General features: G+C 32.0%; 1 protein-coding gene across 1 annotated transcript; it reads right to left on the bottom strand.

The window, feature by feature from the left end:
* Positions 1–2,759: 2,759 nt before the first annotated feature.
* Positions 2,760–108,650, bottom strand: LOC131844233 (neuroligin-4, Y-linked-like). The gene is made up of 11 exons (XM_059193056.1): positions 108,443–108,650; positions 37,689–38,205; positions 35,083–35,300; positions 25,148–25,300; positions 22,789–22,989; positions 21,850–22,348; positions 19,556–19,646; positions 13,231–13,404; positions 12,368–12,519; positions 5,744–5,862; positions 2,760–4,193 (listed from the first exon to the last, which is right to left on the bottom strand). Exons 2-11 carry the CDS (start codon positions 38,057–38,059, stop codon positions 3,175–3,177), a joined length of 2,997 nt encoding a protein of 998 aa, XP_059049039.1. The 5' UTR covers positions 38,060–38,205; positions 108,443–108,650; the 3' UTR covers positions 2,760–3,174.
* Positions 108,651–144,179: the final 35,529 nt, after the last annotated feature.

A 144,179-nucleotide genomic window follows, 5' to 3' on the forward strand; every position in this document is an offset into this window, starting at 1 on the left:
TAATCTAGAACACATAGACAAGCTAATAACAGTAAAGAATAGAATAGAATAGAAAATCATTTATTCAAATAAAATTAATGTAAGCACTTTTGAATAGTCATAGCATTTTTTTTAATCTACCGCTCATTGGAAAAGCTGTCTCATTACAAGAAGGATGAGCAAGAAACTTGTGTATTGCTCTTTTAAATAATCCTTGTAAGTTCACATTTACAAGTCGAAATGTGTGAATAGAAACTACCAACCAGCACTAATTTATTAGGGTAAAATATAAATAAACAATAAGATTAAATCAGTCATAGTGATAAGAGCAGACCAGTCCCTAGAAGCAGCACTCGTTCACGAGTATGACGGATGAGCCAGCCATCACTGCGCCCGACCATGTTTTAGGGATCCCAATGACCCGGCCCACCACGCCGCCACATGTCTGGATATTTTAGTGAGCAACTACTCAGTAATTACAACAAATAATTACAACCTACGACGATAATAAATTGAAACACTATAATGTTTTTAATGAATTTTATTTCTCTTATTTTTTTAATCTTGATACTTGTCATAAGATTTCGTAGTAACGGTTAGATAACTTGTTATCATATAAATCTCAACATGTTTCGATAATATGACTCTCTTTACATAAAAAATATTACAATATACCACTTAGAAAATAAATAAATACAATATACAAAACGCGCTTATGCATTTTGTTTAACAAAGTATAATTTACAAAATATACAAATAAAATAAATTTAAATGAAACATTTAAAAATTGCGTTCAATTTTAAATTTATGTTTTATTTTATTTAACAGTTTTTATTCAAAAATTTAGTGAACAAAATTTCCAGCTTAAATAATTATAATAAGTATTTTATTGACAAAAAGGCAAGTAATTGAAAAAGGATACAGGTTCTAATCAGCGAATAATATATAATTGCAACATTAGCTTTATATAACAAAAATAATCGTTTTCACGTTTCTATTCTTATGAAAATAGCATTTTTTAATTTTTAACAGTAGTTGTCCACCCCAAACATAGTTTGTTATATTTAGGACATTTAAAAAAAATCAATACTAATCTTTCACGTTTCTACCATCATTTTTTTAATAACAGTATTAATTTATATTGCAAAGCAACGTTTGCCAGATCAGATAGTATATATATATATATAAAATAAACATATATAGATATGCATCTTATTTCAATAAATATTAATATAATTTATATTAAGTGTCGTTAATTCAATTCGAATAATTTATTAATAGATTACTTTTTACAAAACAAGAGTTTAAGTAACCGACGTTTTACACTAAGAGTTGAGAGGTTTCACTATCTCTGAGGTAAATAATTACCACATAATGGGTAACCCCTTATTGCGTCATCAGAGACACAAAAGGTGGCACGTCATCCCGTTTTATAAATTTTCGTACCCGACCGCCTGAAGAGCGGAATTGAAAATTAAATTGCTCGAATAGTTTGAGGCGACAGGTCTATCTTGCAAGGAAATATGGCAGTATTTTAACAAAATTCACGCCTGAATAGTTAAGCGACGCCGTATTCTGAAATGTAGGTGAAATTCTAATAAATAAAACAGAAATAAATAAAACTTGAATGAAATAAAACTGGAATGCAATAAACTTGTGTAGTTCAGTAAATTAACTGTCTTCATAGAATGAGCAAGGAGTACTTGTTTTTATTGAGTCTGTGATTATGGAACGAGCTAAACGGAATAACAGCTTCCAGCTAAGTTGCTTTCTTTGACGCTTTCAGTTAATTATACCGTTCATCGGGCCATCTCTGAACAAGTAAACACTTTATTCGAACAGAATAACTTTTCTGCTAGCGTAAAATTTTCTTGCACATTCGAAACTATCTTTATCAACTAGAAGACAAAAAATTTGTTAAAATTAATTTGTAATATAAGCAATAGATATGTAATGGACATATTATTTAAACATAAATACGTAATAGTATATTGCAAATAGATCTATTAATGTCAATAAAACTTTGTGTGGGATTTGAACCTCATATTGTTATTCAGATAAAGCAGTATTTACGGCGGCGGCGACTCCACCTAGATTGTCACGTTAGTTAAGGTATATTTTTCAATTACTTGTCTTATTTCATCTTTTATCAAAATATTTGTTACAGAAATTTATTCATTTTATTAAATATTTTAAAGAAATATGTTTAAATAGTTACCTCGTAGACACGGCTTCTAAGGTACATACTCATTGTCTATAGTACCATAATAGTAAACATAAACCATGGTTAATGATCACTTCTCCGTTGAAGGTAGGTTCAGTCATTATCGTTGAACATTAGCCTAAATACAGCTATATTCTTAGTGGCTTGAGTCCCATAAAGGTTAGGCCATTTGCGTTAAGACAATTTCTACATATTCACATATAGAAACTGTAACATATCATTGTCAATGAAGAAACTCTTATAAATCATTGTAAATGAAAATCATGATTAATGATAAAAAAACATTTCTTTCTTACTTCTAAAAGTTGTGGTATTTTATATTTTTATTTAATGATACATTTATTAAAACATATAAATAAAACATAAATATAAATTTATACTAGTTAAAGAAATTTATTTAATTAATTGTTCTGATATTTATAATTATAAAATAAATTGTTTAAACTGAAATTGAATTGTTAATTGGAATTATAATTTTACATACTTATTTTACAGTATACAGTCTTTAAGATTCTAATTTATTTACAATAATTACGCCATTTTCAATGGTAATATAGTATGAATTAACAATTAGAATTATTCAATATTAAAGAGGACAGTAATAGTTCCGTAATTAAAGTAATAAAATTATTCAACGTGAGATAACGCGTGTCAATTTGTGACATTTGTCCATTTTCAATGGTAATGATATCAAATCATTTACGAGTAAGTAAATATTTACAAGACGAACAGAAAGTCGCAATTTACATTATTCCAATTACTATCAATTTATTAATTACTATATTACACAACTATAAACCTTAAAACATTACCTGTATTATAAATAGTACATTAGTGTAACACTTTTAATTATTTACAATAATTTTATTCGATTCGATATTTACAACCATGTTTTGTCCAGTAGTTACACTATGCAGTGTCCCTTCACTAATTGTAACACTTTACACATAATTGTAAATATCTTCCATTTCTCATACGTTCATTTCAGACATTGCTGCTTGTGGCACTCTTGATTTTTGGGAGAAATGTTGGGATGGAGGCGAGGAGGGGGGAGGAAGTACTGATCCGTTCCCCGGCCCTTGAGACTGGCCAGTTTGAGCTTGAACATCTGGCAAATTGCTGGCACTGCTCATGAATGTAGCATTCTTTGGCAATGTCATACACGTTGATGCATTACAAATCTGGTTTTGCTGTTGATAGCTAAACCCCACTTTTCTGGGCAACGTTGTGCATTGACCTCGGTTTGACGGTGGACTCGGTTTTTGCGATAAATTAGACATTTGTATTCCTGTATGACAAACGTTTGGACAATTTGCAGTCGTGAAATGCGGCATCCTATTCGACATAGTTATAATAGCGTTCTTATCTTGATGATCTATATCAACGATGGTGCTAGAACTTTGCGAATGCCCTACAAAATAATGAGGATGTTTAGAAGAAACGCTATCGAACGTTGAGTTGTGGTTCCTCTTTTGTTGTTGTTGCAACGCTTTTACTTGTAATCTTGTTTTATCTCTCTGATAGTAAACGCCAGCGAAAATGAGCACATTTAGAATCAATAGAGAGCACCCGATAGCTATAGTGACGCTCAGAGCTGTCGAGTACGCTGTATATCCAGCAACTTCGAGATTGGAAACGTCCTGTTGAGTATTGTTGGGTACGTGACTTTGTGTGACAGCGGAGCCAGGTCTGGCTGACATCACGCTGATACAAGTGGTGACATAAGTATCCATGGTAGTAGATGGTATGTCCAAGGTCACGTTATAGATAGGCCTGCGGTAAAGCTCTAAAGTCGGGTCATAATAGTTCGCACGGGTCAGCGGGTCCGGACGAACGAGTCCATCGTACAGTTCCGGATCGTTGTGGTTTCTAAATAGGTTGTGCTTCGCTACCACGTCCTTCATCCCCGCTCTATGGATTTCCGGGATCAACCGCAGCCATACGGACAGTTGGTGGGCCCGGTAATGGTTTTTCATCCGCGGCTTCATGCCTGCAATAGAATTTTTGCATGTGAAAGGGTTAAGGAATTTTGCGACCGCCGAATTTCATTGGCGGTTCGTGTCGGTCCAAACGGGAAAGGTCGACGTAATTAACTTTAAAATTGATATTACGGCGCGTGGTCGACACACGCTGGATTAATTTACATTTTTGTTGTGTTTATTAAATATTTAAACCCGAAATGAAATATTCTTTTTCGTTATGCACATAAATAATGACTTAAAATAAATATTTTTGATATTATTCGAGAAATTATCATGTTTTGTAAATTTAAAGTACAACTTTCTAGGTAGTACGTAATTTAAGAATATTCTTCCTATTTAAGTGAATGTTTTATATTCCAATAAGGAAATATATTTTGCTTTTTTAATATTAGGTACATTAAGTTCGGACTATGTTGTAATTGTCTGAAATAATTTATAACATTTAACGACTTAGTAGAACATCTGATTGCTCTAAATTAATTTAGTGTTGATAAACTAAAATAAATAGAATTTACAACTACATAAAGAGTATACAAACAATTTTGTAGTACAAAATACTTAACCTATACCATGAAACCATAGAGCCTACCCTAAATATTATTTACAAGCTATGCCCGCGGTTTCACTCGTATGAATATCAATTTCAACTAGTTGACCCGCCCAACTGCGTCTGCATCACACTTACTTACATTATATCTTTTTAAACTATAGCCTATGTGTTATTCTGATGTATAAGCTGTAAAATTTCAACAAAATCCGTTCAGTAGTTTCTGCGTGAAAGAGTAACAAACATCCATTCATACTCACAAACTTTCGCATTTATAATATTAGTAAGATTTCCTTCTCGAATTTTCTAATAATGCGTCTGTCAGAATATACTAACATGGAAATTATGACTAAGAAATATACAGAACAAACAATTAATGCGGGAAATGAGCAGTGATTAACAGTAAAAACTCTACAGTTATTTCATTAAATAGAAATGATATTTTTCAATTTAGATAAGTAGTACTTGTTGACCCATAATAAACACGTTTCCCAATTCTCACGGTAGAACGTAGACTATAATTTTCGATAGGTCTTTATTTAAATATTTATGTGGACTGCTCCATGCTTTGTCATGTCGCCTACGTTTTGTGTAAATTTATTTATTACAGAATCGAAACCCATATATGATTAAGTTGTGTAAATTAGATAATAGTATTTATAAATAACAATTTTAAAATAACATATTTTAGTATTTTAATTTTTAAATACGTTTTTATTTAATTATTATAGTTGCATTTAAAGTCACGGCTATGTAATTATTTACCTGAATATTAAAAGAAGAATACAATTCATACAAATTTTATTCGAAAATTAAAATTCATAACGTTTATTTTCATGCTGAACTGTTTCTATAACTATTCCTGTTGATTACGTCGTAGTTAAATATGGTGACAATACGTTTTATATGACTAAATAAGAGTTATATAATAAAATGTTATAATAGAATATTACGTATTTTGTATTGTATAAAATATATAACATGTAATGTAATAGTAGTAAAGTTTCTTACCAATCTCCAAATATTTCTGATGTAGCGTATCATATTCGTCCCAAACGATACTTTTGTATCGATTCCTTTCCCTTGATATTGGTAACACGCCCTCTTGCCGATGTGCCTCGTTTGGGTTCCTAATGAAAGACTCAATGTTAATTACATAAGGTTCAATTTGGAATGGCAAGGTCTATCGGGTTTAGTCACTGTAATGAACGAAAATGAATGGCAACAATAAATTGTAATCCTGGAAAGGGACTGCCAAGAATACTTATGTAGGACCCGCTGTATTATGCAAGACGTCATATTTTCACGGCCTTAGTGCTCGGAAATGAAAAAAGTAAAGTTTCATAAGAAAATATAGTATAATTATTGAGATATAAAGGAATTATAATAAAATTTCACTGATAATAGATGTACGTGTGATTGTGATATATTTAAATGGTATTAATAATTATAGGTCAAATAGAAATCAGTTGCAGAACGATGTTTTTTTACGTGATTAAAATAACAAATAAGCCTACAACTCTACCTCATGGCAAGTAACTATTAGTATGTAATATTTTATTATCTGTGCTATTAGGCACATTGATTTCGGAATAAAAAATATAATCCATCACATTTATAATCAGTGTTCTTGTTCAGTAACAGTTATGTCTAACGTGTAATTGTAATGAAAATCAGATTAAATTATATTTATTGCTGTATATACACTAAATATCTCCATTAGTAATCTATGGACTATGGACATCACAAAATATATTGAGTCAGAGTAGTACCTACCCTCCATACATCCTGAGAGAGAAATAAGAGTTCTGTCTCTGTACTATATAATTTTTATGCTATATGTAGAACATTTATACATCATAAACAAATTCTGGTGCAATAACTGCTCTCTCTATCTTTACAATATTACTAAGTAAAGATAGGTATAGTCATTTTTTTATCTTGGTATGGATATACCGTGAGTGAGGAAGAGTGGGGACCATGATATATTTATTTATTTAATTTAAATTCACAATAATAAATATGGCAGACTTGCATGACCTTGCGGCATTATCTACCAGTCAACCATGAGTGGTGCAGAGAAAGATTGTTGGCGGTGCAAAATATTTAACATTTAAATGTTTTTCAATACCAATGAAGATGGATGGAAAGAGAGAAGACGATTGAAGAATAGAAACGATGTATGGACTGTGAATAATATGACTTCCATAAAAGAAATGTAACAGATATGCCGTTGATCTCTATCAATTGGTGAAATACGATATGACTCTGACCCTAAATAATAAAATAAAGGCAAGACGATAATGACGAGATAGTATTATATATACATATATATATATATATATATTATATTTTATACAATTCGCTAAAAAATATAAAACAATTTATACATGTTTAGATCTTAAAAATATGCGAATTTTGATGCGTTTTATTTCAATAGATAGAGTGATTCAAGAGGTAGGTTTAAGCTATGTAATAACACACTACTGAGCACGGATATTTAAACGCGCGATTACCTATAAGTACACGAAGCGAAGCCGCGGACGGAAAGCTAGTTTTATATAGACTAATTCACTGGCAAGTGAACTGGAAACAACATACAACACTAGGCATTCAAGCTCCGATCGATTAAATTTCCTGACGATGCCTCGTTTAGAGGCGAAACACGTGTCGCTGTACGAGTGTAGACTTCATAGCAGTCGGAGACTAGTCGCTAATAAGTGAAGTTGTAAAGCCTCTACGGATGGTGCTCGATCCTCTAAACCAGGAGTCCATAACCTATTTCAGCCACAGACCTCTACGCAATTAAATGCTTCTCAAGTACTTACTCAATAAAACCATTTACGACTATTATTAACGACTGCAATCTCGTGTGGGGTAACCAGAGGTGTAGTTAAGGTTTGATATCAATACAAGTGAGACCATATTTGATATATTCTCATTTTGCTAGCTATATCTGAATTCATTATTTATATCATTAACTTGGTCTTAACATGAATAATTTTATGGCAAATACAGCTATTTACCTCTCTCGACGTTTCGACTAGGTTGCACTAGTCATGGTCACGAGACGACCAGTCGTTAAGACCCAGTAAATAATATACATAATGTATATTAAACACGAAAGTTTAAATATGAATTCAACGTAGCAATGGACAACTCTATCCTCTAAGACGATTAGTCTAATCAGGCAAATACGATACACGGGGATATGTCTGTTATCGGATTTCCATCACCGTTGAGTCAATTAGAACTATGCATTGACACTCAAAAGTCATTTTCTGTCGGTTAGATTTGAACTACCGACATAGCCCGAAGAATTGCGACTTTGAAGTGGCAATGGGCAGGGCACATAGCTCGTAGGACAGATGGCCGTTGGGGCAGTAAAGTCCTCGAGTGGCGACCACAGACCGGAAGACGCAGCGTGGGAAGGCCTCCAGCAAGGTGGACCGACGATCTGGTCAAGATCGCTGGAAGGCATTGGATGCGAGCAGCGCAGGACCGATCGTCGTAGAGATCTTTGGGGAGGCCTATGTCCAGCAGTGGACGTCTTCCGGGCTGCGATGATGATGATGAGATTTGAACTTAAAACTATTTGGTATAAGTAGGTTATAAAGCACTAGGCCATAGCCATCTACTATTATTTTACTAGCTATGGCCGTGGCTTCACTTGCTATTTAGACATTTTTAGCTTAGTTATTCTGATGTATAAGATATGTTGCTGTATAGTGTCATCAATCCGTTCAGTACTTTTTGCGTGACATCCGTCCATACCAACAATCTTTCGCATTTATAATATCAATAAGATTTATAATAAAACCATATTTAAATTTCTGCTATACACACACCAACTTTAATAACACGGGTATAATTTGAAGCGTAACTACTAATATACAATGCAGGCAAATGTACGAGTCGTAATCCGCAGTTTTTTTTTTTTTAAATCCGCAGTTATACGCTCTATGTAAATTGTTTTCTTTCATTCGGAAAAGCTGAGTAAAACAATAACAAACCGGGCCAACATAATAATTTTCCATTCTGCTCTGTAACCGAACTGGGTGGAACAGGAAGTCGGCCGTTAGCAGGACTGTAACAGTTATTCTCGCATTCACCGAATCGGGAAAATAATGATATACTTTTGGCATTACCGAGATGGTTTTTGTCGAAAACAAACGTTGACATCGGGTAAAAGTTAAGCGTTCAATTGAAGGAAAAAGACAAATATGATAATAGATTCGATTTCAATAAGTTCAGCTATTTAAATTAAAAGTATAGGTACTTTTATTAATTTTGAAATGAAAGTAAAAGTATATATAATTACAGTCAAAGACGTTATATGAACTAATATATCCACATAAGATGACACTAACATTCCACTATTTTTTGAAATCTTTTTTATGGATGTTAATGTACTGGTGCACCCGCCTGCGCTAACGGTTTACGCCGGCGGGGCACCAGTGAAGGATGATAAGGTGAACATGAGGTCAGGTCTGTTAGTCCATCGTGACAACACATTCCACTATTTGCATATCTCTCTGTTGTTGGAAAGGTTTTTGTCGAAAAGAAACATTGATATCGGGCAAAAGTTAAGCGTTCATTCGTAGGGAAAAGACAAATATGATAATCGGTAGGATTTCAATAAGTTTCGTAAATTTTAATTAAAAGTACACTTTTATTGATTTTGAAAGGAAATTAAAAGTATATATAGTTACCGTAAAAGACGTTACATGAACTAATATATCCACATTAGATGACACTAACATTCCACTATTTGCAAATCTCTCTGTTGTTGATAAGGTTTTTGTAATAAGCAATAAGTTCGACAATTTAAATTAAAAGTATAAAAGTATTGATTTTGAAAAGAAATTAAGTGTATTTATTGTTACATTCAGAGATGTTACATGAACTAATGTATCCATATAAGATTCAAAAACATTCCACTATTTGAATGTCTCTCTTCTCTAAAGAAAAGGCTAATATGATAATCGGATATATTTTAATAATTACTTAACGGATTTGAAGGCGATCAGACTATCACTAACAGTCAATACTAGTACCTAGTACTATAATTGTTTAGACGCGAAACAGTGTCGCTATATGGGTGCAGAATTATATAAAATAATGCAAATCCCATGAATGAGTTAACATCGTACATTATTTCGCAACGTTAACATTTCATTTTAAATTTCATATTTCACAAAAAAATTGTTCGCATTTAGTAATCAAGAACGTATGTTTACGGAGTTCCATTTCATTACTCAAAGGTTGTTCGGGTTATACCGAAACTATAAAAAGACTAATTCATAAACAGGATAGTGATAATAAATCTACTTAATATAATATTAAGTGGATTTATTAAGTGAACTCCGTAATTAAATACAATTTCAATAATTTAATCATATAAAATACTTGTATGGGCTTTGAAAAGGATTGAAAACTTATGTAACTTCAAAAGAAGAGGTTATAAAATTAAAATATTGTTGTAAGAATTTATTATATTTGCACTGCTGGGCATGTTCATGAGCAAGAGCATTTACCCTACTCTTACGTGAAGGTTTTTGTTGAAAAGAAAAGGTTGACATAATATTAGGTTAGTCTGTGTAATTTATCAAGATTACTATAGCTTTTTTATGGTAAAACATGAAAAATACGTGATGCTCATGATTCAAATTGCAACGGAATTATATGATTGTTACCATATCCTATCTAATATTAGACGACGTCTAATATAGCATCTAGATTCAAGACTTTTCTACAGGTAGGCTAACTTCCTTTTAAATTTACACATACTATTAGATTGTGGAATGAACTACCTACTAATGTTTTCTCTAATGTCTATAGCATGGGGCTTTTCTAGAATGGTATAGTAAGACTTCTTAACCATTGGAAGTGTACATGACGCCCCTGCTGTTTTAGCTGTCCATAAGCTATAGTAACCATCAAATGGGCTATATGCTTATTTGCCCACATCGTGGTTTTAATAAAACTATTTTCAAGCAGTCTGGCATGTAAGGGACAAGTTAAGATTCTTCAATATTCATGCACAAGTACAGTGACAAAGACATGTATATTATAATAAAAACCTTCGCGATTCTATAGAGTTTGACCTTAATATATATTCCGAGAAATATGAATCTCAGGATAATTCACTCAACACCATCTAGACCCAAGTTAAGCTAGCTGAAGCTTGTGCTATGGGTACTAGATAACTGATACAAATACATAGATTTTTTTTTTCGTAAATACATACATATACATAGAAAACACCCAGACCGATACAAACAACAATCACTCATGAATACAAATGTTTGTGCCGTGCGAGGAATCGAACCCGCGACCATTGGATGTAAAGCGGTGTGCTAGATCGCTAGACCACCGAGGTCGTCAAATTATTATTATAAAAATATATAATAAACTTCGAATGTATGTTCTTTTAAAAATAGTGTTCCTTATTCCTTCTTACACTGCGGGCTATTATCATACCCCGCGCATCTTTGCATAAACTGTATCTATATTATTATAATTTTATTGCACATTTAACAGCGAACTGTGTTTTCATTACTGCCTTTGGTTGCACAAGTTCTGCTATTTAACATACTTCCGCAGACATGTAACATTTTAATTAAGTCTGCAGTTTTGCAGTTTCATGCAGTTAAGTTAATGATTACGGTTATTAGGTGCAATGTCGATCTATCTTTACATCAGGTACCTTATGTGTTAGACAGAGACCATTGCGTCTACTTCTAGAACTTCTCTCTTAGAACTTTTTCGAATTTCGAAGATGCTTGATTGGCAATTGCTTGTTAACAAATAATAAAGTGAGATGAGTGCAGATATTATATTTTATTGCAGATATATTTTATTTTACTATTTTTTCCAAAGTAAGTACGACATCGTTGGATGTTGTTGTTGTATCGGCAATGCCAGTAGAAATATTTGTATTGACTAATTCTATGTTACATAATGGCAACAATAACCATACCTCTTTGACATTGATTTACTGTCCCATGTATCACTTACTCTGTGCAATATAATTAATAGTTACATAAATAAAGTGTTAAGTTCTATGTTCGGTGTTAATTAATCATTCCTGCACTTAGACGACATCAAACAGTTGTGGTTTGAAAATGTTAATGTTAGCCAGACTACAAGATAGTGAAATTACAGGATCCGAGATAATTAAAGTACACGAGACCTGACCTCCAAGACCTCTGGAATGACAATGTATAAATAATACGTGTGTCAAATGAAGTCAAATCAAATCATAAATCATTTATTTATGTCAATAATTTATATATACTAGCTGCTCATTAACGTCAAGATTTTTGTGTTAATATTTTTTCCTTACCGTCCAGTTAAATATACACATTCAAACAAGAAAAACTGGCAAGTAACTCAACTGAATTTGCCATTAAGAACGTCAAATTTTTTATATTAATATTTTTTTCCTTACCGTCCAGTTCAGTATACAGATTCAATTGAGAAGAACTGGCAAGACAATCAGCTGCTATTTTGGTTTTGGTACATGATAAATTAATGTCTATAGGCGATGTTTACCACTTAGCATCATGTGGGCTATCAATTTGTTTGCGATTCGCATAAAATATATTAAAGGAGTAATAAAATTCAACTCACCCAGTGCGCACAAAATTCGCAATATACAGAATGAAAGCCTCAGATAATGCCACTTCAGATTTCGTATAGTTCTTCGGAAAGTGGCCGATCCCGTCCACCAGCGGTGCACCAAACAAATACGGCAATTCTTCACCGTGGACCGACCCCATTCTCTAAAATTGAATTTAAATTTTAAATTCCTGCATTGGATTTTGAACAAATATCCTAACGTATATGTTTGCCATATTTATTTTCAAGTTTATTGCGACTGCATTCGAAATGGAGATTCTGTATTGAGTTATTTGTTGGTTCGCTATAAATTGTATCTGTATTGTACAAATACCTTCGGATATTTAATATTATTCTTTTTATTGCGAACATATCTCCAGATTGTCAAATAAATGCCAATACTATGAGCACTGAAATAGAGAAATAGAAAATATTGTCTTTAGTCAAATAAACCTAATATAAGCATTATTAAATAGTCATATTCTCTTTATTAAACAACTCATTCGGAACGCAGACTCATCACAAGAAGAATGAGCAAGAAATTTGGGTGTTGCTCTTTTAAATAAATGTTGTTCACCATTACATTTTTAAGATTTTGTGTCAATTCAAACCTCCTTTTGCTTTCTTTAAGCAATTCTAGTGTTGTTGCGATCCAGTTAATCTCATCAATACTGGCATTGCTTTCTTTTTAGGAAGGAATTATTCATTTCTAAAGTATAGCCTATATAATGTATATTTAGAGATAAGAAATAATAGAAATATCATTTCAAAACTTAGTCTTTATCGCTCCATAAGTCCGTCCGTGTATTTGGTGTGTCCATATCAATTAAAATATATAATTATGTATAATAACGTATAAATAACTATAACCTCACCTGTGGATAGTCACCATCCTTCGTCTGATAATCGAATACGTAGAAGAAAGTGTTTGGTCCGGAATCGGGCGAGCTTTTCGCGACGCTTAGGAAATCTCCTGTTTGGACCAATGGTGCTACATACTGGGCATCAGAGATGGCTAGAACAGCAGCGTCTCTTGTATTTATTGGGTGCTGAAACGAAATAAATAATTGAGAACTCGAATAAAGGGCTATCTGCAAACTACGTCACAACAATTTCAGTGAAAAGATATGTATTCTCAATTAAGAAAATTAAACAATACAATAATAATAACGCTATACAAAATCATGCCTTTACGTTATTATCTCGCAAATGATATGGATATACATATACGTTACTAGCTACTCGCCCCGGTTTCGCGCGGGTGTAAATGTATTATATATATAAACCTTCCTCTTGAATCACTCTATCTATTAAAAAAAACCGCTTCAAAATCCGTTGCATAGTTTTAAAGATTTAAGCATACATAGGGACGGACAGACAGCGACAGCGACTTTGTTTTATACTATGTAATGATAATTACAACTAAGAGGCATGACATCCTAGTCCCTTAGAATGGTAACGCATGAGTAGCATCAAGGTTGTCATATGATAACGTGATGTTCGTAGTGTTAGTCACATATATAGGTGACGATTACCGCTTACCAACAGGTCAGTTTGTTTATCATTATAATAATAATAATAATTTATTTTCTCAAAAACATTGTACAAAAGATGACAATTAAAGATAATTAGAGCCACATAATATTAATAATATAATTACATAAAAAGGAGAATCTCAAAGAAAAGCTGACGACAAAAATGAGTAGTGGAATAAATTTCATTCACTTCATCACGCGAAGTCAATAATAGTAGTTGAAATATAATAACAAATAATTATTAAAAGGATTCAATGAGCTGCATATTTATAAAAATGAATTTTATCAATTTATAAATAAATAATTCATGTTGTATTCATGAAACTCGGGCGGGCGCTTCGCAAAATTTTCTCGATAATTTAATATTTACTTGCATAAGTACGTGGGAGAATTGTATCGTTATATTAAATTATGAAATAAAATTATGAATATGATTATGAATTGAAATAAAAATAAAAAAATGTGTCAATTTGAGGTGATAACATGTTTGTAATGTTTATTTTATTTTATTTGGACTGATCATGAATTATTCATTGCACTTATAAATCAGTTTTACAAATGAAATATAAAAATTTATGTATTTTTGTAATGAACTATTTTTACTTATATACGAAACATGTCAATTAGGGATAAAGATATGTTTGTTAATTTTATAATGAAATATATGGACTTAATATTAATTATTCCTTGCATTTATAAAAGAATTTTACAAATAAAAAATCAAATTTTTTATTACATGTATATCTAAATTGCACTTCTAAATCAGTTTTACAAATAAAATATAAAAATTTACGTATTTTTGTAATGAACTATTTTTACTTATATACGAAACATGTCAATTAGGGATAAAAATATGTTTGTTAATTTTATAATGAAATATAAGGACTTGATATTAATTATTCCTTGCATTTATAAAAGAATTTTACAATCAAAAAATCAAATTTTTCATTATATGTATATTTAATTTGCACTTCTAAATCAGTTTTACAAATAAAATATAAAAAAATTACGTATTTTTCTAATGAACTATTTTTACTTATATATGAAACATGTCAATTAGGGATAAAAATATGTTTGTTAATTTTATAATGAAATATATGGACTTAATATTAATTATTCCTTGCATTTATAAAAGAATTTTACAAACAAAAAATCAAAATTTTCAATATATGTATATCTAAATGCCTAGGATGATATTTTTGTTTATAATTAGATATTTTAAATTGTGATAGATGTAGACTGGAAAATGTCGTCTGGGTACCTCAGTCTCACATATTTCAGCCGCTAAGCATGTTGGACAAATTCAAATTCAAATTCAAAATATCTTTATTCGTGTAGGTCTATTACAGACTCTTATGATATGTCAAATTACCGTCAGGAACATCTTTATAATAATATACAGTCATTAAAATTCAAATTTGGGAGAATAGAGTGACCACCCAGCATATGCTATCGCAAAGAACAAAAAATTTAATCAGTGTTCACAACCTGAACAGACCAGTCTCCACAAGCAGTACCCGTTCACGAGTATGACGTATGAGCCAGCCATCATTGTACTCAACCATATTTGAGGGAGCACATCGACCCGGCCCACCACGCCGCCACAAGTTTGAACTTTATAGCGAGCATGACTGTTTCAGGTTACTCCACTACGTCAATCATATTATTTACAGCATATGCTGTACCGATCACAATTTTCACCCATTACAATATTAAATTTAAAATATGTCATTAAACTCCTTTGTTATATTGACATATATTATTTGTATATAAAAAGAGAAAACATAATTTATAAAAAGACGACTGCGAATAAAATGGTGTTTCCATATTTGCCCTCTGCATAAATAAAATCCCAATAAAGCAAAGCTTTGAAAGTTATTTTGTTTCGGTTACGTAGTGAACTTACAGGATTAGAGATGTAATCTTAGTCCTTTGTAATGACAACCTGTAAGTGCTATCACCAAGGTGCTGTAGTTAGTGTATGTACAAATATATACAAGCCTTGTAAGTTGTTTGCCATTACAATTAAAAAAAAAGTTTGTTGGCCATTTATCTTTACTGCTTCATTGAACGATAGAGTGCAGATGGCACTACAAACCCGCGAAAGGACTTATGGAGCAGCACAAGGCCAGTTCCTGTCAGAAGACAAAAAATTCACACAATAGTAGAAAATTAAATATTATATTTTTTAAATTTAAATTTAAAGCAGTATAGTAGCAGCATTCAACGTTATGAGCGATAAACCTTACAGACTCCGGGGAAAGATACGGCTGTCTTATAAATCTCGCAAAGAATTTAATCAGAAAGAAAAAAGGAGTGGGAACAAACAAATAAATTGAATTCCCTTTAAACAAAGTGACAGCGGCAGTAAATTAAAATGAAGCCATAAAGAGACAAGCCAAGTCAAACTTTACTCACTTGACGTTACTTGACAATCTTTAACTTTATTTTTGTGTCGTAATTCAATTTAATCCAATAATTTTGAGGTAGCTTAATGTATTGAAACATATTTACATATACTCGTAATAATGAGATGAAATTAAATGGTTTATTATGGAATGGCGTATTAACGGTTTACGCTGGCAGGGCACCAGTGGAGGATTATAGGTCAAGTCAGTTGGCACATCGTGACAAATTTACCAGAAACATATCAAGATGGTTTCCAATGGGAAACGCTTAGATGTTGATCTAATATGTAAAATAAAATATTAGAAATAAAGAAACCTCTTCATTGTTTTGAATAGTTCATTGAAATATTATCAAATGAACCATTTATTATAATTTTATAATATGTTAATAAACATTTAAAAAAAAAACATTGTATTCGCGCCACATCGAGTCAGCGTACCCAAGATACTGGCAGCATTGCCTCATTGAATGGCCATGCTTAGCCTCTAGGAAAAAGTAGTTACCAGCTCCAGTTACAAGTAACCTCGTTGAGCCGCGCTGAAACTTCTTTTTTTTTAATACTTGTCAAAAAAAATTTCGCTTCCGGGCTCCATGGGCCCAACGTCTCCACGGCAAATGGCAAAAACCAATATGACCACTTCAGATACGTTTTTTTCGTCTTTTAAAATTGCAGCCTGCTTCGCTGCTGTGCTAGGACGAGAAGACAATCCAGACATATAACTTGGTGCCAATGTATCCACACACGTGGGATCTTATACTAAACATTTTTCTAGTTTCCATTGGACCGAGGTCATAACGTCAGGCCGTTTCCCATTTTCGCAAACAACTACTTAGGTACTACCACTACTCTTCAGCACTGCCGGTATTTGAGCCGTCGCCAAAACTCTATATATAATAGTGTTGATAATGGCATAACGAGGTATATAAAGACGGTGTTACATACATATGAAAGTGGATGTGTGGATGTGTTATAAGGGCAGAGGAAGACCGAAAAAGAGATGGATGGACTGTGTGAAAGATGATATGATAAGAAAGGGAGTAGATAACGAGATGACTGCGAACAGGGATGAATGGAAGAAAAAACATATTACGCCAACCACAAATAAATGGGATAAGGAAGATGCAGATAATGATAATGACTTCTCATGCAAGATAACACGAATTATTATATTATTAAATTAGTATGAATGATTCAAATATTTTTCGAGAGCTATATTCCTTTGGATAACCGGTTTAGTTTGATACTATTCCTGGATTCAAGATTCCCTCAGGGCCCTTTCTGTTATACGATATATAATGTAAATAGTATCTTATTGGTTATTGGCTTGGGATATTGTAATTTTTGGTCAGATTATTGGAATAGTGTTTACATAATGGGCTGTATTTTGATACTTCATTATTATATCCGAAATGTATTGGAAGTATATACCAAAAGTTTGATTTCTATTTGGAATTACACCCACATTATTCCGTGATACATATTTATTTATTCACGGTAGAACCTTTAATGAGGCAGCTCATATATTTACTGCTAATTTTCATTAATATAGACAATTTGATAATGTATTGACATTTGTATTAAATATTTTACGTTTTCTGATAGTACACGATTTATTTATATCTTTACATAGGATAAAATGAAGTTGGTTTCGCTGTTTTTTCGCTGAGATCTTTTAACTACTCGGCGACCAAACCGTGAGTCACGGTTTGGTCGCCGATGAGTCAACACTAGGCTTCCGAGCTGTACCCGAACTTTATTTAACGCCTGATGATGCCTCGTTCAGAGGCGAAACACGTGTCGCGATATGGGTGTAGACTCAATAACGGTCGGGATTTGATCGCCACTGGAGAAGGTCGTAGCGCTGGTCAGGTTTCCACACCGAATATTCGTAGTCTCACACATGTTAATTGTAGCGGAATTAAACAAAATAATATGAATCCATCGAGTAGGGAAATGGACTTCCGCAAAATAACACCTAATTCGATTAAATAGAGATCTTTCAAACTACGCAACGGATTTTAATGCAATGCAATGCATGCACTATGCATCTTTTGAACAGATTTTAATGGAGATTTTAGTAATGGATAGAGTGACTAAAGAGGAAGGTTTATATGTACACCCATGTGAAGCCGGAGTAGATAGCTAGTAATAAAGAATAAAGCGGTTTTATTAATAAATTTTAAACTCTATAGTTACTGCTTCAATTTAAGAAATTCTTTCACTGTTTTAATAATATTTATTAATATATTCTATATATAAAAAATAAACGTGTAATACTGGTAGAGTTCACTGTACCATGGGAACAGATATACCTAATTATCCTACCTAAAAATATAATAAAAAAAAATATGAATACATTAGTTCTCAAACTATAGTAGGTTATAGGGCTACTTCAAATTCAGAAGCTAAAGACACTGTATAAGGTTCTAAACAAACAATTTTTTTTATCCCGAATAAAAACGGTATCATTTGAATATAGAAATTTGGCACGAATACATTTGTAGTGCCGTGCCAAATCATACGGGGCAACAGATGCTGGAATGATGCTAAGCCAATGTAAAAAGCATTTTATTGATGAAATATTAAGTTTCTAAATCAAAATATCTTTATTCATGTCGGTCTATTACAGATTCTTAGGATATGACATTTGATTACTTTCAGTTCGGAGTGCTTTCAAGCTAAGAAGAACTGACCAGAAATAGCCCTTATTCTTTTCAAAGGAGCTTGTAGTTGTTTACAATAATACAGATTCATTTTATAATTAAAATTTGGGAGAATATAGTGACCACCAGCTTATGCTATTGGAATTTTGTCAAAAGGAAATAGTCTAATCATTGTCCATAACCCGAACAGACCAGTCCCCCAATACAGCACCCGCTCACGAGTATGACGGATGAGCAAGCCGTCATTGCACTCAACGTCATCCACCACGTTGCCACAAGTTTGAAATTTATACCGAGTATGATCATGAAGTTATTGTAATGAAAAATCATTGTAATGAAAGTATTTATATAATACAAATATTTTTTTATTAACTTTATTTATATCACTTTATTGCAATATAGAAAAGCTATTAACAAAATGAAAACATTAATAATAAAAAAAATGAGTAGGTGGCTCATGAGTGGATATATAAAATTATATACACTTATGTATATAAAATAGATATGAATGAACGTACACAGGAATGGTTTAATTATTGATTAATTAAATTTAATTATATTATAATTAAAATTAAATATACTATATACTTACTTGAACTGTTCTCTCCCAATCTGTGTATTCGTTCACTATTGTAAAGAATATTTCACTCAAATGATATGTGTATGCGTTTCTGACATATGTCCTGAAAGAAAATTATTATTTTAAATACTTTTTGTTTGTAATTAATAGCAGATTTGTGTAAAATACACAACATAGTAGTTATCACGACATATTATCTAACATATTATCTAGCTGTACTAACTGAACTCGCAACTTCATCCGTAGTAATTACTTTCTTTCATTTTGTTTTTAAAACGAAATAAATTTCTAAAATGAAAGTAGTCTATGTCACTTCATATAATATTACCTATCTGCGAGTGAAAGACTTGTCAAAATCGGTCCAGTCGTTTTAGAAATTAGTAAGAATAATCAGACGGACAATTTGTTTCAATAAAGTTTTTGATAAAGGTAAGTACCGTATGCACTTTTTATAAAATAATTAAAACATCTAAAATAAAAGTAGGCTACTTTTAGTTACTTCTTACAACTGTCAAAAAACTTGTCAAAATCGGTCTAGCCATTTTAGAGTTTAGCAAGAACAAACAGATGGGCAATTTGTTTCTGATAAGTAGCATATATACTTAGTAAAATGCATTTAGTGAAATGTTAATTAGAAATGGCAAACGGACACTTTAATTTCATTTATTTATATAGATAAATAGTACAAAATAAGGTATGTTTATTTTCGTTGACGTGTTGGCTGTATTTTACGTTTCATTACTTCGTTTACTTGTACTAAATCAAGCAACGATTTGATATGAAATATTTAATGGATGGACCATTAATATTACGTATTTCTTTCAGCAGCCGTATTTGTAAAATGAAAGTACCACCGAAGCAGCAGAAATATAAATAGAAATAATCTTTATTCAAATAAACTCATTACAAGCACTTTTGAATAGTCATATTTTGGTTCTACAACTCATTTGTAATGCAGATTCATCACAACAGGAATGAGCAGGAAACTTGTTTGTTGCTCTTCTAAATAGATATTTTTTTATATTAATAGTTATAGTATAACAAGAGGCATGAAGAGAACCCTTTTTACTCTTTAAAACGAAGCACAGATTTTTTCTTTTAATAAACGATACATGAATTTTTGTAATTAAGCAAAAGGCTCTTAAACCGGATTTAAGCCGCAAATGTTAGGGTTTTATTAGAGTATTTTTATCCAGATTATACCTGAGGCCTGGTAAAAAAATATACCATCAAATTATATTTTCATTCGCACTGAAACATTCCCACTGGAATAAGTACCGACATTAAACTCGCATTATAATAGAATATGGAGATGTACAAACACAAAAGTTTGATAATAACTGAAGTAGTAATTACCGTAATTACAGAAAAGAAACAAGAAGGCCGTTATATTTGACGATTTTGAATATTTTTGATATATGGTACTGACAAAATTATATAGAAAACTATAAACATGCAAACAAAAATTATATAAATATATTTTTTATAGCAAAAGGGACAAACAAGCTTGCAGCTCACTTGATGATAAGTGATTACCGCCGCCCATGAACACCCAACACCAAAGGTATTGGGGCAAGTGCGTAATCGGTCTTTTAAAAAGTAATAAGCTATTTTTTTTAAGGTTTCAGTATCGTATCGGTTCGGAAATACTATTGCTGGAAGGAGATTCCACAATATGGTTGTACATGGCAAAAAGTTTCTAGAAAACCACATTGTGGAGGACCGCCTTTCATCCAGATGATCAGGATGGTATTTTAGTTTCTGGGTGGTACGGTGGTGAAAGTCAGCAGCCGGTATTAAATGTAGGTCTAATAAAGACTTATGATATGTCAAATCGAGAGTCTAGGTAGTCTAGCAAACTGATTTCCTTCCAATTGTTGCGGGTTCGATTTCTCGCACGGTGGAAATATTTGTATTCATAAGTATAATTGTTTACATCAGTCTACATAAATAAAATCTAAATATTTATACCAGTTGTCTAGTACGCATAACTCTGCTTACCGTGGGACTAGATGGCGTTGTGTTAATTGTCCAGGATTATTTATTTAATCATATGATTTTGGATAATATTTTATTCATGTACCTATACATTTCTAAGACCAATATTGATCGATTAATTCTAACAAAAAAGATATATTTGAACTGCGCGCAAAGCTAACAAGAACTATTTCCATTGATATTACAATACTGCCAATATCGACTGCAAACATGGTTCAAGCGTCTTTCATTAATGGTCATTCCTATGGAGACGCCTCATAAGACCCTTGCGGTCGAACACCAATTTGCTGAATAAACATTGCCCTTACCTTATTATTCTATCCCTCCTTTCGCCCTCAAATCCATTTTGTATATCCTGAGCCGAGAATTTCCAAAGAGCTTCACTAGTAACCACTCCAAACAGTAGATCGTATTTATTTTGACCGCCCCTAATCCCAAATATCCTATCTCCGCTTCTTTTGTCCGCTTTAAAATTATTAACTCCAGATACACTTGTAAAACCTTGGAGGTCGTTTGGTATGAAGAAAGTTAGTAGTTCTTTCGCATAATCTGTTTTGACTACTACGCCGTCCACTGATGGGCCAAACGCAGTGAGGTAGCTTGGTGTATTGATTTCTGCAGACATGAGTTCTTCAAGAGGCACTTCTCGGAGACAGTCCACGATCAGTTCGTGGTCTTTGACGATGTCTTCTGGAAGCGTGCAGTTAGACTGCTTTGCTAGTTGGACGGAATAACTGACGGGATCTTCGACTAATGCCCATGAACTTAAAGCTGAACCTGATAGTAGGATTGCTCGGTGAAACAGACCTGAAAAAACAGCAGATTATTATCGTATTGTTTTTATTAAATACTAGCTATTACCCGCGACTTCATCCGTGTAGAATTCACTTTTTTATAAAATAAATACAGTTTCCAATATGTAAGTAACTCATTTGAAATTATCTACCAGGCATAACAGTAAGCTAAATTATCAGAAAAAAAACACTGTAATTATGAAAGTGGTATTTTATAAGAAATAAAGAATTCTAAATTTGATTTACTTATCAGGCATAACAGTAAGCGAAATAATCAGAAAATACAGCATTCTAAATTTGAAAGTGGTAGTTTATAACAAATAAAGCATTCTAAATTTGAAATTGGTAGTTTATAACAAACAGAGCATTCTAAATTTGAAAGTGGTAGTTTATATCAAATAGAGTATTCTAAATTTGAAATTGGCGGTTTGTTCTAAATTTAAAAATACTTACCAGGCATAACAGTAGGCGAAATCATCAGGAAATTAATACAAGCAGCACCGGAGCCGTGGCCCAACATCGTGACATTGCCCGCGTCGCCTCCAAATAGCGCAATATTTTGTTGGATCCAATGTAATGCGGCGATTTGATCCATCAAACCGTAATTGGCTACACGCGCTTTTAAATGAGGTATCGGATTTGCATTTAGAAAGCCTAGAATTTTTTTTTCTAATTATCTTAACTAGAATGTTAATAAGGTTAGATCGGGAAGGAGACTGTTAGTAATGTGGACTAGTAACCCTTCAGCTAGCCATATACCAGATTGATCTCCACGCGGTTCCTTGAGAATTAGTCACCATTAACTGATCTGACTTCATGCTCATCTTATCATCCTCCACTTAAACCTTTAGTGCCAATACAATTTCTTTATAATCCATTAAAATTATTTCTAAACATTTTAATCAGATCACGTAAAGTCACTAGATGGTATGAGGTAGAGGTTACCATCTTCTTGCATAACATTAATTAAAACAATTTGAGAGAGTGTCACCATAGGTACGGTAGGAAAAAATGAAAATACAAAAAAAATTACGTTCATAAATTGATTTTGATTTTGTCACAGTGGGTTATTACATCAACTTAGATCATAAAGTTTGCATGTCTAAAAAGGTTTTTGTGTGTCTATTTATATTTCTTAATGACTCTCCGTTGATGGAAGCACCGATAACAAATTAAAATAATTAGACAGAGTAGAGTACAAAGTATATCTCTATTATGTCGGAAAATAGTATGAAAAACTTAATGTTATATTTATATTAAGTTGAAACAACAAATTAACATTTAATCTGGGACTGTATAATTAATGGTATTTTAACATTAGATATTAAACATAGTAATAAAAGTAATACTCCATAATAAATATTAAATTGGTATTTTGGGAGATTTTTAAAGAATATACATTTATAAATTTCAAAGAATATCAATTTAATCATATCTAGAGAGGCTTTATTATATAAAGATATATATATATACCCGCGGCGTTGTTTGTTAGGTTAACTTTAAAATTGAGCAAACACGAGATACAGTAATGTATTACATTTATGTTGGACATCATCGTCGCTGGAAGAAGGTAGTATCTATGATACAGCCTCGGCCTAGTATAAATGCTACTGGTAAATTATATGTATGATGTGTATTTAACAAAAATGTAATAGTTTATAAGGAGAATAACTGTAACTACTTAAAAATCATAATTTCAGATTTTTTTTATAGCACTATAGTGGACAAACAAGCATACGGCCCATCTGGTGAACTGCTACCGTAGCCTATAGACGCCTGAGACATCAGGGGTGTCACGTGCGCGTTGCCGATCCTTAAAAAACCCTAATATATACCCTTCTTGAAAAACCCTATGCAGTGTAGTCTCGCGGGAAAACCTCGGCAGCGATTTAATGCCACAAACGTATTTTGACTTTGACGGCCTCGGTGGTATCGGGTTATATATATTATACATTTATTTAAAAAAAATGTTTTTAATATTTATTATGTCATTAACAAAATGAAAAGAATTTCATGAATATTTTGTTAAATTTAACGGTAATTAAAACCAGATATCATGCGAAAGTGTATGTTAAACCGTTCACTATCAATCTAAGAATTACAATATTTCAAAGGTAAACAAAAAACTCTTTAAAAATTATTAATCAACGATGAACGCAGAAAAACAATAAATACTATACAAAAGAAAAAAAAAATGAATTTTTGATATTTTTAAAGAATTCGTTGTTCAATGATGAACCCTATTGAAAGAGTAATTGAGTTTATTTTATTTCTGAAACAAATAATTTTCAGGAGATATTTCCGTATTTATTTGAAAGCATTCATCAATCATTCTTCAATATGTTCGTTATTTAATGAAATATATGCTTCAATATTTCGTTTTAACAGTCATATATTATTATATATCCTTACAGTAACATATTTTACAGTTACATATATATATATTTTATCCGCTTATGAACGTCAAGTTTTTGTATTAATATTTTTTAACCTACCGTCCAGTTCAGTGTATAGATTCAATCGAGTACTAGCAAGAAAGTCATATGTTTTTTTTAAAGTCTGTTTATTTACATTTGTATAATTAAATAGGTGTCTATGTTTAACATTAAATAAAATCGTATGCATGAACATTTATTAGTGCTTTTAAATATGTAATTTTTTTTCACTCTATTCGCATACTTACAGTCAAAAGATCGTGAGTTCAAATCTAGGCACTTCGAACATAAAATACCATTATATATGTTAATTTATATTTCAGACTAACTCTGTACTTGCATGCTTTAGATTTTTCAGTAAAATAAATTTTGCTTACCCAATATTCCGAGTCTATAATTTATGGTGATAACGACAATTCCTGCATAGCTCGCCAGCACGGCGCCGTCATACAAGTTCCCAGAATTCCATTCAAAGGATTCGCCGTGGATGAATATGACTACGGGATATTTGGCTTGGAGTGTTGGTCCAACTGCAACAAATACATACAAATAATATTTATAACTAGGTGTTATCCCCGCGGAATCAAAAAAAAGTTACTCCTTATAACATTAGTCATCAGCGAGTGAAAGTCTCATCAAAATCGGTCCAGCCGTTTCAGAAATTAGCAAGAACAAACAGATAGATAAACATTCTTTTAATTTATTATTTAATGTACGTAACATAATATTCAAACTTGTTATTTAAATTAATTTTGAACGAATTTCGACGGCTAACTACAATTTGATAAATTACACATTTGAATACTAATTTAATACAGCGCGTTCTTTTCTTTACTATTGCAATTAAAAAATAAGTTATTGTAATACATTTAGATCATCTTCAGATTTTGCCAAGCTGAAGAGGAAACGTCACTAAACATTCTATGTGGTTGTAGCCCTGTCTTGCATAAACGAAATATCTCATTTTAAAATATACACTCTACCCTAAGAAGATAAAAATCGCTCCTAAAAATAACCTTCAATTGTTATACCTCACGAATCTAGTAGCGAACTTTAAAAATGGACGATCACAATAGATCTATGCAGGTCGCAGTCACAGGTTAATTGCCCAAAAAATCTAATAAAAAAATACATTTAAATATTATAATTTAATACGATCAAATTAATAAAGCAGATTTAAATTTAGAGCAGTTTATCCAAGCTGATATTGTCCACGGATTTGTCATGCAAAACGTAGATAAAACGAACGTATTGTACGAGTATTTACTGAAAACGTTTTACAATGTTAGACAAGGATTGTAGTTACAGCTAGTTTGCATGACAGCACAGAGCGTGCTTTATCTGAATTAAAATACAGTCTGAAATATTGCAGTTTTTACTATCTATTTAAATGGAGGTACGTATTAAAAAACGGAACTTTAGAAGTTCGGAAGAATTTGTATGGAGTCATCTACGTAAATGCGCAAAGCAACTTCCCTAATTCCTTCTTGGGTTTTGATTTTATGAAATTTGCCATTGAAGTTTCAGGAATTAGAAGTACCTTTATAGTCATTTATGGAAGCCAATGAGATTCTATAGTGGTATCGTGTAAAAGACTTATATGTATCTATGTAGATATCTTCATCTGCTTCTTCTTTATCGCATTTATTTGGGTCACCGTAATATGTTGTTCCCTTCCATTCATCACTGTTCGCAGTCATCTCGTTATTCACTCTCTTTTTTTATATCATCTCTCACACATTCCATCCTTCTCTTTTTCGGTTTTACATGGTGATAATAAATCAAAAGTATAATTATATAAGTAATAAATCAATATTTTCACTAATTGTTATATTTTTTAGTTACATTATTCAAGCATAAATATTTCATTCTGAAAGACAAAACCCAACTGCTTTTATGTAGAATATAAAATAGCTCCATATTATAATATTCGGCTCGGATTTTGTGAAAATTGAATGTAAAGTTTAGATGGAAAACCTACTATAAATATAAATTACCCTAAAAAGTAGCTTCAAGCCAAATGTTTCAAGCAATTATACTAATAAATGATGAAAAACGCTTAATGCATATATACTATCTACATAAACGTAATTTGTTATAACAATAATACTAAACAAACAGTTAAACGAATAAATGATTAATGAAACAGACTATACTTCAACTAATAACAGTAATTGTAAAACTGACTGCACAGATAGTTAACAATCGTTAAACTACGTTTAGTAACAATATAGATTAAGATACTAAGTAAATATCTTTAATGGAGGTTTATGACGCCATTACACTTTGTAACTTTAGAGGTTCTGCGAACGACGCGAACAGTGTTAATGAATTTCATATTGTTTCCATGGAATGACTAATGCAGAAACGTTCTTTACAAAAGCTATAAGTTAGTTTCTTGATGTGACAAAGTTTTACATAGGTAGAATTGTTTTGAAGTTTATCAATTGTATAACTAGCCCGCAAATACATGTAGATGTAATGAAGGTAAATATTTATTTATTCATTTATGAAATCAAGTACATTGATCTGTTTATATATAATTTGACGGTCTTAGTGGTGTAACTGCAGCACACCGTTTTTTCCATTATGCACGGGTTTTATTCCTTGCACGATACAAACATTTGTATTCATGAGTATGATTATTTATAGCGGGTTTCTTATATATATTATGTGTTTACAAAAAAAATATCTAAGTATCACCAATTGTCTAGTATCTATAACACTAGCTCTGCTTACCTTGGAACTAGATGGCATTGTGTGAATTGTTTAGAGCTATATACCTATGTAGGCTAAGTATTTATTATTATATTATAAGATATATAATATAGTAGTGCAGCAAATAATTTTCTTGGTTTACTGTATACATCTCGATCAGTTGAATAGGTCTAACTCAGTTACATTTATCAGTTAGGATATATTTATAATAAGGTCAAATCAATAGTAATAGTGTTTATATTTCCGTAAGTACTGGGGCACAAGATGGCGGTCTATGAACAGTGACGCGGACAAAAAAAGGCATTATACGAGCAGCCCGCGAACGTAACGGATGAGCGTGCGCGTGTGTTTCCTAGTTATTTTTTTTTTTCAAAAAGATTAAATATATATAAATTCAGACACCGAACAATTTGTAGTTGAAGTACATTATTTTATTTATTATAATATTTTAGGAAAAGAAAGAGAAGAAATGCGTCATCCAGAATACGATGGAAACGAAGCATTGAGAAAGATTAACCCAATAATTGGGCCTGATCTAAGTCTAAGTCTTTCAACAAAGCGAAAATCCCTATATGAACTTTGTTTTCCTAATGTAGAAAAATAGCATTATATCATTTAGTTTACAACCTGTACGGCACTTTATTAGACGATAGGCCAAACGGTCCTACTACTTGGCACAGATAAATTACAGCACGAAGTTATGGTCTGTGCAGCGTGCTGCCTGCCAATAGGATTTGTCGAATTACGGAAGATTACAGACGCGACAGCACTTCATCCTATAACATGTCCTATGTCGAAGTATGGGATTAGCTAAAATTTTAGCATACATTTAAATTTAAGTCTTCGAAGTTTTAGTTCTACTTATTTAATCGGAGTTTGACGGCCTCTGTGGTATAGCAGCTTAGGACATCGTTTTAATTCTAATAGTCGCGGGTTTGATACCTCGTATAGTATTCATGAGTATGATTGTTTGTATTGCTCTGTATGTTTTATATGTACCTATATAATGTATTAAAGTATTTGTATCAGTTGAAAGATCGTGCCCAGTACCGTGCCTTGGGAGAGTCCTATGTCCAGCAGTGGACTGTAGTAGTCATTAGTAGACACTAATGTTAATGATCAGTTGTCTAATGATACGAATAATACAAATACTGTTTAGCGTAGGAATTATATATTTACAAAAAAAAATGCATATAAGTATATACTATACGCATTACTATACGTATATACTTATATGCATTTTTATAAATTAAATAAAAAGCACATTAGTGAATATGATCAAGATTTGCTTGCATTTATTGAGAAATACTTTAACAATCCTTATTATTTGAGACGTTAATACATATTTATGAAAGAATCTATATTTCTCCGATAAACAATATATAAATATCAAGATCCATTAGATATTGAATGTCATGCCATATTGAAACAGGCTCGCTGACTACACGTGTTTTATTCTCATGGATCTCATTTATATTGTATTGCTTATATAAATAAATTATTTTTGATGAAGTGTGGGCAAATTTATTTCAGGTTATATATAAATACAATTTCAACCAACTTCATAGGTCTTTAAGAGGATTATGAGGGAAGTAAATCAATAATTAAAAAAAATCTATTACACACTTTTGTAAAGTACATAATATCTATACATATAAATAAAATTGGTGTATCTGTTTGTAATATTGAAATAACCGTATTTTACTACATGCATTTGAATATAAATACGGTACTTACACCGAAATAACATTTTTTACAATTTTTGTCTGTCTGTCTGTTTGTTCCGGCTAATCTCTGAAATGCCTGGACCTATTTTGACGGGACTTTTATTGGCAGGTAGCCGATGTAATAAGGAGTAACTTAGGCTACTTTTATTTTAGAAAAATAAAGTTAAATTCCAGGCGGACGTTGTCGCGGGTACAGCTAGTCATACATAAATTGACATAGAAATAATCTTTATTTAAATAAACATTTTTGAATAGTCATATTTTTTTGTTTCTACTACTCATTCGGAACGCAGACTCATTTTAAAAAGAATGAGCAATGAGCAAGAAACTTGTGTGTTGGTCTTTTGAATAAATTATGCTTTAAATAAACACACTGTAATAAGAACGAGACAAGCAACTATAAACACAGAAATCGCTACGCACTAATTCTTTGTGCAATCAGATAATATTTTAGATGTTTACTACAAAAACATTATTATTTACAAACTCTACAATTTTATAATAAGCTTATTTACAAAGAAATAGAATGTCTTATATGACAATTGATTTTTTTTTAGACAGATTTAGTATAAACTGGCAATTTGTTGTAAAATCTAAAAACGCTTCCCATAAAACTATAGTTAAAACCAGTTTGTTATTATTACGTAAGATTTTATTAGAGCAATTGTTAACTGTTTTGAAACGGTCAATATTTTTTCTGGCATTTACCATTTACATTTATTTTATTTATTAAAACTTTAATGTTCATAAATTAAAAGTACATATGGCGGGTACAATTTACATTTATATTAATGAAGTTTATTTCAATAGTTCTTTTCCTTAGTGTAGGACGAATGACAAAAATTTAATCTACACATTATTTATACGTATAAGACATTTCTAATTAAGGATACTTCAATGGAGTCCTTTTATTTCTAATATATGTTTCAGTTGCTAAGATCTTAACGTGTTCAATATTAAGTTGTATTAACGGAACAATAACTCATCCAATGTTCGGTATTACATCCAACACAAAGGTATCTGTTACAAAAAGACAACCCAGTTTGTCATTACACAGCTTCTGTACAGACACGTGTCTATTGTCAGCCCAACAAAGAACTCCCTACCAACTATATGGCAGAGGATCTTTTGTGAACCTGTGATTAAAATTTTCGCCATTGAAAACCGGAATCAAAGATTTCCGTTAGCCGAAAGCACATTTCATTATTTCCTTGTAACACTATTGACATGAAATATTAAAACTTAGTCTTGTGAAATCGCAGTTTATTTTGCGTATAAATCTTCCGAGCTTTTAAAAATAGCAGCTATAATAATATTTAATTATATTATATTTAAAAATAATAGCTAGTGGATAACATTTTAATTATTTAGGCTAATTATAAAGCGCCAATGAAAAAGTTTCGTTCTAGCTACTGCCGAATTTCCAAACTGATCTACATCCCCTATTTCTATTATATTTCATCTATTATTCATATTCATCTATTATTTTTATCCCCTTAAGGATAAAATTTTTACTTAAGGATAAAACTTTTAATGTCCTATTTATTTATACTTAATCAATAGCCTAAATAATAACTTTAAAGCTTTAAAAATGACGATACTTTCAAGCAATCTTTCATCTCCCATTTTAACACCTAACATTCCTTTTTTCGAATTAAAAAGTCATTAGCGTATGCCCTTTCTCAGGTTTCTCTAGGCTATCTGTGTTCTAAATTTTATTTAAATCGGTTCAGTAGTTTTTAGGTGGAAGCGCGACAGACAGGTAGAAATACTTTCGTATTTAAAATATTAGTGGGGATACTTGTATGTTATCCGATGTTAATTTTCTCGTAACATCTTTATGAATGATTATCTTCTTCCATCTTTGATCCTATATCAAAGTCTGCATAGGTACCTGTATCTCATTTAATTCTGCCATTGGGTTTGCTTTGTAGTCTTTTAGTTGGAAATGTCAGAATTTACAGTAAAATAGTAGCGCCAATATTGTGTACTGTTACTGTCGTGTCTGACAACAATTTAGTTCCTAAGATTCGCAAAGCAGGAGTCTTTTTCGAGTCCAGTACTAATACCGAGATTGACACTATGAATTTTGTGGCATTCCTGATGCTGTTATATTCTTTATTGCACTTTAAAATACAGTTCTAAACTTAAACATATACAAAGTGAGCAAAGGTGGACTTATCTCTAAGAGAGATCTCTACCAGTCAACCCAACAATGTGGCATAGCCAGTAGTGAGTAGGTAACACCTGTGCAATTAACACTATTATGTTGAAATGTCCAAAAGTTGAGAAAAATAAAACATTTAAAATTCAAACAATTAAAAACCAGAGCAAAACAATATAGGATTTTCTTTATCTGTGTCTACCCACCGAAAAAAAAACCTGCTGCTGTTCATGTATACTAATTGTGGAATACAGGCCACTTATTTGTTTATAACTATTTTATATGCTTTATATTTCGAATACCAAAATTATCTTCTAAATTGTCACTACTATCTATTCTTCTTTTTTGGTTTCCCTTCCTGGCCCTAGTTAGTAGTGTTTCTTTATAATATTAATATATACAATATATATATATATCCTACAACTCCCTGGTTTCCATTATCGCCCACACTAATATTATAAAGTTGAAGAGTTTGTTTGTTTATTCAAACGCGGTAATCTTAGGAACTACTGGTTCGAATTGAAAAATTATTTTTGTGTTGGATAGTCCATTTGTCAAGAAAGGCTTTAGGCTATATAACATTACGCAACGACCAATAGGAGCGGAGCTGCAATGAAAAATATTGCAAAAGGTGGAGAAATGAAAGGCAGACGAAGTTGCGCTCGTCAGCTAGTGTATTATATACGATGGTACTATCCATCAGGTCGATAAAAAATTAATTTGGTGTCGACGCACCTAATATGTTTTTCTCGTCCATTCATCTTCGTTTGCATTCAACTCAGTGTTCACTCCCTTTCTCGACATATCATCACTCACACGGTTGGTTTATCTCTTTTTTCTGTCTTCATCTCCTCTTGTATCTACATTCATACATATATATTTTTTATTTTTGTGTATAGGTTTTTTAATAATCATTTTTATTGAATTTACAATATTAATCTTAAAAATATATATATAATAGTACCTATAATAGTCAGTTTGTATTCACACAAAATCATAAATACATATGTAACGCTGAACAACATTCATTTAAAAGAGAACACGCAAGTCTCTTACTCATTTTTCATGATGAGTCTGCATCCGAATGAGCGGTATAATAAAAAAAATACGATATGACTATTCAAAAGTGATTATAGAATAGAATAGAATAGAAAATCATTTATTCAAATAAACTTAATTTAAGCACTTTTGAATAGTCATAACAATTTGTTTTTTATCTACTCGTTCGGAAAGCTGTCTCATCACAAGAAGAACGAGCAAGAAATTGTGTGTTGCTCTTTTAAATAATTACATTTTCGAAACGTGTGAATACAAACTACCAACAAGCACTAATTTTTTGGGTCAAATATAATTGCAATAAGATTAAATCAGTCGTAGTGATAAGAGCAAATGTGTTTTAAAGCCATCACTGCGCTCGACCATATTTTATTAAGTTTATTTGATTAAACAATTATTTCTATTTCTTTATTATTATTCTAAAATTTGAAATGTGTTTTAAAGTGGCAAATGTCATTTATAAATTCTGTTAGATTTTTATATCGAACTTTGCTGGAACAATACAAGTAAATAATCTTACTGACATTATAAACACGAAAGTTTGTGAGTAAAAAGCGATAGATAATTCTTTTTCACGCAAAAACTACTGAACGGATTTTAATGAAACTTAGCAGTAATATAGCTTATACAACAAAATAACTCATAGGCTATAAATTTCATGGAGGTAAAACCGCTGGCAAAGCTAGTAAATATTATAGATTTGTAGATATAGATATCGCTATTGTGACATCGATATAAAACCGGAGCTATTCTAGTAATTCACTACCCTTTGTTCGTTTGTACAAAATATTCTCTGTAACTACATTGCGCTTTTCAGTAACTCGAATAATTGATCGTTATTTCATGTATTCATAACTCGAATGAACTGAAAACTATAACAATGGCCTGCAATCGTTTGTTCGAACTATCGTGATTCAATGGTGATTTTTCGAAAACTGTTAATATCTTTATATATAAAATTACGTGTCACGTTGTTTGTCTCCCATCGCAATAAACTCCTAAACTACTGAACCGACTGGAAATTTCATTTGCACTATTGTATGCAATTTGATCCAACTTGAAAGATAGGATAGCTTACATCTCAATTTATAGTCGCAATATTATTTTATTCAAGAACCTTAGCCACAGCGTGGCCGGGTAAACTGAAAAGCAAGGGATGGATGGTAAATAAATCTTTTATGGACAGCCATATTCGTGTACATTCACACGTCTTCGTTTGTTGCAATAAAAATAAAACATAGTAAGATCCTGTGATTTACTAATTATATGTATATGTAACATATATTAGGTACAGAAAAAATCGACAAATAAAAGAAATGGAGGTAGCTTTATGTTGCAAAAGTGAAGAGGCAACCAACTCAACATATATTGATAGATAAATCTGCAGCGCTGATATTCTCTTAGTTCCTACAATTAAATATATATATATCTGTATTAAATTACGCACTCTTTAATATAGTACTTCCGATGATGAATCATGTAGATTACTTCTTGATTTACAAATAAACGCAACAAAATATGTACGTTTTAAGTTTTGTGATCATCGTAGGTCATAGTTGATAATGCCTCTGACTACTCCATCTGGATTAATGGTCGTAAAGGTAATGAAATGCTCAGTACATATGCAGCCACATGCGTAAACTCTAGTTTCTTTTTAAACTACGATGGTAAACAATCACACGGTTAATCTGGTGGTAATCAGTTGCCTATGGACGCCTGAAACGCTTTTTATATATTGTTATAATTGTATTTTGTATTACTTACAATATTTTTAATTTAGTTAAGCCATTTTTCAAAAAACAACAACTTACAATACAATTTTAAAAAATGGCGTTTGACTTTTTGCGTTTAGACTCATGTTAAACTAAAGGTTTCGCAGGTCTAACTTTAGACTATAGACGAACCACGCTGTAGAGATAAACTTCGTTTTGTAATAAGGAATACTTCTACTGCTAAACCAGATTTATCTTCTTGTAACAAGACAGCTTAAGTTTACGATTCTTCCTAGTGTAGGTGTTCGGGAGTTTTTAAATCAAGTAATTTGCAATAGAAATAGAAATAAAAATAATCTTTATTCAAATAAACTTATTACACGCACTTTTGAACAGTCGTATTTTGATTCTACCACTCATTCGGAATGCATGAGAATGTAAAAGGAACGCGATAATCAATACAGAAATCGCTACGCACTCATTATTAGTGTAATCAGATAATATTGTCAGTGCTATGGATTTAAAGTTTTTCTGTAAAAACATTATTATCTTTAACGAATTCTACAATTTTATAGTAAGCTTTTTTGCAAAGGAAGTATTTTATTTGGCATTTAAATCTTTTTTCTGTATTGAAAAACCTTACGCAATTGCCATAAAACGAATTACTAACTTTAGCCAAACGGCATTTAGGTAAAATAAGTTATTGTTATTTATTGTTATGTAAGCTTATATTAGTGCAATCACTAACTCTTTCTTTAGTCTATATTTTTCCTGGCATATATGATATTTTCATAAATGTATTGAGAAGCAACGGTGAGCATATTTGATTCTTTAAAGCACTCTCGCAATGACTGGAACCCATACAATAAATGAAGAATATAAAAATAGCAATAGAAACCTAACTGGTAACTATTAACGCTTTAATAGAAACTTACCCTGCACTGGCGTGTATATGTTCATATACAGACAATCCTCGCTCTGGTTTTTTAGTCTCGGTAACAGTCTTCGCAAGTACTCGAGCCGACCTTTCGGCATTCTCTCCAGCGCTTGAGTCTCGTTTGATATATCTGGTAATCTCTGAGGACAGACCGGCCCCATTTGGTCCACTGTCTTCACGTCGTCCCAGGGGGCTGGCGCTCGTGTTGGTGCAAACCTAAACAAAGTAAAAGAAATAAATATCGTTATTCATATTGCTCTGTGGAGATTTTGCGTAGGAATACGATATGAGGGAATATCAAATGTACGAAAGTGCCTGTAATATGATCACATATATATTTGGAATTGGAAATGAAATTGGGAAATGTTTCATTAATTGTTTTGATCACAATTTTTTTATGGATGTACCTAAATTTAATATATAACTCAATTCTAAAAAATAGAGCTAAATTCATGTAGTACGTAAAAAAACAACGAAACATACAATAAACTTAATTTAGCAATTTACAATTGTGTCCTTTTTGTGAAGAGTTTTAGTTTTTTATTTATTACTAGGTGAACAAGTGCATGCTACATTTTATAACAGGTATATTGTATTGATATGTAAATATCAAAATAAATAAATACATAGACATGCTTGGCATAATTACCGCTATTTATTAATTAACGTTAAAGTTATTTTTAGTCATTAATATTTATTTATTTATTCTTTTGCACACAATATTGTATCCATGGAGAAATAAATACCTAATGGGATTCTCTACCAGTCAACCGTCGCATTGATCAGAGCTAATAAGACATTGGTAGGTTAGTGTATATATATATATTTATAATAGATTATGGCAAAACTATAGTGTTTTTTAATATTTGGCGAATTTTGCATTCATGAATATTAAATAATCTATTTTTTCTTTATGCCTATATATTATAGTATTCAGGTTTGTTACCACAGAATTATACATCTATTTATAATAGATTATTAATAAAACATTTATAAAAGAATAATCTTATAGTTACTCCTATAAGGCTTATGCATAAATTGTAATAATAATAGATGTTTTTACTCGATCATAGCTATAAAAATACAATAAAATTATTCGATATTATGAATGAAAGATGTTAAACAGATATATTACATTGTTATACATGGATATACTAGCTGTACCTGCGGAATAGTTTTTACGTGAAACGGTAACAAACATCCATACATACTCACAAATGATCGCGTTTTTTTTTTTATAACACAGGGGACAAACGAGCATGCGGCTCACCTGATGGTAAGTGATTACCGCCGCCCATGAGCACCCGCAACACCAGGGGAATTGCAATTACGTTGTCGGCCTTTTAAAAAGGAATAAGCTCTTTTCTTGAAGGTTTCAATATCGTATCGGTTCGGAAATACCATTGCTGGAAGGTGATTCCATAATGTGGTTGTGCGAGGCAAAAAGTTTCTAGAAAACCGCACTGTGGAAGACCGCCATTCATCCAGATGATCAGGATGGTATTTCAGTTTCTGGCGGATGGTACGGTGGTGAAACTCAGCAGCTGGTATTAATCCGAACAATTCCTCAGAACACTCCCCGTGATATAATATTTTTTTTAATATTAATCCAAATTTACAAAGTCATAACCACCACCTAAGGCTAATACGAGGAAAAAGGTGTTATTCTTATACGCAAATTTCATCTATTTAGGTCTTCTTTTCGTACACTAGAGAGACCCAGTTCAGAGATTATTTGTATAATTTTGAAAGTGCCTACAAAATGTTTATAAATATAATTACAATGTCCTACCGAAATGGGTGACAATATGAAAGCCTACAAACCCTTATCAACCTCTCAATTTAGTTCAATAGACCTGAGTTTGGACAACGTCTTATTTCTATATTGGTATATAAACATTTCATTAAAGTGAAATATTCATGAAAGAAGAGTTTATTTACATATAAAATAATGACACTGAAAACTATTAACAACAAAATATATATTCTATAGAAAGTGTAGAATGTTTTTCCAAATATCCAAATCTTAATTAACAAGTAGCTGTAATTTTTTTTATAAAAATTTGATTTTAAAATGTACATACATAAATTATTATTTTCTTTTATACGTCACTCGAATATAATAAAGTGATCTTATATATTACATCATTATTTGTCAATTTTAGACAAGAGCTTTAAAATACATGGGCTCACCCTAAATATTCACTCTTCTAACATAAACCTCTATTTTTCAATAGCGATATTAATGAATATGGCAAAACAACGTTTGCCAGGATAGCTAGTAACATAATTCTTATTATACTTCTTATAATAAGATTTATATTACACAATATATACAAAAATATAATTAATATAACCCAATAGGGAATATGTTGTACCTAATTGAGTAATAATAAATAAAACAATACCTCGAGACTCTCGACTATATACGGGAAGGTCATAAAATACGTAACATGTTACTCCATCCAAGATAAATTCACGTATCATACCAGTTTATATCTTGCAAAAAAAAATAATTCCACTCAATTTTGCTCTCGATATTTCTGCTCCAGCAAACGTATTTCAAATCAAGCGTTAAATAGAAATCTCGAAAATTGAACGTACCTGTTTGATCCCGTAGGTGGGGTCGCGTAAGGAACACCGAGATAAGCTTCGACAGGCTTCAAGTACTTATGTTGATCCATAGGCAGTATAACTCCTTGTAATTTACCATATCGCGTACCAATTATTCGAGTCCTTAACATAGAATTTCTACTACCACTGTAACTAGTACCATTAGAATTCTGAGTCAATAGTAACACTAATAAGAAAATTAATTTGACTCGCTCCTGTGCATCCAATTTGGAATAGAGCTTCTTTCTCCAATTCGCTGTTACATTCCTTATAAGAACTAGCTTATTTTTTAAATTATCCTTCACTATGCAGTACTGTTTTATAGAATTACAAAGATGTAATGGCAGTCTATCCGTGGCCATTTCTGCGAATATCACCTCTGTGGCCCCATTGCTTTATTCCGCATCAGATATATTTGAATTTGCTTTCATTTGAGAAACTACTACGTCATTTTTATATGCTTAAAATTTCTCCATTGGCACTTCTCTTAGCACAGCCATAGCGACATCTGAAACAAAAGAAACAAACACTTTATCAATAATCTTTCTTATTACAGTAGTAATACATACATATGTCTGTCTGAATGTTTGTTAACTTAATTTGTTTATTTTGTTACCTTGTTACGACTAAACAGTTGAACGGATTTTAATGAAATTTTACAAGAAGATAGATTGTATCATGAGGACAGACATAGGTGGTCTTTTGTCTTAAAAAATGAATTAGGTGGATGTAACATTGGTAGAATATAATTTACTGACTCGCACATATACATTATATACAAAAATAATGACAAAGAAAAACAAACAATAATCTACACACATTACAAAACAGAGTGAATGTGACCACAATTTAGTATAATGCTGGAAACGTGAGTTCCAGCACTGATTTACAGTTCAGATGTACAGTTAGACCCATAGTACGTACGAACGGACATAAATTACAAATTTAGTAATATAATTATAGGTGATGAGAAAAAATTTTGTGTCAAAGAATGGAGTTCCAGGTAATAGTAAGTAATAATATACCTTATAGCTAATAAAATATAGCTGTTATTAGAGAAAGCAGAAGAGTTAAAGCCACAACAACTGTCGACGTCATAGTAAACACAGCACCTGACACTTTAACATTTCGCTCAGTATATTGGAATCCAACGTGATTTGGGGCAAACCTAATCAAATTAATCTAAGAGGCGATGCTCTTAGATTAATTAAATTTGTTAGGGTTATACAAATAATAATAGTAATAACCAGGCCAATTCACACAGCGCCGTATAGTTCCAAGCTAAGAAGAACTACTTTTTTTGTAAATACATATATTATATAGACTGAAAACAACAAGATCTATATAAACAATGATCTAAATGTTTTCATTATGCTAGTAAACGAAACCGCAACCATCAGAAGTAAGGCGCTATACTATATTGCTAGAACAATTAGTCAAATTAAAAATCACCACACAAAAATACTTCAGGTCAAAGTTCCGATACTAAAATATTTGTTCTTGGAAATTAAGAAAATAATTTGCACTGCATTCTAGGTTCGGAGTAATGTGACAAATTATTGAACGCGTATCTTTAGGAAATACATTCCAAATTTCGTTACTTACATATTCTAAATTTCGTTACTTACATAAAATAGTCTTATGCTTCTAGCAACTTTGTTGAATAACAATGAAAATTTACTGTCCGCGCCTTTGTTAGCGTTGCCAACTTGTGCCATGCCAATTGGCCTAATTACAGTTTTAAGACATACAACCTAAAACAATAACTTTGGCTATATTGTAAAATTGTATTAAGACTACATTTCTTATTTATTTTATTTTATTTATTTATTCTTTTGCACACAAAAATGAATACATGGCGGACTTAATGCCTGAAGGCATTCTCTACCAGTCAACCGTCGCGTTGATCAGGGATAATAAGGCGGTGCACTTTAATAAATCATTAAAAGAAAAAAAAAGAAATATTATTACAAATAGATACAGAAAAATAATAATGTAAAAAAAAAAAAAAGATTGTGTGAAAATGATATGAATACAAATAGATGACACCGATAGAGAATGGAAGAGAATGACTTATATATATACAATGATGAGATACAGAAAAATAATACATATATATACATATGCAAATATATAAAAATGCTAATATACCAATATAAAATATATAAGTTTATGGATTACATATAAATAAAATATAAAATTAAACTACATATAATAAATATTCATATAATCTCATGGTGTTATATCTTGATAGAAGTTTGGCTGAATACTATTAAAGAAATTTGGAATAATGTTCACGACCTCTTTAAGGTGAATTTGGTTTGACATTTTCTGAGGTCAACAGGATGCATTTATTAGTAGTGTCTTCTTATCTTTACGTAGTATAAAAAAAAAATCGCCGCCACTGTATGTACGCTTAGACTTTTAATTCGCAACGGATTTAAATGCAATTCTTAGGAATAGAGATAATGATTCAAGATGATCGTTTATATGCAGTCATATTTTAGTACAGAATAGATGAGAAATTCATAGATTTGTAATATGGGTATATTACAAATCTTTCGCAAGTATATAATAATAAATCCATTTATTGCCAATATTAGTATAATAAAATAGTTACATATTTAAACATATTTATTATAATTGGCAATAGGTACAAACTCAGCTATGGCTGGACTGATGGGCGTCTAACTCTGGTTTTCAGTTAGTACCTACGCGGGCGTACCTAATCACTAGGCAACCATACCATAACATAATGAAATAAAAATTTTACTATACAGAAATAATAATATACATACAGATATTATATTTTAAGGAGATTACAAGTAATACAATTATTAATTAATTAATTGTTAAAACATGGTTTGTACGAAAGAAATTATTCTCCCAAATTTATATTTATACAATTTTCCCAAACAGTACTTTGACATATCATAAGAGTCTGTAATAGATCTACATGAATAAAGATATTCTGATTTGATATCTGAAGGATAGCAATAGTTTTATTTTCTTCATTATAACATTGTACAATACAGTACAGTACAAATAACAATACATGTAAAACCGGAGTAGGTTGCTAGTGTTTGGTGAAACTGGTAATTGAATTCATAGGTGTAGGTATTGTTAATCAAAACGTTTTATAAGCATATATATTACTAGTTACTCGCCCCGGCTTCTCCCGGGTGTACATGTATTATACATATAAACCTTCCTCTGAAATCACTCTATCTAATAAAAAAAACACTTCAAAATCTTCTTCTTCTTTCTTCTTCCGTAGTTTTAAAGATTTAAGTATACGCACGGACAAACAGAGACTTTGTTTCATACTATGTAATGATAAATATATATTACACTGTATCCGAACCGGATAAGATTTGCCTTCACGTTCGTTAATTTAGATTAATTATGGGCAAAAAGCCTTTTTATACCGCGCAGATATTCAATTTGTATTAACAAAGGGAATCCGATAAAGGCCGACCATTTTTGTTTGCACGTGGGTTCCCGCTTTCTGTCTCGTGTGCTCTAACCAATGTCGGAGCGCCGTGTATTTTTTATGTTTGCATTGTGGTTATAATTCGCAAGTAAAATTATAATGTGTATTCAAATGTTGTTTTTGTGGAAGATACAGGAAATTCGTCGGTTGTCTGAATGATAATGCTTTTAGAGATATTCTATTTGGAATTTACCTTTATTGAATTACTGACTGACCAGCGCAACTTATTCTGTATCATGCTTCGTTGACATTAATCATTAAAAAAAAATTTCAAAATATCTTTATTCATGTAGGTCTATTACAGACTCTATGATATGTCAAATCTACCGTCAGTTCTGAATGATTTCGAGATGAGAAATGACAAGAAACTCAGCCTGTATTTTTTTTTACTGTTGTACATATTTACAATAATACTATTTCTTTTAAATTCAAATTTGGCAGAATAGAGTGATCATTAGCATATGTTATATAAAAAAAAAATCTAATCAGTGTTCGCAACCAGAACAGACCAGTCCCCACAAGCAGCACCCGTTCACGAGTATGACGGATGAGCCAGCCATCATTGCACTCAACCATATTAGAGGGAGCACATCGACCCAGTCCACCACGCCGCCCGCCACAAGTTTGAACATTGTAGCGAGCATGACTGTTTCAAGTTACTCCACTACGTCATTTATATTATTTACAGCATAAAGTGTACCAATCACAGTTTTCACTCATTATAATTACTTTTTAAATTATAGCCTATATGTTATATCGACACCTATATTACTGCGAAGTTTCATCAAAATACGTTTAGTAGTTTTTGCGTGAAATAATAACGACCATCAATCCATCTATAATCACAAACTGTCACGTTTATAATAGTAGTAACATATATGTTAGTTTGTTTACTTGTTATATTTTCAAAATTTAGCTTAACAATTTTTTAATTTTGGCTCGGCGGTCCCTCGCGGGTTATCATATGGCCTTACTTCTAGTGGTCGCGGGTTCGATTCCTCGCAAAGTATAAACTTTGTATTCATGAGTATGATTCTTTGTATTTGTCTAGGTGTTTTCTTTGAATATTTTGTATGTATTTTTTTATTTAGAAAAAACTTGTGTAAATATTTGTATTATCCAGTAACCATAATACAAGCTCTGCTTAGATTTGTTTTCTGTAATTGACGGCCTTAGTGATCTAGCAGATAAAGATATTCTGAGATAACAAGTATGTTTTGTTTAACAGGAACCAGTCATATCATAACGAAATTAATAGGAAAATCTACACGATATTGAACCTTATGAACAACAAAAATAATAAACAGAATACGTTCCTAATAGGGGAAGATATCGAGTATCATACGCAATAATCATTTATACATAGGTATATATAATAACATCGCATACGAGCTCAGTATCTGTATGTACAGATTCCATGTACATAGAATTTTGTTATAGAAATTTGTTGTATTAATGGTAACGAAGAAAACAAATCGTTTAATTTGTTTTGTATTTCAATATATTTGTATCTTTTAATATTTATATCAAAATAAGCTGTTACTGAGATTAGCGCGCACGTATTTACAGATTGAAATTCCAATAACTATTGTTTTACTATTTAATGAATTTATACAATTTTGTTACTATACTATTCAGTTGGAAAACTTGTCTACCGTTACGAGAATCTCTAACAGTGATCAAATTCCGACCGTTATTGAATCTACACATATATTTTGACACATGTCACGTCTCTGAACGAAGCATCATCAGGCATTGAATAGAGTTTTGATATAGCTTGGAAGCCTTTGACTGACCAAACCGCTTCACACCGAACAGTCAACACACATGCTAATTGTAGTGGAATTAAACAAAATAATTAAATAGTGGTTATATATTAATAATTAATAACAACCAATCAAATAGTGATATGGATTTATGCAAGATAAAATGTTTATTTTGTTCATCATCTATGCCTCAATAAAATTTGACTAAATAACATTTTTTCTCATACATCTTTCAAGTACAGCGATATGTTTCATTTTTAATAATTTTAATACCCTTGGACAATTCATACAACGCCATCTACTCTAAAAAAGCAAAGACTCTCACGCGTACTACATAACTGATATAAATACTTAGATTGTTTTTCTAAAAACATACATAATCTATATATATATAACTCAAAGGTGACTGACTGACATAGTGATCTATCAACGCACAGCCCAAACCACTGAACGGATCGGGCTGAAATTTGGCATGCAGGTAAATGTTATGACGTAGGCATCCGCTAAGAAAGGATTTTGATTAATTCTATCCCCAAGGGGATAAAATAGGGGATGAAAGTTTGTATGAAACTTTGTCAATTTTAAACCGATTGGGCTGAGACTTTGCGTCCACAAAGCTACTATGACGTAGGCATCCTCTAAGAAAAGATTTTGATAAATTCCACCCCTAAGGGGATAAATTAACTAGTATACATATAAAACACCCAGACCGATACAAATAATCACACTCATTATTGTGATTTTTGTGTGTGAACAAATGTGTTTATCGTGCAAGGAATCGAAGCCGTGACCATCGGAAGTAAAGCGGCTTGCTCAACCGCTAGACCACCGAGGCCGTCGAATATATAGATAACGTATTATGCGGGTGCTACTAATAAATCAATATAGGTGCCATTACAGCTGAAGGACTCCTACTGATGGGAAAATAAAGACGCCCAATTGCCCATATTAAAATGTTTTCAGCATATTACGGGAAGATTGTTTGAATAGAACCATATCTATGGTAATTTATATGACAGGGATAAACAGCAGCCGCGATATGAAATTTATTGAAGAAAGATATAATATGTCTATTTATTTTTATTGGAATAAAAGAAAGAAAGAAAATTAATTTTATTTGACATACAAAACAAACAATAACATATTACAAAAATTATAGTTAATTATTTTAAAAATACAGCGACCAAATTGGATTCCACTCAGCTTTGTCTGGGCTATAATGCCCAAACGCTGATTTTCAGTTGAACCTTGTAGAAATTAATTTAAAATATATAAATTGTGTACTTACTGCCTGCGTGAACGTATGCTGTTGGTGCTTCTGATAAGGCGTAAGTGTATGGTATGATAATGCATGGATAAAATACATAGGTAAAACAATACAGTACGGACAGTTATACAGTGAAAATTTGATTTTCTAATAGAAATTTCTTAAGTTTTAGTACAGATTTTGAATTTTGAATTGTAATGTATGCAAATAAGACTCTGGACGATTAGGTTATTTATTGTAAAAATATTTTGAAAATGTTTTTTCCAAATACATACATAGTTATAAAAATTAATTAGATCACAATACTTTATGTCTATTAGTGAAGTGAATCACTCAAATTAGTTAACAATTTGAACTGAGAACTAACGTGCCTGTTAGTCCTATGGAAAAGCATTATTTGTGCCATAAACAAATCTATACATATAAATAAAATTGGAGTGTCTGTTTGTAATATTGAATACACCGTTTTTTACTACATGCATATGAATATAAATACGTTACTTATAGCAAAATAACACTTTTTACAATTTTTGTCTGTCTATCTGTCGGTCTGTTTGTTCCGGCTAATCTCTGAAATGGCTGGACCGATTTTGACAGGACTTTTTTTGGTAGGTAGCTGATGTAATAAGGAATAACTTAGGCTACTTTTATTTTAGAAAAATAAAATTCCACGCCGACGAAGTCGCGGGAACAGATAGTAATAAATAAAAATACAAAGCACCTAGGCTGAGAAATAATTTCCTGCTATTCATGTACCCTACATAAGTGAGATTTATCCTTACTTTCAAGTGGGCCATTAGCTTATTTCCCATTCCAATTACAAAAAAATATATAGTCTGTGGTCTTCCAAGAGATTATACATTTTACATACATCAAACACAAAGAAGGATATCATTATAAATGCAGTACGTGATCCTTTCGAAACACCCAGTAGGTTACGAGGCCAATGGCAGTTTAAAGCACATGCTCCCTTGAAATGTTAAAAATAGACAGCGTTTACCGTCCCGTGACTTTTATGTAATATTCACAGTTCCAAGTGAATGTGGAACACGATCACGTCCTCCTCATAAATTTGGAAGTGAGCATAGAATAATGCTCTTCCGAAAAAAAAAAACTATGATCCAGATATACGAGCTACGATATGATACGCTGATGCTGTTAGGATCGGCCTTTTTACTTTCATTGTAAATTTTTAAGGGGTTTACGTGGGTGCATCTGTCCCATACAATCTCTGTTCCATATTGTCAATCAGCTTGATTTTTAAGCTATTTATTCTACATATTCATTTTATTGCACCAAACAGAACAAAAATGTGTCGTTACTGCTAAGTATTCTCTTTCATATTACCTTTACAGGAAGTGTAATGGATCGGTGGACTGTATGGGTGTCTAAATGATGAAAACACGTAGTATGTATGACAATATAATCTATTAATATGTGCAATTGCGAACTATACGAAAGACAATAATAGAATGATACAATAAATTGAAGTATATCAAATAACATGACATATAAAAAAGAACTCTTCAAAAATATAAATTTAAAAATAATAAAAATATCAAAAGATTTCGGCGGTCGGTCGCCAACAGGAAGAGAGAAAGTAAAGATAAAAAAAGAGTAGGTGTTGTATATATGTAATAATAATATAAATTTATTTAACAAAAAAGTTAACTGTAGCATACGTACTTAAATTAATTTTACAGTATGTATACATGAATGAACACACATATATATATACACACCGCCACTCCAATATAGTAAAACAATAATTAAAACCGATACACTACTAACAATTATTTGCTAAACAGGACTCCGCTCAGCATATTGCTGCAGCCGAAGCTACAGCGCTGATTTTCAGCGGAGCCCTTAGGGTAAATAAAATAGCTCATAAACAAAATTATAGAAAATAATATTAGTTATGGATCTGACTATAAATACTCCTATATATAATAACATACATATACTTAATAGAGGACATACATTTAGAAAAAAAATTAAGGAAAAAGGTATATTTAAAGGTTAAAAGGACAACATGAAATTTAAGGGAAATCAGATGAAATTTGAGAGAGATTTTGAAGCTGGTTAGTGATTAAATAGTGAATACAAGAGGGGAGTGAGTTCCACAACCTAACGGCCTGGACAGAAAAGGATTCAAAGTAGAAGTAAGTGGAATGAGTGGAAAATCTTAGACGGAGATAGTTAACACTACGCGAGACTGTGAAGAAATTGTAATTGTTTTTAAGTTTTTGTATTTTATGTTAGGCTAAAAAGGACTTGTATCCACAGCCGTAAATTATTAAATAAAAAAAAAGTGGATGTTGTTTTCAATGAGAAATGTGAACTAGTTCTTTAAGTAATAAGGCGTGATGGGTTTAAAAATAATGCAGTAAATGAGAGTTGTAAGTTGCGAGGAAGACAGATAGCTATAGTTCTTGTTTGATATATAATTATGGCTATAAAATCACAGGAGTATCACGAAGGTCATAGGACCACGTGATATTCTTTGTAAAATGTAATAAAATATCATTCCTTGCTGTTCATGTATGAAAATTATCGTTGCCACTTTCCATTCCGATTATTTATTGCGACTTGAACTAGTGACAGTCACGCAAAGTATCGTTTTTTAAAAACTTAAAAATATCGAACTCCAAACTAAAGAGGAATTAATCATAACTATACTTATCGATCAGTCCCAGGTTCTTATAGGTACAATTACTATTATAGTAAGCTATTTTTTATCATTGAAATACAGACTATAAATTGTGCTGATAAAAAGACTTTTGCTACATATATAATTAGTAAAAATCACGACATCTTACCACGTTTTCAAGAATTTTGAAAATTATCCTAGTTTTTTTTTATTCAATACTCTCTACCTCTAACACATAATCTAAATAATAATCTTGTATTTATAACATACTAGATGATTTTGGCCGTTTTTTTCTACTTTTTTTATTGAAGCTCGGCTCCTATTGGTGGTAGCGTGATGTTACATATATAGCCCATGACATTCCTCAATAAATAGGCTGTGGAACACTAAAATAATTTTCTAAATCGGTTTAGTTGATCGAGACTTTCCCCTACAACCTCACAAACTTTACCTCTTTTTTATATAGATTATATAGTACAGATTATATTAAGTATATATATCTTGTAATTAAAAAAATATATTTATGACGTAAGCAATCGAATATTAAACTCTGTAACAATAACGTAGGACCAAAACATTTTAATCGACCGGAGTGGAAGCTGTAATCCTCTGAAATGGGCATCCAATGTTGTGGCCATCCACCGTTACGATGTACCTACACGTCATTTTGACACGTTACACACCATTTCTTTGACAGTTACTTAATATAATTGAATATGAATTTCAAACATTCGATCGTTACATTTTGCATGTTGTAAACGCATATTTGAAATTCACCCTATGCTACTCTATATTACTACTACTCTAATTAACTTTTACCCAATAAAATAATATATTAAAATATCTATAATATTTTTTTTAATTTATCTACCAAAATACATCTTCATTATATAGTATAAAACAAAGTCGCTGTTGCTGTACCCTATGTATGCTTAAATCTTTAAAGCTACGCAACGGATTTTGATGCGGCTTTTTTTAATAGATAGAGTGATTCAAGAGGAAGGTTTATACATGTAATACATGTACACCCGTGCGAAGCCGGGGCAAGAAGCTAGTTATGTATATATTAAACCTTTTTATAAGATTAGTATTATATAATTATTGTCATTTTTCTTCTGGCTCGCTAAATTATACTTTTAACATAAACATAAGGAAGTCTGATTATAACCATAATGTGTGAAAAACAATAAAGAGTTTGGTCTCTTGAATGAATACATTGAAATTGTTTCTGTCTTCTATAAAAAAGTAAAATACAAATAAAATAAAACCCAATATTTAATAAATATAAGTTATAATTGCGCTATATAATGTTCCATTTTTCCTATCTATACATATAAATAAAATTGGAGTCTGTATCTGTAATATTGACATAACCGTTTTTTACTACATGCAATGACAAACAGACAGACAGTGTCTGCTTATCTGTCTGTCTGTTTGTTCCGGCTAATCTCTGAAAAGGCTGGACCGATTTCGACGGGATTTTTTTTGGCAGGTAGCTGATGTAATAAGGAGTAACTTAGGCTATTTTTATTCAGAAAAAATCTATAATGAACTTTTTTGTTAAATTCTACGCGGACGAAGCCGCGGGAACACCTAGTTTTAAATAAAATTAATTGCTCCAATAACTCCAGTCACATAAATATTCCTACATATAATAATAATAACGTAATTTTTATAATATAATAAAAGTTAAATCTACCAATCAGTCAGTTCGAAATGCTTTAAGGCTAAGGAGAAATGACAAGTAACTCAGATTTTATTCTTTATAAATAAATGTAACAAAGAAATAACCTATAAGTTCCGCTATGCTAATAAATCGTAGAAACAAGATATACTCGCAAATGAGCGGTTCGATACTAATATATACCGCGCAATAAGATTTTCAGGGCCAGGAAATCTGCTCACAAATGTCCCTCTTCTGTTGTAATGCAAAACGGAACCTTCATATCTGAGCCATATAATATTAAGTTTATTACCAATTCCTCCTAGCATGGCTTTAATAAAACTGGAATGAAATTTTACGATGTAAGAGCGCTTGGCAATGCCATGACAATTTTCTACGCTTCAAATCTTAATGATTATTCACAGTGAGTACTTCTAAAGTATATTTTATTTGTGTAATTAGAAAATCAATTTTTTTTTAAGTTAAACTGGAGTGTATGTTTGAATTAACTATTCAAAAGAGTTAGTTAGTTTAAATAAAGTATCTGTACTGATTCTCGATGTTTCTCGATGTGTCTCTCGATTCTTCAAATCTTAATGATTATTCACAGCGAGTGCTTCTAATGTCTATTTTATTTGTGTAATTAGAAAATCTATTCTACTATCAATTAGAAACTACTTACTAATATCAATTAGAAATCCAATTTTTTTTTATGTTTAACTGGAGTGTATGTTTGAATAGTTAAAAAGATTCTTTTAAAGTATCTGTACTGATTCTCGACGCCCTCTGTGGTCTAGTGGTTTAGTACACCGCTCTGCTTCCGAAGGTCGCGGGTTCGATTCCATGCTCGGCATAAACCATGATAATTTTCTACGCTTCAAATCTTAATGATTATTCACAGTGAGTACTTCTAACGTCTATTTTGTTTGTGTAATTAGAAAATATTTTTTTTAAAGTTAAACTGGAGTGTATGTTTGAATAGTTAAAAAGAGTTAGTTAGTTGCTTTAAATAAAATATCTGTACTGATTCTCGATGCCCTCGGTGGTCTAGTGGTTTAGTACACCATTTTACTTCTGAAGGTCGCGGGTTCGATTCCTTGCTCGGCATAAACATTTTGTATTCATGAGTATGATTGTATCAATTTCTTACAATTTTATCTAGACTAAGAATGTTTTAGACCAGAGTTTCCAATTTTTTTTGAGTCATAGACCCCTTGCCATATTTTTCGGTTTTGGGTTGACCCACGATTGTTACCTGGTATTGATTTTTTAATTGTAGTAAAGTTTAATGTTAAAAACATAAAGTAAAAATAACAAGATGTCGTAGCTCTCTTGCTAATCACTTTGGTAATCACAGTTTTAAACTAATACGCAAGAGATTATCACGAAGCCAAAACTACAATTAATTGTTAATCTATTATATTGGAAAATAACAGAAAATTATTTCATTCTATTTGTAAATGAGCAATGATAGACGTTACCAAATTTCTGTAAGAACGCATCTAAACGAATTTCCAAGGATTGTGGATTGGTTCATTTTGTCAAGTTACTTTCTAAATTCAATCGGAAATCGAATCTGCGTATTCCAAATTTTATATCCAGATGTTCCCCTTCTAAATTACCATTATAGCATTATAGGGTTTTATACTAATATTATAAAGGAAAAACGACATGATATTTCTGTTGTAACACATACCGAAAACTGCCTAATGAAAAATTATTAGAACAACATAGAAGTTAAGCTAATTTCGTTTGTAGCATATGCCAAAACTGCTTAACCGAGGTTAATAATTCTTTTAATAATATAGAACTTAAACTAACTTAGGTAGACAGTAAAAAAATTGCAGTCGACGGTACCTCAGCTTCACCTATTTCATCTACCAAGCAGCTTGCTTTGTATGCTCTAATTCAGTTGTAGGGTGCATGCAGATTAAGCAGTGAAATCACGGGAGAAGAGGCATGACTTGGTCCTCTCAGATGGCTATACTAGAGTGGTATTACGAGTATAACGTGATGTTCGTAGTACTGTTTATTGACTACAATAGGTAGTTTATTATAATAAAATTCTAAAGCGTAGTAATCAAGCATAGAGTTCGATTCTTGTTCGATGAAGATCATATCCTAAGGACGGTGTTACATATGAATGTGAATTAACGCAGGACGGATGAAGTGGCGGCAGGTTACGGCAACGACGTGTGACTCGCGTGTTCCCCTTAAGCTTAAGGGGAAAATTTACAAGACCATGATCCAGCCTGCTGTCTTGTATGGATCAGAGTGCTGGCCCGTAAAGGCGACGGATGAAAGACGACTGCATGCAACTGAAATGAGAATGTTGAGGTGGATGTGTGGTGTGACAAGAATGGATAAGATAAAGAATGAATACATTAGAGAAAGTATGAAAGTGGCACCGGTGTCAGAGAGGTGGAAGAGTAATCGTCTATCATGGTATGGACATGTAATGCGAAGGAACGAGGATAATATTTTAAGAAAGATGTTACAAATGAATTTGGATGGTTATAAGGGTAGAGGAAGACCGAAAAAGAAATGGATGGACTGTGTGAAAGATATGGCGAGAAAGGGAGTAAATAACGGGATGACTGCGAACAGAGATCAACGGAAGAGAAAAACATATTACGCCGACCACAAATAAATGGGATAAAGAAGAAGCAGATGATGATGATAGTAATAAGTAATTCTAATATATTATAATCTTAAAATAAATTTTTATTTTTAGTTTTTTTAAGTCCTAAGGCTGCGATATGGAATTAACCCCCTGATGAAATTCAAACACACTACAATGAGACCGTCTATTGTATCTCATAAGAGCTACAAAAGCCTTTTTGTTGGTTTCCAATCTTTTTATAAGCTCATATATATACATATATATGTATATATATACGATTATACAGCGACTGTGACAAGGGTCTACAATTTCAAATTCTGAGACAGGAATTTCATTAATTCAGTTTGTTTTAGCTCCATGTATAACCCTTTGACTTTACTATAAAATTGTTTTTATTACCGAAAGTGAAACGCTTTTACTATACAACTGTTCGTATTATGATTGTTTGTATCAGACTGCGTGTTTTTTATGAATGTTTATTAATTAACTAAAATTGTATGTAAGAATCTCTATCAGTTGTCTGGTATCCATAACAATTTTTTTTATATTTAGTAGACATAATACAGATATTTCTGGGAGTAATGTATGTATATATGAATTGATGATTCTTTTCAAGGTTAATTATCTTTGGTTCATCATTTTTTTAGAAACTGTTTTTTAAATTCTGAATAAATAAATAAACTGTTTATATGTATTTGACTGGCAATAAACTATTTATAAAATAAAGAAATAAATAAATATTTCGATATATATATTTTTTAAATACATAATATATATAGAAAACACCGAGATCGATACAAACAATCATACTCATGAATACAATTGTTTGCACCGTGCGAGGAATCGAACCCGCGACCATAAAGTAAAGTGGTGTGATAAACCGCTGGACCACCGACGCCATCGTAAATCATATACTACATTGCCATGATTATTACAAAAGAGACTAGATTATTTGATAACTGTAATTTTGAGGTTATTACAACCGTAATTATAAGACACGATGAAAAATTACCAATTACATGTTCGCAGCCTGTAATCTAAGTTACATTATTTTCCATTATTTTTTCTATTCTACTCTCTTTAGTATAAGTAAGTAGTAACTGTCAGACTATTTTGTATATATTTAAGTTTAATTTATACTAACTCTTCTCTCGACTTCGTCCGCGTGGAAATTAACTTTATTTTTCTAAAATAAAAGCAGCCAAAGTTACTCCTTATTGTATCATCTGCCTATAAAAGTCCAGTCAAAATCGTGCAGAGATTAGCCGGAACAAACAAACAGACAGACAAAAATTGTAAAATATGTTGTTTTGGTGTATGTACCGTATTTATATGTAGTAAAAAAACTGTTATTTCAATATTGCACACCAACACTCCAATTTTATTTATGTGTATAGATATATGTATATATATATATATATATATATATATTACTAGCTATCCTGGCAAACGTTGTTTTGCCTTAAAATAAAAATAAAAAATTTAGGGGGATGAAAAATAGATGTTGGCCGATTCTCAGACCTACTTAATACGCTCACAAAATTTCATGAGAATCGGTCAAGCCGTTTCGGAGGAGTATGGGAACGAAAACTGTGACAGAAGAATTTTATATATAAGATTGTATTTCTTAGATATATATTGTATGTTTCGTTCTGTTTATATTTTGTTGCATTTTATTTATCATTTATTATATTTACAGCGTCAGGAATTATTCTCTGCACCACCTATGGTTGACTGGTAGAAAATGCCGCATGGTGTTGAATAGAATAGAATAGAATAGAATAGAAAATCATTTATTCAAATAAACTTATATTGAAGGACTTTTGAATAGTCATTAAATTTTTTTTTGATCGGCCAAATGTACTTTACTATATTTTATATTGTTTTCACTGAAGTTAAATAAATAAATTATATACAATTACAATATAATTGAAAAGTTCAACAACATTTCAAAATGTCCTCTAATTGACATTATTTACGTTTAATTATATTAGGTATATCAGTAGGGTCTGTATTTATATTCATGTTTGTTGTGTATAAAATATAATATAAAATATATAGTATAAAATATTTAATAACTAGCTACTCACCCCGGCTTCGCTAAACCTTCCTCTTGAATCACTCTATCTATTAAAGAAACCGTTTCAAAATCCGTTGCGAAGTTTTAAAGATTTAAGCATACATAGGGACAGGCAGCGATCGCGACTCTAACTAGGGTCCTTGAAATATGGTTGAGCGCAGTGATGGCTAGCTCACCCACAATATACGTGAACGGCTGCGTAGGGGCTGGTCTGCTCTGATTACAATGACTGATTTATTTTGTTACTCAAGTAACTATTATGTGACACAACAATTAATCAGTATGTCTGCAGAAGAAGCCATTTTGTTAGTCTTATTTTTTCCCGCGCAAATGTAATGCGCCACAGATACACAATATTGCATGGCGTGCAGCCGCAATAGGATGACGAGCGCGTCATAGCTGTATAGCGATGTTAACACTACTATGAGTATTAACACATTTTTTTTTATTTTCATAGGTCACAACAAGTTTTTACCAACACAATGACATTATATAACACTTTACAATATATTTATTACTAGCTACTCGCCCCGGCTTCGCCCGGGTGTACTTGTATAATACATATAAACCTTCCTCTTGAATCACTGAATCTATTAAAAAAACCGATTCAAAATCCGTTGCGTAGTTTTAAAGATTTAAGCATACATAGGAATGGACAGACAGCGATAGCTACTTTGTTTTACACTATGTAATAATGATACTAAGCACAACCTCAATCTTATATATAAAATTCTCGTGTCACAGTTTTCGTTCCCATACCCCTTGACCGATTCTCATGAAATTTTGTGAGCGTATTGAGTAGGTCTGAGAATCGGCCAACATCTATTTTTCATCCCCCTAAATGTTAGGGGGATGAAACAATTTTTTTTTATTTATTTTAAGGCAAAACAACGTTTGCCGGGACAGCTAGTCATAGATATTTATATTACAATTGCACAAATAACAATTAACAAAACATAACATATTGCACTTTAGAATTAGAATTTTACTTTTAAAAAATACTTGTACGAATTCAACTAGAACTTATAATACTATTGAGATATCTGTGGAATTTACAATAACTATTAATAATAATAATAATAATAATCATCTCAGGACAATTCACACAGCGCCATCTAGACCCAAGTTAAGCTAGCTAAAGCTTGTGTTATGGGTCCTTGTGTTATCAGTTGTCTAGGACAACTGATACAAATACATAGATAATTTTTTTTTTCGTAAATACATACATATTATACATAGAAAATACCCAGACCGATACAAACAATCATACTCATGAATACAAATGTTTGTGCCGTGCGAGGAATCGAACCCGCGACCATCGGTCGTAAAGCGGTATGCTAGACCGCTAGACCACCGAGGTCGTGGTTAATAAATATCTCAATTGATGGTTGATTCTGTGAATAAGAGATACTTATACATACATTTAAATTATTTTGATTATTCTGCTAACATTAACATGTGTGAAACCAAAAATTGTCAGTGTGAAAATTTTGCCGCTGCTGAAAGCATTACGACCCTATTGGTGATCAAATTCCGACTGTTATTGAGTCTACACCCATACTGCATCACGTGTCTCGCCTCTGAACGAGGCATCATCAGGCATTGAATAGAGCTTAGAAGCCTAGTGTTGTCTATTCTACTCCAAATAGTCGACACTAGACTAAATATATATATATATATATCTATCAAGTAATGAAATGGACTTCCGCAAAGTAACATCAAATTCGATAAAATATTATTTACTTTTATTTAGTTATAATTATTTAGCTGACCCGCGTAACTTCCTCTGCATCACACTTACTCAGTTTACATTATATCTTATAAGTTATAGCCTATGTGGTAACTGATGTTATAAGCTATATTACTGTAAAGTTTCATCAAAATCCGTTCAGTAGTTTATGCATGAAGGAGTAAGAAACATCCATCCATACTCACAAACTTTCGCGTTTATAATTTTACTAGCTGTGTCCGCGATTTCCCGCGTTAAATTTCAATATAAATATAGCCTATGTGTTATTCCGATGCATAACCTATATTACTGTAAAGTTTTATCGAAATTAGTTCAGTAGTTTCTGCGTGAAAGAGTATAATATTAATAAGATTAAGATTTCTCTCTAATTCGCATAAGTATGATTTCAATTACTCGTATTTTTTTTTAATTTAAAAGCGTTATGACTTTAAGATTATTCATCCTATTCTATCTCAGTTTATAAATCTGACGGGTATTGGAATCGATTTTTAAATGTCTTCATAAGCTTCAATAATAGGAAACACCGATAACAAATTAAATACATATCGTGATTTTTAGTGGGAACCCACTCTCCACCAGCCTCCCTCAGAGGGAGTATAGTCTATGAAGATTTACGTTAAAAAAAGGGAGTGGCCTGTGGATCCCTAAAACCCCAAGTCATTTCTCTCGGTGACTTTATTACCGTGTAAACAAGATGGCTTACAAAGCAACTCATTAGAAAGTCCCTCGGGTGATAATTTAGTATTTTTTTGCCAGGTTTTTCCTTAAAATAATTAAATTTCTATTCTAAATTACAAATTCTAAAACGCAGCCGTTTTTGGACCTTTTTAGAATAAAACTGAACATTTATGTATGTCTATGTAATTTGCCATTACACTACACAATTTGACATTTGGAAGTTATATATATTACTAGCTTTTGCCCGCGGCTTAGCTCGCGTTAATTTATCCTCTTATCAAAATCCTTTCTTAGGGGATGCCTACGTCATAATAGCTTTATGCATGCAAAGGCTCAGCCCGATCGGTTTAAAATTGACAAAATTTCATACAAACTTTCACCCCCTATTTTATGCCCTTGGGTGTAGAATTAATCAAAATCCTTTCTTAGCGGATGCTTATGTCATAACATCTACCTGCATGCCAAATTTCAGTCCGATCCGTCCAGTGGTTTGGGCTGTGCTTTGATAGATCACTACGTCAGTCACCTTTAAGTTATATATATTTAGATATACTAGCTACGTCCGCAACTTCGTCCGGCTGTTATAGTGACCTTAACCAAATAAAGCAAAAATATTCACTAATCTAACCCAAAAACACAAAAGAAAAAGTTTAATCGTTCTAGATTCAACACTGACGATTTTCCAAACAAATTTTTATCTCCTAATTTATTTTACAGAAGTAAAGGGTAACATTTTTACAAACTTCGAATGTCATATTTATTTATCTCTAATCTATATCCTAAAAACTAAGTTTCAAGCTTCTAGCTTTCATCTGTCCTTTTAACCTTTTCCCTTACAACCTTTTTTCGAATTAAAAAGTAGCCATGTCTATTCTCAGGATTTAGACAATCTCTGTACTAAATTTTATTTAAATCAGTACCGTAGTTAAGGCATGAAAGCAAGACAGACAGAGTTACGTTCGCATTTATAACATTAGATAATTAATTGTAACATATAATTACACTAGCAGTCCCGGCCACGCGTTGCTGTGGCTAAGGTTCTTGAAGCTATCCCATCTTTCATGGATCAAATTGCACACAATGTGCAAATCAATTTGCAATCGGTTCAGTAGCTTAAGAGTTCATCGCGGACAAACAACGTGACACGTAATTTTTATATATAAAGGTTAATAATGTATATGACCTATTTTATATCTATTTAATATACTTTACCTAGAGCACATGATTAGAAAAACAAACTGTGCTGAGCAATGGTCATATTTCATTTTCCAACAATCCCATAGACGTTTCTTGCTGTCGTAGTAAATTGAAAATTAGACTTTTTGCAAACGAAAAATGCTCAGCATTTTACCGGGAGAAGTCCATTACTGGGTAAGTGGTCATCTGAAAGCTTCTTACACACTTGTTATGTAACCAATAAAACTTAATGTATCGTATACAACCGAGCCCGGGTCTACCTTCGGACTCAGCCGTGACTCAGCCGAAATGAAAGCCGAAAAGAAACATCTGCCAATGTTTATCAGTTCATTTTTCTTTTTATATAGTAGTAATTGCACATAAATCAACAGCCCATTCTTTTAAACTCAATCTTAAAATTACTTCTGACTATCATTGGGGCTCTTCAGATATGATTATTATCATTACATAGTATAAAACAAAGTCGCTGTCGCTGTCTGTCCGTCCCTATGTATGCTTAAATCTTTAAAATTACGCAACGGATTTTGAAGCGTGTTTTTTAATAGATAGAGTGATCCAAGAGGAAGGTTTATGTTTATAATACATGTACACCCGTGCGAATCCGGGGCGAGTAGCTAGTCTAATTATGTACAGTAATCATTATACGTGAAGTGAAAACTTTGTACCACTTATTACGAAATATTTTTTTTTTTATAATTATATATATATTTTTAATTAATAATAAAAATGCAATAAATCAATAAAAAAAATTACACATTCTTGCATTTATTTGACATACTCTACTACTCTTTTGTGTAATTGTTATTGCTGGTTCATATTTGAATAATTATATTTAATACATTACATAATTTGATTTGTTTTCTGTTTTTAACAACCCAACAATATTTTCTGCTTATATCTAAAGGTTAGCTGCTGGATAATATCATATGGTATCAAGCTTGCCTTTTGACAAGTTTGATTGAAAATTGACAAAGAAAAATAAAAAAATATCAAATAAAACATTACTATTAGAGATAGTGTAAATAAAAAAAAACAAATACAAACAGAAGGCGAGGCTGATATACCCAGACGACTTTGTCCAAAGTTTAAATCAGTAAATATTAAATATGAATCTGAGGAATCCAGGTTGCATAGAAGCAAAATCAGGTCAGGATAGTAGAAATAGAATAGGGACCTTTTCAGTATCAATCAACCAAAATTGGCGGTTTAAGAGAATTGAAGAAAAAAAACTTTTCCGCTCGATTGTCAAGCTGAGAATCCGCAGAATAATGCTCTCACGAAAGCAGAACCGGGTCAAGATAGTAGGGTTGGCAAATGTCGGTCGAGTGGGTAAGTGAAGTTTAGTACGCTCCATTCTATTGACATAGTGGATTGTTCTTTTTGGTTCCAATGAAATACTGCAGCAAACGTATTTCACCTCAAATAGAAAGAAAGAAAGAAAGAAGAAGAAAGAAAAACATTTATTATCAACCATTATTAACAAACATACATCTATATAAATACTATAAAAATACACTGATTAAATGTAATTTATTCGACGGCCCTGGTGGTCTAGCGATGTAGCTCATCGCATTACTTTCGATGGTCGCGGGTTCGATTCCTCGCACGGCATAAACTTTTTGTATTTATGGATATGATTGTTTCAATTTCTTACAATTTTTCGTTTACGTTAAAAACGGTTACGTTAAAAACTTACTTTCGACAATAAGGCCGGCTTATTGTACTTATATACATATTTAGTTTACTAATTAAATGTACCTACCTTACTTATATCACTGTCTAATGCAAATCATTATTACATAGTAAAATAAAGTCGCTGTCGCTGTCTGTCCCTATTTATGCTTAAATCTTTAAATCTACACAACGGATTTTGAAGCGGTTTTTTTTAATACATAGAGTGATTCTATAGAAAGGTTTGTATATTACATGTATACCCGTGCGAAGCCAGGGCGAGTAGCTAGTTAAGCATATTCTATTTAATATTGTCAGGAGATGATATGTGTAGTATGCATACTATTATTATCAGAACTGACTTCAGTCAAAGTTTACCCAATAAACTTATCTAATATTGAATGTAGGTAATAACTCTTTATCTATGACCTGCGATCTCCAATATTGGGTAATCAATTCTCTGAATCCGTAACGAGTCAGCCCTAGCCCCAGCGCACTTTTATTGCTGTGACCCCATTTTTGGGGCCGACTAAGCGCTTTTTAGCGAATGAAATTTTTATAATCCATCCTCTCTTATTCTTAGCCTACGTTTTGCGTTGGTTCTATATAATAATAAGTACCCTGGACAATTCACAGCGCCATCTAGTTTTAAGCTAAGCAGTGTTTATGTTACAGGTATAGACAACTGATATAAATGCTTAGATACATTTTTTTTGTATACATACAACACTGGGTGTTGTATATTTAAAAAAAAAATGTATACCGATACAACCAATCAAACTCAAGAATACAATTGTTTGTACCGTGCGAGGACTCGACCCCGCGATATTTGGAAGTATCAAACAGCTACACCACCGAGGCCGATATGAATAGTTAGATGCATTTTTTTTAAATACGTACATAATGTATCGGTGAAACATATAGACATAGAAAATTCAGACCGACATCTATCATATGCATGAATTGTTTATACTATATGAGAAATCGAACTAGCGATCATTGGAAGTACAGTGGGGTGCTAAATCACTAGATCACCGAGACCTTCAATTTATATACTCTGTGCAATATCATAGATTAAGTTTGTCACTTTACATACATTGGTAATTAAAAGTAATCACCAAAATTATAGGTTATGTGCTGTTAGAATGAAAGAGGCTGATCGGTTGTAGGGTGATATTAGGCAATGAAATTATAGGATAAGAGGCATGAGCTCTTCCATGAGGCGTGAGTTCTCCGGAATAGCAAGGACTGTCAGTACTCAGGCAACGAATAAGTGATATCACAGTCATCCCATTGATAACTTGATATTCGTGATGTAGTTCATCACAGTTACTACTTACCCTCAGGAGTACCGTAAACAAGATCGACATCTTATTTACCATTCACCATTATAAGAAAAAAATAACCATTACTGTTTAAAAATACGATTTTCCTACCATTCAGTTAAGGACAACTACCCATGTATTGACGTCGAGAGATAAAAGAAAATTCACGGAATTAACAAATTAATTAGTCTTTCCAAGGTCTCTGTTATTTTATAACACAAAATAAATACACAGGATAAAATACACTCCTAGATAATATTATATAGAATTTAAGAAATATTATTACAGTGAAGGAAATATAAGAAAGACGTTTTTGTTGCCTAATGGATGTCCTGACGTGATATTTCTTCAGAGAAACTCCACTAACCAACTCCATAAAGGAACAATGTCTTTATATACTTTTATTGGTAAATTATATATAAATAGAATTAATTAATTAATTTAAATTAATAATAATAAAAATAATGGTCAGTATGACTCGTAACTCTACACTATAACATCGAAGAAATTCGAGAATACAATGTATGTATGTATGAATCTATCTATATATATAAATTAATTGCTTCGTTAGTCTCGCTATAACTCGAAAACGGCTGAACCGATTTGGCTATTTTTAGTCTTGAAATATTCGTGGAAGTCTAGCGAAGGTTTAAACGGTGATAAATAATGAAGATATTGCATGGAGAATAGTAAAAACAACAATTTTATTTTCCCATATAAACTGTCAAACAGGAAGCGTTCAGAAATTTATTGTGTAACTAAACTTCAAAAGTCTTTTAATTCTAAGGCAAACGGAGTTCGCAGGGTCAGCTAGTAAATAATATCCCAAATCAACACATAATGTCATCTAATGCCAAGCTAAGCAAAACTTGTATTATGTGTACTAAACAACTGATATAAATATAGATTCATTCTGATTTTGAAAATACATACATAATATAACAGAATACACTATACAAACTATTATACTCATGAATACAAATGTTTGTACCGTGCGAGGAATCAAACTCGCGACCAAGTAAGGCGGTGTGCTAAAACTCTATAAATCTTTATTCAAATAAATATAAGCAGTTTTAAATAGTCATGTTTTGATTCTACCACTCATTAGGGCTGGTAGTCATGTCATACAAGAAGAATGAGCATGAAACTTGTCTGTTTCTATTTTAGAGAAATCTGGTCCAACTTTATATTTTTTAAAGTCAAGACTTGTGTGAATACGAACTATAAAGTAGCTTGAATCAATACTAAAATATGATTATATAGTTACTTAGGGTCGAATAGGTAAAATAAGATTTTAACTAGTGGTCACCCAAAGGTCGAAATTCAGCCATAATTAATTCAGTCTAGTGGTTTTTAGTCCTCATTACTAACAATTTCCTTCCCCTCAGTGTCTACCTACACGCCCCGGCTTCGCACGGGTATACATGTATTATACATATAAACCTTCCTCTTGAATCATTTTATCTATTAAAAAAAACCGCCTCAAAATCCGTTGCGTAGTTTTAAAGATTTAAGCATACGTAGGGACGGATAGACAGCGACAGTGACTTTGTTTTATACTATGTAATGAAGCTACATCTTGCTTGTTAGTAGTTTGTATTCACACGTTTCGACTTGTAAATGTAAACTTAAAAGGATTATTTAAAAGAGCAACACACAAGTTTCTTGCTCGTTCTTCTTGTGATGAGACAGCTTTCCGAACGAGTGGTAGATAAAAAACAAATTGTTATGACTATTCAAAAGTGCTTAAATTAAGTTTATTTGAATAAATGATTTTCTATTCTATTCTATTCTATTCTACATCAACAAAGGCTTGGCTGTGGCTCGTACAAGCTCAATCTTTTATTCTCACCGCAGACAATCGTAAACAAGGTCCCAATATCGGATCCTATTACGTGTCAATACAAAACAAAACAGCACTGCAGTATCCTACACGTGTATTCTGAGGATAGAATAGTAATGTAAATGTAACCTTCTAACCTTGGCAGTGAGTCCTGAATAACGTAACGATAGACAAGCTCAATATCTCTACAATTTTTACATAGAAATAACATAAGCACTTTTGAACAGTCATATTTGTTTCGACGGTCTTGGTGGTATAGCAGTTTAGCATCGCTTTACTTCCGATGATCCCGGGTTCGATTCCTTGCACGGCACAAATATTTTCTATTCATTAATTGGTCTGGATATTTTCTATGTATATCTAAACTTCTAGATCACCAAGACCTTTTTGTTGTTATCCCCTTAGGGGTGGAATTTATCAAAATCCTTTCTTAGGGGATGCCTACGTCATAGTAGCTTTATGTGTGCAAAGTCTCAGCCAGATTGGTTTAAAATTGACAAAGTTTGATACAAACTTTCATCCCCTATTTTATCCCCCTAGGGATAAAATTAATCAAAATTTCTTAACGAATGCCTACGTCTTAAAATCTACCTGCATGTCAAATTTCAGCCCGATCCGTCCAGTGGTTTGGACTGTGCGTTGATATATCACTATGTCAGTCAGTCACCTTTGAGGTATATATATTTAGATTCGGTTTGCGTCACAGTTTGGTCGTCGAACAACCAACCTTTGACTTCCAAGTTATATCTAAACTCTATTCAATGCCCGATGACACCTCGTTCAGATGCAAACCACGTGTCGCAATATGGGTGTAGAGTCAATAGCGTTCGGAATTTGATCACCAATAGAGAAGGTCGTAACACTTTCAGAATCGGTGGTCAGGTTTCCGTACTCAATATTATTGGTCTCACACATACTCACATTCTCACTCCTATTATTAATTGTATAAATCATTGTAACGGTATGAAATTAAACAATTATTTTGTATAAATGTATTAAGTATTGCATGGGTACCATCAAATGGTGACCCATTTAACGATATCAATAAGCTTCTTATCCAATCTAATTACATAAAACAGCAATAAATATAGTGAAATTAAAAAAAAAATTCTTTTGAATAATAAAATTTAATTAACATAAGTACTGTTGGAATATAATCTTATAACAAAAATATTTCTCCACAATTCCTAAATTAGATAATTTCCTATAAAGTTTATCCAGCAAACGTAAATAATTTAATGGAATTGTTTTTGCTTTCACGGAACTTTCCAGAACAATGAAAAGATCGAAACCTAATTTGTAAACGAGAAAGGGGTATAATTATAATATAATTTTATTTAATAACAGAAATTGTTATTGTACAATTTCTTAGTAAAATAGTCATTTAGCTAATGGTCTGTATAAGACGTTTGGTTAATCAACTCAAAGTGTCGTTAGCGTTATAAATAGGTAAATAGGTTCAATATTGATAGCTTTAGTGAACTAGCGTAACACAAGACGAGTAATACAATTAGCAAAATCAAATTAACTGAGAGTAAACATTTTGAATTAAGCAACGTCGTAGATATTAGTAAGTAAATTCTTTTCCTCAATGTTCAGGAGAGTTCATTGCGATGCTCTTGTTTTTGTTTTATTATCAATTTCTGTTCTTTGATTACTATTTCTTTAAATCTTACCACTTAGCCGCAAACACAAGAGGCAGAAATCAGAGGTGTTGTCGTCTTCTCTACTCAAAGCTGAGTGTGGGACTGTGTATAGGGGGCTGGGGTCGGTGCAGCCAACGATGGTGGTAATTAAAGGCGCAATATGTAAAAGTAACAGTATATTATAAAAATATATGCCGTAACAAACTATATGAAAGCAAGAGCAACACAAGGAATAACAAAATCATAGTAACCGATATCTTATATATAAAATTCTCGTGTCACAGTTTTCGTTCCCATACTCCTCTGAAACGGCTTGACCGATTCTCATGAAATTTTGTGAGCGTATTGAGTAGAGAATCGGCCAACATCTATTTTTCATCCCCCTAAATGTTAGGGGTAGTCCACCCCTAATTTTTTTTTTATTTTAAGGCAAAACAACGTTTGCCGGAACAGCTAGTAAAATATAAATATTTAAAAATACGGAATAGTCGTACCAGCCAGCGGCCCGAATGTAAGTCCTGTACACTGAGCAAGCATGAAAATGTCAGAAGGAATAGAATAAGATAACCAAGCTTTAAAAGTCAGCAGGCCCCCGCAAGACTAAAACTTATGTTGGCAGCTACTTCTGTGATGAATGCGAAGCAGTCTTCACATTCATCACAGAAACAGAACCTAACTAATTTAATATTATCCTTCCTGGCCTTGGAGTATATCAATTTTGCCCGACCCTTCCGGGCAAATCGGGTAATTGATACTTTTTGTAAATTCTCATAATTAATATAGTAATTGTTAATGTTTTCAAGTTAACAATTTCTGTATTTTTTTATATTTTTTATATTCTCTCTTAACATATGCGTTCACCGGGGCTTGCCCAAATAATTGTTTTTCTCCGTTTTCTATAATTACATCAATGGTAGACAGGTTTTCTTGTTATAGAATAATTGTAAAATAAATAGTATGTTTCTGCTATATTCTTAAACAGCATATACATCATATTATTGTGTGATATCCGTGATACGACATTGAAACCTTCAAGAAAACTGCTTATTTCTTCTTAAAAGCCAGCAATGCACTTGAAATTCCCCTGGGGTTGTAGGTGTTCAAGTGCGGTGGCAATCACTTACCATCAGGTGAGTCGCAAGCTCGTTTGTTCACTAAACAAAAACCACTAATGTGTTGCCAGGATAATAAGATATCATGCCTCTTGGCCTGTAATTTCAATGTCTAATCGCATTCTACAACTGAAACACAAGTTACAAAGCAAGCTATCTTGTAGACGATTATTTACAGTCTAGCTTTGAATATTTCAATTTGTAATATTATTAGATTATTTATATTATTGGTCATATATTTATGTGTGGATGGTATATTTTTGTATATATATATATATATATGTATTTACATGTGTATATATATATATATATATATTTATTCATGTATATTCTATATAATATTAAATATTGTTTGCATCGCCAACAACTTACCTCTGCATAACTCATGGTTGACTGGTAGAAAATGCCATTAGGTGTTAATACAATACAATACAATACAAAATATCTTTATTCATGTAGGTCTATTACAGACTCTTATGATATGTCAAATCTACCATCAGTTCGGAATGATTTCGAGATGAGAAGAACTGACAAGAAACTCAGCTCGTATTTTTTTTTTTTAATGTTGTACATATTTACAATAATACTATTTCATTTAAATTCAAATTTGGGAGAATCGAGTGACCACCAGCATATGCTATATAAAATAAATCCAAAAATCTAATCAGTGTTCGCAACCTGAACAGACCAGTCCCCACAAGCAGCACCTGTTCACGAGTATGACGGATGAGCCAGCCATCATTGCACTCAACCATATTAGAGGGAGCACATCGACCCGGCCCACCACGCCGCCACAAGTTTGAACTTTATAGCGAGCATGACTGTTTCAAGTTACTCCACTACGTCATTTATATTATTTACAGCATAAACTGTACCAATCACAGTTTTCACCCATTACAATATTTAATTTACATTATTTAAATTACAATATGTCATTACTAAATTTTGGATAAGTTTCTTTAGTGTTTATTACATTATCTATGTCAATGAGAAAGTTATATACCTCATAACAAATGTTAAAATAATTAAGTTCAAAGTTAAAATAAGTAAGTAATTAAGTCCACGCATTGTAGTCATTCAAGTAGTGGTTTATTTTATAATAAGCTTTAGCGCAAAGTGTATTTTTTACATGTATCTTAAATTTCCCTTCATTTAAATTCAAAACATTATCGGGCAATTTATTATAAAAACGTATACAATGTCCCATGAAAGATGTACTTACTTTTTTGAGACGAAAACTAGGCATATTTAATTTATTTTTATTCCTTGTATTAAAACCGTGTAAGTGACTATTCTTTGTAAATAAATTTAAGTTTTTACGTACGTACATTATATTTTCATATATATATTGAGAGGGAACAGTAAGGATACCTGTTTCTTTAAAGCGTTCTCTAAGGGATTCGCGACACGGTAAATTATATATTGAACGAACTGCTCTTTTTTGTAATATAAAAATTGATTCTACATCAGCCGCCCTGCCCCACAATATAATACCATACGACATTATACTATGGAAGTAACTAAAATACACTAGCTTCGCTGTTGCAGTATCAGTTAACTGTCTAATTTTTCTGATAGCAAAAGCAGCCGAGCTAAGTCTTTTGGCCAGTGTGAATATATGTGGTCCCCACTGCAATTTATTATCTATTACAATACCAAGAAAAGAAGTCTCATCAACAAAGTCCAAAACATGATCATTCAAACTAACATTTGTCATTACTTGTTTTACATTTGGTAAAGAGAATTTAACACATTTTGTTTTCATTGAATTAAGCGCTAGATTATTTGATGTAAACCAGTTAAGAATATCTTCAAGAGCATTATTTATATTACTAAAATCCTTATTATTTCTTTTCACTTTGAAAATAAGTGATGTGTCATCAGCAAACAATACAATGTCAAGTATATTTTGAAACTGGTATGGTAAGTCGTTTATGTAAACAAGAAAAAGAAATGGGCCGAGGACAGAACCCTGGGGTACACCCATTTTTATATATGACCCCTTAGATTTGCTTCCTTTAATGTCTACTACTTGAATTCTATCGCACAGATATGATCCAATGAGTTCTAAGGACTTTTCTCTAATTCCGTAATGTTCTAGTTTAAGCAATAAAGTCCTATGGTCGACGCAATCAAACGCTTTTGAGAGATCACAGAAGACACCAATGGCATTCTGTGAATCTTCCCAGGCACCGAAAATACTTTGTACTAAGTTAATGCTTGCATCAGTGGTAGACCGTCCTCTCGTAAATCCAAATTGCTGTTTATGAAGTAAATCATGTGTATTAAAATGAGCTAACATTTGTGTAAGTAATATCTTTTCAAAAATCTTACTAAATACTGGCAAAATTGAAATAGGTCTAAAATTTGATATATTGTCTTTGTCACCAGATTTAAATAGCGGTATTATTTTACTCACTTTCATTAGATCTGGAAAGATACCTTGATCAATGCTCATATTAAATATTTCAGTTAAATGTGAAGCAACTTCGTTTATTACTGTTTTTATTACTCTAACTGACATACCCCAGATATCCTCAGTGCCCTTTAGATTGAGAGCGTTGAATGTTTTTATTATACAGGAGCAGCTGATATGGTGAAAATGAAAGTCATAAACGCATGGACTTACAGTATTTTTTAATAATGTTTCTGCTAGACTAGGTGACGAGTTTAACCTTTCCGTAGCTTTGAGAGGTATTGTGGAAAAGAAATTATCAAAAGTTTGAGCAACAAGTTCATTTTTATCAATAACGACGCCATTTTCTGCTTTTACCTCATATTCTAACTGTCGCGACTTAGTGTTACCTGTTTCCGTATTTATTATATTCCAGGTAGCTTTTATTTTATTTTTAGAAGACTTTATTTTATTTTTTAAATGAAGTGCCTTTAGCCTTACATACTTTTTTGAATATCTTTGAATAGTTTTTAACATATTCGTCGAATATAGGATCACGCAAATAGGACCTAATATCATATAGTTGATACATATTTTTCCTACTTATATAAATACCTAACGTTGACCATTCAGCATACTTAGAATTATGGACTTTAAATTTCTTTACTGTAAAATTTTTATCAAAATGATTTTTTATTATATTGAAAAAACGACTATATGATATATTTGGATCAATATTGTCAAATTTTAAAAACTGTAAACTTTCATTTAATTTGATTTTAAATTTCTGTAATTTAAATGCTGTTGTTGGTCTGTAGAATTTATATATAATCTCTTTTTTTTTCATTACATGCGAATGTTGCTATTTGTCCGCAATGGTCTGACGGCAATGTATTTATTATAGATTTATTTAAAATACTAAAATTACAATATATATTATCAATACATGTTGCTGTAGTGGACGTAATCCTTGTAGGTTCAAAGAAAATATGATCAAGATCAAAACTTTTAAAAAGGTTTCTAATTTTATTACTTATAGGACTATCAACAAGAAGATCTATATTGAAATCCCCACATACCAAAATAAATTTGTTACTTTTGAATGCTAACTTCAGTACATCTTCCATGGTAGACTCAAATTTTTCATAGTCTGAGTTAGGAGGCCTATACACACATATAATTATGTGTTTCTCTAGTTCTGCACATGATAATTCTATAATGCATTCATTTGAAAGTGCTACAATATCTTTACGTTCTTTCCCTTTAATGTTATTTTTTAATAAAATAATTGAACCACCTCTAATTGAAATTTGCCGAGTAAATGTACTCAATATTTCATAATTTGGTAACTGAAATATCATATTGGACTGTTTTAACCAATGTTCTGTGAGGCATACAATGTCAATATTAAATTTACTTATAAATAATTCTATCTCTAATTCTTTGCCAAGAAAGCCTTGAATATTTTGATGTACTAAATTTAGTTGTGATGGCTTTCTCTTTGTCTGTAACTTAAGTTTAAAGATTCTTGCACAGAAACATTAGTAAAACTACTAAAAACTGTGCAGTCAGGATAAGTACCCGTTATACTACTTATAACAGGATTATGTATATTATAAGCTAACAAAGTAGCTATATGTCTTTTATCAAAATATGACAAATACAAAGTATTTTTAGTCAATGTAAATTTTTTTACAAATTTATATATATCAAAACAATGAATGTTGTCATTATAACAGCTCATGTTATATATATGAGTGTTAAGTTTAAAGATATAATTATTTCTATTCTTTGATAATGATTTTGAGTATGGAAATGTACATATTACAAATTTTTTAATTTTCATATTTAAGACAGATTCAAATAAGTTCATCAAATCATTTTGAGTGATACCTAAACTATTTCCAATGAATAACACAATAGTTGTGTATTCAGTATAACTATTTTGATTTTTTAACATTTTATCAACTATATAACTAAATGGGGCATTCGGCATACAATTGTTTTGGATATGTTCGCTCAAACAGTTATTCATGAGTGATCCTAGATTTATTCCTATACTATCTGAATATATTACAGTGTTATTCTTACATGTGTGGTGACTACTAACAACATTGGGTAGTATATTTGTTTGTTCCGGAGTGACAATGGATGTTGATGTACGTGATGTGTAATTGCCCGACATAGTGTTGCAGTCTGCATGTTGCTGTGACAGTTGTTCTGATGTTCCACATTCACTTTTTGAGTTAAATTCAAGCAATTCCTTCATCACAACATTATGTTTTGATATTTGAAACTGAGCATGTGAGTACTTGTCACTAATAGCATCCAATGATGTTTCCAGTTCTTTTATATGCAATAATAACCTTGTAGTATTTGTATCAAACTGTAATTTATAGGTCCAGAACTGATTTTCATAATATTCTAATTGTTTTTCAAAATTAAATTCTTTTTCTTTTACTAATTTTGATAAGGCAATTTGATTAATTTTGAAAGATTTTCTTAATCTTTTAATTTGTCTGCTTATTTTTCTATAGTTCTTACTATTGTAATTAGTTAGAGGGTACTTTACTCGCTTCTGTTGTACAAAAGGCTTCTGTGTGTCGGAGATAGAGTGGACAGGGTCAGGCTCATCACATACACTTTGTTCGATCAACTCGGCATATAATGTCATAGTCTTTTCTGCTTCTTGGTCTCCCATTTTTGTGGTCAATGTGTTAATTTTATTATATGCTTCGGACAATTCATATTCTAATTCATGGATGCGGTTGAGTGCACAGTCATGAGCATTCCGGCACTGGTCAAAAGTCGACAAGAAACTGCAGTTGATCCCGTTCTTTTTGTATATTTTGAAATTTACAGTCTAATTCACAAGTTTTTCTTCAATATAGTATTTTTATGTACTATATTTGATATTTCTACCTCTCCCTCACCCCGTTCCTGAATTAATTTGTCACATAGTTCCTTCTTGTCTTTTAACTCCTGTAAAGCCTTCTTCAATTTCACATCCAAGTCCTTACTGCGAGTGACCATTTTTACTGGAAACATAGTAAGGATAAAACAGATGAGTATTGAAAATATACAATTTAGTAAGGCTGATTAGGGAGTTAAAATATAAAGATTACCTGACAATTTAATAATTTATAAAGCAATTTTGTAGTTGTGTACTATTTTATATTTATGTATTAATTATTAATTAAGAAAATATACTAGAAATTGTCAGGGACTACAGTAAAGACAAAATAAACGAATCGTTAGTACTATTATGTAGGTAGTTCGGAGTGTATTTTGTATGTCGCAATTATTGTTAAATATTTCCAATATTTACTTCTAATATTACTTTAGGAATAAAAGGAGTAAAAAAAAAAAATAGGTAAATCTAGATACTTATTTTCCTATAAATAAAACAAAATTCAAGGAATTTGTATATAACAAACGATCTATAGCATGTGATGAATTGATGACGATCTAATTATTTAGATTAGCAAGAAAGTATTTATACTAAGAGGTAATTTATTGATTAAATAGATTACTCAATCAAAGGTAAACATATAAATAAAAACAATACTTCCCCGGTTTATCCAAAGTTTTTCGAATTTTGAGTTGTTAAGTCCGCCATATGTACTTTTTACCTATGTATGACGTGCATTAAAGTTACTTAAATAAATAAATAAAGTAATATTAATGTTCATAAAATAATTACTCCTTCCAATTTGGTAGGTGGTCTAGCGATTTACGACCCCGCTTTACTTCCAATGGTGGCAGATTCAATTCCTCGCAAAGCACAAACACTTGTATTCATCAGTTTGTTTTCTATGTATGCATTTATTAAAAAAAATCTATTATATGTATTTATATCAGTTGGCTAGTATACGTAACAAGCTCATCTTATACTTTATCTCATCTTAGGTACTAGATGTCGCTGTGTGAATTGTCCAGAGTTATTATTATGATTATTGTTTTAGTAGAATTATTCAGTGACGGAACCCTGAAACAGCGCAATATAACGGAATTGTAAACTGTAAAGAGCAATAAAAAATTGCGTTCAGTACAAAACGCCCACGCTGTAGGCGCGCCGTGTACGACATCGTAAAAACTTCTTTTAAGACTGAAACATTCCCTGATTCTATCTGTGCAGTAAAAACTCTTCGTTTCGTTAGATTTGTATCGGCTGTCTCGCTGTTAACGTAACTGTCTTTTTGACGACCTCTACGGTCTTGTGGTTATACTGCTTGACATTACGATGATCTTGGGTTCGATTCTTGTACAATATAAACGTTGCTTTTAATTAATATATGATTATCTTCGGTCTTGTGTTATAATTACAAATAACGTATCGATGATCGTGGGTTGGATTGTCACACAATAATTGTTTTTTTTTTTAATTAATATGTACCATTTATCACCATCACCATGTATAACATTCAGACCAATACATGTTTGTATTGGTCTGAATGTTATACATAATACATATTATGTATGAAATAAATGTAAGTAAGTTGCAAAGTATCTGTAGTATGTACTGCTCTATTCAATTTAGGACTAACAGCCTTGTCTAAATAAATAAATGTATTTCTATATAATATTTATTTATTTTATTTGTCTAGTTTGTCCCATGTATGGCTAAATTCTAGCCTATTCTTCTCTTAAAAAATAGGGTGATTATACTATTTACCATTTCTAAAATAAAGAAAATAAACATATCTTTGGAACGTAGATTAATCTGATACGTTCTTTGTTATTGGTAAAAAAATATAAATTATAATATTAGGTATAACAATAGAACTTGTTATTAGCATTACATATTGTAACTAAGCTATCGAATTATATACTTAATCGCTAAACTATCAATTTAACTCTGTTTCCAATGAAAATTGTTAGCAACAAAGTAATATAAGCCTGCCGCATTGTAGCTAACGAGTTCCGTTAGCCATTTTACTTCTTACTTTATCTTAAACCGAGTTTAACAATTATAAAAGCCATTTCGTTAACCCGCTGTAAAATAAACGTTTATAGTTCGCGTAGCGTATCTTTTATTTAAACAAAAAATAATAGTAAGTTTATAGTGCATAAAACAGTTACAAAATGGACTTATGTAACTAAGTTTTTATTTATTTATTTATTTATTAGCATACAAAACAGATTACAGTCAATATAATAATATAATAGGAGCGTGTAGTTCGGTACAGAACTGGATTGTAATCCAACACTATGTATGCCTAAGAACTAAATTATATAGACGCATTCAATATACGCTAGATAATTAGATAAGGTTATATAATAAAAAGTAAACTAAATAGAAAATGATATATAACTACGTAATGCAATAAATTATCATGTTAACAGAATTTTATTTATATTAAAGAAAAGAAAATTGGTATACCTAATGTTAAATATAATTTGTCAGTTTACGGTGGAAATTTAATTGTCTCCGGAACTGGACCAGCGTTGAATGGAAAATATCTATATTTCTATTCGAGACAAGAATTTCATTGTATTGGCGACACATTCGAACTATTGGATTATAATAAGAAGTATTATTTGAGTAAACCTGAAGATAGAAGGTGTTATAATTACGGTTTTATACCGAATAGGTAGCAATCAACTTTGCGATGGACCGACCAGCAGCAGACGGTCCATTCCATGAGGAGGTAGGGAGAAATGGCGAGCTGTCGTACAGCGGACGACATCTGCCTCTAACTTTACTATATCATTACCACCACCATTCTGTCAATAGCGTATTGAATAAGAAGTGTTTGTATCTGTTTGTAATATTGAAATAACCGTTTTTTACCACATGCATATGAATATAAATACGGTACATACACCAAAATAACATTTGTTACAATTGTTTTCTGTCTGTCTGTCTGTTTGTTCCGGCTAATCTCTGAAATGGATGGACCGATTTTTACGGGAGTTTTTTTGGTAGGTAGCTGATGTAATAAGGAATAACTTAAGCTACTTTTATTTTAGAAAAAATCTATAATAAACTTTTTTGTTAAAAACTTTTTACTTTTTTGTTAAACTTGTTACTTTTACTAGGGATACTGCCGAACTATTACCGGTTAAAACCCCCATGGAAACCTGGAAACTATTCTGACCTAATTGACTTCATCCTCGTTTCATCAGTTAGCATAAACGGTAATACGGCTCCATCATCATATTAATAATAATATTCTCAGGACAATTCACACAGCGACATCTAGACCCAAGTTAAGCTAGCTAAAGCTTGTTATGGATACTAGATAACTGATACAAATACATTGATTTTTTTTTTGTAAATACATACGTAATATACATAGAAAACACTCAGACCGATACAAATAATCATACTCATGAATACAAATGTTTGTGCCGTACGAGGAATCGAACCCGCGACCATTGGACGTAAAGCGGTCTGCTATACCGCTAGACTACCGAGGTCGTCATTTATTCAAATTCCAAAAAATTGTCCGTGAACATTTATCCCCACAATTCCGTTTAAATTGTAAAACATATTCAGCATCGATTTCTTTTAACTTCCCACAAATTTCCTCTGTGGCAACAATAGTCTTCTCTGAAACTTCTCCCAAGTTTTCTACTGCATGTAAGTACCTAATATTAACTACTTTTATTTATATTGAACGTAGATTCTATATTGTGAACGTTTTCACGGTCGAGCTTCCCTCTTTAGTTCTATAAACTTTGGTATTTGTGTACTTTAGCTTTTCACAGAGGTAACTGAGAAGCTATTCAATACAAAACGTGATCTGTTTTTGAAATTCAACTCGTGAGCTTTTTTCAGTATATTTTAGAATCTTAACTACTGTGCATACATATAGATGCTCTTTTGTATATTTCAGTTTCACAGCCTCAATCCGTTTTAATTTTTTTTATATCATATAATGGGACAAACGAGCTCACTTAATGTTTAGTGATTATCGCTGCCCATAAGTATTATCGCTAGAACAGCAGGAAATTGCAAGTACATTGCCGGTATTATAAGAAGGAATAAGATCTTTTCTTGAAGATTTAAATATTGTATCAGTTTGGAAATACCATTGATGGATGGTGATAATATTATACATATTATATTTTTTATATTTAGATATGTCGTTGTAAAAAAATGGGTTGCGTTGAATTTTAGTACATCTCTATACATATTATGAAATAAAATCCTCGACCACGTCTCTCTGTATTATCTCCACAATCTCAATAAGTACTGAAAGCGTTTTCATACGGTTTTCATACAATAAAAACTATCATGATTTATTTAATTAAATGAACAGACGCCCATAAATATTAATACGAAACACTGAAACCATATTTAAATACAGCTATCAAGAAACCTTGGTGACATGAACTGTACAGTTATAATTTAGCCGTTAACAACTTTGTATTTACAAAATAACTAAACCAGTATTAAGTTAATAACTGGTTATGTATTGAAACAGCTAATTGCTTTATATTAAAGTGGTATAACTCTACCTATCCATTACTTTCAGTTATTTTCAATGTACATTTCTATTAAAATTATATATATCCGTAAAGTCTTATTTATTAATATGTATAAGCATTATATAACGACTAATCTATAGTTATTATGATATGAAGATATAAATAAAAAACCCCACATTAAGTTTATTGAATAAAGTCCATTTCACATCCTGATAAGTCGTATTCAGTACAAGAATCATTATTATACTTTCCGTGTAGTTAACCACACAGCAATGCCAATGTGGGTGGAGTGACCTCTCCACAGACTACGCCGCCTAGGAAACACAGGGTTGCCCCAAGACCTGTATTACCCTCTCTGCCTCACCAGCTGACTCCACAGGAAAGGCAAGCTAATACGTGTGGAGCCAGATCGGCTGCAGAAACCTGCCGCATATTTTAGGTTGAACCCTAATAGCGCCTGACGGAGGTTTCATTCCGGGTTTAATTTCAGAGTTTTCCTTATCTTAGATGAGATGCAGCACAATTCTCAGAGGCCCATCTCCCCTGTAGCAAAGCGTAAAAGATGGAAACGCTCGCTAGTGGACTTTAGTCGCCTCTTACGACACCCTAGTCCGTTGTTGAGGTTAGTGCTATTCTGAAGCCGGACACTACAAGGTCAATAGACGGAAGAGCCACCTAGGCGGCTCAGTACAGACTACTGCCAATAATTTCCCTTGTCGAGCCTGTGGTAGGCCATGCCGTTCTCGTATCGGTTTATACAGCTACGAAAACAAGAGACATATAAACAACAGAAATAACAGACGCATAGGCTTACATTATTATACTTAATAGGTATAATAATGATTATATTGCAATTGATACATAATGCAAATATATTTATACCTACTTAATATAAAAAAAATTAAACCTAACTATAACATCGGCGTTAACGTATACGTTCTACGACTATACCTGTATTACAATTGCGGCCGAACAGTCGACACTAAGCTTGCAATCTAAATCCGAGCTCTATACAATGTCTGATGATGCCTCGTTCAGAGACGAAACACGTGTCGCAATATGTTGTAGACTCAATAACGGCTGGAATTTGATCACTAATGAAGAAGGTCTTAACCCTCATAGTAGCGTTGGTCAAGTTTACGTACTAAATATTTGTGGTGATATGCTAATTGTAGTGGAATTAAACAAAATAATATAAATAAATTATGTAATGAAATTAACTTCAGCATGACACCTAATTCGATAATATATACCTAACCTAATAACTCACATGTTAATAAAAAAAAGACTAGCTTCTGTTGACTACGTCGACGTGGCACTGACTAAATAAAATGAAACCTATGTACTTGAACAATACATTCTAAATGCCTTGTAGATAAATGTCAACTAAAGACGTTGAAGAATACCATAATAACAAAAATACCAGCAAAATAAGAAATATTATAGTTAAGAGTTCCTAAGGTTGTCTCGAAGAGATTGCATTAGCGACAAGACCTCCTTTTATGAGAAAGAAAAATGAAGAACAAAAGAAAGAAGCAGGTTCTTTCTTTTGTTCTACATTTTTCTTTGTATCTATTTTTAATGTTAGTGCATAAAGTATTATAAATAAATAAATAAATATAATGCCTTCACTCTTAGTTTAATTAATATTTCGTCAAGACATCTTCGTGAGAACGCGCATGTACAAAAATGTATCTTAAGAAACTTCCTAATTTTCTTAAGTTGGTTGAGAATGATTAAAAGCACGCTTTTAATTTAACAACACCGCTTAACATTAAAAGTGCCAGTCGTTCAGAATCCAGAACAACGTACAGTCTTATCTGCATCAGTCACCATTAGGGTCTCGACATAAATGTGCCATTTGTTTCTCACCCCTAAACAGTGATACTATATAATTTACTCGAAACATTCTCGCTTATCGCATTTTCATACGCTGAATATAATATCTGATGTAAATTGCCGTTACGTTCTTGACTCTTCTTAATATTATAGACGCGAAAGTTTGTGAGTTGAATAGATGGATATGAGATGGATAGATTGATAGATGTTTGTTACCAAAAACTACAAACTCTACTAAAAGAATTAAAGTTAAGTCAAAGCAAAATTTAAATCAGTTGATGAGTCTTTATCAAAATGAAATCAAAACCGATCATTAAAATCCGTTTGAAATTACCAAAGTTATCGCATAAATACCAACCAAACAAAACGATAAAATAAATTTGAATTAAGAACCGCCTGTAGTCGTTTTAAGCGGCCAATTTTTTTTATCATCCATTTAATGATGTGATTTATGCTAATTTGCCACACTTTTCAAAACGAGAACACGTAGTACCGCCAAAGAGCACATCAGATCCATTTAGCCGCTGTGCGGAAACCGCGGCAATTTTGAATGAAAAACCGACGCGGTCTTAACATCACTTAATTTATAGCTTAATTTATCAGAGAGAAAAAAAGTAAACAGCAAATTTCGACGCCATTTCTTCGAAGGCATTTCGCCTGCGATACACTTTATGAGCCAGGGCTAGCCCTTTGGAATTTCGTGCTGCTTTTGATGTAGAGTAATTACTGCAGCTTTCGCATGTATACGCAAATTGGAACGTAACACGAACTGGAGTCGGTATTAAGCATTTGATTGCCTTATTAGTGGGCTGCTGCTATCGATTTTATTTTAAAGTTCCGTGAGGATCTGCCATTAGGCCTAACAACATCGCCATCATTATGTAAACCGGAATAGCTAGAATCCTCTATTAAGTCTCAGTAATTGGCAACAGCAAATTAAATTGTTTCCTCTGTTAATTGGCGTAGGTACTAAGAAAATCATGGAAAACAAACGATCCTTAAAAACGTACAATTATTTTCTTTAATATAACTTAGACTATGCGACGAATTTAAAGTAATAAATATAAAAGAGTGTACGCTTGTCTGTTCATTACCTTTCATAATTAAACTGCTGCTTAATCAAAGACTTATTAGACAGTCAATAAAAATAAGGATGGATGTATTATCCTTTATGTATTTGTAGTATATAAATCCATTAAGTAATAGATGACGACCTCGGTGGTCTAGCGGTCTAGCACACCGCTTTACGACCGATGGTCGCGGGTTCGATTCCTCGCACGGCACAAACATATGTATTCTTGAGTATGATTATTTATATCGGTCTTGGGTGTTTTCTATATATAATGTGTATATATTTACAAAACTTAATAATATATATCGATTATGTTCCAAACAAGTTAAGTCAAATAATACTTAGTAACGATAGCTACAAAATTTTGATATAGAAATTTGGGAATTTTTCCAGAATCATCCTAGTATCGTTCTCGGATATACACGCTCCTCCTTGAATGAGTAGAGGAAAGTCGTCGCCCAAACGAGATAGAGCCTGCCCTACTGCGGGCAAATGCTGCCGGAGTAGCGTTAGAATGCTATCACTACCCCGCGACTCCGGTAGTGAAGTCTCGGAAGTACACTGTAAAGGAAGGAGATCGACGACGAGACAAGAAAAGAAAAGGCACCGGGTATAGTCACAAATATTATATTGACTAATGTCATATATGTAAAATAATATAGTTATTATAACAAATATAGACAATAAAAAAGGTATCAAAAATAGTTCGCAACATGCACCGTACTTTTTAGTGCGATAAGAATTCCATACTCCCATTCAGAATGGGAGTGGAAGGATTTTCACAAGTTAAAATTACAACAAGATTAGATAAAGTTAGAAATAAGAACAATAATATGTAAGTAATTACACAAGAGGTAGCATCATAGTATCGTTAGTAAAATATGACACAAAATATATTAATTTTATATGAAGTTGTTGTGAGAAGAAATAGAAAAGAAATATGAGTGTAACCAGAAATATGATAGCAATATAAAAAGCTATCAAATTGTAATATCATATCAGTGTATATTCGTAATAAAATACAACACACAAAATTATCGCTACACCATGATAAGGGCATAAAGCCGTAGGGGTAATGTTCTGCAAACAAATTTACCCTATATAGTGCGTCGCCTTTGCCCAGACCGACACTTGGAGAATATTTATGCGGGTAGATGTAACTTACAATCGTTGTCATGTCAAGGGTCAAAGTAAATATTAGATTACTAATACTAATAAACACTGCTTCAAACTTTTCTTACACACAAACCGTAACACTTTCTTATACAAAAACATTTATATATGTAGTACACAGTGTAACAGAGCCAATTTGTAAATTTAATGCTAAATCAATAATTGGTAATGTTTGATATTCTACTTTAAATTTACTTTACTAAAGTTGATATCACTAAAATTTTAGTAATCAATTCACTAATTTTGAAAAATTAACTTGAAATTTAGATTACTAAAGCTGATTTTATAAAATTTGTAAAAGTTTCTTGCTCATTCTTCTTGTGAGTGTCCATGAGTCTGGATTCCGAATGAGTGATAGAATGAAAATATGACTATTCAAAAGTGCTTGTAATGAGTTTATTTGAATAAAAAATATTTCTCTTTCTTGTAATATAGGAGTTAATTCATTTTATTTTAAATTTATAATAAGACATTTATCGTCATTAAAGTTTTATGAATTGAATCCAGAATAAGGGAAATAAATTTTAGAATCTCTATATTTGGACACCGGTACTCATTATAAAGATGCTTGTAAGTGAAATGAGGTTAAAATAATAAAAATTACGTTATTATTTTCATGTAACTAGAAGCACAAATTACCAGATGACCGATGGGATGGAACAGCACTATGGTATCACATTATCACTTGACACACGCTTTACCATTCATTACGGAGAACTAATATGTTATATCACCATATCCTATAATGTCACTGCTTTATCCCGCAATAAATCTTATAAAGCAAACTGCTATTACACCTATAGAACTCCTAAATATAGCATTGAATTTAATTTACAGAGTTTAATCAAAAAGTTTATCATAAATACTAGTTTAATTTAGTTTTAAACACAAATATTCTAAAGTACTTTAAACTTCCAGTTTATATTCCAATATAAGTTGAAAAATCCCATCAGACTTTTGCTTATCATATCAAAAATGGATATAAGATTTCTAGCGAGATAGTTTTCCCCTTCGTTCTACTTATATTGGTAGTTTGTTTAATAAAAAAGTTTTAGCGTTTTACTTTTGTCTTCTTCTTTCATCTCTATTGTTGGTTTCTTGTTTTGCTCATGTATTTGTAGTTTCTTGTGGCATTTATGTACTAACTTATTTATAGAGAGCCTTAGCCTACACTTATGCTAACGCGACTTCGAGACTCAGGCAATGACGCTCGTAGGTACATCGTGTGGTTTTAAGTGGGTACGATTCCCATACATCTCATCATCCCTCCGGTGGAGAGTCGATCTTTCAAAGATTTTCTACACGTTGAAAAACATAAGTCTAAAAATTAAATTGTGTGTAAAAAGTGAATTAAATTCTGGTAACACCAAAATATAATATTACTGTAAAGTTTCACCACTTAGTAAAGTAGTTTTTGCGTCCAACCACTATCCATACTCACAAACTTTCGGGTTTATAATATTAGTAATATTGACTTCCCGGTCATGCAAACATTCTTAGAAACTATACCATATTGAAGAAACTATATCTTCTATATTAAATGCTGTGTTATATAAATAAAAATATGCATTAGTCTCGTCTCCTATTTCGTTAATTTCAAACAGAAAGCGAAATGTGAAAATCTATATCACCACAATCCCGCCAAACATCAAACCTTTAATTACCACATCCGTCATATTCGTGAACGAGTGCTGCTTGTAAGGGCTGATGTGCTCTGATCACTATGACTAATTTCATCTTATTTAGTTACTTAATCAGTTGATTGTGTATTTAATATTTTTACTCTCATGAATCAGTGCTAGTTGGTAGTTTGTATACACACACTTAAACATGTACAGTTACAACAATTACTTAAAAGAGCAACACGCAAGTTTCTTACACCAGCTTCTTGTGATAAGACGGCTTTCTGAATGAGTGGTAGATTAAAAAAAAAAATAAGTACGACTTAAAAGTGGTTACATTTAAGTTTATTTGAATATTTTATTCAGCTATACATACCTGTATGTTCATTTTTATAAATCATCTGAGTAATGATAAAACAGGAAAATATCTATAGAAAAAAAGACATGAACAATATTTCTATTCCACTGTAACGGGAGCAAAGAAATTTGATGTTATCTATTTGGAGGACAGCCAAAGAGGTCATATTACTTCCATCTCTTTGTTTTTGGACGAACCTTACTATATAAAGAATATATTTCATGTAAGTTACATGATTTTTTAAAATATTTATTATGTAATCAATAGCTTATTGTTAGGGTTCACATCGATATTGTCGAAAAATCTGATATTTTATATTAAAAGAAGGTAGTTTCATTATTAGTCGGTATCGTTAAACTATGTAGTTGCATATAACCCCCACTCATATCTAGAGAAGATATGAGTGGGGGTTATATGCAACTAGTGCCTATAAAAACCCTCCCTTCTATACAGAGAGTATAAAAAATATATATCACGGACGTACATGCCTACATTATTACAATATGGGTTATTTGTGTTATGAGTTATTGCCATTATATAATATATTAATGGCAATAACGAAATGGAATGGCGACAAGTGAGTTTTGTTTATACAAACATCGAAATGCTGATTGGCCAGTTAGATACAACTCTTGCTTGAATTTTAAATAAAACTGATATATATATTAAAAATGATTCGCTATTAAGGTAATCTATACATATAAATAAATTTGGAGTGTCGGTTTGTAATATTGTAATAACCGTTTTTTACTACATGCATATGAATATACGGAACATATACCAAAATAACATTTTTTATAATTTTTGTCTGTCTGTCTGTCTATCTGTTTGTTCCGGCAAATCTCTGAAATGGCTGGACCGATTTTGACGGGACTTTTATTGGTTTCAGCTGATGTAATAAGGAGTAACTTAGGCTACATTTATTTTGGAAAAAATAAAGTTAAATTTCACGCGGACGAAGGCGCGTGTACAGCTAGAAAAAAATATAAAAAGTAATGTTATAATGACTGGTTGTCGGGACGATTTCAAACACATTACTATAGTGTAGTGTAGTAGGCAAGTTCGATGTATTTATGAGAAGCGTTAACACTGATATTTTTTTAATGTGACAAGTAAATTCAAAACAATTTTTATGTATAATTGAAATAGGATATAGCTGGGTGCTGTTATTATTATCGACCTAATGTCACAGCTTTTGAAGCTGGTGATTAGTTAGGATGGGTCATGCCAAGTCTTTCGTTAATGTAATTTGCGTCCTTATTTTTATTTTGAAGCGAAGGACTATTGCACAAGTATCTAAGCCAACGGCCTTCTGTATTGAAATGTATATTAAATTTTAAGTCTTCTTCTTCCTTTATGTATTCCTTATTTCCTATAGATGATATTATTACTGATATTCATTTTACTGTATTGTGGTACATTTGTTTTATTTCTTCTGCTAATGGAATATATATTCAGTTCTTCTATAGCTTTAGGCAGTGTTTTAGAGATAGTTCCTGTAGATGATATTATTACTGCTATTAATTTTACTGTATTATGGTATATTTGTTTTATTTCTTCTGCTAATGGAATATATATTCAGTTCTTCTATAGCTTTAGGCAGTGTTTTAGAAATAGTTCCTGTAGATGATATTATTACTGCTATTAATTTTACTGTATTGTGGTATATTTGTTTTATTTCTTCTGCTAATGGAATATATATTCAGTTCTTCTATAGCTTTAGGCAGTGTTTTAGAAATAGTTCCTGTAGATGATATTATTACTGCTATTAATTTTACTGTATTGTGGTATATTTGTTTTGTTTCTTCTGCTAATGGAATATATATTCAGTTCTTCTATAGCTTTAGGCAGTGTTTTAGAAATAGTTCCTGTAGATGATATTATTACTGTTATTAATTTTACTGTATTTTGGTGCCACATTTGTTTAGTTTCTTCTGGTAATGGAATATATATTTGTATTTTATTATTATTATTTAATACTAGCTGACCATGCGACTTCGTCTGCATCACACTTATCATTAATCGCCCAATTTGCATAATATCTTTGTCAATTATAGCCTATATGTTATTCTGATGTGTAAGCTATATTACTGTAAAGTTTCATCAATTCGTTCAGTAGTTTTTGCGTGAAAGAGTAACAAACAGCCATCCATCACAAACTTTAGCTTTATAATATTAGTAAGATGCTATTTACATTGTAATCATTCAGTTATTTTACATCAACACTAAATTTATGACATAAATAATCTTACAATTCACATGACTTTTGCTTCTTTATAAACCGCATTTGTACTGTAATGGATTTTTCAGGGCTCACGTGACGTTAACTTAGTTTCGTGCGTCACGATTTTTAATAATACTTCTACGGCGGCCATACATGCGGAAAATTGTTTAAAATAAATTTATGAGCACGAACATCGAAAAAACTGTTTCTACGTCCAATCATTTTGCGTACACTCAACCTGTTTGTAATAATCCTTATAGAATAGAAAATAATTTATTCAAATAAACTTACATTAAAACACTTTTGCATAGTTATCACTTATTTTTGATCTACCGTTCATTCGAAAAGCTGTCTCCTCACAAAAAGAATGAGAAAGAACTTGCGTGTTGCTCTTTTAAATAATTTAATTGCTGTTTAACATTTGGCGATCACTTATTTTTTTTTACCGCTCATTCCGAAAGCTGTCTCATCATAAGAAGAACGAGCATGAAATTTGTGTGTTGCTCATGTAATGAATTTTGTTGAAAAAAAGTAAAGTAGTTTTTTAAGTTGAAATGTATGAATACTAGCTGCTATCTAGCATTAATTCAATAGAGTTGAATAGACAAATAGAGAAAATATTAAATACACAAATGGTTGAGTAACTAAATCAGTCGTAGTTATGGATTTACTTTTAAACATTGCGTTCAACAAATTATACAGTTATATTTTTCTGTAATAAATAGACTGTAAAAAGTTCACTACTAAGGCGGGGTGCCTTAGCCTCACGTAGACGACTTTTTCTTCGCAATGTCAATGTTGAAATCGCAAGGTTTTCTATCTCAGATGGCCTCGATAGTGTAGGGGTTTAGCCCTCCGTTTTACTTCCGATGGTAGCGGGTTCGATTCCTCGCACGGTGCAAACATTTATATTCATGAGTATGATTGTGTGTATCGGTCTGGGAGTTGAGTGTGTGTTATGTGAATGACAAATTATTTATATGACTTGTCTGGTATCCACAACACAAGCTCTGCTTACCGTAGGACTAGATGGCGTTGTGTTAATTGTCCACGGTTATTTATTGTAATTATTCTATTTGGACATATATAAATTTAATAATAAAAGTTCCAATAATAACGATAAATACAATACTAAACACTGAGTGACCCATCAGGATATTTGTCATGCTATTATTTAAAAAAAAAAGGTTAGCTTGCCATTTTTTTTATTTAATATGTATGTGGGTTAATAGATTTGTCCATTAACCTTGTCCATTTTAGGAATCATAATAGAATAATGTGAAACTGATTAAATTTCACCAATATTCTTAAGTCGGAACCGTGGCAGGTACACTTGTACCTAAATTAAATTTCCATTAATGCCGTTCAAAGATTAATCGGCTATAAATTGGAATGGCTCTCGAGTTCCTTAAGTTGTCGGTGAAATTGCTTCGACTCTCGACTTGGTGATAGACTTATTGAACATCTAGAAACGCGACCTGGTCGTGAAGATTCCCGATGAAATTTTCAGGTGGTCTTCAAATAAATTGCAATGCGATATATCGACAATAAATGGTATATATTTTAGATATAGGATTGACTCCAAAACATTTAATAAAAAAATGAATCCATATGAAAATCGATACGATATTGAAATAATAATAATTCCCCTGGTGTTGCGGGTGCTCATGGACAATTAACATCAAATGTTTGCCCTGTGTTATAAAAAAAAAAAATAATAACTCCAGGACAATTCACACAAATGTTTGCACCATGCGAGGAATCGAACCCGGGACTATAGGAAGTAAAGGGGGGTACTAAACTGCTAAACCACCTAGGACGTTATTATAAACTTACTGAATAACGGACAAAATAATATATATATATATATTATAATTATTAATCCCAAAATAAAAAACAAAACTAATAAAATCACCATGTCAAATAAAATAACGTCACAATTAGTCTATTAGAATAGAATAGAATAGCAAATCATTTATAGTCTATTATAAATAAACTATTCGTTTAGGAGATCTGATACCACAACCAGACATATATACACAGACACAACAGTACGTTCAGAGTTAAAAAAAAGCAGACGAAATCAATTATTTTAATATAAGTATCGTATATATACCACCATACGCATTGAATGACAAACTGTTAATTTGTAATTACCAACAGACACACCAATTTTCTTTATATGTACACATAAATAAAAGCTACAAAACTCCCCGTCTCATTCTATTACACGCGTGTACATAATGTAATGTACATTTACATTTTTTAAATTATCTCCAGCTACTTATAAAGTAATTTAAGTCTAAACAGTGTATCTTTAGAGCATAATTTAAGTGCAAACGCAATTTGCATAATTAAGATGCTTAGTTACCGGCGAACAGCTGAATTACCCGCTTTTATCACGAGTTTCATTTAAAGAAACGCTACACTAAAATGTGATATTAAAAAATAACAATTTTATATTTTTTAATTAATGATGAAAGATAAGTGAAACATTTATTTTGAATTTCAAAATCTTTACGCAGAAGTTACAAGTTACAGCCGCTTTAGACACTTATATCTTTTAGATTATGCAACGGATTTTAATACACTTTTCAGTAATAGATATAGTAATTCAAGAGGAAGGTTTATATGTGTAATACATTCGTGTTGTAGTATATTGTAAGTGTATGTAGTTTAATACATATATAATTATTTTTGTTTACAAAATTTTAAATTCATATTTTATTTATTGTTATTTTCCTTCATCACTATATGTTTGTTTTTTTTTAGTTTTCTCCTGTATGTATATTATCTACCTGTTCATTTTTCAATCCGTTTCCCTAAGGTTGCCTTGAAAAGATTGCTTTCAGCAATAAAGCCGCCTTATTGTAACTATACATGTGGTCCTTTAATATATTGTTTATGCCTTTTCTTTACTGTGTGTTACAAATAAAGTATGCTATCTATCTATCTATAGAACAAGCCGAAAATTTCAACAATTTGTTGCATCGCACTAAGTCGGGTCGACAGTGTTAAATGAAACGAAACTTACGTAACTTAGAAATGTAAGTAAGACAAATAAAAAATAAGAAGCATATAATAATAAACAATAAGAATATAACTCTTTATTACGCACAGAAAAATATATACGAAAGAAAAACATAAATATGCTATATACTGTTGTGATTGTAACACTTTATTGCACAATAAATACATTTAAAAATACAACGATCTTAATAAATATATATATATATATATAAGATGTACAATGGCGGACTAATCCCAAATGAGGTATTTCTTCCAGTCAACCTTTGAATGACTGAAAGGAATTGTGGAGTGGTGGAACTATATATATATGACAACAACTAGAATATTAAATAAATATTTAAGTATATAAATACATATACCTACATATATATATATAATAGTAATAAAATAAAAAACGTATAAATAGCAACAGCAGAAATATATAAAAACAATACTACTATATAAAAAAAATATGAATACTAAAACAGCGCATCTGCAGTGTGACTCCAAAGTTTTTTAAGGCGATCCTTAAAAGAGTAAATCGATGAAGACAACCTGACCTCCGTTGGCAGAGCATTCCAAAGACGAGCAGATTGTATTGTAAACGAGTTGGTGTAACAATGACTCTTATGACACGGAATTGCCAAAACTGTTTTAAGTTTGACGCGGTCTTTATTTATAAGTATAATTGGTAAAGCACGGGATCTTACCACGTTTTATTATTGTTGAGTTCCCGATATTTAGGCAGTGTTTCAACCGCCATGATCACGGGTAAACTGAAGAGCAGCGGGTAGATGGTAAATAAATCTCTTTTGTGCAGACATATTCGTCTACCTTCACACGTCTTCGTTTGTTGCTACTTGTTGGCGACCGACCGCCGAACTCTTGATATTTTTATTATTTTTAAATTGATATTTTTGAAGAGTTCTTTTTTATATGTCATGTTATTTGATATACTTCAATTTATTGTATCATTCTCTTATTGTATTTCGTATAGTTCGCAATTGCACATATTAATATATTATATTATTGCAAACTACGTGTTTTCATCATTTAGACACCCATACAGTCCACCGATCCGTTACACTACTATTGGAACTCGCTTGATATTCATCTCGGCAAAATATACTAACAGTATCATCACGTGTTAATACACTTTGTGATCGCGTTTTATGTTTTTGTTTAATTAAACCAATCACTGGATTTCAGGCATTAGAGAATCTATAGCTATCTTCCCGGTTGAAATTATTATATTTCTGTATTTCATCAATAAACATGCTAAACAAATGGTAGCAGTTATTGCTTAGAGTGATCTTTTACAGACAACCTGGGGTGGAGGTATCAACTCAGATAACTTTAATAGTATAATAATATCGACCACAGACTAGAACTAAAACAAAAGTGTATATTTGCATATATGTGGTAATTATTTTTTATTTATTTAATATATTTTTATAGATAATTAAACAGATATTAATATTGAACTCCGCCTCTATATAAACTATAAGCGAAAATTCATACTTCTCCATTAGCATAATTTAAGTAAAAAGGGGTACAAAGTTTTTCCTACATATATTAATATATAGATAACCCTGGAGAATGTACTCAGCGCCATCCAGCCCCAAAGTAGAGCTTGTGTTACGGGTACTACACTACTGATAAATGTACTTAGATTTTTTTGTAAATACATATATAATTTGTATGGAGATAATCATGAATACAAATGTTTGTACCCTGCGAGGAATCCAACCTGCTATCACATAAAGTAAAGCTGTATGCCGAACGGCTATACTACCAAGTCCGTCAAAGTCTAGTCTGAATTCCTATACCGGTAATGTTTGTTGATGCTAATTAAAGTGTCCTCTTAGTTATAAATGAATCTATTAGGAAGATAAAAGGAGATCTCTCATCCCCCCAATAAATTTCCATTAATCGATCGACCGGTTGCGAGTCTTTAAGTATCTTTGTGACGTCATCGCTCCATTTACCAGGAGCGTTGTCCCCCATTTTCTATTGACGCCTTCTTAAGAGGATTTATGCTGTAATGATGTCAATGTGCTGAATTTCTTGAGATTAGCTTGTGCACTCGTTTACGTAACGTTGTCTTCATTTTTACCGCTAAGCAGCTTGATTTGCTGTTGTTTTAAGTTTGAAGGCTGAGTTACAGCAGTGAAATTACAGAGTCATGATATATGATTGCTCAGGAACCAAACGTTACTTCAAACTACATACCCAAAAATATTTAAATTTATCCTACTAATGTTATAAATGCGAATGTTTGAGAGTATGGATAGATGGATGGATGGATGGAAAAACTACTGAACGGATTTTGATGAAACTTTACACTAATATAGTTCATACATCTGAATAATACATAGGCCATATTTCACGCGATATAAAACTTTATATAAGCTATATTACTGTAAGAATAATACATAATATACAGAATGCTTTTACATTTATGTAACTATTATACGCATTTGTGCAATTATTAATTGTTCAGTTTGCCTTATGGTCGACTGGTAGAGAACATTCTCTGGTATTAAGTTTGCAATATTATTTTATATATTTTTGCTATTGCTTAGCTTGTTTTTCACCATTATAGTCTACATATATAATTGTTTCATATACTGCAATGGTGAAAAACAAGCATACGATCCATCTGATGGTAAAGCGGATACCGTAACCTATGGACGTCTGAAACACCACGTGCGCATTGCCGGCCCTTAATAAACCCTAATTTACCCTTCTTGAAAAACTGCTGTAAGACACTTCATTTCAACTTGGCAGGTAGTTCATTTCACAATCTAAGTGTACGTGGGAGAAAGACACATTGAAACCGCAGTCCGAGACCACTTACGTTCCAGCGTGTGGAGAAGAATTCTTTGTCGATGGCGAGTGGTACGATTGAAAATTATTTTCGTGCATTAAAGTTCATTTAATAAATGAATAAAAAAACGCTTACGATTGCATCTCCGTTCCTAAATGTATAAAATCACAGAATATACATCAATTACAACCAAAACTCAATCCCGCCCTTCTAATTGCCGATTAAGCTCGATTCACTTGATGTTAAATTAATTTGAATATTTTAGCTATACGAAATTGAATATATTGCTGACATTAGCAATAATTCAATCGGTCGTTCAATGGGTTACCCTAACGTAATCACTGTACTCCTATATTTTGATTCATTTAAGACTAACTACCCACCCCGGCTTCGTACATGTCTTCGTGCATGTATTATATATATAAACATTCCTATTGAATCACTCTATCTACTAAAAAAACCGCTTCAAAAAACTTTGTTTTATACTATGTAATAATGATAATTAATTGCAGGAAAAATATAGTTTTAAGTGAGATTACGTAACAATAACATATGGACGTAAGGTTTTACAATAAAATACCAGAGTCTGTTATAAATCTGCCAGAAAAAATATTTAAATGTCAAATAAAACAGTTCCTTTGCAAAAAAGCTTACTATAAAATTGAAGAATTCGTTAACGATAATAATGTTTTTATAGAAAAACTTTAAATCCATAGCACTGACAATATTAACTAATTAGTAATAATGATGATAATTAATGAAGAATTAAAAAGAGACAAGTTTCTTGCTCGTTCTTCTTGTGATGAATCTGCATTCCGAATGAGTGGTAGAATCAAAATATGACTATTCAAAAGTGCTTGTAATGAGTTTATTTGAATGAAGATTATTTCTATTCTATTCTATTCTATTACTCCCTAGTACATACGCTTATTCTGCGTAGTAACAATAGTGTGTACCTTAGAGAAGAACTGAACTGAACTTAGAGAATACAATTAGGTAACAATGTAGTGTATAGTTCCCAACCTTGACGCTAGATGGCGTTAGTTTAAAGTGTTTAAGTCTAAAAGGCGCTAATTAACATGTTTTGTAATTTTAATGGTGAAACGAAATGTTCTATACATTTCTGAAAGTAATATATTGCACCTGTTTTATATAGAAATGGTTAATGAGAATTAAAAAAAAAAATGTTTTGTCTAATAATGTGATATGAACTGAAATGTGATGCGAAACTTTGTGATTGTGGATGGATGTTTGTTACTCGTTTACGCAAGAACTACTGAATACATATTAATGAAACTTTATAATAATATAGTTTCTACATCAGAGTAAGAGAATGAATATAAATTTCACGCAGACGAAACCACGGGCACATCTAGTTAAGCAATAAATTCAGAACACTGTAAGGTATTAGTTTTACGTGAACAATGCTGTGATAAGCAATGAATTTTGTAATAATCTACCATCTGATATCTGTTACAATAATTTGATTACGTACGTGCTTACAAACTAAAGCTATTAGATGCCCGTACAGGCCACAATAATAATATTTTTCTAAGAAATATCTTGTTTGAGTTACCAGTATCATTCTTGAAGGTCAGATGTCCATTACTTTGTGCATTAACTGAGCCTAGATATCTTTGATTAATCATCATAATGTTCCTTTACAACTTCTAAAAAAGAGGAGACTTTATTACACTATTATTTTTGTATATGTGGGAAAGAGAAGGAGGTATTATGTCATCTCTATCACACACAGCTGACGTCATGCGGCCATTACGCAGTAACAGCCTAGTGAGAACAGCGGTGAGCGTCGAAGAGCTGATAATTAGGAAGACAAACAGTACAATGATTTTCATAGCAGATCGTAGTGTCCTGTGGAGAAGAGATATAAATCTCTTCTCCACTAAATGTTTTAGTTTTAAAGATACAAAATCTTCAGAACATTTCTTCAACTAGCATTTAGTTCAAGTTCTTTGTTTGTACTTCACAAACAAGGATCTTAAAATAAATAATCAGTTAATTTAATTTTATCTGTGACATTTATCTACAAGCAATGTTTAATGTTAGTTACAAGAGAAAGAACAGAATCACTGAACCGATCATAATAAAACTTTTGCCGAATCAATAGTTTTCGCAGTTTTAGGGACATCAGCGATTACGGTACATTGAATCGGAATGAAAATTAATTTTGTGAATGAACATACTTACAAATCATTCGTTTTTAGATCTATACGTTTATATATAAAAAGAAGAAGTATCAGTCCTTATTGTCCAATGATCATTTGTAATATTTTATTGATATTTTTTTACAATGAATTATAAGGGAATGGTGCACCTACCTGCTCTAACTGCCGCATACGCCCATATACACTGGCGGGGCACCAGTGGAAGATGATAAAATGCGTATGACGTCAAGTCAGTTAGCCTATTGTGGCAAATTCACCAAGAATTTAACATAATGGTCTCTAGAAGAAACCCGGAGGAGGTCAACCCGCTATGCTGCATTAATAAGAATGGGTTTATTAATCCACAGTACTAACAATCTCCTTTCCCCCCGGATTGTTTATCTTGATCTGGGTATATTATATAGTATGTTATGTTATATATTGTTACTTACAAAAAAAAGTATTTCCGCATCCATCTGGGACTAGATGGCGCTGTGTGTATTTTCTTGCGAATTAATATGATTAAAAATTCTCACGGTTTTATTCGCATAAAATTTATGGGCTATGTGTTACTCTGATGCATAAGCTATATTACTATAAAGTTTCATAAAAATAAAAGAGTAACAAATATCCATTAATTTATCCATTCATACTCATAAACTTTCGCGTTTATATTAGTGGGATAAGATAAATATAAACTCTTCAATTTTACGGTTAAATCATTAACAGTAATTAGCGACCGCGGTACTGTAACAAGTTCTCGTTTAAATTGAAATAATATATTAAACGATTGGCCATTATTTTGCAACATTTGGCTGTAAAACAACAACCGCTAATGGGAATTCGTTGGTTTGACATCGTATGAATAAAACTAGCCAAAAATTGTTATAAATGGGAACTGGTTATTGGCAACACAGATAGTACTTTTCTGGTTATGTTTGTAGTCTTTGCATAAACGTCCGTTATATGAAAATGGAGATTGGTGGAGTTAAATATGGATATTAGATAGAATATACGTTATTTGTAACTATGTTAGTAAATTACAATTTTATACATTTAATTCATATATTTATATTTATGTCTTTGTCCACGTCCAGAAGCCCTGGACAGTGGTCCAACAATCCATATTACTAACAACTTCTTTTCCCTTCATAACAATAAATTATAACACTCATAAACATCTACAGATTTACAATCAGACTTATATTGATAATATAAGTATATGGACTCTAAAAATTCATCTGTATGGTGTTTAGGAGGCTGTTTGCGCTCCCCCGTATTCTACACATCAGTGATGCAGTTCTATTTCGCATTATGGCTTCAAAACCATCTATCCGCGCTGCTGCCCGCGATAAAAATTTATAGCCTATTTATTATTCTGATGTATAGGTTATATTATTGTAAAGTTTCAATGAAATCCATTCCGTAGTTTCTTCGTGAAAGAGTAACATCCAACCATCCACCCACACTCACAAACTTCTGCTTTTATAATATTAGTAACATACGTAATATAGGGTAGCAAAAAGAATATTGTATTGTTATAGATTATACAAAATATTTATTCATTCACATTCAACTAAATAATCCATACGGTTTCCAAATATAGTCCCAAAAATAAAATCAGTTTCCCGTTGGAACTTTGGAAAACACCACTATAACACCGTAATAATGAAATAAAATAAATCTAATTTATAATGAACGATACATATGAATGTAACAGCCAAGTAAACAAGTATAGTAAATTGTACATACCCATTTGCAGTGTCTTAAGCAACTGGTCCTATAAAATTTAAATTAAAACCATGATGTTACCAGTTTTGGCGCAATATGTAAAAATAAGTCCGCAAATACGTGAATGAATGAAAAAGGATGAAAAAATTAAAAAAAAGGTTGAAAAACGCCTTTCTACAAAATAAATTGATAACGGTAAGAAATATGAAAAAATGTTTTAAATAAAAGTTGTAGAGAAAAAAAATCTACACAAAACAGGTCCTCTTCATTTTTTCATTATCTGCTGTTGTTTAGCCACAAAAATGTGAATATACACGTATTTGCTGTCTAATTTTTACATATTGCGTCAAAACTGGTCACATGATGGATAAATTAAAATTTTACTGAACTAAATATGATAGAGCAATTAACAAAATAAACGACAAGTCTCTTTATGAAATATAAACAGTTGACATATCAACTTTGTATCGATACCCTATAAAGCTTTTCATTCTGAAACCAACGAACAGGCCATCAATCATAACGTGTCGATGCTCCGACGAAACTCATTAAAATACCTTTTTGTTCAAATAATGCCGTTTTGTACGCCTTTGTTTCTGCTAATAGGCTCTGTAATGCCCCGTACACAGATTGGGTTATTTTTTTCAATGTTATCGCGCTAATGAATCGGCAAATTGCAAGTTTTTTGCGTCCAAATTACTCCCTTTGTTGAATCTAAGAGCGGAAAATGAGGTTTCGTTAACGATTTTGGCCACTTCAAATTTGAACTTAGGATTTCTTTTACGCTTCGAGTTTTTTTCCGAAGAAGACTTGTGGATTTCGCTTGTTTTGGTTCTAAACAAATTAACAGTTTGTTTGTATTTAGCATATTTTTTGGATCAATAACTATTTTGCGAAGAAAAGTTTTAAATAATTAATAATTGTTTCTTTAATCAAGTAATAGTCATGCACAAAAGAAATATCTCCTTTGGAAATTATACACTCCTGAGGAGATCAAAACCATCGCTCCTAAGAATATCCTTTAATTCGTGATCCTGACGGGCCTACGCAACTCTAAAAAAAGGGGCGATTATTATGAAATTTAGTTATTCAGAATAAAAATTACTAAACTAAAAAATATATGCGTCAGTATTAATCACCCTTTTTTTACTTGGAGAAAATCCTCATGGAGACCCATCCACCTGGGGAAGGCAACTGGGTACTAAAAACTCCAAGATGTCCCTCAACTACCCGCAGGTCCTCTTATATTAAGGACACCCGCAGTATAGAGAATTATTACCCTATCGTTTTACTCAAACTTATTTCACCAAATTATTCAAATGCTTATATTATACGTATTTGTATATTTGACGATCTGTTATTTTGTGAGTACGTAAACATATAAACGACTTACTAATATCTCTAGCGTCGTTTCCACTAACTGTTTATGTTTTGACTATAGTATAGTGTGTGTATTTAATATGCCCCGAGCTGCTACATTCAAAAGTAGGTTACATTTTAGCAAATATTCTCCCAAGAATAATGCGAAAACAAACAAATGAATGGTATAAATATTCAATATGAACTGTACATAACATTAAGTTTGGGTTAAGGAGATAACAGCAGCAATACTTTAGTTGGAAACGAGCCAAGCCTTTCGCGAGACACTGAACACGTATGAATTTATCATAACACTAACTTTCTCTTAGTTTGCAAAACTTTTTTTGTCACTAGATGTTCTAAGTCATGCTCTGTATTTACAGTATAAGGTACAAGGTCTACAGTTCATATTTATAAATCACTTTCACCACCTAAATTCAAATTACAATGATGATTTAGAAATATCTTGTACACTTGTTTAACATCATTCCATTATCAACGGTGCTTAATAGAAATAGAAATAATCTTTATTCAAATAAAAATAGAAGCATTTTTCAATACGCAGTGGATTTATTTTGTGTAATTTCATATTTTTTATTCTACAACTCATTTGGACTTATCACACGATGAATGAGCAGGAAACTTGCGTGTTGCTCTTAGTTGTTTATTACTATGATCTAGACTTTTAAGGTCACGAGTTTGATTCTGATACCAAAAAATTGTATGTAATTTATTATTTCTAACAAGTTAACAAGAACTTATAGCCGTGTCTGCTATCAAATTAGTAGAAACGGCAATAAGTTCGTCCCATGCCGCGTTGATTTCAAATATAGTCGGCAAAATGATGGCATATTAAGTGTTGAGCATAATGTTGTCGATGGCAACCTTTTTGATAGTTTTTATATTTTTTATATATATTTGAATTTTATATTTTGACGTTCTGTTTTTATATACCGTTTGTTTTCTTATGCTATATTGTTTTTATATTTTTGCTAGCGAGCTGATTACACCTATTTTACCTCACCTAGGAACGTGTCTCATTTTTAACCAGCCCTAATACAGTCCTTCCTTCCGTAACAGCATAATGTCGACAGATGACACTGTTTTTGAGATACCCCATCTGAGATAAGAGTCGTAAAGGTAAATTATAAGTGTACATAACTAGATATATGAATGTGTGTATGTGAGTCGTAAATGTAGACGATACGTTACAATTTTGTAGTTCACCACCAAGAAATACCAACGTTGCTTCTGGAATATTTTCCCTGAAAATAAATGTGGTAATAAATTCACATGCACAGAGGACACTCCAAAAGGTTATCCATATATGTGCGTGTATATTTCACGTAGCATACACTTAGTTGTCCATGTGTGAGTACAAATAGAATGTATGTACAATTTACGTTTGAATTTAGTCGAAATACCATTCCCTTTTGTTAGCGAGCGATTTTTAACGTAAACCTTTGTATCAAGAAAGTCTTACCTTTGAAGTCAAAGATTTAAAGCAATAAAAGGTACAAATAATCTGATACGTAAGTCACTCCTGTTCAAACATATTCAAGTAAGCAATATTATATTAAAGCGTACATATCTTGAGGGCAATTATTTAAATTGTTGTTTGTAAAGAGGTAGGTAATATCAGAGTTCATGAACAGAGTAATAAATAAATTTAGAACACGCAAGTGTACGTAAAATTTGGAACTATGTCAGCGGTAGACTGAGCACTAAAAAGTACCTCATTCTAACCTTTCAGCCGCAAAGCAGCTTGCTTCGTAAGTAGTATTTACTATTTCATTTTGGTGTACAGATTAAGTAGAGAAATTACAGAGCAATAAGTGGTATGATATCTTAGTACTCTGGAATGGTAATGCGTGAGTGTTATCGTGATTGTCACTTGATAATGTGATATTCTTAGTGCTGTTAATGCCAGTTAACACTTACTATCACTTGGCCTCTCGGCGTATTTGTTGTTCCAATTACATACACAGATTTATTATATCTGGAAGAGATCGCTTAAGCTTTTTTGTTGTAATAATAGACTAATAGAAATACTTAAATTACATTTTTATTATAAATACATACACATTATACATAGAAAACACCCAAACCGATATCAGTCATCAAACAATCATACTCAGGAAAATTGTTTGTACTGTGCGAGGAATCGAACCGGCGACTATCGGTATGCTAAACCGTCATAGCACCGAATCATTATCATTACATAGTATAAAACAAAGTCGCTCTCGCTGTCTGTTCCTCCCTATTTATGCGTAAATCTTTAAAACTACGCAGCAGATTTTGTTTTTTTTTTTAATAGATAGAGTGATTCTAGAGTTAAGTACACCCGGGTGAAGCCGGTGCGAGTAACTAGTAAAATAATAAATATCTTTGAATAGATGCTCTATTTATAATACAAATACTGGAGCGTATACGCTGAATGTTGACTAACATAGTTCACCAGAAATTTTATATATAATAATAATAATAATCTCAGGACAATTCACACAGCGCCATCTAGTATCATGTTAAGCTATCTAAAGCTCGTGTTACGGGTACTAGATAACTGATACAAGTACATAGATTTTTGTCTTCGTAAATACATACATATTACATAGAAAACACCCAGACCGATACAAACAATCATACTCATGAATACAAATGTATGTGCCGTACGAGGAATCCAACCTGCGACCATCGGACGGTAAAGCGGTGTGCTAGACCGCTAGACCACTGAGGTCGTAAAATTTTATATATATATGTTTGTAATTATAATGGTAAATAACAATATAATGGTAGTCAATAAATATTTACTTCCTTTCATATAAAAGTACAGCGAATCGTATATTTATTAAATAATTGAAATAGAAACATTGATTTCTTCAAAAATCTTTATTGCCTGGTACGAGTTCGTAACATTTGTAGAATTTAAATGAAACGAAGCTCATAAAGTTGCTGTTATTTCGAAAACTATTACACAAGCCGCGTCTATTGTGCAAACGGTAATTTTATAACAATTTAGCAAGTTTTACAAGTCACGAATGCTGAATGCGATGCAGACAGGTTACATATTTTATTACTAGCTACTCGCCCCGGCTTTGCACAGATATACATGTATTATACATACATATAAACCTTCCTCTATCTATTAAAAAAAACTTCTTCAAAATCCGTTGCGTAGTTTTAAAGATTTAAGCATACATAGGCACGGACAGACAGCGACAGTGAGTTTGTTTTATACTATGTAATGATGATGAAGACAATTCTAGTTGCTTCTCAGAAAGTGTAAATTTTTTTTTATAGAGAAAGACTTTCTACAACCTCCGTTGTTTCACTTATTTCTGTAATCAAGCAGCTTGAACATAGAAAACGCCCAAACTTAAATGTAACCTGTGTTTACGTCTGGATGTTTTCTATGTATGTATTTACAAATAATATATCGAAGTATTCAGTTGTTTAGAACCAGAACACAAGTTCTGTTTTACTTGAGACTAGATGGCGCTGTGTAAATTGTCCAGAGTTATCATTATTTGATATCAATTGCCAAGATTCCGCTCGGTGAGTGTTGTGGACTTCATAGTTTATTGTTGGCCAAATAAAAGGCACGGTTTTACTTTAAAAAGAATATTATATATATAGAGAAAAATATATATATTATATTTTTCTTATGTCACAAATAAAATTATGAGTGAGTAATCTCTCATGAATTCCATTACACACTTCATTTGACAACCTTATGCTATTGGTTCATGTTTATAGACGATGTTTGGACATCGTCGGCTCGCGCGATTGGAGTTCGCGAGCAATGCTGAGGCACGGCTCGAGGGAGGTGCGAATAGCACTGAAACAGGTGACCGGTTCATATCCTGGCACCGAGACCGAGTCGCGTACTCACCTATTATTTTTAAATCGTTATCTGTATATTTAAATCATACATAGTTATATATATATTGATTTGATTTGATTTTTTTTATATAGCAATGCTGGTGGTTCTATTCTTCCAATTTTGAATTTAAATGAAATAGTATTATTGTAAATATGTACAACATTAAAAAAATAATAAAGTTTCTTGTGTTCTTCTCATCTCGAAATCATTCCGAACTGACGGTAGATTTGACATATCATAAGAGTCTGTAATAGACCTACATATATAGAATTTGAATAAGTATTTATTTTGTAGACCCCACCTTGGTACAACAAAAATCGTTTCGACGAAACGCCACTACATATATAGGATATGTAGTGGCGTTTCGTCTTCAGTTTGGTGGTTGTAGCCCACTCATGCATAAACGTAATATCTCCTTTGGAAACACTCTATCCTGAGGAGATAAAAATTATCGCTCCTAAGAACATCCTTAAATTTAAAATTACTTGTCCCTGACGGGTCTAGGTAGAGAACTTTGAAAAATTGCTAGCACAATAGATCTATATAGATCGCACTGATACAAGTCCAAGCACCTGACAATAGTCCAAATAACCCATTAAAAAATAGGACCCTACAGAGGACAGTCGTGATTTTCCATCAGGTGGTCTGACACCTTTTCATTTCCAGTCACAATAAAAAATAATGTACCCACTTGGATCAAATTCCCTATTAAAAAATAATATTGTACATTGCAAAGAAGCTCGATTGCTCTTTGTATCTGATAATGAAGACAAATTCCCCTGTCAAAGACTTTATAAACAAAGTTCCAAGTTAAACTTAATATTGTTTTGAAACATTGCAAAGATGGAGACTATGCTCGAGTTTCTCTGCGTGATCGAATCTTGACCGACATAGCGAAGTATCTGGCAATGGGCAGGGCACAGCTCGTAGGACAGATGGCCGTTGTTTTAAAGTCCTTTGGCGACCACTGTCAAGAGACTTGTAAGGTTAAATGGACCGACGATCTGGTCAAGATAGAAATAACCGATCGTCGTGGAGAAATATGAAGTGGACGTCTTATTGCGATGATGATGATGATGATGACAATTTAAGTTGCGGACCGCATTCGTAATGGATTTATCCAAAAGTATCGTTCATTCAAATCAAAATATCTTTATTCATACGATTAGATATGTCAAATCTATCGTTAGTTCGCACTGATATCAAGCTAAGAACTGACAAGAAACTCAGTTCATATTATTTTCAAATGAGTTTGTACATGATTACAAAAACACAGATTAACTTTTAATTCAATTAGGGTGTCCCAAGTTAAGCAGAGGTTGCGTTACGGGTATTAGATAACTGATATACATCAATAAATAGCAAACACTCAGACCGATACAAACAATCATACCCATGAATACAAATATTTGTGCCGTGCGAGGAATCGAACCTGTGATCATCGGAAGTAAAGAGGAATGATGATAGATGAATTAATGATGTTTAATTTGTATAATATTATATTATACATAATATAATATAAATATGTTTGTAATATTCAAGCTACGAGTAAAATAATTAGTTTTCGTATAACTTATAGTTAATGCTAAATTCTTAGAAATAAATATAAGTTTTAATAACACATTATAAATACGCATTAAAGTTTTATTACGTAATTCTACGAACTACTTAATTTTCTAACGAAATTATTCTCAGAATATGAAATTAAATTAATTTTATTTGAAAAAAAATACAGAGCTATTCTAATGTTTTATTGGATACTCAATAATTTATTATTGGCATAATCATGATTAATTTTTATGTATTTTAATTACATAAATCGTGATTAATAAAATACAACATAAATATTATTGTTTATTTAATATTAATCATAACATTTAACGAAGTATATAATAATATTGAAATGGGATAATTTATGCGTAATAACTTTTCGTATTTATACGAAACGCACTTTAGGTTATAAAATGTATTGTAGAATAGCTACTACTAAAATTTTGAATACGAGAATACAAGAGCGATTAATATGAGAATAAATTAGTTTGAGAAAATAAAATAAAAATTATTAACGGAGGTGAAAGATTGTATGGAAGTATCGTCCATACAACCTTTTATCTCTGCTCTGCTTTTAAAGCTTAAAACTAATTTTTTAGGCTTGTTGAAACATAAATAAATATGTCATTCAAAGATTGTAAAGTTTGTACGGAAATTTGAAATATCTGAAGCTAAAACCATGTCATGCATGTCTTATTTGTAAAATAATTAGCCTAAATAACTAAATATGTTATCTAAGGCCACTATTCCACGTAGAGAAAATCTCGAGCACAACTAGTAAGTTATAATATGAAAAAATATAACACATACGTCGTGTAGCTCTACAAAAACTTGTTTGTCATTTCGGTTATATGAAAGTTTTATGAAAATCCTAGTCCAAAGGTCCAAAGGTCTTTAAATTCTTAACACGGTCTAGTAGAATTCACACATGTCTTCTGCCTCTACAAAAATCTAGTTTATCATTTCGGTTATATGAAAATCTTAGTACAAAGGCCTTTAAACTCTTAACACTTCACTGAACGTGCTCTTGTAGATGTAGCTCTACGAGAAACTGAGTTGTCTTAGTATTGATGTAGTTTGTCATTTAGGTTATATGCAAGTTATATGAAAAACCTAGTCCAAAGGCCACTTCACTGAACGTTGTCTTACAGATATGCTGCATATCTTGTAGCTCTATAAAAATCTAGTTTGTCACTTTGATTATATGAAAGTTATTTGAAAAACCTAGTCTAAGGGCCATTAAATTCTTAACACTTCACTGAACGTGCTCTTGTAGATGTGACTCATGTCTTGTAGCTCTACGAGAAACTGGGTTGTCGTAGTGTTGGTGTAGTTTATCATTTAGGTTATATGAAAAACCTAGTCCAAAGGCCACTTCACTGAACGTGGTCTTACAGATATGCCGCACGTTTTGTAGCTCTACAAAAATCTAGTTTGTCATTTCGATTATATGAAAGAGACACCTAGTCCAAAGACCTTTAAACTCTTAACACTCGACTGAACGCGGTCTTGTAGACCGTGCGTGCCGATAATGACGTGCGTGTTATTACCTACAAAGTTCATTATTATTTCAAAGTTAGCGACTATTTCCTATACAAGGCGAAGCTTTAACCATGGCAATAGAGAATAAGTCGCCATAAACCTTTTTATTTTGCATAAACACACAAATACTTATAGAAGTACGTTTGAATTTATTACTGGTATTTTTTTGTAGATAATATTAATACTAAAAGCGCTTTATAAAAAAGTGCAGTGATTGTTTTTTTACTTCTTTAATATACTCTAGACGCTTTGCTATATTGTGATCTGGTAATGCGTAGTCAATTCCCATAAATTATTATTATTAATGAATAATTAATCATTACTTCATTAAAGTCTGTAAGTTTATTTATTTTAGACCTACCTAGAGGTATTTTCTCCCAGTCAAACATAGGGCAAACAGAGATTCATGTGGGCGGTGCATTATGATTAACTTATAATACATAATACTTACATAACTTAATAATATATATACATATATACCAATACATATACATATATATACAAATCAACAATGAAAGTCAGGTTCCTGAAGAAGGAGGCGTGAGTTTGCAGTAGATTAAGTATTAATCTATCTATAAACATTTTCATTTTCTATAACCATACAAAAACTTCAAGAAATACGTTTAAATTTATTACTGGTATTGTTTATTAAAACGTAATAATTATAACATGATAATTACTCAGGATCATTCACACAGCGCCATCTAGTCCCAATGTTAGCCTAGCTTGTATTATGGATATGTCCCAACTAATATAAATACATTAATTATCTACTACTAATACTATACTAATATATGTAAATATATTACATAAATAATTACAATAATTATCATTAAATATAATATAATTAGCTACATTAAATTTTGTGAATACATACATAGTACAAAATTAGTATTTAGTACTATAAAAGTGATATGCTAAATGGCAAGATTTCCACAGACAAGAGCGTTGCTCTAAATTATGAAATTAATACATAATACATAGAACACCCAGAATAATAAAAACAATCATAGTCATGTTTATGTTCTTCATGTACTGAAATTGCATTCCAAATCAGTAGTAGATAGGAAAGTGTGGCTATTTAATTAGCTAATCAAAAGTGCTTTAAGTTCATTAGCCATAGAGCCAACAAAACAATATTGTTATTGTATTATTTTCTGTACGTTAGTCCTTATGATGTATGTATATAATAGCTCCAGTCTCGAATGGGTTTATATGTATTATATATATAATATTCCTCTTGAAAGACTCTATCTATTGCTAAAAACTACATTAAAATTCGTTAAGTAGTTTAAAAGATTTAAGCGAACTGACAACAGTGGCGATTTTATTTTATACTGTGTAAAGATAGGTAAAATAAATTAATTTAAAACAAAGATTATTTCTATTCTCTTGTGATTAATAAAGTGATAATAACTGCGTTAGTAAGTTAGTTATTAACTAATTCGAATACCAAAGAGTGTCTAAAAAGAAATTGTAAGTCATTAGTTTTATAAAATATGGTAATTTTTTGGACAGTTCTAACAATAGTGTATACTTAGATTGTGGAATGAACTACCTGCCGAGGTTTTCTCGAGAGACTACAGCATGGGGTTTTTCAAGAAGGGTATATTAAGGTTTCTTAAGGGTCGGCAACGCGTATGTGACACCCTGTTGTTTCAGGCGTCCATAGGCTAAGGTAACCGTTTACCATCAGATGGGCCGTATGCTTGTTTGCCACCTAAGTGGTATAAAAAAAAAACAATTACTACTCACTATGAAGCATGCTATAGAGGTCAAAATTATTTCAGCTTCGACTGGACCTATTGTTTCAGTCTGGGGATGAAGGGCTAACAAAGGGTCAATACGACCCAATTAGAATCCATTATAGCGTAGACATTCAACTGAAGGGTTAGAACTCATCTGTGACAAGTGTGTTTTGGAAAATTAAACTGCGAAGTATATGCTTGGGGTGGATCATGTATATAAAGGGAACGTAGACACTAAATTACAGGGTGTAAATAGCTGGTTACAGAGGGGTTAACTTAATTTTTGATAAGCTTAACCCTACTGATATTAAAATGGCATTTTTTTTTACTATAATAGTAACATACTGTTAATATACTTGAAGTAACTAAAAATGTAATATATGATTTCACCAATTATTCGTGTTATTAAAAATTATGGATAATTCACACAGCAGCATCCAGTTGCAAGGTAAGCAGCTTGTGTGATAGGTACTAGACAACTGATATACATACACATTTTGTATATATATATATACATATTACATAATACATAGAAAATACGCAGACCGATACAAACAGTCATAGTCATGAATACAAATGTTTGCACCATGCGAGGAATTGAACCCGCGACCATCGGAAGTAGTGCAGTGTGCTAAACCGCTAAATCAGCGTGTTTCATACTGTTGTGATTTGTGAAAAACTGTCAGTGACAACATATGTTCAATATATGTATTATATATATATATGTAGCATAGTCCTGGCTTTTCTATATTATATAAATAGGTATTGAAATATACTTTGCATGTTATATCTATATTAAAATTATAAACGCAAAAGCATGTCTGTTTGCTGCTTTTCATGACTTAACGAATAAACGAATAATTAATTAAATCTAACATGAAAATATATTGTATTACGAGGATAAGTTGTCGTTTATCTCAAAACAGGCGAAGTCGCGTGTAATAGCCAGTATAGTGTAGTGTCGACAAAGAAGATTAGGCACATCAATAACCGCTCGAAGATAGCGCAAGTAACATGAATAATTCATACTTGGGTAATGTCAAATATACAACCGATGGATTATTGATGATGTATAAGTTACTAATAATAATGATATTCACGGATAGATGCCGGCATTACTACATGAGACAATATAATTAGAATAATGATATAAATTAATTCCATTAATGACGTTTCATTACAATCATTATGTTATCTCTGAATATAAGTTTTGATTACACAAACATTAACGTGATATGTCAGACTCGCTGGTCTAACAGTTTAGCACACCGCTTTTTGATAGTCGCGGTTTCGATTCTCCATAGGATGCTATTATTTGTATTTATGAGTATGTTGTTTGCAACTGTTAGTATAGTATAGTGTCGACAAAGAAGATTAGGCACATCATTAACCGCTCGATGATAGCGCAAGTAACATGAACAATTCATACTTGGGTAATGTCAAATATATAACCGATGGATTATTGATGAGGTATAAGTTATTAATAATAATGATATTCACGGATAGATGCCGGCATTAGTACAACATGAGACAACATAATTAGAATAATGATATTTAATTCCATTAATGATGTTTCATTATAATCATTATGTTGACTCGGCTTTATAAATCGGTTTTGTTTATACAAACATGCATATGATATGACGGTGGTCTAGCGGTTTAGGACACCGCTTTATGATAGGCACTGGTTAGATTCCCAGCATGGTGCTATTATTTGTATTTATGAGTATGTTGTTTACAATTGCTAGTATAGTATAGTGTCGACAAAGAAGATTAGGCACATCAATAACCGCTCGAAGATAGCGCAAGTAACATGAACAATTCATACTTGGGTAATGTCAAATATACAACCGATAGATTATTGATGATGTATAAGTTATTAACAATAATGATATTCACGGATAGATGCCGGCATTAGTACAACATGAGAAAACATAATTAGAATAATGATATTTAATTCCATTAATGACGTTTCATTATAATCATTATGTTGACTCGGCTTTATAAATCGGTTTTGTTTATACAAACATGCATATGATATGACGGTGGTCTAGCGGTTTAGGACACCGCTTTATGATAGGCACTGGTTAGATTCCCAGCATGGTGCTATTATTTGTATTTATGAGTATGTTGTTTGCAATTGCCAGTATAGTATAGTGTCGACAAAGAAGATTAGGCACATCAATAACCGCTCGAAGATAGCGCAAGTAACATGAACAATTTATATTTGGGTAATGTCAAATATACAACCGATTGGATGGATTATTGATGATGTGTAAGTTATTAACAATAATGATATTCACGGATAGATGCCGACATTAGTACATGAGACAACATAATTAGAATAATGATATAAATTAATTCCATTAATGACGTTTCATTATAATCATTATGTTGTCTCTGTATGTAAGTCTTGTTTACACAAACATTAACGTCATATGTCAGCCTCGCTGGTTTCACGGTTCAGCACACCGGTTCATGATAGTCGCTGAAACCTACAAAAGATAGACAAAAAACCCGCACGTGTGTCCTGCTAATATTAGATATATTCCATGATACATTTTTGTTTGTGTCACCTCCGCTAACGTTTTCTGGGCATTATCTATATATAAACGTGAGTATTTACAAAAACTTTTCGCCCATTGTGACATATTAACACAATTTATCAGAATGGTTTTTGGAACTGATGAAGGTGCTGCTTTAGAAATTGTCTAGGGTTGTTACTATTATTATATTATGTTCCCCCCTCATAAGATACATTTGGGGAAAAGGGGATTGCTAATAATCTGAATTGTTAACCCCCTTATCGGTCATGTATGCCGAAGGAAAGACAACAGATGGACATACAGATCCTTAATGTGGCGACCTAGGATGGGAAGCAGAAGCGTAGGCAGACCAACTGCCAGATGGTCTGATGATATCAGGAAGACGGCAGGACCGACCTGGACAAGACACGCCACAGACAGACTGAAGTGGAAAATTATGCAAGAGGCATACGTCCAGCAGTGGACAAATATATGCTGAAAGAAGAAGAAAGAAGAACCCCCTTACAATATATTGTCAGGTTCCCCCTGAAAACCATCGAGATTAATTGCTAATGAATTCGTCACGATGGACTAACTGACCTGACCACATGTTCATCTTATCATCCTCTATTGGTGTCTCACCAGCATAAATCGTTAGCGCAGTCGGGTGCACCATACCACTGTCATCCATTAAAAAGGGCTTTTTATCAGATACAAACAGATTTTCAGAGCAGATTCGCTTTTATATTTTATTCGTTTTTTTGACCTTTGCTATTTAAAGGTTGCGTTAGAAATTAGTAATACGTAATAACAAAGATTGTAGCAGTAACTTTGTGTAAATAGAGCTGATGAAAAATTCTGACGGTAGCGTAGGAGTAATTATTAGTCCTACGCGTAATAAACGTTCTAATTAATGCTTATACTATATCGAGGAACCCGATGGTCTAGCAGTTTAACGCACTGCTTTACTTTCGATCGTGGTGGGTTCGTATCCTTGCACAGTACAAATATTTGTATCCATAAGTATATTTGATCGTAGAGGCCTGGGTGTTTTATATGTATTTCCAAAAAAATAAAGAAATTTTATATATTACTAACAGTTGCCTATCTATAACAAGCATACACATTGAGTTTATAAGTATTTTCTTTTCTTTTATTTTCTTTCAATAAAGAGGACAACGGCTATATTATACAATGATTAATATCAACGCAAAAATGTGATATATCTATATTTCTGTTTGCACAAACTTTCATCCCCTATTCCATCCCTATTTCACCCCTATTCAACCCATTCTCGTGATATAATCTATCTATAATCCAATTTCATCAGCGATTCTAATTCATTCAGCCGTTTAATTGTGAATATGTAGCAATCAGAACAAACAGACAGACAGATAGAAATACTTTGGAATTTATATTATTAGTATGAATATTAGCAAAGAAAACTAGTGAAAACTACAGCAATTAATTTAGAGTTGGCTATTGTTGGCTGTGAGTTAAACTTAAGCGTCCTGTGGGAGCCGTTAATCTTGTACTGTCATCGATTTGGTTCATCGGATACAAACACAGGTGTGATATTATTCATGCAACCAATTGCGAACTTTATTTTCAATAATTTAAGAAATAAAATGAGATAATACCTAAATTATATCAAGACGGTGTGCGATATTACTGATGCAATCAATTAAAAACTTTAGTGTCAGTAATTTAAGAAATAAAATAAGATAATAAGTAGTTTATATTATCATAACTGTGTGTGAAATTATTGATGCAATCAATTAAGTACTTTAGGTTGAGTAAATTAAGAAATAAAATAAAACAACATATAAGTACATTATATTATTATAATTGTGTACAATATTATTGATGCAATCAATTAAGAACTTTAGGTTCAGTAAATTAAGAAATAAAATAAGATAATACAATAGCATATTATCATAATTGTCTATGATATTATTGATGCAAGCAATTGAATACTTTAGGTTCAGTAAATTAAGGAATGAAATAAGATAATTAATACATGAAATGTATTATCAAGACTGTGTGTGATGTTATTGATACAATCAATTAAGAACTTTAGTGTCAGTAATTTAAGAAATAAAATAAAACAATACATACATTATATTATCATAACTGTGTGTGATATTATTGATGCAATCAATTAAGATTCAGTAATTTAAGAAATAAAATAAGATACATCAACTATATTATCATAAATGTATATGATGTTGATACAACTAATTAACGACAGTCTGAGGGGGGCCTAAATATTTAGTACACCACTTTATTTCCCATTTACAATAAGAAATATATAAGTATTCTATCAGCTGATACAATACTCAAATATTTTTTAATCAGAGCTTGTGTTATGGGTATTAGTCAACTGTCTAATATCCACAACACAAGCTTTGATTAGCTTGGAACTAGATAGCGATGTGTGAATTCTACAGTATTTAAAAAAATAGCAAACTGTATGTAAAAGTTAAGTCTCAGTAAATTAAGAAATAAAATAAGTTAATACATACATTATATAATCAAGACTGTCTATGCTAGGTTTTAGTGATTGTAATATTATGGTAAATGGGTAAACGTCTAGATACCTAGCCTACCTACCTATATGAACAGCACCATGAACATCGCATGATCATCGGAAGCCTATATACCAGTCATGCGTCGTAATGGAATAGCCCTAGTATCCAGTAATTTTATTACCTTATCCTTTCGGCCGAAACAGTTTACAAACCAATCTGCATGATGATTGAAATAGGGGAAACCTACTAGGTACTAGAAAGTATATCTCGTTCGGTGTGAAGTTCAGATGATCACGCTTTAGTCCTTTAATTTAATTCAATGTAGCAGAATAAGAACTTATTATCTACGTATAACAATTTATATAATCAATAGGTAATTTAAATCGGTTATTTGTCTACAAAAATATCACGGAGCACTAATAAAAAATTTACCATAAAAAAAAAATAAAAAAATCAATGATATCTACGTAGAATATTTTATAATTTAACATAATAATATATTTGAATTTAAACCTTCTTTCCTTTTTAATTCGATTCAAAATATAATAACAGTTTTTGGCAAATTTTACTTTCATCCTTTACCATGGAGAGAATGTACATTAAAAAAAAATCACTACAAATTAAATTATTTACTCTCTTATATAAGTATTAAAATATTGTTATTGGTTACAAAAACAACGAGAAGGAATGGCAAAATCCTAATGGATATTTTCTTTTTAATATTACGTAATTTTAAACACAAATTACCTTTTAATGATTTGTGTTTTATTTTAATTGATTAATAAAGGACCTAATAAATATACTATGGTAAACACAATATCAAAGTACTGTAAATAAATAATTTTTGAGGACAATTAGGTAGTATTAGGTCATATCATTTAGTCTTCTACCCTCACAAATATAATTACACCTTTTTAATTTATGCATAGTTATTATTATAAGACCATACATGCAAATGGAATTCTTAAAAGCGTCAAAATTACTCACATTGCGACAAACGGCTCCCTTGGGAGGGAAAACTAGTGACTCGTGAAAAATGTATGCAGTTTCACCCACACAAACATCACATACATAACGTAATTTAATGTTGTACACAGAAATATAACAATACACAACACAGTTCTAACAATATAGGCCGTACACAACACAGATGGTTCTATTTTCAAAAATGTACGCGCGTACGTTGTTTCGTACAAGAAAATGCGTTAGACCGCGACCCGTCGACGATCGGGACACACTGAAACGAGTAGACCCGGCTGTCTATCCGGCTCTTGCCGTCTCTGTCACACTTGAGGGGTGGTTGTGCGGTAGGATTGTGCGTCTCGCTCGCACAGCCCGAAAGGGAGCGTGGTGAGAGTACTCGTAATACGTATAGGTCAATATGAAACCTTCTCGGGTGCTGGAGGCTGCAGTTAGGGTAACCGTGCTTGGTTGGTTTTTCCTTAAACGTGTCACACGCGACATATAAACCTGAAGTGTTTCTACTTTACAGTTTGAAAAAGAAACAAATCATTTTAATGTATAATTAAAATGAAAATTGTTTATAAAAATATTAGAGAGTTCGTTTCTACTCGGGAAAGCTGTGTTTAGAGCAGAGCCGCAGTATTCTGTCCCACTTATATTCTACAATACAGTTATGTGGTGGACTATAATGCATTTAGAAATAGGTTTCCCAATACAAGGCTCTACATGCCATGTCAGTGTTTCGCCCCTTAGGGTCTTTGAGTTGAGGTCCAAGTAACTAATCGTGTCTGATGATGGTCTTGTACTAAGATATAAATATTGTATATTTCGGGTATTTATAGAAATGTTTCCATAAATATGAGATTTTATAATTTACAATTTTATAGCATATGGTAGGTAGTTAGAATATGTATTCTACAGCATCCCATAGAATTAAAAACCGCATTAATTCATCAACAATTCATATTTATTGTAATCTATTGAGTATTAATTACATCATACGAGTACATTCCTTCGAGAGTTCCCATCTCGTCCCCTATCCCATTTCAATGGTCATCGAAATTACGACGGCCTGAGCTAAGATTTGAACCCCTAGAGGATTCCTTAGACTAAAATCGTATTTAAGGAACAGTTGATCTTCACTGCCGATGTCCTTCGGTGGTTTAGAGTGCCCCCTGCATTCGTCTTATTGGAGTGCCACCTGCGTGGAGCACAGCTTTAAAATGGTTAGATATTTTCATTGACTTTGAATATAATAAGAACATTCCTGGACAATTCATACAGCGCCATCTAGTCTTGCGCCAAGCAGAAGCTCTACTTAGTATGTTATGGGTACTAGACAAGTAATATAGATACATTTTTGTACATATAAAACACCTAGACGAATACAAACAATCATATTCATGAATACAAATATTTGTACCGTGCGAGGAATTGAAGCCGCAGATATCGGAAGTATGCTAGACCACCGAGGCCGAAAATAAAAAACTTTAGTTGAATCGTAACCGTAAACAATATCATATGAATTCTTGTCTTTATCGATACCTATTGTTTTACTAGCAATTGGCAGCGAACTAATCAAAAAAGTTTTATCCTTAAAACATGGCCGCCCTACATAACTCGCGTAGAGCCGCTACTCGACGCATGCGCACCGCAGACTTTGCCTCTCTGAGGCACGATATAGTACACACCCCGAAAATTAATTATTCGAAACTGTACCGACCAGTTACACAATTGATACACATTATTCATACCATCCCATTGATTGGTTGACTGAAGACACCGGATCCTCTAAATTGGGCTATCTCATTAAATATATTGACTTTGAACCGACTTTCGTAGGCAAGAGGTTCTAAATTTCATTGTACGTACATATCGTATCAACAGCTAAAGAGATTGATGGAAAATCTTGAAAAATAGCATGAGCTCCGCCGACAAAAACGCGGATATTAAATTATGAATGGATGAATACATATCGTTATGCCTATCACTTATTGGGGTAGGCAGAATCAACTAGGAATGTCAAATGTCAAATAGATACATACCTCTTATCAACATTCAACATATACACATGTTTTCCGGGTGCGGGTACTTATTATTTGGCCTTTAACTATAGATTATTGGCTACCCGTTTTATCTTTATATATAAAAATTATGTGTCACGTTGTTTGTCCGCGATGGACTTTTAAACTACTGAACCGATTGCAAATTTTGATGAATACATTGTATGCAATTTAATTGAACTTGAAAGATAGGATAGCTTACATCTCAATTTATAGTCGCAATATTATTTTATTCAAGAATCTAAGCTACAGCAACGCATGGCTAAGTCTGCTAGTTGTAATATATATTTCCTTGCCTGTCGCCTTTTAGGACAGGCAGAAAGTAATGTTAAATAGACCAATTCATAAATCTCTCTTTTGCTTTCTCTACATTGAACATCGCGGCATGTTTGCTGATTGCGGGTACTTATTATTTAGCCCTATTGAGACTGCATATTATTTACTAGTGGCCTATCCCGGATTCGCCAATGTCTTAATAGCTTTGTAAGTTTCGTTTATCGTCATTACATAGTATAAAATAAAGTCGCTGTCAGTCCGTCCCTATGTAAGCTTAATTCTCTAAAACTACACAACGGATTTTGAAGCGGTTTTATTTAGTAGATAGAGTGATTCAAGAGGAAGGTTCACATATATAATACATGTAGACCCGTGCGAAACCGGGGTGAGCAGCTAGTATTAACATAAAATATAGCACATGTCACTCTACAATAATAAACCTTTAAAACAGTCAAAGATTTTCTCATATATATGTAAAATGTTCTAGAGTTTTTCCTAACAATATCCACTTTCGGTCTTTATAATATTAGTATAAATATATTTTTAACAATATCTTGTACATATTACTTATATGATAGTTTTTATTGATTTAATCTTTTTTGGTTCTATACTTTATTTGTTTTATAATTTAGCAATGTCACATTTGTGTCTATATTCTGTGCAAGGCAGGCAGAAATAACCAATTAATAATGGTGAATTTGAATATATTAATATTGTTACAGTTAAAATTAACTTCCTTTTTTAGTGAACAATAATGGTGAATATTCTGAAAAAATAAATAAATTAATTGTACCACTTCATTTTTATATTCCGAATCAAACTACTGAATCGATTTAAATGAAATTTGGTACGTAGATAGTCTAGACTCTGAGAAAGGATATACTTTTTAATGCGAAAAAAGGGTTGTAAGGGGTTGAAATTGGGGATGAAAAATTGTATGGAAGAACCGTCATTTTTGAAGCTAGAAGCCTGAATTTATTTTAGCCTATTATATATATATATATATATATATATATATATATATGTATATTTTATAAGGGGATTGAAAGAGTTATGTATGGAAGTGTCGTCATTTTTGAAACAAAAAGGATGAAACTTTTTCATTTGGATTTTATTGAGTTAGGTCATTAAATATTTTTTTCATAATTCGTCCGCGTAAAATAGAGACTATGACGTCACTATTTTACGCGGATAAAGTCGCGGGTACAGCTAGTAATAATATATATACATAAAAGTTTTTACCTGTTCATTAAAATTTTTCCAATTTTCTACAGATCTTTAATTATTGAAATATAAACATGTATAACTTTTAACTTATGTACACATCAGTATACATAAAAATAGTCCAAAGAAAGTAATTATAGTTGTAATGATTTCAATAAACATTCTAAATATAAAATTCTCCTAAGTTTTCACTTGCGTCTTATCTTTACATATGTGAGCTTACACATGTATTCTACGAGCACACATGTATACACTCTTATGTACGCCTTAAAATCAAACGAAATAGGCAATTAACATTGATCGTAAACAGAGACGGTGCTAGAGACGAGTGTAAAACGATCTGATTTTCCGACGTATGTGATACGATACGAGTTTAATTTGCTGTAGAAAAAACACATGTCAGTAAATGTTATTTAATGTACATTTACTTGTATTTAGAATTTCAGACGAACGATGGATTATTTCAAGGGATATTTTTGAACACCTATCAAGCTATTTAAAAAAAGAATTGGCAATCAAATCTTTTATATTTAGCATTTATATTTTTCACAAGAATAAATTTCATTTATAGGTTCACTTTGTAATGAATATTTAAAAATGGAATATAATGGAATTGCGAGCATCTACAAGATGCTTAGAAATTATATCGAAGAATTGCGACTTTGAAGTGGCAATGGGCAGGGCACATAGCTCGTAGGACAGATGGCCGTTGGGGCAGTAAAGTTCTCGAGTGGCGACCACGGACCGGAAGACGCAGCGTGGGAAGGCCTCCAGCAAGGTGGACCGACGATCTGGTCAAGATCGCTGGAAGGCATTGGATGCGAGCAGCGCAGGACCGATCGTCGTGGAGATCTTTGGGGGAGGCCTATGTCCAGCAGTGGACGTCTTCCGGGCTGCGATGATACAATGGTTGTGAATTGAAATCTGCCCAAGAGCAATAAACAATTAGTGTTAAATAATTACGTATATATATAAATAATAACATTTTTTTATAGCATAAACGAGCTTGAGGCTCACCTGGTAAGTGATTACCACCGCCCATGAACACCCATAACACTATGGTAATTGTAAGCGCGTTGCCGGACCTTTAAAATGGAATAAGCATTTTGTTGCGGGTTAATAATGCTATGTTGTTGGTTGAGACAATGTATATTATAGATGATAATTGACTGACCATATGTACATAAAAATATTGATCTTAGATACTAAACGACAATAGGAAAATGTAAGGTGCGGTGACACAGTTTAGACACGGCAGTGCTTAATAAACAATATTGGATTTGTCTCACTTGCCATTATTAAATGTAATTATTATTTTGATGTATCTAGGTAACTGTGTCCTATATATTTCTTGAAGTTCAAAATCGTTTACGCCTTTTTAAATATCGACCACATGACTTTTTGTTTCAGTACAATGGCGACCACATGATGGAAAGTATTAACTGTTGTCTGTATATGAAACATTATTTATAACAATACGGTTTTATCACTATTTTCAATATTAGCAATACATAGACAGTCTCAATGATTTAGCACGCCGCTTTACTTCCAATTGTCGCGAATTTGATTCCTCGCACACTACAAACTTTTATATTCATGAATATGATAGTTCATATCGGTCAGGGTGTTTTCTATGTATATTATGTATTTATAGAAATAATTGTATCAGTTATCTAGTACCTATAAAATAAGCTCTGCTTAACTTGGGACAAGATGGCGCTGTGTTAATTGTCTAGAAATATTATTTTTGGTAAAATATTTCAGAATGTTTGCATCGATTGTAAGCTTATTTTAGAAGCTTATTTAAGCCATTCAAAAAGGATACTGAACGGAAGTTGCGTTATTCACTCAACGGCGGTTGGTAACTTTTAGAAAATTACTTTCTAAACTTATGGTTACATTTCAAACTAGTCGATTTTACGAGCTAACTGATCAAATAATAGTTTGGAAGTTCAGTACTAACCTTGCTCTGGGGAGTTGAAACTTAGTCTCGTTTACATGTAGACAGTTATTTAAATGTTACTATATTATTGGCGTTATATGTAAAGATATGGGATCATAGCGTCATAAAGGTAGTGAGGCTATTAAAATGTACAAAAACGTATAATTAGTAAATCACGGGATCTTACCACGTTTTATTTTTACTGAGTTACCGATATTTCGGCAGTGTTTCCACCGCCATGATCACGGGTAAACTGAAGAACAGTGGGTAGATGGGAAATAAATCTTTTATGGGCAGACATATTCGTCTTCCTTCACAGGTCTTTGTTGAACTCGCTCGATATTCATCTCGGCAAACTATACCCACAGTATATACTATAAATAATGACCGCGTTATATTTAAAACAGTGTGTATAAAAACTATTTATCATCATCATCATTGCAGCCCGGAAGATCTCCACTGCTGGATATAGGCCTCCTCCAAAGATCTCCACGACGATCGGTCCTGTGCTGTTGATGATCCGTTCAAGATCGCTGGAAGGTATTGGATGCGATGTCTTCTAGCGATCTTGACCGCATCGAAACGGCTTGACCGATTTTGATGAAATTTTATATGTGTATTCAGTAGGTCTGAGAATAGGTTTGTAACTAATTTCATACCACAGTGTTACGGGTGGCTCATCCCAAATTTTCTTTTTCATTTTTTTCGTAAATTTTTTTATTATGTGTCATTACAAAATACATATAGCTTTAAATTTACACCTTTCCACCACCAAACCCTATTTATTAATAGCCCTTTAAATTTATATAGCAAAACAACGTTTACCGGGACAGCTAGTTATATATACAAGTGTTCAAAAGACAACTAACACGTCAATAATGGGGTGAATTACAACCGTGAACAGGCTACAACGCTCTCATCACTGGAGATCTCAACCGCGACGTAGGGCTCAACCCGTTTCGCGGAAGATGGGTAAGGGTAAAACCACATTTACCACAGAGCTTAAACCTTCCATAGACCTCTGATTAAATTTTAAGTTGAATACACTCTTAAAGTACGTACAAAATATAACTCTCCAATTATAAATATTTGTCCGATTATTACGGGGACGATCTCGGTGGTCTAGCGGTTTAGCATACCGCTTTACTTGCGATGGTCACGGGTTCGATTCCTCGCACGGTGCAAATAGTTGTATTCATGAGTATGATTGTTTGTATTGGTCTGAGCGTTTTCTATGTATATTTAAATTTAAGTATTTATATCAGTTGTCTAGTATCCATAACACAAGCCCTGCTTAGCATGGGACTAGATGACGAATACGTTTGTACCGAGCGAGGAATCGAACCCACGACCTTCGGAAGTATCGCGTTGTGCTATAGTGGTATAGCTACCGAGTCCTTCAATATACATACATAAAAATAAATATATACCTACTAAAATAGTTACTTTTTATAGAAAAGAAAACTGTATAGTGATAACTTCGAGAAAGAACTCTGATTGTGAAATTGCAACTTGTACTGGGTTGGTTTCATTTTCTTTTATTGCGGACGCAACTTACGTCTTAGTTGTTCCAATAGCAATCTGTAACAAATATTTAGTTCTTCTTTTTAAATTTTGTATTTTGGTGTTTTTTTAACCGGTATTTTGGCTTGATGGTTTTATATATAAAAAAGAAATGTGGTGACTAGTCTAGTCGATAAAAGTTGTTGGTTTGATAAAAAGTAACCATCACCAATTAAAAGTATATATCCAAAAAACAATTCAGATTAAATATACGCTGTTCCGACATCGTGGGCTCGCCGGACTGGAGTCTGCGAGCAATGCTACGGGGCGCGGCTCGAGGGGGGTGCTAATAGCACCGAAATCATTTATAGCTGATATTGACGTTTAACATACCGCCTTACTTCCGATAGTCGCGAGTACGATTCCTCGTATGGTACAGACAGTTTATAGGGAGCCCAATACCCCTTTTCACTATGCCACCTTATTTTCCATTAAAGTTTCAAGAAAATGAACAACTCTTTTGGCCTCCTTTTGGTTTGTATATGTTATTCATGAAATTGTATCCAATTTAATATTGAATTATTATTATTTACATACATTTTAATTCTTATTATACTTGCCTATTATTATTTTCCTTCATCAATATATGTTTCTTATTATTTTCTTTCTAGCAGATTGCCTGAATTGAAAAGATTGCTTTCAACAGTAAGATCGCTTTATTGCATTTTTACATTATTGGTCTTTTCTTCACTTGAAATAAAGTATATTCTATATATACATCTATCCAATCTATTATTAAGTTCTTATAATAAATTCAAGAGTTTGAAAGAGTTAGTTTACTTTGTAAATCGATGGGTCGCCATTAAAAATTTCTAAGTTGATACATAAAATATTATGAAGTAATCAAGAGAATGTCCTCGGGGCGCCTGAAAATGTTATGGCGTTTCTTTAGCTGAACAAAGTTTGCATGGGGACTTCAAGGGTTGCTAATACAGGTATTTTAAGAAAGTTTTCAAGTACGAAATAACCAAAACTAGACTAATAAACTTGACGAGCTGAATTAGAATTTTTGCAATTAATTAATAAATTAAATGAATATATAACCAACTTTCAGTTCTGTCTCGAGACGAAGGTTTAGGACCAATGCGTGTTGCCAGTGATGACTGACGGTACAGAGACGTGGTCGCTAACTGTGTGGAACTGTGTATAGGGCGCTGGGGTCGGTGCAGCCAACGATGGTGGTAATTAAAGATGCAATATGTAAAAGGATTGTATATTATAAAAATATATGTCGTAACAAACTATATGAAAGCAAGAGCAATACAAGGAATAGTAAAAAAAGGAATAAATAACAAAACCATAGCAATCGATATAAAATATAAATATTTAAAAATAAGGAATAGTCGTACCAGCCAGCGGCCCAAATGTAAGGAGTCCTGTACACTAACTATGGATAAATCACCTCATAATCACTTAAAGGGGAATGAAGAGGACTATGCTTAGAGTCCCTCTGCGTGATCGTATCAGAAATGAGGAGAAACGCAGAAGAACCAGAGTGACCGACAGAACCAGAGATGCAGCGTGTGATGTCCTCCAACAAGGTGGACCGACGAACTGGTCAAGATTGCTGGAAGGCGTTGGATGCGATCAGCGCAGAACTAGTCGTCGTAGAGAACTTGTAGCTTGTAGACCCTTTCGGTGGTTAGCGTCCACGTTTCGCAAGCATATGTTATCACTGGAAGAACGCATTGGTTATACAGTCTTGTTTTTAATGTTTGCGGGATCTTGGATTTAAAAATCTCTTTTAGTTTCCCAAAAGCGTCCCACAATTTTTTTTTGATAAAGGAATTTAAAAATAACACTTCTTGTACGTAACTCGGGACAGTAACTGCTAATGGCGCATTTTTCCAAGTATTTCTAATAATATCTAGAACTGCAATAAATTCTATACTACATGTATCTAAAGCTGCACTAGCAGGCTCTTACCAGATTTGGCTGGGAGTGAGAGAAACATGAGTGGTAAAGGTGAGTGTTGACATTGTTGTAGCATGTAACCTCAATGGTTTATAATATTTTGACGTCGATTGTCTCTCTACTTCTTGTATTACAATTTTACTAATGTCTACCAATACGTGCAGAGCGTTAGATATAATAATTTTAAATTAATATTTTTACGTTTCTGGTGATATTATTGGAAAAATATTTTGAAATTGTAGTTTAAGGAAAAATGACAAATATGAATTCTGCTATTGCTCCCGCTGCAGAAAAGCTAAATGGGCTTTCAAATTACACTGAATGGAAGTTCATTATGCGTATGGTCCTAATCCATGAGGATTTGTGAGATTGCATAGAGCGTACAGGTGCTGGAAAACCTCAATGCAGTAACAAGAAAAAACAACAGAAAGCGTTGCAGATATAAATAGACATTTGTCGCCAGCCTTTGGCGATAATGGCCCTATAAACCTACAGCCGGGTCACAAGTCCTGGAAACTGAGAGTTTTCCTCTCTGCCAGACGATGGACCCGGCACTCCTGGGCTGAATCCAAGGAATGCTAAGAAGTATATTATTCTATGGACGATTGAAATTATAACACTCAAATATATACAGTAAATTGTTTAATAAAAAGGTATTTGGTGGAGTTTAATGGAATCTACGTGGGTAGACAATAATCTACCATGCGTAGTAGAATTTGAAATAAAAAAAACAAATTCGTAACAATGTGCTTATAATTTTCCTAAAGCCCTCCAGGGGAGAGATATTATAAATAAAATATTTTAACTAAAGTACAATATATAAGAACGTAATTATTACAAAGATAATTGCTGGAGGCGATTACATTAAAGCCGCTATAATTGTTTTTGATTAAATGCCTCAACTGTAAAATATTATTGATATTGGTGAGAGTGTCGTAGCTCAGTGATTTACAACACGACCTCGACACCAATATACGCGAGTTCAAATCTGACTGACACTACAAACTGTTGTATATCTATTTATATTTCTGACTAACTCTCCAGTGATGGAAACACCGTTAACATATCAAATTCCGAATCAGTTGATCTGTATCAGTGGCAGGGACGAGGTTGCCATCCTTTCTGATTTATTAAGTGTTTTAATTACCGCCGATACAGACATTTCGAGATTCGAATTAACGTCTATTCGGGGAAAGTGGGGGTAGTAACCACTTTACCACAATGTTCTCAATAAGACTTATTCATTAAGCTGATATTTTGAATTAGGTAATATAGCACATTATTATGCCATCTATACGTATAAATAAAATTGGTGTGTCTGTTTGTAATATTGATATAACCGTTTTTTACTACATGCATATAAATATAAATACGGTACATATACCAAACTAACATTTTTTATAATTTTTATCTATCTGTCTATCGGTCGGTCTATTTGTTCCGGCTAATCTCTGAAATGGCTGATTCTTTGATTTTGACGGGACTTTTTTGGCAGGTAGCTGATGTAATAAGGAGTAACTTAGGCGACTTTTATTTTAGAAATATAAAATAAAACTCCACGCGGACGAAGTCGCGGGAACAGCTAGTACTATAATAAAAGTGAATAGGTCTTAGTTATACAAGATATTAAGATATCCATCTGTAGCGACTACTTCTGAATACTAAAAGCTAATTTAACCAAAGCAAGGAAAGAAGGAATAATCTCGTTAATAAATAGGATAAATAAAAGGGCAGCCAATGTTGGACGAAATGTTATCAGCAGTTACTATAAATGAAATGACAGTAAGGTATCTAAATATCGATATATCGGTCACTAGTCATTTATATCTGTTTTTCACGGCCTCGGTGGTATAGCGGTTTACCACATCACTTTACTGCCCATTGTCGCAAGTTCGATTCCTCGCACTGTATGATTGGTATTCATGAGTATGATTATTCTTATCAGTCTGGGTGTTTTCTATGTATATTATGTATGTAGTTACAAAAAATGTATTTAAGTTCTATCAGTTATCTCGTACCCATAACACAAGCTCTGCTTACCGTGAGACTAGATGGCGCTGTTAGAATTGTCTTGAGTTATAATTATTATAGTTGCCTGCTGGAAATATAATAATAATAACTCAAGACAATTTACCACACGGACTCCGTTCCGCCTGAAAATTAAATATTTGACAGGTTTTTTGAAGTTCATATAAGTCTATTTAATAGGTATTTAATAGGTAGTTTGTATACGAAAATAAAATTGTTGGTTATACTATTTTACATGTAAAATCTTCATATTTGATCACAGTGTAAACCATCCTTGGATTTCCATGAATATTTGAAGACTAAAATTAGCCAAATCGGTTCAGTCGTCTTCGAGTTTTAGCGAGACTAACGAATCATTATTATATATACATATATATATAACTAAAAGAACCAGTTTTATACAAATAAACATACTCACGAATACGCAATTGGTACCGTGATAGGAATCGAACCCGCGATTATCGGAAGTAAGCCGGTGTGCTAAACCACCAGACAAACGGGTCCGTATCCCATTTAGCAGTGTAAAGCGAAACAAAGTAGCAACATCGTTGAATTTAGTCGTGATCTTATCTGCACATCTCAGGAAATGAGATGGATCATTTGGCACAATATCACAGTATTGTGTATTCCCCTTCACGCCTCGAGGATTTACTGAGATCGCTTTTCTACGATTAGCCGTACAATATTGAATTGAATGATAATTTTGTTAATTCGAGACTTATCCATATCTTATTAACATTATAAATGCGAGAGTTTGTGAGTATGGATGGATATTCGTTACTCTTTCCCGCAAAAACTACTAAACGGATTTTGATGAAACTTTACAGTAATATAGCTTAGACATCAGAATAACACATAGGCTATGTTGTTTATTGAAATTTATATAATGACATTTACAGTTACTTAATACTATAAACGCGAAAGTTTGTGAGTATTGACGAATGTTTGTCACTCTTTCACGCAAAAACTACTAAATGGATTTTGACGAAACTTTACTGTAATATAGCTTATACATCAGAATAACATATAGGCTATAAATTCATGGGTGAAACTGCGTTAAACATAAGAAAGTATATTATATTAATACATGAAGCAAAAATTTATACCCGTTTTTATGAAATATTGCATACTGAATTTACATTAAAATTGATTGTTATGCAGAATACGATTTTTTTTATTTATGAAAAAAAAAAATATTTTATCAATAATAAACCTTAAACATCTTATGCTCATCATATTGATAAAAAAAATATAAGCTTTAGCTAGCTTAACTGGTGGTGGCGGGTTCGATTCCTCGCAGGGCACAAACATTTGTATTCATGAGTATGATTGTTTATGTCGGTCTGGGTGTTTTCTATGTACAATATGAATATATTCACGAAAAAAATCTATATATTTGTAACAGTTTTCTAGTGCCTAAACCACAAGTTTTAGCTAGCTTATCTTGGGTCTAGATGGCGCTGTGTGAATTGTCCTGAGATTATTATATTATATGCATAATAATAGGAGTGAAGCGAAAATGGAATATTCCTGAATAAAGTTGTACATTTACAATTCTCTCCTGACCCTCCAGAGAGCATAGTATACTTGAATAATTCAATGCAAAATATATTGAGACACACCCTAGAGATTCGCCATAATTGCTTGCGAAAAGTGTCAATTTATATGATGAATTGTACGCACCAATACGAAAATTTATCATGAAATTGGCTTTCGAATAAATAACGCTACAACCCTTGAATGTTTGCCTTATGTTTCCTAAATTTTTATATTTAACTCAGAGCGTTTTCGACTTTTAATGTGACCGAGTATATGTTATATATAAATGTGGATGGTTATAATGGCAGAGGAAGGCCGAAAAAGAGATGGATGGACTGTGTGAAAGATGATGTGGTAAGAAAGGGAGTTAGTGACGAGACTGCGATCAGGGATAAAAGAGAACATATTACGCCAACCCCAAATATAGGGATAAGAAAGAAGCAGCTCATGTTTTCGACTTCTGATCTGCTTCAATAGGTCATATAGGTTTACTAATTTAAAAAATAAGATCTACAATTGTTTAAAACAGGACGCAGCAATACAGTTGCAATAGTAAAATTAATATGTGGTGAAAATAGGTGAAATGAAATTCAAGTAATTTAATAATCATATTTTGTAATCATCATCATCACAGCCCGGAAGACGTCCACTGCTGGACATAGGCCTCCCCCAAAGATCTCCACGACGATCGGTCCTCCATATTTTGTAATAAATTTTTATAAATAATATATATATATATATTTCATTTAGTTTTCAAATATAAAAACTTAGGACGTTGTTCAAAAACTATTCCAGACGTCCCAGGATAAAACGATGACATGTCCTAAGATAAAAATATAAAAATTAGGACATGTTCTGTGAAAACAGGACAGCTGGAAACTCACGTCTGGCAACGTCACATCAGATTCTGTAGAAAGCTACCAATTAAATGTCAACGATGTCTATTTGTCTGTCACGCTCCTCAAGTTTCTAAACGAGATGAGATAGGACATGTTTACACTTGTTATTGTAACAGGAAAAAGTAATATGAAACTTAAGGTAAGGCAGTCATAATGTCTACATCTGATATTACAACCATTTATGGTCTTCTCATATCAAAGCTGATTGTTATCATATTATTATATACTAGCTAGTCGTCCCGGCGTCGCTCGGGTGTACATATATGTATATCTTATATATAAAATTCTCGTGTCACAGTTTTCGTTCCCATACTCTTCCGAAACGGCTTGATCGATCTCATGAAATTTTGTAAGCGTATTGAGTAGGGCTGAGAATCGGCCAACATCTATTTTTCATCCCCCTAAATGTTAGGGGTAGTCCACCGCTAATTTATTTTTTTTATTTTTTAGTCAAAATTTTTAGTTCCTATTTTTTTATGATACAACATACAAAAATACATACAATCCAAAATTTTCATCAAATTTAATTTGACGTGTATTTTGATTGTTGTTTTTATAACAGAATGAATGAGAGTAATGAATGATTCAAAATAAAATAACGAAGTATGTAATATATAACATATAGAATAAAATAAAAAATAAAAATTAGATGAAATAACTTTCCAGACCAATAATTAGTAGGCGAATATTTGATGTTTTAAAAATATACTTTTACGTCAATGTATAGTGTCATAATTATGTCTGTGAATGTTAGGAGTTTGGTAGGCTAGATACCTATATGTGTATCTAAATATATATAAATCAAAGGTGACTGACATAGTGATCTATCAACGCACAACCCAAACCACTGGTCGGATCGGGCTGAAATTTGGCATGCAGGTAGATGTTATGACGTAGGCATCCGCTATGAAAGGATTTTGATTAATTCTATCCCCAAGGGGATAAAATAGAGGATGAAAGTTTGTATGAAACTTTGTCAATTTTAAACCGATCGGACTTTGCATACATAATGCTACTATGATGTAGGCATCCCCTAAGAAAGATAGATAAATTCCACCACTTAGGAGATAAAATATGAGATGAAAGTTTGTATAAATCTTCTTAGATTTTCGACTGATTGAACTGAAATTAAAGATTGGAGCTACTATGATGAAGATGTTCGCTTAAATAGATTTTGATGATTTCAACCCCCATGGGGATAAAATAAGGGATGATGTGTATGTAGAAGTCGCGGGAACAGCTAGTACTACTATATAATTCTTATGTATTAGCTATCTAGTACCGATAATATAAGCATTGCTTAGTTTGGAAATAGATGTGTAAATGTATGTATGTATGTATGTGTGAATTATTATTATTATGTAATGTTTTATCAAAGTATACTATTAAGTAGACGACTACGTGGTAAAAAAAAGTGCTCAAGATACATACTAGTAATGGCATTATTACTTGCATTAAAAGAACCTTGCATTTAAAACTGTGTTTTATTTAAAGTGTGACAAATACTATTGAAATTACAGAGTACAGGCTTCTTAGGCCTATAGAATAACAAACAATGAAAGGAAATAAGAACTCATATGATGACGTCTCGTCTTGGTACTATTCATTGCTACAATAACCATAGCTGTTTAAAAGTTAGGTAAGCTGTGAGCGTAACATCACCTTCCAGCAATGATATTTCTGCACCGATACGATATTGAAACCTTCAAGAAAAGAGTTTGTTCCTTTTCAAAAGGCCGACAACGCTCTTGCAATTCCCCTGGTGTTGCAGGTGCTCATGTGCAGCGGTAATCCCTTACCATCAGGTGAGCCGCAGGCTCATTTGTCCTATAAAAAAAGCTTGTTTGCTTCGATGCTAATTCTTAATTGACATTAGCTCTTCTTTGCTCAACAATTTGCCTCATTTGCCTGCCTCATTATTAAGATATATGGCTTCACTTAACACGTGATTCGCGCTTAGCATATTAACGACATGTTAAGTGTTCGTCACGTATTACAGCATCTGTAGTAGTCTCGTGTAGTTTGCGAAAGAACTAGTTAGGAACTAAAGACCTCCCGAAGAATTACTATACAGACTAAAATAGTTTGCAAAACTTCCGCTCATTAGTTCCGCTCAAAAACAAATACACATTTTTTTAGGAAAAACATAAGTAAGTGTCGGGGTAGACCAGAGACTAGCCATTCACTCACTAGGGACGGAAGCGAATGAACTAAAAGACGGGAATTTTATGCCCACATGCTGGTTTCTGAATGGTTTCAGAGGAGCTTCCTCCCGTGTACTGAGATTTACTCGAGAGATTTCAGCATGGGGTGGTATCTTAAAGGTCGACACCGCGCGACTCCCCAGGTGTTTTAGGCTCCCAGAATCTACTATAACCGTTTACCATTAGATAGACCATATGTTTGATTGCCATCTTTGCAATGTGAAAGAAATATAAAAAAACGAACTAGTTCGCAAGAGAGCGACTAAATTGAGCGGTTTTAGTCGTGAACTATTACGTACAACACTATTCTGAATACCTATTCACGTGTATGCACATGTAGGTGAGTGCTTTATGACGAAATAGGCCGGCGTGTTTGCACTCTGAATCGGAACGGGAAAATAGTGGGTACTGCTGACGTCACATATGAAAGTGTGACTCTTTGGTGTGAATATAAAATGAAAACATAGAACGCTGACGGCCTCGGTGATCTAGCGGTTTGGCATACCGCCTTACTCCCGTTGGTCGCGGGTTCCATTCCATGCACAGTACAAATATTTATATTCACGGCGAGTGCTTTAAGACGAAATGGATCGACGTGTTTGCACTTAGAATCGGAACGGGAAAACATTAGGTTATACTGACGTCAAATTCAAAAGTGACTTTTTGGTGTGAATATATTAGGCATATTAGTTTGGAATGAAAAGTATTATTCATTCATCATTAAATTAAATTCTTGTTACTAAATAATAGTTATATCTTTTGTACGACTGTGATGAAATCAAGAATAATTTGTATTTACTGTATATGTACTTATATATTTACTTATATGTACTGAATCTTTAAACATAAAATTATGCGTGTTTCCTATGTATATTATTTATGTATTTATAAAAATGTTATATTATAGCTATGCCTATCTTAGAACTGGATAACAGTGTTTGAATTGTCCTAGGTTATTATTATTATTATTATTTTTCTATAACTTTATTATGTTCATTACCATACTGTATACTTGAGTCTAGAAATTTTTACCCATATATTTGTTTGTAAATGAAATCTACTATTTTATAAAGGTTGTCCAACAAATGTCTTCATTAAAAAATTGGAGAAGATATTAGATATATTATTTAAATATATTAGTTGTACGCTGTAGATTTGTTTGTAGCTTTATACTGATAAAGCTACACAAACCTGCAGTGTGCCCCAAAGGTCAATAGGTAACCAACTCAGTAGTTGGTTGACTATTCACCTTTGCGGCACATAAAGCAACCTCTATTTCTTCTATTTATACATGTATCATGAATGCTATGCGTTTGTAATAGAAATAGAAATAGAAATAATCTTTATTCAAATAAACTCATTACAAGCACTTTTGAATAGTCATATTTTGATTCTACCACTCATTCGGAATGCAGATTCATCACAAGAAGAATGAGCAAGAAACTTGTGTGTTGCTCTTTTTAATAGATGTTTTTTTTATATAAATAGTTACAGTATAACAAGTAAGAGGCATGCGATAATCAACATAGAAATACGCACTCATTATTAGTGTAATCAGATAATATTGTCAGTGCTATGTATTTAAATTTTTTCTACAAAAACATTATTATCGTTTACGAATTCTTCAATTTTATAGTAATTCTTCAATTTTATAGTAATGAACATACACTTTATCTACCAATCTATCTATTTATCTATATATACACAGACCTATCTATCAACTTCTTAACACGTATCATCTATTATCATTTGATGAATGGAAAAACAAACACCAAACAATATAATCAGTACACAATCGTTCAATCATAGACGATCAACGTTTTAATTATTGTTATCTATAACAATATTATTTGATCGATCCACCGAGATTATGGATTCATTCGGATTTATTAGATTTGCAATGAGCTTTCAGTTCTCCCTTTGGGCTCTTATGGAAATTGGATTTATGGCTGTATGTATACAAATAGCTTTGTTTATGTTTTTGGGGTAATTCCAACAACTTACGGCTTACCTTGTTAACTCTTGAGTGTTTTTCGTGTCGTAAACTTGCACATTTTTATGGTGGTTCAAATTGTTTTAACCCGCACCGTAAGATAAATGTACTATAAGTTACAAGTTATTTATATACGTTAGGTTATTCATGCGGTTTTATTTCAGGTTTTCCTTTGTTTTCACCGCTGTAATTTGCTTTACTTTCGTGATCGTCTATTCTGTGTTTAAAAAATAAAAAAATATACTCTGTATCTATTGCTATTCGTAATAGGTTTAATTTGTTATTTACATGAGTTGAAACCGACCGCAAAGTAGTGAAATTGATGCTGGCTAACAAACAAAAGTTTACTTATTTATCATCATTATATCAAGTTTCCATTTTTGCCAATATAATAATGTAATTTTAAAAATAAGTAAAACAACTGACTCTCCGATGATGTAAACACCGTTAACAAACCAAAAATAAACCCGAAAGATGGTAGACTCACTCATGGCATGATACACCTAGCGAAATATAGATACATAAATTGTAAAAAGTAGACTGTAGTGAGTAACTCATTTAGTTGTAAATAAGACTGCGGGTAAAGTGGATCTTTATCTCATAATTAAGTCCTATTTTATAACAATAACATACTTATATTATATATTAATAAATATACCTTTTTACATTGCTAAAACACAGATGGTTATGTCGAGTGTAATAAAAGCAGAAGTTATAAAAATCACCACTCCATTAATTCAGAATACGGAAGAGGCCGCTGCAAGTGCTGAATACAAATTAGATAGCATCGAAGGTCCCTTTATTGGTACACTGATTTGCTTGAATTTAAAATTTATCACGATTCATGTAATTTCCTCATGAACTTCAACCTCTGTGTTGTTAAACTTCTTTTGGTATTTTATTCTTAACATAGTACATAAAGAAGACCGCTATCTGTTCGCTTAGATCTTTTAAACTAGGCAACGGAGTTTAATGCAGTTTCAGCAGTAGATAGAGTGGTTCTTGAGGAGTATTTATATGTTTAACACATATACACACGTACGAAGCCGGGCGGATAGCTAGTATGCTGAATTTTGAAATTAGAATATTTTTTTTTATATAAAAATTAACCAGTTTTTTACAATCTCAAATATTTTTTTAATTTCTTCTGAGGAATTGTTCGGATTAATACCTGTAAAATTTCACTATCGTACAATCCGATTGAAAGAGTGAAAGCTTCAAGAAAATGGCTTATTTCTTTTTAAAAGGCCGACAATGAACTTGAAATTTCACTTGAGTTGTGGGTGCGCCTACGAGCACCCAGTGGTAATCGCTTACCATCAGGTGAGCCGCAAGCTTGTTTGTCCCTATGCTATAAGAAATATATCCAAACATTTATTACCTATTATACTGTCCTCAATAGAGACGAAGATTCAAATGTTTCTACACAAAGTGCATGAATGTGAATGTAAAACTCTCCGAGCTCTTACAAATGTTCAAAGAATGATCTGAATAATTCAATACACATCAGTGCTATCTTAGAATTTTAGAAAACCAAATTCCAACCCATCATAGCGCGTTGAAAGGTTATTTCTTTGATATACAAATTCATTTTACTTGTGAGAAGTTCAACAACGGAATGAGTATAAAAAAGTTGAGAGGGGATTCGTAACAGCATCCTATTCGGATGATATTAAACCAGAATATTGCAATACTCCGCTCTTATTAGGGGGAACAATCTTGGATTTTTGTTACGACTTCCTGGGTACATAATAACGTTATCACAGAAACGTGTCTTCGTTTTTATGAGCAAGATATTGATGGACATAATAGTCGGAGGGAAGGCAAGATACAAGGCAATATTGCACAATTACGATTTGTATTATAAAAGAAAAAAATCGCTACCAATTAAGACAAAATTACCTGCTTTATAATAAACTAGCTATTCGCCCCGGCTTCGCACGGGTTTACATACATGTATTATATATATATCATCATCATTGCCTTGCCTTTATCCCATTATTTGGGGTCGGCGCAGTATGTCATTCTCTTCCACTGCTCTCTATCAGTCGTCATATCTAAACATACTCTTCTTTTATTAATATCATCTTTCACATAATCCATCCATCTTTTCTTAGGGCGTCCCCTCCCTTTACATTACATGTATTGTATATATATACATAATTTAAATTTATTACTATTATTTACATAACCTAATTATACAACTAAGAACCTAAAATTAAAAAGCTTAAAAAAAATATACATATATATAAACATTCCTCTTGAATCATTCCTCTATCTATTAAAAAACCGCTTCAAAATCCGTTGCGTAGTTTTAAAGATTTAAGCATACATAGGGACAGGCAGCGATAGCGACTTTGTTTTATACTATGTGTTAATAAATATAGCCAAATAAACGTAGGTCTTTGAGCTCAGAAGTAAGAGTGTATATATTTGTAAATCGTCAATTATCATCTTGTTATCAAAAGACTACAAAAAATTAAGCATTTATGCAACGGTGTCTATTATTTTATTATTAAATAGTTTTTTTTAAATAGCTGAGGGCTGTGCGTTGATAGATCACTATGTCAGTCAGTCACCTTTGAGTTATATATATTTAAGAAGATTGTACGATAATCAAACATGCGACCAACGGAAGCAAAGCGGTAGACGAAACCGCTAGACCACTGATGTCGTGTCTGAAGTTATCTAATTAATCATTTATCATAGATTAAAAATAAGGAATAAATGATAGAAAAATAAATATAGTTTTAGACGTTTAATATAACAGAGCGTAGTGACAGAAGTGTATACAATACAGAAAGAAAGAAAGAAAAAAATATTTTTATTCAGTGCAATGTAAAATTTCAATATAAACAACTAACGAAAAAAAAAGAGCAAATAAAATGTACATATAATTAAACTTAATTTACCGTGTAGATAATTAAAAATAAACATAAAATAATCATTTTTAACATACATATATGCACTGAAATGGCTCCACTCAGCTTTAATGTATGTCCTAGGTGAACATGCAGCTGGTTTTCAGTGGCACCAAAAATATATATATAAAAAGGGGGAGAGAGAAAGGGCACTATTTAAAATATTAATGATAATAATTAAAACAAAATTACAACTAATAAATACAAACCAATTACATATGTATACAAGAAATAACAAAATAGAATAAAATAACAATAATAAATATAAACATTAAACATATATATATACAACTACTTTGGCGTAAGATTTATAGGTTAAATAGTACATAGATAATTCTTGTATAGTTTTTTAAAGGTGAATAATGATCATAGCACATATAAAAACACTTTAAATATACCTAAATGAATATACAAAACTGCCAGTGAATCTCATTATAGCTCTAACAGGGAGCATCGATGAAACACTCCTAAATAGAGTTATATGTTTCAGGAATTGTATAAAAAAAATAACTAACGTAATTACCTTCATACGTGAGTTTCGAGGCACAATTCACAATTACTGTCTACGCCTTCGTTCTAATTAAAATTAACATATAAACTGAATAAAATGATAGGTATATATTTGCATATCCTTTAAGAGCGCTATTAATTTTCTTCTACGCTTAGTAATTTGATATTTTATGTCACTGCGAACTGAACAATATTATTTATTATGGACGTATGTTGTTGGAGTTTAGCTTTTTGTTTATTCTGCTCTTTTTTCCTATTAGATAAGTGTGTATATTATATACCAAATATATTTCTAACAACGATTGCAAATATATCTTATCGTCCGCTGGATATCGTTGCATTGTGGACCCAGTACCCCTGGACGTGGATACAGATATATGAATTAAGTCTATATGTATATCTGTATATTATAATTTATTAGCATAGTTTATAATTTGTTTACTAACACAATATGGATGTAATCCGAATTAAATAAATATTTGCATTTTTATTAATATTATCTACATTTTATTTCATGCTTACCTTTTTTCATATAACAATAAAGATTCTTTTCGTATAATTTATTGAATTGCCTAACGATAACATATAGTAATCTTATATCAGATAATTCACACAGTGCCATCTTGTTCCAACTTGAGCAGATATTGTGTTATGGGTACTATTGATACAAATATATATATATATATACATTTCTTTTATAATTATTATACTATATTCTACTAAGAAAATATACATACCAATGTCAACAATTATATGAGTATGATTTTATTTATCGGCATATGTGTATTATGTGTACATAGTTATTATGTACATATTTATAAAAAAAATCTAAATTTTTATATCAATTGTGTGGTACCCATAACACAAGCACTGCTAACCTTGGGACTAGATGGCGTCGAGTGAATTGTCCAAGAGTATTATTATTATGTTCAGGCAGTCTTTAAGCTTCTATGACCACATATTCCTCGTCACTTCGCATTACCAGTATTTTCCTATAATAGAGACCGGTATTTTCCTATACTAGAGTCAGTGACGGTTTTCGGTAAATTTGTTTATTATTGATGCCAGTTTAAAACTAACGCCGACGTATTTCAATTTGCCATCAATTATATAAAAAAAAAGTATTATTCTATATTTACGAATGTACAGTGCGAGTTTCTCGTAATTTGCTTGCAAATTACACGTAGACTGTGTTGTGGGCTGTTTGAATCGTAATAATGTAGGTGTGTTACTCTTTATTGCGTGCTTGAGTATTACTCTGAGGGATGTAAGAGGCAGTAATCGTAAGAACCGGTATTTGAAAGGCGTGGAGATTTCACCGCGACAATATAAATTTAGTAAGAGGTTGACTTATATCGATTTTATGTAAAATAAAATATGATATTCAAGTTTGTATAACCATTGTTTCTTTGGGATAATACGATTAATTAATAATTATCAAATTTTTAAAACGATTAATAATAACGTATATAATTTGTATGTTTGGTATTTTATTTCGAGGTATAAATATTTATGCCCCACTCAAAGTTAATCAAATATTTACTATCTCCTACTATTATTGTCCTACTACTAACTTCTATTTCCTTCTTATTTATTTATTTAAGATAAGATACTCACCACACTTACAGATATACCAAAGCAATGTAAATACACAAATGTAATTACATAAAAACAACAAACAACACTCAATAAACTTATTAATATTGTTGTGAAAAATATGGACCTCTGGCCGCTCCGAAACCAAGCTATCTTCTCTCAATCTTCTTCCAAACATTTCTTTTTATAGTAATAGCACAGATAATATAATATTACATAGCAATAGTAGATACATTTTAATGTTTTTTTATTAAAATACAGATAGTTTATAGTCCCTGGCGACCACGGACCGGAAGATCTACTACTAACCTCTACTGGACCGACGATCTCTCAAGATTTCTTGGAAACATTGGATCTGTTCATAATAATGCTTATGTCCAGCAGTTGACGTCTTCCGGGCTGCGATGATGATGATGATGATTAAAATATGACACGTTATAGTATAATAGGTATATACTTATGTTCCATATATAATAAAATTGAATAATGATTTCTTGTCTGGGAATGTTCAGCAATTTATTCAGCTGTAATAAAATAGATGCGATGAACTAAATTCAAATGATGCCATAAAAGAACGAAATATTAACAACAACGAATTAATTATAAAGAAATTATTAATTTTTAAAAATAACAACTATCAACAATCAAATAGTGCTAATTCATTTGAGTTAAAATATTAAATAGACAATCCACTACCTAATTAAGAGTAAATAAGCTATGGTTTTTACAGCAGATCAGTCTCTACAAACACCACGAATAATAATAATCATAATCCTGATTTACAATTCTAGTCCCAAGTCTAGTAGATATATTATGTTACTAGACAACTAATATAAGTACCTAAATATATTTTTGTAAATAGATACATAATATACACATAGAAAACAACCAAACTAGTACAAAGAATCATACTCATGAATACAAATGTTTATACCATGCGAGGAATCGAACCCGCGACCATCGGATGTAAAGCGGTGTATGTAACCGCTAGACCACCGAGGCCGTGATATTAATAATAATAATATTATTATTATTATAGATTAATAATGAACACAACTCTGCAACGTTCTCTGTCCAGATTTTCATATCACACCCAAGGTAGCACAACAAACGATGCCTCAGATTGCACAGTTTATTTCATCTCAGTCGACATGTCATGTCATATTTACACTTGCCTGCGCAAGGTAAAAATTATTGTGGGGTCCCAGTGTACGCGTTTGTTACAAATAAAATAAAAAATAATAAACACCTATTTTGAATTTAAAAATAACATCGTGTATGTGTACTTTTGTAAATACATTATAATTATATTAAATATACTATACATATAAGACTAAACTAGACTTAACAGTCATGCTCACGAATACAAATACATGCATCGGGCGAGGAATCGAACCTGCGACCATAAGTAATAAGGCTCTACCACCGAGGTACACGCCACGAAATTGGTTAATGTAAAAAAAAATTATGAGGTAACTATATGATAATTTTATTTAAACATACACGTTAATAAACAATTGTTTTATCATTAATTTTCTTTTCTTTGCTTTCTACATACTGTTTACCATATAAATACAAAAATTTTATTTAATGTATTTAAAAAAGTACAGAAAAATTAATTGTCCTTCTTTTTGAAATTAGTCGGGATCTCTAATGTTTTTGAAAATACTATAGTATGTTATTCAGTATATTGGATGTTTTAAGATAATTCCTTATCTATTTTAAATCTGTCAAGTATTTGTATTATTATGTATTACAGTATATAATACATTTTTTTTTTTTTAGTTAAAGCAGATAATTAATGATAAAACAATTTACTATTATGTATATGTTTAAATCGTGCATGTTTAAATAAAAATGTGATATATAAGTATACAGAAACGCTTTTGATTTTGTTTTACATTTGCATAGATATATTTTTTCATTATATTTCGGACGAAATCGCAGGCACAGCTAGTATTATTTGTATTACAAGAAAACATCCATTGTAAACTTGATATCTTTCATATTTGTATATATATACCATATATTAATTAATAATTATTTATTTAAACTTCAATGCACAAATTTTAAAGTACATATGGCGGACTTAACACCATGCGGCATTATCTACCAGTCAACCATGGGTGGTGCAGAGAATAATTGTTGACGGTGCAGATATAAATTCAATAAATACCAAATATTGAATGAACTATATATATGAATAAATAGCTATATGGGTCACAGTCGCTAAAACAGAGACCCCAAATTAATGTTCGGCCAAACGCGAAAGCACGAATTCCGAGTTGATAGAATTCTTTATATCTCTGGCTCTCTATTTCGAATGACTTTAGACGTCATAATAATATAACTGTATCATATGGGTTCACCTGAATTTTACAATAAAGCAATATTAGTCCCTAGAGAAAAGTTAGTGTAACTCATCTGTCTAGTTATTTGCGGGGACTGCAGTCAATGAACTTCTGAAATGCTCCTTTGGGAAGAAGAGGGACGGAAGGAGACGGAGGGGGTTGTTGGTAATTATGACTTATTTTCATCGAGTTAGGTACTATTTTGTGTAAATTCATTTCATTACTTAATGGATTTATAATGTTGTTTAATTCCGCTACTACAGTTAGTCGCTAGAAGCGAATTGGTCGTTGAATAGTCAACACTAGGCAAGCTATATCCGAGCTCTATTCAATGCCTGATGGTGCTTCGTTCAGAGGCGAAACACGTGTCGTAATATGGATGTAGACTCAACAACAGTCGGAATTTGATCACCAATAGAGAAGGTCGTAATGGTAGTCAAGTTTCCGCACTAAATATTTGTGATCTCACATATGCTTATAAAGCAAAGTTTATATAAATCTATTAAGTAGTAAATATGACGACATTATACAGATAGATTTTTTTAAGATATTTTGTTCTAGAACAAATATTGAGATACAATGAATGTTGTCGTTAAATTATACTGAGTTACGTGCTAACTTGTTCTGGAAATTAATATTATATATGGGAATATATATCTGTCTGTTTATTACCTTCTCATGAATAAATGGCTGAACGGTGATTAATGAAATTTGACGTAGATATAAGCCATTTTTTATCTTAAAGAAATACAGACAAAGCTGCGGGTAATAATAAAGGTAATATTTAAAATAAATATATTGACTATATCATAGTGCATATACATTAGAGAAATGGAGAATCCCCAAATTCACTTAGAATATGTTATTGTGGCTACTTTAATTAAACAAATATTACAATATCCACCATAGACTACAAAATCCTCCTCTACTTTTCCCATCAGATGGCTTATTCAATCGTACTTGTCACCTTTTCGAGAAATCACACGACTGCAAGAAAGTATTCTGGCTTATTTAAATTTATAACTTGCCATTGAGTTGCACAATTGATGTATTTATCTACTAGAGTAGCTGGACTTATTGCAGTGCAAATAAGCCGCAGTAGCGCGCTAACTGCTGGCAGAGTCATGTATTTCCACAAAAATATTTCGTAAAAAATATATATCAGTTTTATATTATTTCAATCAAAAACATATTTTAAACTTTGTTATATAAAAGAAAAATTAATTAATTATATAAGATTCTAGAAGTATGTGTATACACAAGTAAAAGACGTAGCATGGTGAATTGACAATTTAATATTTTTCTTTTTTTTAATCCAAGTATAATTTAATAATGTCATATTTCGAAGTGTCATTAAAAATAAAAATAATATAAAACCATGAAGGTTTTATTCGCATTTGACCACTGACAGTGAATTTATCATCTGAAACAATATTGATTATAAATGAGGATACTTCATTAAACAAACCATACTATTTAATCACATACTGTATAAATAATTCAAGTAAATGGAATAGATATAAAGAACTAAATTTGAATAATTTAACTATGTACGGCGGAAAAATTTTAAACCGTCTTCTCTGAAACGTTTGTAGATAATACCTCAATGCGTACTACCTCAGTTACCGGTAATGTATGCATATACAGATAAAACTTTGAGCTGTAAAAATGACGCGTTGCGGCAAAGCTGTATATCGTATAAATAATTCAAAACAAACATTCAAAATTAAAACGCGTGATTCATACCTGTAGGCAAGAAAGAAGTACGAAAGAAACAAAATAAAAAGTGAATCCCCTTTGTCATACCGCGGTTGTCGGGAGCTAGTGATAAATTTAAATAGGCCGTCTTACTTTGCTGGAGGTATAAAGATATCAAACATTCTCTAAATAAGGGAAGAAAGCCTTTTGTGGAATACAGAAGAATTTTTTTCGGGCTTTGTTGTTGCTGCTAGCGGCGACAATATTCAACGAACACCCGAATATAAAGGTGAGTACAATATCTTAACTGTTCAATATAGAGCAGGGAATATAATACATTCAAAATTTAGACTTTAAAAAAGGTTATTATAAAATCCATTTCAATTTATTGGCAGAATTACCTTACACCCATTTGGTTATGTATTAGAACTGCAAATAACCTGCGGCCCGCCTGATGGAAGTATGGACATAACGTTTTTTTTTATTTATTTAGTTAGTTTAGTTGTTAGTGATCCAACAATTATTACACTACTGTGTGAATGCAATAAGAATTAACTCAAAAAGTAAAATAAAATTAAGACAAAAAACTGAAGAAAAGAAGCTGAATGTTCTAGATTCAGCATGATAGGCCGCAGTGTATAACTAGTAATTAATAAGGTGTTAAGACAATAAACTGAAGAAAAGAAGCTGAATGTTCTAGATTCAGCATGGTAGGCTGCAGTGTATAACTAGCAATTAATAAGATGTTACGACAATAAATTGAAGAAAAGAAGCTGAATGTTCTAGATTCAGCATGAAAGCCGCAGTATATAACTAGTAATTAACAAAGTGTTAAGACAACAAATTGCAAAAAAGCAACTGAATGTTCTAGGTTCAGCATGGTAGGCTGCTGTATGGTTTACATGTAATAACCTATTATTAAATTCCAGAAATAAAAGTGTATAAAATTTACACTTCCAATGTAAGACCAATAAATATAAGTTATTGCTTAATGATGAAATAGTAAATTTTGTTAATGATACAGTTTTTTTATTATAACAGTGGACTCGAAATTTCAATTTATTTCAAAATTGGCTAATAGACTCAGTTCAGCTGCATATGCAATTAGAAGAATTAGGCAATTAACAGACGTGGCGATGGCTAAACTTGTATACTTTAGTTATTTTTAGCATTATGTCATATGGTATACTACTGTGTTAGCACCGATATAAATACTATATTTATTTTACAAAAGAGACTTACTATACGTTCTATTTATGGTATGGGTTCAAGAGAGTCATTACGTCAGTGTTTTAAAGATTCAAATATCCTGCCGTTACTTCACAATACATTTTTGAGAATATCATGTATATACGGAAGACTTTTTAGAGAGTTTTAGAAAACTTAAATATATGTACAATATAGAAACTTACGCAATAAAAATAAGCTAATTTTACCTAAATGCCGCCTGCACAAAGTCAACCGATTTTTCATTCTATGGTAAGCAGTAAGATTTTATAATAAATAAAATGGCTGTTTCTAAATCTGACAGAGAGGCAATATAAATCTTATATTAAACAATTTTTGTGTAAGAAAGCCTATTACAGAATAGACGAATGTTCATAGACAACATATCAAGTAAATGATAGTTTATTAGCATACAACGTTATAACTTTAATTTTAATAAGGTGTTCTTGATTTAATAAATTGATTTTAGAAATATGAAAGCGTAGCGAATTTTGTATTGATTCAGCATATGTAAAATGTGAATACTATAACTATCAATTAATTGTAAGTGCTTTGACGTAGTCTAGTAAATTGAAGTAGTCATGCTCACTAAAATGTCTAGACTGTGGCGGCGTGGTGGGCCGGGTCAGTGTATAAATATGGTCGAGCGCAGTGATGGTGTCATAAGTCATACTCGTGAACGGGTGCTGCTTGTTGGGACTGGTCTGCTCTAATCACTATGACTGATTTCCTATTATTAATTGTTTAACCAGTTGGTTATATATTCAATAAATTTCTAAAAAGTATTTAATAGAATGTTCTAAGGTTCAGCATGGTATGCTGTAGTATATACACTTAATTAAAAATGTAAAGTAATAATAAAATTATTTAAAAAGCAACTGAAGTTTCTTGCTCGTTCTTCTTGTGATGAGACAGCTTTCCGAACGAGCGGTAGATTAAAAAATGTAATGACTATTCAAAAGTGCTTCAATGTAAGTTTATTTGAATAAATGATTTTCTATTCTATTCTATTCTATATAACTAGTAATTAATAAGGTGTTACGACAACAAATTAAAGAAAAGAAGCCAAATATGCTAGATTCAGGATGATAGGCCGCAGTATTATTATATTCTCCCAAATTTGAATTTAAAAATGAATCAGTATTATTGTAAACATGTACAACATTTATTTGAAAAGAATACGAACTGAGTTTCTTGTCAGTTCTTCTCATATCGAAATCATTCCGAACTGACGGTAGATTTGACATGTCATAAGAGTCTGTAATAGACCTATATGAATAAAGATATTTTGAATTTGAGTAATTAACAAGGTGTTAAGACAACAAACTGAATAAAAGTGATTATAAAGGTGTTGAGACAACAAACTGAAGAAAAGGAGCTGAATATTCTAGATTCAGCATGGTAGGCGATAAGAAATTTTCTCTAATAAAAGCATTATGAAATTACGACAATATCCCCAGCTGAGGCGACGACGTTGATTGATGGTAACTGTTGTTAACATCACGCCGCGATCGCGATAGAGTTGTAACACGATTTTTTCAGATTAAACCGCGTTTTTTGCGCTATTTGTGAGAGCAACAGTCGGAGACTTCCGCGATACTGCAGAAAAAGCGCTTTGTATGCATTAAAGGGTGTTAAGAATGAACGACGATGGATGATCCTTATATTTTTTGTTCTTTTTTCAAGTTCAACCGTTTTTTTTAGTTGTTATTTAGACTTGAAAAGCATTATTTATACCGCCTTCCTTACGATGGCGATGGCTTCGATTGTAGCAAGATACAAACAATCGTATTCTCGAATATAAATTTCTGAATGCGATATCTGTTAATTCTTACTTTATTGTAATTGATGCTATATAGTCTATGGTTTTAAAATGTGTAGAATAGGTATATTTGTATGTATGTTAGAAAAGTGCAGTTTCTATAACAATACAAAAATAAATAGTTTTAAAGTACCATAAATATTTGTCAAAAATAAACATGTAAATAATAACCCTGGACGATTCACATAACGTCATCTTTGTGTTATGAGAATTAGACAACTGGTATAAATACATTTTTTTTAGTTACATAAACAATATCAAAAAAACACCAACGATCTTATTCATGAATACAAATATTTGTATCGTGTGAGGTGTCAAACCCGTGACCATTGAAAGTAAGGCGGTCTGCTAAAATCCTAAACCACCGAGGCCGTCAAAATACGAACAGTAAATATTCAAACTCGTTGATAAAAACTTTTTTTTTTAGAATTTAAATATTCTTCTATTTCTTTAAGAGCACAGAGATAATAACTTGTCTGTAAGATGAAAACATGTAAGGCGTAAAGATTCTTAATCTAAAGTGCCTCATAAATTAATCTCAAGCCTATTCTTCTGAAGAGAGATTACAAATGATGATTATTTTCTGTATTACTCCATATAAATAACTTGTTTGTTTATGGTTGTTTGGTTTATAATATTTTAATAATAGAAATAGATTTAATCTTTATTCCAATAAACTTAATATAAGCACATTTTAATTATAATATTTTTTATTCTACCACTCATTTAATCTTTATTCAAATAAAGTTAATATAAGCAATTTTGAATAAACATATTTTTTTATTCTATCATTTGGAACATAGACTCGTCACAAGCAGAATGAGCAAGAATTTTGCGTGTTGCTTTATGAAATATATGTTGTTCAGACTTACATCTTTATGAATGTTGTGTGCATACAAACTGTTAAATAGCAAAGTTGACATCATCATTAATGAATAGTTACTGGAGTAACAAAATAAATAAATTGTAGTTATCAGAACAGACCTGTCCCTATAAGCAGCATCCGTTCACGAGTATAACGGGTGAGATAGACATCATTGCGGCATTAATTAACCATATTTTAAGACCCAATGTCCCGCGCAATCGATTCCTCGTGCGGCACAAATAATTGTATTCATGAATATGATTGTTTATATCGGTCTGGATGTTTTCTAAGTATAATATGTACATATTTACGAAAAAAATATATCTACGTTTTTGTATCAGTTATCTAGTACCCATAACACAAGTTTTAGCTAGCTCAACTTGGGTCTAGATGGCGCTGTGTGAATTGTCCTGAGATTGTTATTGTTATTATAATATATGGAAAAAGTTAACGTAATAAATGAAGTTAAATTCGCACTTTTTGGTTCCGCGATATTGGACTATATTTTTTGCAAATTATTATTCCAGCTGATGTTTTAATGAACTTGACAGAAGTAATTAAATGCGATCAGCTCGAATATATGAAAACTGATGTGTTCACACTAAGTATGGACATATCTTTTTAAAAATGGATTAATTTTTATACGATTACTTTTGTTATAATTATAACAAATAAATTAAATGTAGGAGTTCTATACGCAGCAAAATATATATTATATATTTAATTGATAAAAGTAAAAGGCTAACAACATATCCACAGCAAAATTTACGAACAATAGAATACAATGAATACACTTCTTTCACGCATATTCCACATCTATTTAAGTATATTCTGGACTGGACTGGGCCCATAATCATTGGAGGGGTTAGTAGTGAAATATTGTAGTAAAATATGTATATAATTGGTATTCAAAATCTACCCTGTACCATTGTAAGCACAGATTATTATATTAGAGTCCGTTAGTTTGTGTTCCCGCGGTTTCTGTTCCCCTCCCTTACCTAGTACTGAACTGACCTTACAGCGGCCTTGACGCGCGCGCGCATTGTGTTGTGAATTAAAATAAATTAGAACTGTGTTAAACCTACTGTGAAACTGGAAAGCTAGCGAAGATATCTTCGAGACCCTGAAGCCCAAGAAATCCGCAGAACCATACAGGTACGTGACAGACGTTTCCACACATATTTTTCCCTATATATATACATAGTAAATTCCCTAACATTTTGGTAGCAGAGAGTATTTTTCCTAACAATTGGTAAACGGCTGACAATATAAAAAATAATAAATTTTATAGAATCATCGATATGTTGACCCTTTGTCCGTTAATGTTCTTGTTTTTTTTAGACCATTCGGAATGTATTTGCGATAAAATAAATGTCAGTAAAAAACTGATTGGTAATCGGTTTATTGAAATATTGTCGATTAAATTTTTTTTTTTTCATATTTATCATATCCCTAGTTCATGCAAAGGAATTCGCTATATGCAACTACTTGGTAAATAAATTCTATAACATTTTCAAGAATTAAGTCGAACAGAAAAGTTTCGCAGCTACATACAAAACTTTTTTATATTTCGTTTACCTAAAACAAAAGCCCAGTCCTTGAATGTTTAAGCGGTTGGTATTTTAGTAGAATTCTTTTTCTCCGAGAAAATTTAACTAAGAGATGAGCAGATATGATAATGAGTGGTCGAGATAACACGGCCCCGGGGGTGCAAATATTCCATCCCGAGCATTCGGAATTAGCGGTTCTCTCGTCGAAATCTGGATGACAATTTTTGAGTAAACTTTTATAAAGTAGTAATATAATTTTAACTGTTGGTGCCCGGGAATTTATCTGCCTGTATATTTAGATAATATTAAGAATTACCGTTCTCATAGTGCAAACTATTTTAACACCAGGTTTCACTAAGATTCGTTCAGCAGTTTCAGTCATTATAATTATACATTTTAATATAACAAATTCGATATGTGCATGTTTGTTTACTTGTTTGTTACCTTTTAATGGCTAAGTAGATAGATAGAGTCACTATAGATTGGATTTTTTTTTATTTATTACAAAAACAATACAGTAACATGTCGGATATAACAAAATGTATATGTTTAAACAAATTAATATAAAAAAAAATGTACATGTACGTTTATATTGATTTCTTTGTCATTTAAGTATATCCACAGATATTATATATGTGGACTAGCGGTTTCGTACACCGCCTTACTTCCGATGGTCGCGGATTCGATTCCGATATTGACCTAGGTGTTTTATTTGTATATTATGTATATACAATAACTAATAGTTTATATCATAAATACCTTATAGATTAAAATGTATGAAATAATAATAAAATATAAACATAAATTGTCTCTGTGGTCACGGCACTGACGACGGCAATCTGCTACGGTAGCACCGATACACCAGCCAGTAGTCCTCCTTCGAGAAGGTGGGCAGCATGTTGGCGAGCACCCGGGCCACAAACTCATACAATTTGTAATTCGTCTGCAGCAGAGTCACCCTTAATGTCAGATTACTCCTGGCACGAGCCAGTCGACAATCTTGAAAAATCTCTCCTTGCTTTTTGGCGTAGTGTAGGCTATTAAAATAATATAAAGATTAGACAGTGTGAGCGTGTGATTATAATTTACTGAAATAAATGTGTGGAAGTTATTTAACACAGCTGCATAGCAAAATTCTGAGAATCACCTCGAAACGACAACAGCCCCATCTAAGACACTCCTTTGCCCATAATCGAATCCCTTTGTCGGAAGCAAAAAAAATCTTACTTAATTTCGCAAGAGAAAAGCTTTGAAGTGAAACTTCAGTTCATTTTTTTCTTTGTGTGCACACCGTTTGAGGTTTCCTAATAATCTGCTTTGAATGAGGGAAAATAGCATTGTTTCCCACGGCGTTTTTTGCAGATTAAAAATTTTAACTCGATTCACTTTTATCATAATAAAGAAATGTTATTTTTTGTAATAAAACTGATTGATAGGGTTACGTTTATGGTTGCTGATTATTTACTTTTTCACATAAATGCAATAGATTCTAGTAGTCGAACACTTTGTGTAAAAGCAAATGTTAATAAATGAAATATTACGCACCCTGGGAAGGTATGTGACGTCTGAGATACAGTATATCATCATCATCATCATCATCTGCTTCTTCCTTATCCCATTTTTTTGGGGTCGGCGTAATATGTTTTTCGCTTCCATTCTGAGATACAGTATAATTCTATACTAATTCAGATGGCACAATTACACTTGTATATTCAAATTGTAATTGTATGTTTAAATCTTTAGAACTACGCAACGTATTTTGAAGCGATTTTTTATAGGTAAAGTGATTCAAGACGAATGTTTATATATATAATACATGTGCACCTGTGCGAAGCCGGGGCGAGAAGCCAGTATAAAATTAAAATATAAATAAAAAAATAAATACTATATAAGTTAATTTGATAATGAATAGATATTTTTGTAAGTGTGCATAATCATATTTGAACAGGATAAGAGCAGAATTTCTTGTCACTTTTTGGTTGACAACAAACCATATTCCGAAATGACGACATCTCATAAGCTATTAATATATTATTGTTATACAATATTTAAATATTTAGTCATAAAAATGTAAGTTATTAATATCGTTTAGACAACAGCGTTTGACTTTCAGACTTAGCGTCTCACCTATATATTAAAATAATACAAATTTTAAAAACTTTGGTCACGACGATTACGAATATATGTAGTATAATTCTGTGTTTTATTATAGTGCCTTCTATAGTAAATTGTGTTAAACAAATTATATGAAAACAAGGCGTATGAATTTACATCCATGTAATACCTTAATTAGAGCGCACCCCAAAACCAAATAAAACTTAAACAGTTCCAACTAAATATTTAAATAAACAAAATCCTCGTACGTGTCGTAACATTTTATTATACACCCCCACTAAAACAGGCAACTAATCCTCGTTTGAAACAGGACTAACCGCGGATTATGAATTTCAAACATGCCCGTGCAATTATGTTGAATGAACGCGCTAACTTAGATGGAGACTTAAATGCGAGCGAATCTGAAGTAAGGAGCTTATATGATTAATTTCCGTCTCAGAAACCTTTGCAAGTATTTGACTAAACAGATCATATGGCAGCGAAACTTTTAGGGGTATGACAATGAGTCGTTAAGGTTCTATAACGAAATTAGCTCGAAAGGATTGGCGTAACTGAAATCGTGCTAAGTCCCTTATATTAGCGGAATTAATTAAAATCCTATCTAATATTATAAATGCGAAAGTTACTCTGTGTTTCTATCGCGCTTTCATGCCAAAAATACTGAACTGATTTAAATTAAATTTAGTACACAGATAGTTTAGACTCTGAGAAAGGATATAAGCTACTTTTTAATGCGAACAAAGGGTTTTAAAGGGTGAAAGTGGGGATGAAAGATTGTATGGAAATAACGTAGATAATTTTCAAAGCTTATAACTTATTTTATGAGCTGATGATTAAATTTAAAGGGTCCGGCAGCCGCAGGATAAATCCATGGTGTAGTATGGTATAGTAATAGTAAGAAGTTCGTCTGTATGTCTCTCTCTTATTAATAGAGAAATTATAGAATTTAATTTTAGTAATTTAGCTGGAGAACATAAAAAGCATGACCTTCAAGCAATAATATTTATACCCATGATAATTCAATTTGCAAATTCAACAATGAATATGTAAACATTGCTTTGTCGACAGTACATAATCACTTTTGTAATGGAGTTCGTGACTGGGCCGCCTTTTGGATTGTTAATTAATATTTGGCCTTTTTTGTTCTACTCAGAAATATTTACACTTGGGTTTTTACGGGTCCTTTGTGTCTGCACCGCAAATATAAATCAAGAGAAAGTCGTCATTGTAACAAAAAATACATTAATACAGTTTAGTATGATTCATTAGAGTTTAATTTCATTACATCCCAAGTCTGTTTGTTGTAGTAATAATAATCTCTCTCTAGATGGGGCTGTGTGTATCGTACACACAGCGCCATCTAGACTCAAGTTAAGCTAGCTAAAGCTTGTGTTATGGGCACTAGATAACTGATACAAATATATAAATTTTTATTTCGTGAATATATACACATTATACATA

The sequence above is a fragment of the Achroia grisella genome, unplaced genomic scaffold, assembly GCF_030625045.1.
Source record: "Achroia grisella isolate CSIRO2021 unplaced genomic scaffold, CSIRO_AGI_Agris_v1 utg402, whole genome shotgun sequence".
Taxonomy (NCBI): domain Eukaryota; kingdom Metazoa; phylum Arthropoda; class Insecta; order Lepidoptera; family Pyralidae; genus Achroia; species Achroia grisella.

Excerpts from the sequence above, each read along its gene's own strand:
- LOC131844233 (XM_059193056.1), bottom strand. The coding sequence starts at position 38,059 with ATGGCCACGGATAGACTGCCATTACATCTTTGTAATTCTATAAAACAG. Across the intron at positions 35,301-37,688 it reads CCACCTACGGGATCAAACAG|GTTTGCACCAACACGAGCGC; the intron begins GTACGTTCAATT and ends TACTTTGTTTAG. Across the intron at positions 19,647-21,849 it reads AGGAGGGATAGAATAATAAG|GACATATGTCAGAAACGCAT; the intron begins GTAAGGGCAATG and ends ATTTTCTTTCAG.